This window comes from Engystomops pustulosus, chromosome 1 (assembly GCF_040894005.1).
Source record: "Engystomops pustulosus chromosome 1, aEngPut4.maternal, whole genome shotgun sequence".
In the NCBI taxonomy this organism is placed as follows: Eukaryota; Metazoa; Chordata; class Amphibia; order Anura; family Leptodactylidae; genus Engystomops; species Engystomops pustulosus.
In genome coordinates this window covers 30755821-30899999 of record NC_092411.1, presented here as the reverse complement: position 1 = coordinate 30899999, position 144179 = coordinate 30755821, and the positions used below count along the sequence as shown (strand labels likewise).

The 144179-nt window shown below is 43.1% G+C and overlaps 1 protein-coding gene across 2 annotated transcripts; it reads right to left on the bottom strand.

Moving 5' to 3' along the window:
* Positions 1–49044: 49044 nt before the first annotated feature.
* On the bottom strand, positions 49045–120934 carry ZSWIM6 (zinc finger SWIM-type containing 6). Of its 2 annotated transcripts, none has more exons than XM_072136960.1 (14): positions 120673–120934; positions 91083–91439; positions 80483–80631; positions 79026–79176; positions 64372–64551; positions 63874–64050; positions 63532–63678; positions 61578–61724; positions 59788–60048; positions 58120–58255; positions 56366–56523; positions 55524–55687; positions 53372–53453; positions 49045–51962 (listed from the first exon to the last, which is right to left on the bottom strand). In XM_072136960.1, the coding sequence occupies exons 1-14, from the start codon at positions 120917–120919 to the stop codon at positions 51100–51102; spliced, it is 3219 nt and encodes a 1072-aa protein (XP_071993061.1). In that variant the 5' UTR covers positions 120920–120934; the 3' UTR covers positions 49045–51099. The 2 variants fall into 2 exon arrangements, with proteins under 2 accessions (XP_071993061.1, XP_071993053.1); XM_072136952.1 differs by having other exon boundaries at positions 120321–120875.
* Positions 120935–144179: the final 23245 nt, after the last annotated feature.

The following is a 144179-nucleotide window of genomic DNA, read 5'->3' as shown; positions in this document are numbered from 1 at the left end:
CTAATAGATGCATAGAAAAAAATATTTAGAAAAGGGGAAAAAAAGAAAAAAGATACAGAAAATAAATAAAAACACAGATGATAAAAAAAGACCAAAATACCATAAAAAATAAAGTAGAATGAAAGTTAGGGAAATAGAATCAAAATAAAAAATTCCTCCAGGAGCTGAAGAGTTAAGAGAAATTTAGCATTGCTTTTATGCATTATGAACCAAACATACCTTTGAGAATGATGTAGCTACACTGATGCAGAAACATATCTTGTTTCATCCCTGATCCAAGTGATTTTGCTCAAAAAACAATTATAAAATTATGAAAATGAGGGTCTGTGGCTCCGGTGGCTGCCCTGGTGTGCTCTGCACTGCCTCAGAGAACACTGTATTCACTGTGTTGTCCCTGACAGGTAGAAGTAATCAATCGCTGCACCAACCCCCACCTGCTGTGTATGAGTCAACCAGCTCAGGTTGATTAGTCCTGTCTGGACTGTTCAGGAAGCTCTGTGAAACATGGCAGGCATTCTGCACCCAGCTTTCTCAAGGTCCTGAATTTTATAATTGTTTTTTGAGCAAAATCATTCAAGTCAGGGATTAAACAAGATAAATTCAATCAATGTAGCTACAGCATTCTTGAGGTATGTTTGGTTCCCAATACATAAAAACAGAATGTTTAATTCGTTTAAATGAAATAGCCTGCGGGTGGAGATATTAGAGAGGATATTTTACACGTATCTTGAAGATATTTGGAAGTCAAACCGATATTCACGACAATGACCCATCACCAGTCTATTTTCGGTCAGGAGTTATCTTCTCTTTGTTGACTACAGAAATAGCAGAGTACAGCGGATGGCCGCCCACAACATGACTACCTGTAAGTAGGTTTAATAAGTAATGAACTTCCTGCTTAGTGATGTATAATTACCCGGCCCAACAGTGCAATATCTTGTTTAACATCAGATGTCTTGAGAAAAGGGTGAACGCAGGAGATATTTAGCACAAACTAAAGTGACAAGACGGCTCAACATGCTGAGGTGGCATCATCAACTTGGAGAATCTGGAGCAGAGCCTGAGAGAGCGCTGAATCTCCTTACAGGAGGTGGCACATATTCCGAGAACTTGTACTCAGGGCCTCGTGTGGTATCTTCTAGTGGCTCAGTGCCATGCTGTCCTACTTTATCTTAGCACAAACTTTAATTTGCTTTATCCTAACATGTTCTTGCTTTGTACTTACACTACACTTAAGAGATGATTTCCGACTTGTAATATTCTAGGCTTGTAGTATCCTGGTCATAGTACAATACTGGCACCATAATAATAATGATTTCTGCAGGGACACACACAGAGCCAGATGCTATAAAAATAGAAAATACAGCAGCCGAGCTTAGACAATCAATGAAGATGTAAAAAAAAAAATCTGTGGTTAAGATCCATATTGGTTCCCTGTTCAGTAGTTTGGGACAATAGAAGACTGTATTTTGCATTGTATATATAAAAAAATATTCACAGACATAATATGCACACAGAAAATTGTGGTAACTATTACCTACTCAGAACAAAAGGATTGGGCTACTTAAGGACATCCGACTTTTGGATGACCCCTAGTTAAAGACGGACCCCTCTGCCCACTGTGACCTCTGGTGGAGCTCTCTGGATGTTACTATAGTCCCAGGTTGCAATGATCAGCTGTAATGTGTCTGTACTGTAGCTTTATGGATAATCCTCGGTCCCATTACAGCAAAACATTTTAAAACTGTAAATGCCACTGGGGAAAATTTTTTTTTTTTTGCATAGAACTACAATTATAAAATATACAGTTTCGACTTACATACAAACTCAACTTAAGAACAAACCAATGGAACTTATCTTGTATGTAACACAGGGACTACCTGTACTTGGAAATTAACAGAAACTTGTCAGTAAGTTGGGGTCCACCAGCATGTTCCTAGGGTTTAGGCTAGCACATATTTGTACCTTACCTGCACATGCTCAGGAAAGTTAGATGTACTGTCCTCTTCTTCATCATCCTATATCTTCCTGACCCCCTGCCACCTATACAACCTGGAATTTCATAAACATGCCCTGTGAGCTAGGTAAACGGTCTAGGAACCCCAAAACCTACTGGAAGTTACCCTTTACCATGAATTGAACAACCCAGTTTTACCATGCCCTTTGTGCCAGTTTTCTGACAGAGAGGGCAAATGACAAGCCCCACCTCAACCACCGGAATTTCATGAACATGGCCATTGAACTATGTAAACGGTCTAGGAACACCAAAACCAACTGAAAGGTTCCCATTACCATGAATTGAACAACCTAGTTTTATTATGCCCTCGGTGCCTGTTTTTTGGCAGAGAGAGCACATGACAAGCCCCACCTTAGCCGCCGGAATTTCATGAACATGGCCAGTGATAGATAGATAGATAGATAGATAGATAGATAGATAGATAAATGGTTAGACAGACAGATATAAAATAGAAAGGAAATTATAGGAGATAGATGATAGATATATAGACAGGAGATCTTATCTTATCTTATCTTAAACCGGACATTCAACCAAGAAAAGAGCAACACATCCTCTGCTCACAAAAGTCCACATGCAGGGGACCCTTTAGGACAGGGGCTCCAGGCAAATGTCACCATGATCAGGGCTCCAGGTTTCAGTAGGCCCCTGGGTGACAGATCCTCAGTGGGCCTATTTGCAGTCAACTCATGTGGCAGAATGAAAAATTCAGAAACTAAAATATTCCCCAGTTTATCATACCAAACAGGCCCCTCAAGGTTATTTAATATAAAGCCCCCTTCACCTCCTATGGATTCATTACATACAGCCCCCCTCACTCCTGTGGATTCATTAGATGCAGCCCCCCTCACCCCCATGGATTCCATACGCCTTATTTGCCCCCCCCAGCAGCTCTGTGCCCCGGCAATTGCCCAGGTATGCCCAGTGCTGGCACCAGCCCTGACCATGATAAAGACAATGGAAAAGAGTCGGTCATCAAAACCCATCCAAATATATGCCTCTCCAATGTCACTGGCTGACCACCAATGTTCTAGCTGGCAGGGAGCACCACAGGCAGTGCTTTCCTGAAGGAGAAAATACATTGATTAAATAAACCGTACAAGCCATGTAAAATATAGACCTAAGGAAAACACAAAACACATAAAAGGGATTGCAAAAAAAAAAAAAAAAACATTAAAGGGACACAAAGACACGGATAGTTAAATAAAGATCACAGCGGCTCAGCTGTATTCCAGGCTTCTTTAATCAGTTCGATGTGTCGAGGACAGAGGAAGCGTGTCTCGTTCACATTCCAAGAGCTCATCTCGTCACAGTTTTGGCCTCTGAGGGTGTTTGAATGAGCTGGTTGAAGAGTATTCACCCTCCTGGCCTGGCATTCAGAATGCCTCATGCGTCAGCCTGAAGATGTAAGAGCACATCGCATGATTGGAGGGCACGAATGCTCTTGAGCTCCGGAGGGGGGGACAGCAGAAATGGCTTTGCCACTTAAGAAGCGGTTCAATTTTATGCCACTTTCACTGACTCTGATCACTTATGAAACACTTTTTCACAGAAATCAAGTAAGCATGAGGGATGCTCTTCAGTACTCAATCACTGTGAGCGCTCAGGCGTCACACCGCATTACAAAACAAACAAATATAAAATGACGGAATCTCCCCAGAGACTGCTATTTGGGGACCGATGGTAATTTATAAAAAAAAAAATGAGAAAAAAAGTTTTTCATTCTCAAAGGATTTTCAATCAATAAAAGATATTAAGTAGAGAAAGGACACTCAAACAGTCAAGTGATTTTCTTTTAATGTATTTTATCGCGTCTTATTGTTTATTCTCTTGGATTGAAAAAAAAAATCTATAGTTTGTTAAAGAGCTATGTGACCAAAATTATCTCCGGGACCGTGAAAAGCTTCATTCATGCATTTATGAAGTTCTAGATGCTCTTTGTATCAAACATTAGTTAGTGACCCATGAAGAGGCTTAATATGAACGTCCTGGGCCCGATGCAGACACTAACCATATGGTATTTCTTAAAGGAGACCTCTAGTGGAAACACAGCCTTCCATCCCTGAACCCATCACCTTGCAATATATACTATATTCTCTACTTATTTTATACATACTGTACATGTGTGAACGCTCTCATCTGATTAAAAAGAGACTATGGGGCACATTTACTTACCCGGTCCTGTCACGATCCCTGCTGTGCCTTGTCCGAAGAGGATTCGGGTCCGGTGCAATTCACTAAGGTCGTGCGTCCAATTTCCTGCAGGTGTCGCTGCTGCGCCGAGGTCCGCCTGAGTTCACCTTCTTCTTCCCTGTGCATGTAAGTGCATGATCTTGCAACACTTTTAGTTTTTTAAATTCCACTTATTACTACTGTTAGCACTTTACACTCAGTAGGCTCTAGCCCCAGTGGTTGTGCCACGCTGCGCCAGCTGGGCAATTCTACGACAGTTCCGGCCTGGCATAGAATTGCACACAGGCATAGGGCAGGAATGCCTCCTGGCTGCCCATTTTGGCATGGTGGTGTAACGGGGGGCATCAGGCCAGGAATTGTGCCTAGTTCAGGACTTGTACACCCGGTTTTAGGCTTAGAAGACCTCATAAAAGTGCCCCTAGGTATCTTGTGTCAGTAACTTTTATAAGGCTATATCCATGGTTCTTCTAACTCGGCCCATCACCTCTTTTTCTCTTTTCTCTTCCCATGGGCAGTAAACCTACGTGAACTTCCCTTTCCACAGCCTCTACAAAATTATCTGCCCAGGCAGATGGGAACCCTCCCAAAGATCAATATTCATACACGTTACGATAAAGGTTTCCAGGGAGGTCCCCATTTCTAACAGTTCTAATTGTAAAGTTCAATACAATAAATCGATGATTTTCTAAGAATAAAGCAAAAATAAATCTGTCCATTAGAGGAGACAAAAAAGAAGGTACCGCCTATTTTCTGCCATTGCACAATTGATCAAAATTATTTGATTTGAAAAAATATTACATTTTTTTCCTCTTAGTGCTGAATACATTTTGTCTTCCCTTCTGTTTATCTGAAGTAGTTGCGCTTCTTTGCCTTCACAATATTTTCTGATGATTTGTAGAGAAACAATTGAAACAGAAGTAGATAAAATCTACCTTGTAATTGCTGCCCGTTTCCGTTGCCCTCTTTCAAGTATCCATAAGATGCAATCAACGTCCCCCAATTAGGAGATGATTTTTGGTATCAATTATGTTAACTGATTTGAGGTCAAGCAGTTCAAGGTCAACATCGAGAGTAAACGTTACAACAACTAAAGACGTTTAGCTGGTCAGGTTCAGGCAAAGGTTTGAGAGGCAGGTGGAGTTCAGTCGGGGGTCAGCAATCAGTAACTAAATAGCTGCAGAGTATGTTCAGAGAAGATGTGGAATAAGCTGGCATTATACTGCTATCCTGATAAAGCCAATGCTAATCTTAGAAGTATCATAGTATCATAGTATATAAGGCTGGAAAAAGACGCAAGTCCATCAAGTCCAACCTTTAAGAATGAAATAAATGTTTTATCCCCATAACCCGTGATATTTTTTCTCTCCAGAAAGTCATCCAGGCCTCTCTTGAACATGTACATAGAGTCCGCCATAACAACCTCCTGCGGCAGAGAGTTCCATAGTCTCACTGCTCTTACAGTAAAGAATCTTTATCTATGGTGATGGTAGAATCGCCTCTCCTCTAGGCGTAGAGGATGCCCCCTTGTCCTGGTCACAGGCCGAGGTATAAAAAGATCGTTGGAGAGATCCTTGTACTGTCCATTCAGGTATTTGTACATTGTAATGAGGTCTCCCCTCAGTCGTCTTTTTTCTAAACTGAATAATCCCAAATTTTTTAATCTGTCAGTGTATTCTAGTTCCCCCATTCCCCTAATAATCCTGGTTGCTCTCCTCTGTACCCGTTCCAGCTCTACTATATCCTTTTTATACACTGGTGCCCAAAACTGTACACAATATTCCATGTGTGGTCTGACCAGGGATTTGTATAAGGGCAAAACTATGTCTTTATCATGAGAATCTATTCCTCTCTTGATACATCCCATAATTTTATTTGCTTTAGCAGCAGCCGCCTGGCTCTGGTCACTAAAATTAAGTTTACCATCCACCAATACCCCCAAGTCCTTTTCAGCTCCAGTTTTACCAAGTAATTGAAGGGTTTCTTAATATTGAAAAATGTAGCTTTTTTATTTTAGATTCTCTTTCTGTTGATATTCTGCCTTAGGCAACATGGTAAATCCTTTGTTTACTCTGGGGTTTTCAAGGTAGCATCAATAAATTTTTGTGCATAAACTTGTATCTTCATAATAGCACAAGATGAGAATTTTGCCTCAGGCGACAGATGTATGTGTCCTGAGGGAGGCGGCAAAATATGGGACAATAATGTGGGCGATTCAAGCAGCACTGGCCACCCAAATATCCCACATTATGCTCCCATATTTTGCCCATATTTTTTATTTGTGCAATGGCAGAAGGTAGGCGGTACCTTCTTTTTTTGTCTCCTCTAATAGACAGAATTGTTTTTGCTTTATTCTTAAAAAATCAGCAATTTATTGTCTTGTACATTAAAATTAGAACTGTAAGAAATGGGGACCTGCATAGAAACCTTGATCGTAATGTGTATGTATATTGATCCATGACAGTGTTCCCAGCTGCCTGGGCAGATAATATTGTAGAGGCTCCGGAATTGGACGTTCACATAGGTTTATTGCCCATGGGAAGAGAAAAGAGAAAAAGAGGCGATGGGCTAAGGTTGGAAGCACCATAGATATAGCCTTAAAAAGGTTACAAGATTATATCTGGATCATATAATAAAATAAGGGGGGCTGTAGATGATATAATAAGGGTGCTGTATATCAAAAAAGGGAGGCTGTATATGATAAAATAATGGGGCTGTATATAAAATAATGATGGGGCTGTATATTATATATACCTTTAATGCAGTAGCTACACTGATGCAGAAGCATATCTTGTTTAATCCCTGAGTTGAGTGGTATTGCTGACAAAACAATCATAACATTCAGAATCTTGGAAAAGCTGGATCGCCTTCAGTCTACATCTTACACAAAGCTATCTACACTGTCCAGACAGGACTAATCAACCTGAGCTGGATGACTCATACACGGCAGCTGGGGAATGCTGCAGCGATTGATTACTTCTGCCTGTAAGCCACAACTCTGGAGCAGTACTTAAAGGGGTTTTCCCACGAACGCAAGTTAGGCCCTATCCACAGGATAGGGCCTAACTTGCTGATCAATGGGGTCCTGAAACCCCCACAGATGACGAAAACGTCAATTTCTGTCAGCTCCATAGAGATTAATGGAGCAGAATGGTCATGCACGGCCATCTGCTCCATTAGTTTGACGGAGCAACGAGGGGTCTGACGGAGGTATGTAGGACCCCATTATACCCCTTGTTTTCGTGATCTGTGGGCGTCTCATTACAGAGACCCCCACTGATCAGATAGTTAGGCCCTAACCCGTGGATAGGGCCTAACTTGCGTTTCTGGGAGAACCCCTTTAATGTAAAAGGAAAAGGGCTGGAGCCATGCACAGAAGCGACAGAGCTCCGTTATCACAATTATATAATTGTTTTTTCTGCAAAATCACTCAGCTCAGGGATTAAACAAGACGTGTTCCTGCATCAGTGTAGCTACAGCATTCTCAAGGTATGCTTGGTTCATAATGCATGATATAAAATTGTAGATGACTTGGTGCCATATGCCAGAAATGTTGCAAAAATGTAACCCAAACATGCATGTGCTGGCCCTCTTTTCCATATATTTTGGAGTTGTTCTGCTATACATAATTATTGGGACTCAGAAAACTTCTGTCAGAATTAGGAGAGTTAGACATTCCTTCAGATCCTGCTGTCTGTTTATTCAATCTATTTTCTGGGACAGTGCCGTGTTAAGGTGCGAGGGTGCTCCTTCAAATCCTCACTTAATCACCATGTTTTGGAAGAGACCTGTTTCATCTTCATACATAGATCTGTACTTACGCATTAAGGATATGAGGCTTGTGGAACATTCTACTGCTCAATTGCATAACAAGATGGAGAAATTTGATGCTATTTGGTCTTCATGGGATCTCTATTATGCCCCAAACAGCCGTTAGTTACAGGGAACCTGTCATCAGGAGCCCTTTTTTTGGCTCTCCCATGTCCCGATAGAGAATAGTGGGAACATTGCTATTTATACTACAACAGTTTTTTTGCGATAAAAAGAAAAGTTAGATGAACGTTTACCCTGCAGAGGAGTGTCCCGTATCCAATGGGAGTGGCCAGTGGGAAGTGCCCCCCCCCCTTCAGCAAACCACTCTGTGGTGCGAAATTTTAAAAAAACACCACATATTTGAAATCGATGCATCAGGAATAGTTTCCTAAGGTTAGGGGAAGGGGGAGGGGCCACATCTCATTGACCACTCCCATAGCACATGGGACACAGCTCTAAATACAGAAAGGTAAACAGTCATCTAAATTTTCTTTTTATCGGAGATAGCCAGTCTTATTATAAAAACTCTTTCACAATGTGCACACTATGCACTATGGGGACATGGGGGAACCAAAAAAAGGGCTCCTCATGACAGGTTCCCTTTAATTGTGCCATCCACTTCTGTATTTTCTCTTTGAATGATGAATGAGTCAGGAATTTTGTTATATTTGTTTTTTTTATATATATTTGTTTTTTTTATATATATTTGTTTTTTTTCTAATATTACCTTTTGCTTTTGTATATCCAATGTATAGGCAATGTCCTTATGTGAACAATCTGGTTGCTTTGTTTCATGCCTTCTTCTCGCCCGTGTTCAGGCAGATGTTTGTATGCAAAATTAAAAATTCAATAAATGAGTTGAAAAAAAAAAGATTAAAAAAAGATTTGTCAATATAGGTAACATCAACAGCCCTATTTACGACTTCCACATTTCCCTGATAGTAGTTTCGTATGATATTTGTAAATATAATGAGCATTAGAATTTTTCTATTTATTTACCTCCGTGATTAAAACCAGCTAAAATAAAATCCCGTTTTCTTCCTTGCACTTAGCCTAGCCTGTGTTCCCGGCTCTTGAATGAGCTGACCTTCTATGATTGCTTCCAAAAGTTTGTAGATATTTTTAAATCAAGCCTTTTCAATTTTTTTCTATCTCATCTGTACTCTAATGTAACAGCCTACAGGGAATGCTGCTCTAAGTTTTAAATCATACTGAGCCTCTTGAAAGGTTATACACAATCTTTCATCCATAGGAAAAGGTCAGAAAAGCTGTAAATGTTTATTTCATTTAGGTCTGGCCAGATGTTTGGGATGTTGGCTGCATGGTTCTCTCCAAATACCCAGCTAAATGTTACAGGAATAATATCCGCTTCAAAAAACTTCCCATCTTGAGAAAAATCAATACTATGCATTTATTGGAAGGTAATGTACGCTGAGCCTTAGAGGGAAGAGCTACTGGTCCATTTACACAGCGCAGTGGATCTGCTTGTTCTGTTTTATGTATTTTATGCATTATTCTAATTTACTAAAAAAAAAAACATGTTATAAAAACAAACAAACTAAAAAAACTAGTGGGAATGCTTCCACTCTTAAAATGAACCTGTCATTCAAATAAACCCACCCAAAATAAATACTTTCTAAAAATCTATGATTGGAAAGCATTTCCATTATCTCCAAATGGTTTGCAATCTTAAAAATCAATTGGTAAACTTAGATGCAACAGTGATATACAGCGTCCTTTACTTTACCCTGCAGGGGCTGTATGAAATACTACATGGTAGCAAATGCCCTGCTGGAACAATAGGAAAGAGAGAGAGACAGACAGTGGTTGTGGGTGACAGGGCTCTGATACATCATTAAAGGAAATTTATCATTTGATTTCATGCATTATGAACCAAACATTCCTTGAGAATGCTTTAGCTACACTGATACAAAAACATATCTTGTTCTTAGCAAGCTTCAATCACAAAACAACAACTTCCGGATCCCTCATGGCCATCATGCCATGGCTAGGTACAAAAAACTTCCTCAAATTATACATCCTCCCTTTATGTTCTCCAAACTGTCCCCATTTGGTTACCCAATACTTTTTTACACTCCATAACACAAATGTTCTATAGATTCTTTTGGTCACTAGCCAAGACGGCTTCATAGACTCTTTATTCTGAAACATATTAGGGGGGGCATGGGCCTTTCCGATCCCCACATACATTATTAAGTCATTCACCTCAGCAAATTCCACACCTTGGTTGGAGGATGAGAGGGTCCTGACTACAAACCATATGGTCTCAACTTTGGTTACCAAACACGTCTAGTGGACACTACAGTGCCCCACACTGCTTGGCACCATAGATATCTCCCAGTTGTCATCCTCTTGTGTCCACAGCACCTTAATACATGCCCTGACGCCCTATGCCGGGTACTTTCGATCTTTTGATCAGTGCAGGTTCCCCTAGGTTCCCACCCCCTTATGACAGCATTTGCTGAGGGGACAGTGCTAAATTCTTCATTCTTCACTATAATTATTAGACCTCTTGAGTTTTCTTGTAGTCTGCTTTGTTCCTTTGCTAATAAAAAATGTTTAAAAATCTGTTCAATAAAAAGAGATTTAAAAAAAATAATAGTAATTTTGTAATTTTAATATATTGAATATATTTGAATATATTCAGTTTAATGTATAATCTACCAGAAGAAGAAGAAGATCTGCTGGTAGATTCCACCTGCTTGTCTGTGCCTTAATATGTAATTTCATTCTGGAACCTAACTTATTAAAAAAAACTTATTTTAGTAATATGTTAATTACCTGCATAGGCTACTGGGGCGTGTACTAGCCTGGGCGGGCACTGGGAGCTAAGGCTACTCCATGCCCCAGTAGCCTCTGCAGGTAATTTACATATTACTAAAATTAAGTCTTAACAAGTTAGGCTCCATGATGAAATTACAGATTAGGGCACAGGTAGGCCCTAATGGTGGTAGATTCATCATGATTGGTTCACTTTAAAGAAATTATTAAAAAGCAGTGGAATTATTCCTATGCACCACAAAAGCATATTTGAAATCAACATGCCAGAGACTATTGAAACCTGTCATCATGTAAAAATGACCTTCCTGATGACAGGTTCCTTTTAAATTGCTTTTAAATTTAAACTGCTTTTACTTATGTTAGAACAGATTCACATAGGAATTCACAATGACCTTGGAAATTGTATGTTCTCTAATTTTGATCCCCTTAGTGTATGTATAGTACATATAGTGGGAAATTTCTCTGACAGATACTAGGTTGCAGTGCAGAGAGCTGGGACACAGGCAGGTTATACAGGCGGTCCCCTACTTAAGAACACTCGACTTACATACGACCCATAGTTACAAACGGACCTCTGGATATTGGTAATTTATTGTGCTTTAGTCCTAGGCTACAATGATCAGCTGTAACAGTTATCACTGGTGTCTGTAATGAAGCTTTAGTGTTAATATTGATTCTTATGACAACCCAACATTTTTAAAATCCAATTGTTGCAGAGACCAAAAAAGTTCTGGCTGGGATTACAATGATAAAGTATACAGTTCCGACTTACATACAAATCCAACTTAAGAACAAACCTACAGACCCTATCTTGTATGTAACCCGGGGACTGCCTGTAGTCCAAATCATTATATTTGTATATGTACTTAGGCCTTAGACAACTTAAAATGCTTGTCTTCTAGGAGTAGTTGATATCAGGGGAGAAGCTGTGCTCAGTGATATATAACTTTATATTATTTGGAGCAGGGTATTCAGTATAAAGCAGAGAAAATCCTGATAGGACTCCTAGGAGACAGTGAGAGTCCTGGTTACCCAGCCCACACAAATGATTGACAATCTCAAGTGTATACTAATTGATATCAGGAGAGTTGACTGTGTGTTGGCAGAGTAAGTAAACTCTAAGGCTACATTCACACGAACGTATGGAGGATGTATATACGGCCGACGTATATACGGCCGATATACGTCCCCCATACACTTCTATGGGCGCACGGCACCCTACGGGAGCGGTACGGTGCCGCACACGTGCGGCACCGTACCGTTCCGTACCCGGGAAAAAGGTAGGACCTGTCCTATCTATTCCCGTAATACGGGGCCGTGCGCAATGTATCGCTATGGAGAGGGGCGGAGGTGAGCTGCGCTCACCTCCTCCTCCTCTCCCCGTACACTGCCGTTGCCCGCTACGGTACGGGCGGGCAACGGCAGTGTGAATGTAGCCTTACTGTCTCCTCTAGGAGTCCTGTTGTCACGGGTGCCCCCGTGACACATGTCTCGGGTCGCAGGCGTACCCGTGTGCCTCCATGTGCCCCTCTGCCTCACTTACCTCTCCGGGTTCCAGCGGCCTCTGTCGCAGCTCGGCGTGCAAGTCCCTGTCTCCTAGGGTGCACACTCGCTGGCTCTGTAAAATTTAAAGGCCCCGTGAATCGTTAATCAGGGCTGTCCGGCTGCCAATTCTGTTAAATATTCAGCCCCTTCCTGTGTCCACTGCCGGCTCTTTGTGCCTCATAGCCTTAGAGAAAGCTTTGTCTGATGCCCTCTGCTAATATTGTGATTTCCTGTTGTGACCCCGGTTCCCTTCCTGACTACGCTATTCTGCTGCCTGTCCTGACCTTCCGCTACGTCCCCGACTCTGATCCCGTGCTGCCTGTCCTGACCTCCTGCCTGTCCCCGGCTATGATTCTTCTGTACGACTCTGTACTTTGCCTTGCTGCCCCGCAGACAAAGTCGCACCTGTGGAGCGATCTGGTGGTACCACGCCACAGCAGGTTCAACCTGCTTTGCAGCGGGCTCTGGTGAAATCCGGGTACCACCCAGGTGTCGGCTTATGACATCCCCTGCGGTGGTCCAGTGGGTCCACTACCCCTGGTGCCTGACACCTGTCAGTATTTCACCCTGGAATTTTGCCCCAAATCAGATAACCCCAAATACAAGAGAGCTCGGCTTCTCTCCTTACTACTCTCAGATGCAACAAAGACAACTTCACTTTAACTTCGAAGTGTACATTACAAAAAGTTATGATATTATTGGATGGATAGATGATTCTTAGAACCTATGATATATTTTAAGAAGTTCAATCATCAGATTTTATACGACTTCTTTGGAGGCTCTGGGGCAATCATAGGTTGCCAAAGCTTTCTCACCAAATACATAAATGTCTGGGTATATGTGAAGTTCCTATTTGTAAGGCAAGCTCATTAAAATGACAGGGGTGGGCATGGCATAGTTCCTTTGAGTTGAAGATGTCACACAGACTTTTTCGGTGCAGCTTCTATTATAATTGGACATGCTGAGCACCTCCTGTTGGCCTTTTTGCAGAAAGCACTTTTGTAGGTGAACTTTGACCATTACAATGGAGAGCTTCACACATGCTAAGCAACCCACATAATAAAAATGCTGTCCGCTACCGCGGCAGGGTGTGCACATCAAGAACCACTACTGCTATACATTTATGCCATACATGGGTCTTTCTTGTACTGGGCTCTTATAACAGTAATAGTTATATTTAAGATACATTTATTTTCCACTTTAATTTCATTATTTTCCAATTTGAGTGTGGCTCATGTAGCCTGTGGTGAGACCATTGTACCAGTCACAGCGGTAGCTGAGCATGCTGTGGGGGGCAAGTGATACGTTGGCTGGTGTGATTATCATAATGGAGGGGTTAAACGAGCCCGTGTGTGATCTATACTGGGCTAATGAGGAGTCAAGGAAATAAAGGATTTCATCTTTGAATGCCCTTTCTAGTATTATCTATATATATGGCCATTGAGAAAATAACATGGGAAATAAAGGGCATAGCAGGTTGCTGAGGGGGCGCAAAAGCCCAACGACCCCATAAAAATACATCTGTTCTTTAAGTAACCCATAATATAGACATTGTTAGACATTGTGGAGGATGTTCATCAGAAGAGTCTCAGAGCACATCTGTTTTAGTTGCCCATTGCAACCAATCAGAGATCAGTTTTAATTTAATAAAAAGCCATAGAAAGCCAAGCTCTTATTGGTTGCCAAGGGCAACTAGAACAGTTCAGCACCAGGGGCGTTACTTGAGGGGGTGCAGAGGTTGCGGTCGCACCTGGGCCCAAGAGGCTTAGGGGGCCTTTATGGTGTCACTTTCCCATATGAGAAGACTATTACTATAAACCATACATTATAGTCGGGGGCCTGGCACAGACTTTGCACTGGGGCCCATCAGCTTCTAGTTACGCCACTGTTCAGCACCCAAACACTTCTATAAAAAATCTCTCCCTGTGTGTTACACCCCTAGCTTGTAGTGATGGGAATTACATCTCTACTTAGTGAGCTGCTTCATTAGGCTCAAGTCACTAAGAAGAGCCGGCTATTCTGGCACCTGAATGGCTCCCTATTAAATATATTGGGTCAAAGAGGGCGTGGTGAGCCTGCTAGGGGTAGGGTTAAGTGAGCCACCTTAGTGAACCAGCCCCCGTCGTTCGCAAACGACACATCACTACTAGTTTGAAGTTCTCTCTCAGCTATTCTTCCTTCCGTATAGAACAACCATTTCTTCTTGCCCATCATGCCACCTAGACAGAAGATTTTTAGTAAGAAATGTTGACTGCAAAATTTTTTTACCTTTATCTTTTGACCTTTAAGCATCTACTTAGTTGTTAACAGTTGTGTAATTTTGGGCTACTCCTTAGGGGTCATTAACACCAACATAATGGGGACCGATATGCTTCCCCATATCTGTCCTCATTGACATCTATGGTGCCCGGTCATTGTGCAGTGAGCACACATTGGGGCTCATTTACTAAGGGTCCATCGGACGCATTTTCGCCGGGTTTCCCGATGATTTCTGTTTTGTGCCGAATTGCCCCGGGATTTTGGTGTACACGATAGGATTTTGGCGCATCGGCGCCGGCTTGCACCCGACAGAAATGGGGGCGGGCCACCAGACGACTTGAAGGATTCGGACAACGCGCAGGATTTAACATTTAGAATTGTGTTGCAAGACTCACACTTACAAGCATCGGGAAGAAGCAGGTGAACTCCGGCAGACCTTGGGGCAGAAGCGACAGATGCATGAACTCGGGCGCACGATCTTAAGGAATCATGGCAGACCCGAATCCTCATCGGACAACGCACCGCGGCATGGCGACAGGAACGGGTAAGTAAATCAGCCCCATTGTCTGACCATGCATGGCAAAATATAGGACATGTCACTCCTCCTCCTCTCCAGTGCGGGGCTAATGGGAGATCTAGACCTTGCTTCAGAGAAACCACCAGGATATTACTTCATGGAATGGTCTCGGTGATGGACATGGCTGACACTAATGGGATAGGGAAAAAAGTCAAGCCAAAACAGGCATAGAGCAGAGAGCAGGCAGACGAAACGCCAAGTAACACAAGTATGAAGTTGGCATCAAGGTCCTGATCAGAACAACAGTGAGCAAAGATAGATCTTCCAGGTACTGGTCAGAAAAGTTAATGTAGTTCCAGTCATAAGTCAGGTATCCAAGCATATGTCAGGGCAGATGACACAAGCTGGAATTCATATATACGAGCACAAGTGAGGGCAAGTATCACAAATAAACAATCCATGGTCATACATAGGTGGTCAGAAGTAGAGAAGGGAAAAGAACACCTAAGCAGGAATTAGCAAGGATGGGAACATATGCTCAGGCAACTTCCTGCAGGAGAAGCTGCTTTATAGCACATCATTTGAAGGCAAGAGCTAGGAAGCTTCTTGGTTGAGACATTTGTGCCAACCATGTTTTATGATTTTGTTGGGTACTAAGAAGGAGTTTTACAGGGGGCACTCAGAACCCCATTGTGACGCTGTCCATAATATCCTATGGTTGTGTGTTAGCTCCACCTATATTGTGCTGTGTAAAATCACCATGAGCTGTTCTTAACCAGAAGAGTCCACCAAAGTCCCCACTGTGGACCATCGCTGTAACTGAAAGCTGCTCACTGGTCCCACACAAATCCATATGTGAAGGTAGCTAAACCCCAATAGATGGCATTCAGCACAGAGACTACACAAAGGAGGGTGGGGTGCCCTTAGCTGGTATCAAAAGAGACTGTAGCAACTTTAAAAGTTATGCTTGTTTGTAGAATAGGCAATAGAATATGATTGGTGTGTTTGGACTAATCACAAGAATAGGGTTCCATTCCTACCCTGAATGGAGACCCAAGTTGATCATGTGTTCACTTTCCATCAGATTAGAAAAATGGGGGTTATATATTACGGCTGGCTTTTTACACAAATTGCAATATTAACCCCTTCTGTAGCGCCCTTGATCTACTAAGCTCTTAGTAGTTCATGGACGCTTCTCCAAGCCGGGGCTGTTTAAACCAGGTCTGATTTGGCAGAGACTGCAGAACATACTGGGGACGGGGACGTTCACATTCCCACCTGTCTCCTACCAGCTTTGCTCCCCTCCCCGACATGACCAATGTGGTGTTTGGTATGGAGTAGCCTGAAAAATGGCATAAGGGGGGAAAGATATGTGCCCACTGTGCCAGTTTTCCGGTGAAGAAGGGATAATAAATGTGGACCACTGTCTTCACTCTACCTATCTTTAGCAAACCCATAAAGATTCAGTGGAGCAGAAACATGAATGTGTGACCTCCTTATCTTCATCAGTAATGGTCCCACTGAACACATACACTCACCGGCCACTTTATTAAGTACACCTGTCCAACTGCTTGTTAACACTTAATTTCTAATCAGCCAATTACATGGCCGCCACTCAGTGCATTTAGGCATGTAGACATGGTCAAGACCGCAGTTCAAACCGAGCATCAGTATGGGGAAGAAAGGTGATTTGAGTGCCTTTGAACGTGGCATGGTTGTTGGTGCCAGAAGGGCTGGTCTGAGTATTTCAGAAACTGCTGATCTACTGGGATTTTCACGCACAACCATCTCTAGGGTTTACAGAGAATGGTCCGAAAAAGAAAAAAACATCCAGTGAGCGGCAGTTCTGTGGGCGGAAATGCCTTGTTGATGCCAGAGGTCAGAGGAGAATGGGCAGACTGGTTCGAGCTGATAGAAAGGCAACAGTGACTCAGATCGCCACCCGTTACAACCAAGGTAGGCTGAAGAGCATCTCTGAATGCACAGTACGTCAAACTTTGAGGCAGATGGGCTGCAGCAGCAGAAGACCACACCGGGTGCCACTCCTTTCAGCTAAGAACAGGAAACTGAGGCTACAATTTGCACAAGCTCATCGAAATTGGACAGTAGAAGATTGGAAAAACATTGCCTGGTCTGATGAGTCTCGATTTCTGCTGCGACATTCGGATGGTAGGGTCAGAATTTGGCGTCAACAACATGAAAGCATGGATCCATCCTGCCTTGTATCAACGGTTCAGGCTGGTGGTGGTGGTGTCATGGTGTGGGGAATATTTTCTTGGCATTTTTTGGGCCCCTTGGTACCAATTGAGCATCATTGCAACGCCACAGCCTACCTGAGTATTGTTGCTGACCATGTCCATCCCTTTATGACCACAATGTACCCAACATCTGATGGCTACTTTCAGCAGGATAATGCGCCATGTCATAAAGCTGTAATCATCTCACTGGTTTCTTGAACATGACAATGAGGTCACTGTACTCAAATGGCCTCCACAGTCACCAGATCTCAATCCAATAGAGCATCTTTGGGATGTGGTGGAACGGGAGATTCGCATCATGGATGTGCAGCCGACAAATCTGCGGCAACTGTGTAATGCCATCATGTCAATATGGACCAAAATCTCCAGCACCTTGTTGAATCTATGCCACGAAGAATTGAGGCAGTTCTGAAAGCAAAAGGGGGTCCAAACCGTTACTAGCATGGTGTACCTAATAAAGTGGCCGGTGAGTGTATAATCCCTATCCTGGGGATAGTAGATAACTTTTAAAGTCATCAGAGCTAAGCATCTAAGTGTGAAGGGAAAGAGTTAAAAAATAAAACTTCTGTAAACACATATATAGTAAGGGTCATGAATGGAGGCCAAGGTCCATAAATCCAGGAATTGAATAAACAATAACTTCACTTTAACAGGCTCAGGTGCATGGGAACTAGAAGAAAGGATCAGAGCCGAGATGGAAAGCAAGGAATAACAAACTACCGGGAATACATTATACATCATTTTTAGTAGTCACAAGGAAAACACATTGGAGATGGGGCATTTTGCATAAATAAGAAAGACAAAACAGTCTATGTACTGTATATATTGGATTATAGAGCCACAGGGTGGCAGATTATGGATCTATACAGCTCCACCTTCGTACATGATGTTATAGGTAGAGCATTAAGAGTAAAGGTTTGACACGTCAAAAAAGATGGATATTTATGGCTGGAAATGTAAATGTGTCTATTCTCCATCTTCACATGACAGCTCCAATGAGGCTTGACCTACCATACCAGCTCAAGGTGACAGTCAAAGTGCGAGTGAAGGTGCAGTCTTAACTTACTCCCTGCTGAGTTCACCTTAAAAAGACAAATCTCATCAGAAATTCACCTTTTCAGATTCAATTGCATATGAAAAGCTGCGACCACCAAGCCTGATGTTTATCGCCAGGTCTTCACTCTGATGGAAGTGTTTATCCAGCTCAACGCACTATGTACAGTATCTGTACTCTAAAGGAGCCGCCTAGGTGCTGACTCTTATCTTGCATTGTGAAGTATTAACACAATGGAAAATAGTTTGAGAAGATAAATAAGTAGTTCTGCATGTCTGACCTTAAACACTGAGATATATGGCGCTCTTGTAGGAAGTAGAAAATTACGTTTAAGGCTAGTAGAACGTTGACCTAAAAACTGCAATCCACCTCAGAAGAATTGAAGGGGTTATCGAAGGGTATAAAAAAAACCATTGGTAGCTGGGATGGGATAAAAAAGATAAACACGCACTTACCTCCTCATTCCCTCCTGCAATCTCTCTGGTCCGTGCCCCATGTAAACACACAAGGGCACGGACCAGGATGGGTGGGTGTGGAGCACAGTGTGGCCACATCACGCCCCTGTTTGTTTACATGGGGCACGGACCGGAGAGATGGCAGTGCTGGAGGTCGGGAGGGCGCCAGGAGGTAAGTACAAACATTGACCTGCAAATGTAATCTTCATAAGGAATTGTAATGCCGGGTGTGAGAATCGACTAAGACACAGACAGTGACAGTGGATTATAACATAGGCGGTTTTGGCCCATAGCCACCCAAACCACCCACAAACATTTACACTGAGAAGGACATTCACCCATGAAATCCTTGTATATCTATTCCTGCTCTCAATACACATGTATACACGAGCCATTTCAGGATCTTTGAAGGTCCTCCAAAGGTCCTGAAACCACAGGTTGAAAGCAGACAGAATGGATCCATCCTCCATTTCCCAAAAAAGCTTGATTCTAGTTCCATATGTAGGAAGAGAATTCCAGACTTGTAGGGGCAATGATATTCATACAACCCAGGGCCATGGCTGTCCTAATCCACCCCTGATTCTATTGATGTAGACAGTGTTAGGATAGATCTAAAGTTCATTTATGAATCTGGTCATTTATGAAGTAGATGGATAAACTATTGTAGGAAGGATCAGTCGTCAAATAGATATGAGATAAATAATTTGAGTAATGTAGTTTAACTTTAGGGGGTGGACAGGGTACAGTTGTGCCTGCGGATAAGCTCCATCCTCATCAAGGTGCAGTGATCCCTGCTGAGGGTGTTGAACTTAATGGAACATCGATGGACCAATCTGAGCCTGCATAGAGCAATAGATATTTTACTAAAGTGGAAAATTGAGGGGGGATTTACAAAGCCTGGATCATTGTATGTCACCTGAGCTAGGTTATTGTAACTTCAGACGAATGGAAGTGAGCCGCAATACCAGCTCAAACCATGGTCAGTTGTTTTTGAAAGAAAGCAGCCTTGTTTTTCAACCTCTTTACCAGCTTGAACCAAACTGAAGCTAAGCTAAGACTAAACTTTCATTCTGTGGCTTTTTGTTTTTTCCGCATTTTCCTACAAGATTGTGTCAATATGGATACCCACCCAGCCTTATAGTGTATCTACATCTGTAGATACCAAATGCAGGATTTCGATTGATAAGAGTGAAGAGATAAATAAATTGATGATAGACAGATAAGATTTAGCTAGATCTTATAATGTCATTGCAGTCCGGCTGTATGCCTCTTTTTGCTTATCAAGCAATCCTAAGAAAATATTATTCACTGGAAAGTAGTCAAATAAAAATTATTGTATTGTCGTCACCGAAAATTGGCACAGAATAGTTAGTGAACTACTGGAAGTGTTGCCTTAGGCTCAGTAAGTTATTTTTAATCCAACTCATAATTCAATCCAGGCACCATGGAAGCCCCCCTGCCCCCTCCCTACCACCTAATCTATATTCCCCGGCACGGCTTAATTACCACGACCGCATGTATCACAATGTGATTGTGTCAGTAGCCTCATATCACCCATCACTAAAAACAACTCTTCCTCGATTTTGCTGACTCACAATAATTAGGACAGTAAAGCGGTCACGTGTGAAATGTACATGGAGCGTCGCGCTGGAAGGGGTCTATTGTTCTGGCTGGGGATGGCGAGGATGCAGCAGACAGAGATTTATTGCTCTGAATACATTATGCAGTGTGGTTCTCAGCTTTCAAATTATATTCAGAATGATAGTAAAGGGAATGAGGTGTGGTGGACTGGAAACTCCGTGTTGGTGATGGTGACAGTGACGCTTTGCAGCTCGCAGCAGCTTGCACTGGAAGGTGATGAATACGACTTTCCAGCACGAGATTCTGTGCTGCACATCAGTGGCATTAGCATATTTCTCTCATTCTGTAAACTGTAACTCTGAAATTGGATGGAAATGTAGCAATTTATCATCGCGAGGGTTTGTTGTTATTGCAGATGTCACAGTATTTTTCGATATTTTTACATTTCAAATTTTGTGCAGATAAAAACCTGCTGTTCATGATTCCTTCCATGGTGCATGTAGCAAACACCAAGACCCAGTGACTGCAGAAAATTGTCCATAAAATTTAGACTACTGACAACAAAGATGTCTAGAAAACGTCTTCACGATGAACTTTGTAATTCGCTTCTTATTTCAGAGTATACGGTTCGGTTGCTGCCATAATGGAAAGGTTTCTAAAGAACGTTTTATAGCAAAGACACATCGAGAGGCATTTATTAATTTTGGAACCCGGCTTTATTTTTTCAGTAGGATGTAAGTTTGTGGCAGAAGGGATTAATGAATTGGCGCACGTACTAGGGTTTAAAACTCCCTATACCGGCTGTTAGCTGCTCTCTTTTTGCGCCACGAAACGAGTAAGAAAAATAGAAGGGCCACAAAACTGCCAGTTTTCCGTTTGAAAGGAAATAAATGACCCCCATCTTGTCCAGAAATTGCACTGAGCACATTTAGCTAAGATTTCCATATTTAACACCAGGAAATATGTAAATCTCTGTCCCATCTGCTGAAGTGGCATAACTTGAAGGTGCATGGCCCCCAGTCCAAAATCTTTGCCAGGCCCCTAATGATATGGGAAAGATACATCTAATAGGCCCCCTAAAGAACTTGAACCTGATTGTGATCGCACCCTCCAGACAGTTAAACTGTCTGGAGGGTGCGATCACAATCATGTGATGTCTTCAGAAGACCTGAGGCTGTCATGGCAACGGATGACGTCACAGGGAGCGACGATCCTTGCAAGATGGCGACACCCATGCGCGGCCATCCTTTTGAAGCTGCCGACAGCTTCAGCGATCATCAGCAAAAATTTCTTCACTAAAGGGGGCGTTCAAGTGCTCAGTCAGACCGTGCGCCAGATTTATCATATCAAAGTCTGACATAAATGTGTTGCACACCTGATGTTACTCTTCACTCATTACTAACACCAAAGGTGCAGCCACCTATTATAGGCCTTAGGGCTGAAGATCTTGCCACCTACTTTAAAGACAGAATTGATTGCATTTTCCAGATAATAATTTCTCAATCCCCTCACTCCATTTATCCCATTACTTTCGATACTTAAAGAGAACCCGTCATGCAAAATAACCCCCTAAACTAAATATATTTTCATAAACTGCCATGAGAGAGCATTGCCTGTATCCCTTCATTGTCCCTCTACATGCCTATAAACCTAAGCAATGAGGTCCTAAAGCTGTATGCAAATGACCTGTGAAATGTCCAATGAAGCATTAGCATATTCAAGCTGTCCACTCTATTCATGAGTGGGAGGCACAGCCACACCCCCAGTGCATGACTGACAGCCTGTATAATGATGTGAGGCTGTATAATGATGTGCTTCCTGGTGCTGGTGGCCACGCCCCCTGCAGCCTGTGTGTGCATGTGTGTGTTTAGGAGAGATACAGCAGCTCCGGGCAGCCATGTTACAGCAGAACATGTCAGATTCATGTGTAGCTGATGTCTGTGTATTAGGAGGATGCAGCATGTCAGCAGATGCAGCACTCACACTAGCCATTCTTTACTATACATTACACACAGACATGAGCAGGGGGAGGAGAGGGGAGGGGGAACAGGGGTGACATCACTGCCTCTGACCATGTGACCAGCCTCATTTACATGATAAAAAATAGATGATTTTACAATGAATAATGTATGAAATAACTAGATAAAGGCTGGGATGGGATCCTTGTGAGCTGCTCCAACAGGTAGAGGTGACAGGACAAGTGACACAGACCTGATGACAGGTGTCCTTTAAAGGAAACCTACCACTTCTGATGGTAGGTATTAGATGTAAACACCGGGCACCAGCTCAGGGTGAGTTGGTGCCGGAGCTTACCTTAGCGAGTGTTTTAAACCGCTATATCGCGGTTTAAAGACATTTTTATTTACAGCCCCGAGGTAGCTTCGGCGCTGCGCGCGGCCGTGCACGTATGACGCCTCCAGCACTTCCTATGGAGGCGTGCGCGCCGAAGTTACCTCGGGGCTGTAAATAAAAATGTCTTTAAACCGCGATATAGCGGTTTAAAACATTAGATAAGGTAAGCTCCGGCACCAGCTCACCCTGAGCTGGTGCCCGGTGTTTACATCTAATACCTACCATCAGAAGTGCTAGGTTTCCTTTAACCCTGTTTGCTCTCTTCCTTTAAACGGTCACAGAAGAAGAAGTGTCCAAGCTCCTTTCCTTTGCTCGCCCCACTACCTGCATCAGTGACCCCATCCCCTCACATCTCGTATAGTTCCTTTTCCCTTCAGTCACTTCAAACCTCAATAAAACATTCAACCTCTCTTTCTTCTGTTGTACTTTCTTCCGCTATCTCTCAGCTTACTCCCTCCTCGATCCCCTTCCCTTTTCTCGTGAACTGTCTGTGGGGATCTGTTCTTGTGATCGTGGGGTCCCAGGAGTCAAACCAATCAGATTGTTACCTTCTGTTATGTGGATAGGGGATAACAATCAGAGTTGGTACAACCCCATTATGTAGGTCACCTTTAAGGTTTCATTATTGTAAGTGCTCAGATCGAATTTGCCTGAAACATAGGCACATAAGAGCTCACCCAACACCCCTCGCGGAACTTATACATCTAATACTGTATGTCACGCATAGAAGAATGAAGCATTGAGCTCCCAAGGTAAATGTTAATTTGCTTGTATAGAAAATAAAACCTTGTGTGAATCATATGCACTCAGTATTATAGTAGTTTGTGTAAACAATTTGTCGAATTATTCACAAACTGATAACGTTATTGTGTAGCAGTCAGCAATTCTATCTATTCATAGGTATAAGACAATGACTGAGCGTTGGAAAGTGTTCGTGTTGCCGTATATGCAGGGGAGGTTTGAGGCTGCATCCATCAGTAGCGTCGCTGGTGACATTACTGATGAATGCAGCACAAGGTTTACATTACTCCATGTGATCTGCTAAGTGTAGGAGTATAGAAAGAGACTGCACTGTGCTGGCAAGAAAGCAGTGAAATGTACATGATGCAACGAGGATCATGGTTTTTCAAATATAAAATACATTTATAACTATTTGATACACTTAGAATGAATGAGTGGTTAACACTACAGCCTTGCAGCACTGGGGTCCTGGGTTCAAGTCCCACCTAGGTCAACATCTGCAAAGAGTTTGTATGTACACTCTGTGTTTGCGTGGCAACATTGTATATGCTATTTAAATAAAGAATTATTATCATAACATATACTGCATATGGTTAAACCATACAATCTGCGTTGGACTGGAGTGCGTAGGATCTGGGGCGGATTAAGACTGCCATGAGACCTGGGCTGAAAGAAAATAGTGAGTCATTACAAGTCTAATCATTTGAAGGTATTAACTTCCTTTATATGGTACTAGAATCAAGCTACTTGGGAAAGATGGTGTCCCTACTGTCAGTACTGTCTGTTTTAGTTCTGCAGCTTGATGACTTTTGAAGGTCCTACAAGGACCATACCTCTACAGGGCAGTATCAAACTTGGCAATTGGTTCAGTTAGTCATGGGCCCCCTAGAAGCCTTGGTCCCCAGACAGCCGCCCAAATCATCTTTATTATATTCCACTACTGCCTAGGAATCACCAGTGAACAGTGTTGGATCAGGGAATGTATAGGCACTTGTGGAATATGTAGTGATATAATGAATAAAGTAATACCTATACTCTAGTGCATTGTTCATGGTTTGTAAACAAAGGCTGCAGGGGGGATGATATGTTAGGGCATAAATGTTGGGGATGTTATAAAAATGAATTCTGGTTTCCCTGGCTTACTGACGGTGGCCGGGCTTTGGTAAGGTATGTTAGTCTCAGCATTCGACAAACCAATCAAAAAATGATGAAAACATTGATAATAACTCATGAGAATGACCCCTCACTCCCACCCTGGGATCACTGCACCACATACAGAGGCTTGGCTTATTGACACTGGAAATAACATTACACATTCTGAAAGCTGTTTCACAATCAGTAGTGTGACTACAGTGGTAGCAGCCATATTAGCTGCTATGGGGCCCACAGTGTGAGGGGCCCCCGACATCTGGGGTATTATCTGGGTATTGAGTGTATGCTGTATGTTTGTGGTGTGTATATAATGCATGTGTGTCTATATGCTCTATGTCTGTATATGGTATTGTATGTATGTGTGTATTTGATGTATGTTTATATACAGTATGTATAAGTATATTAATGTGTGTTTATATGAGTGTATAATATATTTTTTAAGGGGGAAGAGGGGCCAAATTCAGAAATCTGATGAACGGGGCCCTGCCTCTCCTAGTTATGCCCCTGCTCACAATCTAGATATCTAGGCAGTAACTACAGTACTAATCAGACAAGGGCAGAAATGGGATCTAGTGCCTCACAAGTGACCTGTCTTCTCCTTCGGGTCCAGGCGTGATTTGACCTAATGCTGATATAATTTTCCAGCAGATGTCTCCCCAATGTGCCGCTAAAAACACCAGTCAGTTACATCATACTGTAAACTGTATAGCAATGTTTCACACTGTGCTCCTAAATAATATTTACCCCCACGACACAATGGACCACACTGCGCCCTCACATATAATAACCTCTCTACGACTTAGCCCTTTTTTGTTTTTCTATTTCCATTTTTCACTCCCCACCTTCAAAAATACATCACTTTTTATTTTTCCATGTACAGAGCTTTGTTTTCTGCATAACAAATTGTACTTCCTAGTGACAGTATTGAATATTCCATGCCGTGAACCAGGAAGTGGGAAGGAAATACAGAATATGGTAAAATTGGTGAAATAAAAAGCATTTGCACCATTTCATTGTGGGTTTGGTTTTTACAGGTTATTATACTATTTCTCAGAAATGTATTATACTATACCCCTAATTAATAATACTATATGTTGTGTCCCCCAATTAATAAGATGGTTCCCCTATGAATCTATATGACCAATGAATTATTTAGCATACATTGCCTCTACTACTTATGTTTTTGATAATGTTATGTATATTCATTCTTTTTTATATTTAGTGCCCTCTAATCAGATAAATGTCAATATTTTGCATAGTGACCTAACTATTAATTTACATATTATTAAATTAAATGATACATTATTAATGTTATTATATTATATTACAATAGATCCCCATATTGTTCATTCAGATATTGCGGCTCCTATAAATTTTAAATACAGTGCACTCAACCTTACAAATGCCTCTGCTGCATGTCCTCCACGTGTGTCTTCTCTCTCTGCTGCGGGACTGACAGGGTAGATGAAGGGCTTAATAATGATGTCATCACGTGTCCGCACATCCTGGATCATAGTGTGATGTGTGCAGGGAAAATCTTCCAGCTGTATCGCATTCACAGTGTCAATGGTATCTGCGTCTTTAAGCCACATCAAGTATTATTACTGGCTGGGACTCTCTGATCAGCCAATGGGCCAGTTCCAAGCATGCAGACAACATCTCTAGCAGCCAATGCCATCTTTTACTAAAAGCTCTAAAAATGTAGCAATGTAACCATATCTGTTTCAAGTTTTCCACATTATATTTTTGATATCAGTAAGAATTGGGCCTCAGCTTTGTTCCATAATTGCTGGGAAATATGCAAATAAGTTTTTCAGAATGGGATAAGGAAAACCAGTCCTCTTTTGCTACCTTGTAAGGCAGCCCCCTTACCGTCAAGCATGACTTTCGGGAAGCCTAATTATACGAAGTGAGGTTAAATCCAGGCCAGTATATGTATAACCAGAATCCTCTAGTGCAGTGATGGCAAACCTTTTAGAAGCTGAGTGCCCAAACTACATCCAAAAGCCACATATTTTTAGCAAAGTGCCAATGCGACAAATTAAACAGTAACTTATTACTCCCTGCTCTGTCACATGTTTAAATTGTATGGGCACCTGAGGACACCAGTACAGTAGAAAGAGGGAGAAAAAGCTTTGGTAATCATTGTAGCTTCCTTCTAGGGTCCTGGGCTGCCTGGGCCTGCAAGAGGCCTTGAGTCGGAGTCTGTGGTGGGGTGATGGCACGGGTGCCCATAGAGAGGGCTCCGAGTGCCACCTCTGGCACCCGTGCCATAGGTTCGCCACCACTGCCCTAGTGGAACATCAATGGCAATAAGTCTCCACACGCCTACAAGGCCGCCCTAATTGAGAAGAAGTCTTAGTTCCTGATTCCAGAAGTGCTGGTAGACGAGTGTGTATTATTGTGCCTTGAGCATGACTGTAGGAAAAGTTTTATGGCATGTACCAACACCCATCCCAACCTGACCCTATAGGACCTTTTACAATACTAAAGCTTAAACAGAAATTACAGAGAACAAGTTTATAAAAAGTGGTGTTTACAGGTTTTCTAAATCTCTGGGGTTAAGGGCTCCAAACCTAGAAATCTCCTCTTACTCTGCTTAAAATTTAGTTACATATAACATGCTGAACAAGAGTCCCAGACCTGTGCAGATTCCTAAAGCATGTTCTATGCAGCTCGGTGACCTATTATCACCTACTACATAAATACACACATATAAAAATGTACAGTACATGTATAAGGAGTGGCAGGAGATCAGTCATCCAGAAGGTTAAAGGGCAAGTAATGTTTCAACCAACTTTGCATAAAAAAATAGTACAAGTGACTACAAGAACCTTTGTACTACTGTATATCTTATGAGAGAAAAATGCTTATTTCTCCACTTACATGGCTTTTATCATCCTCCCCCTTTCTGGTAAAATTAATCTAACTTTAATTCTCTTCTATATTCCGCCTCGCTAGAAAGATCAACAGAAGCTCAAAAAAGGCAGAATACAAATCATATAATGTCCAGAAATCACATGCTAAAGTTTGTGGAAAAGTAAAGTCATTGTTAGCTTTGAAAGCTTGAATCCTTGTTGTATCAGGTAAAGTACTTTAAAGTACTAATGCATAAGGTCATGTAGAAATGTAATGCAAATAGATGAATCAGATTTCTTTACTAAAATCCATACAGCGCCAAAGTCAAGGTAGAAGAGATGAGGCCGTAAATGAAAATTGATGTGGTCTCCATTCCTTTGTTTGTTGTTAGGAGACAAAAGATTTCTGAGAATAATTGGAGATGAGGTCACCGAGCAGGGGTCAGGTACGGGACTAATGGAGGAACCCAAAAGCTGTACTTAGTTTGTCATTATCAGTTCAGTTACTTTCAGTGTAATAGAAACACATGGGTTTGATGTAAAAAATGGGTATATAAGGCCCTTGGTCCGGTGATCCATCAGGGGGAGTTACAGTTATTAGTACAGGCAGTCCCCTACTTAAGAACACCCGACTTACAGATGACCCCTAGTTACAAACGGACCTCTGGATGTTGGTAATTTACTGTACTTTATCCTTAGGCTACAATGATCATCTGTAACAGTTATCATAGGGGTCTGTAATGAAGCTTTATCATTAATCCTGGTTCTTATGACAACCCAACATTTTTAAAATCCAATTGTCACAGAGACCAAAAAAAATCTGGCTGGGGTTACAATTATAAAATATACAGTTCCGACTTACATACAAATTCAACTGAAGAACAAACCTACAGAACCTATCTTGTATGTAACCTGGGGATTGTCTGTACATGGATTATCTGTCCTGTGGAAAGGTTATATACTGGATGTACTGGTGTGTGAGAGATCTTCACTGAACACAGCGCAGCCCCAACCATCTGAGTAACTCTTAGCAACTCTGAGTAACCGTCTTAGTATTGAAATAGAAACCTGCTACACCTCTTACTCAGAGCAGAGGGGCTGTGCTGTGTTAGGTGAAGACATCTTACACACCAGTGCCATACAGTTCACCGAATCCAGCTACAATCCTATAGTGTATAACCTATCCACAGAATAGGTAATCAAAGTACTGTAGCCCACCCTCATGGTTTACAGAAACAAATCCCCTATATGCCCCTTTTTTTACATCAAGCCTATGTGTTGCTATTCAAATAAAAGTCACTTTTATAAAAGAGAAACTTAATAACACTTTTGGGTGCCTCCAGGAGACTAATACCTGGCCCCTGTAATACCATCTCCAAGTCCAGCTAGAAACCTGGAATATAAATGCCTTTTTCACAATCCTGCTGCTACTAACAACACTCAAAGGTATGCTTAGGCCTCATGCGCACAACCAGGTGCTGAAAGGGGCTGCAAACGGGCAGGATTAGGACCTGCTGTATAATTTGCAGAGCAGCCAGCTGTCTTGGTCACGGTGCCGTGATACAAGTCAATGGTGATGGTGAGCTAGTTGCAATTTCTGAGGCCTACTCTATATATCTGTAGGTGTGCTTGAGGCCTTAAACATATCTCAAGGGTTCAAAATCTTACACTGTTTGCAGTGTTGTATGGTCAAAACTGGTGACAGGTTCCAATTAAGGAGACTATAAGGTATCTATTCCCATATAAAGATACCAGTACTATAAATAATACATTATAGTAGGGGGGGGGGGGTACTGGATGGATTCAAGGCACCATTTATATCTCTTGCCTTGGACACTGACAAACATAATTGAATAAAGAATATGGTACTGTAAACGGGGGAGTTTTCACAAATTTGGCAAATTCGAATATTTGGCTATTTCTATATCATCTACATGTTGCATATGCAGATAATATCACAATTATAAATGACGGCAAATGTATTTAGTAAAGAAGCCGGCGATTAACACTGAGTTAATCCTCTGTCTCCTATAGACTAACCACAGCTCTGGTATTCCCAGGAGATATTAACATGGCAGAGGGGAATAGCGGGATCAATTAAAACGTAACCTTGCCTTGTTAATCAAATCTCAAGCGTTGCACTTTACTGGTAAATACAGGAAAGACATTGTAACCTATGACTCTCCTTCAAGCACAGCCAAAGGATGAAAAACAACAATGCTCACCGTTCCCGGGATTGCCGAGGGGAGCATTTAGAATGCTTTGATAACAAAATAAAAGTCAATTAGAATGATGGATCACCCTCCAGGATTCCGGATTCCTTGCTGCAGTTTTATACAGAACGTATAATGTTCATTACAATCTAATGGGAGATTTTACACCGAGATGGGAAGAAATCCGATAGGATCTCATTTTCTTCTATATCCATATTTCCACGTTACACGTGTCTTTCAATGATTTTCTTCATCTGCAAGTTTATTCCGTGTCTGTTATTTGTTGTAGGTTACATAAATCAAGGGACGGAACAACATAAAGTGAAATGATTCCCTGACCTTTTAGGATTTTGTATTATGCCGACGCTGGAAGAGAAATGATCGAGAACAGGGAGAAGTATGTTGTGTGGAAAAGGTGGTATTTAGCGTAATTGAAAAATATAGACATGTGGATACGGGGAGAAACGCAGGTAAATAAATGGGAATTGGTTATAGTCTCGGTAGTACATCATTTTAAGGGCTTTTATTTTACATTGCTTGAGTTCTCCTTTTTGAGACCTTATCATTGCCCTGTATTCAGCCAATAAATATGAAGATGTTCTGGAACATTCCCTAGATCTGTGTCTTAAAGGGGTTGTGGAACCAGAAAAGGACGTACCTTTTAAACCAAATTTGTGTGTTAAACATATTTTAGGATATTTTGATGACGTAGAAAAAAAATCCATACCATATATTTGATAAAAAGTACAATATTCAGCATTTTCACTAGACTTAATAAAAGACTGACACTTGTCAATTTTGGGTTATGTAACAGAACCCAATTACTTCATAGCCAGGGTAGTAATAGAAGCTCAATAGAAAACAAGTCCACTTACGATGAATGATGCCAAAGCTTTGAGTTAGCTCCAATCTATTACTGTCTATGGCATGAAGCTGTCGTAAAGAAAATCACTAGATGGTGTTACTAGAGCTTAGGCAAGATGGCCGCCTTCATAATCATGAGAATACAATAAAATTAACAGTGAATTTTTGTAGCACTATATTACAAATCTGTATCCATGGAAGTAGTCCAATAGTGTTGTACTTGTGTCCTAGGGTCAATATGTCATGAGTGGAGACCTTCTTTCATTCTTCATTATTATTATTTATTTATAGAGCTCAATTATTTCCATGGTGCTGTACATTCAATGAGGGGTTTACATATATTACATTAAGACTAGAACAAAGTACATAAGCAAGAACAAAATAGAAAAACTACAGAGATCTGAAACAAGAGGAAGGAGGACGCTGCCCATGAGGGAGATGATGATGTTATGGAATACCAATTTTGTAGACTCTGGATTGAGGAAGGGATGGATGTGGGAGATGTTCTTGAAATGGAAGCGGCAGGTTGTAGTAAGGTCCTGTATGTGATGCAGAGTCAAAGATTACTCCAAGGTAACACACTTTAGGGACTGGTGAGAGTGTGGAGCCATGAACTATGACTGATGGGTCTGGTGGGAGGGATACATTAGGTGGAAGAAAGATTGTGAGTTCCATTGTGTCCATGTTAAGTTTTAGAAATCCGGAAAAGAAGATGGAGGATATGACTGATGGAGACTAGAGCTCTGGCTAGAAGAGGGGTGGTGCCTGGGTAGTAAATTGCTGGAGACTTTGGTTAAGGAAACCAGATTGTATTTTGTCAAAAAGCAAGTTGGAGGAAAGGTTGAAGGAAAGCTCTAGTTGAACTCCAGGAGTTTTGAAGCAAATGGAAGTAGTGAGCTTGGTTGATAAGATGGGTCCAGAGATGGCTTCTTTAGGATTGTTGTGGAAGTTGTATATTTAAAGGAAGATGGAACAACTCCAGTGGATAGTGAAAGGTTCAAGAGATGAGTTAGAGCTGGGATAAGAACAGTGGTGATATTTTAAGATTTTTCCCATCTAGACTATTTATAAAATATAGACAGGACATGTCATAATACCGTGCCATTGGAGGTCTCCCTTCCAGCTGAATTTGGCTGGATTAGGCAGCCATGTCTTCTTGGCTCTTTAGGAGATGTTTAATCACTATTATCTAGTCTTTTTCACCTTTCCCCTTTGTCCCTAATGGGGCTCATTTACTAAGGGTCCGAATCGCGCACTTTCTTCAGGTTTCCCGGCGATTTCCGATTTGCACCGAATTGCCCCGGGAATTTGGCACACGCGATTGGATTTTGGCGCATCGGCGCCGGCTTGCATGCGACAGAAATCGGGGGGCGTGGCCGTTGGACAACCAGACGGATTCGGAAAAACCGCAGAATTTAAAAAATAATTTGTGTCACAAGACCAGCACTTACATGTACCGGGACGAAGAAGATGAACTCCGGCGGACCTCGGCACAACAGTGAAACCTGGTGGATATCGGGCGCATGGACCTTAGTGAATCCCGGCAGACCAGAATCCTCGCCGGAGAACGCACCGCTGGATCACGACTGGACCGGGTAAGTAAATGTGCCCCTATGTGTTTACCTATTGTTGTTGTCCTTAATCTTTGTTACCCCTACCCCTAGTCATATTGTTATTATTCCTTTAGATTTGCATATTTTTACCACAATGTGCATACGAATCTGTGCCTTCATGGTATGTTTTTGGAACAGATATTACTGTCACTGGAGTTGTGTCATTTGTCTTGGTGCCTATTGTCCTCTTTTTATTTTCTGGCACATTGCTTTCAGTAAAATTGATTTAGATGACAGATGCTGGTCCTACCTTTAAACATTGAACTAATAATATCAATTTTTTTTTTTGTAGATATGGAGTCAGGAACATGTTTATACTTTTTGTCCCTTTAGTCCACTACTAGGCTATTAATTCAGATTCCAATATCGCCCTAACTCTGCCTTTTTCTAGGAAAAATGCTGTTCATTCAATATTCAATACAGGCGGTCCCCTACTTAAGAACACTCGACTTACATACGGCCCCTAGTTACAAACGGACCTCTGGATGTTGGTAATTTATTGTACTTTAGTCCTAGGCTACAATGATCAGCTGTAACAGTTATCACAGGTGTCTGTAATAAAGCTTTAGTGTTAATATTGATTCTTATGACAACCCAACATTTTTAAAATCCAATTGTCACCAAAAAAGTTCTGTCTGGGATTACAATGATAAAATATACAGTTCCGACTTACATACAAATTCAACTTAAGAACAAACCTACAGACCCTATCTTGTATGTAACCCGGGGACTGCCAATAACAGTCTCCAATAACAAACAGCATTGCAAGTGAAAAATATCAATACAACTAAGTCAGAGATGGTATTTGTTTAAACTTTTAACCTTCTTGATAAATAAAATTACAAAAACATTCCTTTGTTCATGTTTCAGATTTTTTGGTGGGTTAATATGAGAATATTTACAAGAAATCCTAACCATTCATAACACATTACCGTAATTGTGTATGCATGGGGCAGTGAATGTCATCTGTCAAATTCTCAAGGAAATGTTGTTTTTGGAATCTGCAACAAAAACATGATTTTGATTTTAGCAAACTAAGCGACCAGATAAAATATATATAACCGAGTATGATATATAAATACAACTCAGATTACTCATGTCATGCATACATAAACATTCAAGCAACAGACAATATAGGGGCAGATTTACTTACCTGGTCTGACATGGATTCGGATCTGCCCATGCGCCCGAGTTCCTGCATCGGTCGCCCGGCGTTCACCTGCTTCTTCCTGGTGCATGTGAGTGCGTGTCTAGCAACACATTTCCTTTTTAAATTCTGCGGTTTGTCCGACGGCCACACCCCGATTTCTGCCGCATGCAAGCCGGCACACATCTGATCACGCACAACGGATATATTCGGGAAACCCGACGGAATTTCGGTCCTGCGGACCCTTAGTAAATGTGCCCCTATATACATTCATGTCTACAGACATACATTTTCTACATCAAATGGGCATTTTGAATTTTGCCCGGACTAGGTTGGTCTACCCTTTCGTGCTAAAGTTGCTCCTTTTAGCAAGAAGAACAAAAACATTGATAAACATGATAGATTGTGCAAAGCTGAAAAGTTAGAAGACTCCACACATATGAATTTCATTATAATGGACTCTAGAAGGATACCATTTCTCTTTGCAGGTCAAGACTACCCCGTAATGGAGAAGGCCGGCACCAGTCCTGCGCATCCTTAGGAACTCCAAAGAGTGGTATGACTTTGCCAGAGTGTTAGTTCGGTAACGACTGTGAGTGGCCGACTGTGTGGCGGAACATGGAATCAAAGTTATTTTTCAAGGATGGTGCTAACAGTAATCACAATTACACTTCACTAATAGATACTATTTGTGGTTTATGGGGGAGATCTGTGGTGATTGGTTACCTTTAAAAAGACAATTTTAATCTTACAGGAGAATGGCTAAATCCCAAAAATATTACTCCAGACCAGTACTCAAAGAATGAAACTTTATTGACAACGAATAAGTAAGAAATTAAAAACTATTGACCAGCAGTTGCCGTATGTGTTGCTGCTTCTTATGTATGGGTAGTATATTTTTACACAACTCCCTATCAGGCCACAAAAAAGATATAGGACTTTGCAACTGCATAGTAAAGGTCAGCAGTTTCACAGGGGAAAGAACAAGCTTCAAAGTACTAATGACCATAAATGTCTTTGATGTAAGAAAAGTTGGTCTGAGGGAACCTCACGCCTTGTGGCAGACTCTCAGCTTCCCAGCCCTAGAGATGTCTGCTCTACAAATGCCACAGAAGTCACTTTGGTGCTCGTTTAGGACATGACTGGGCCCACGGGACACAATAAAAACTAAAGACTAACTTCACTTCTCTGATAGAGATGTGTTACTTTAAATATGTACTAAGCATTAAAAAGTTAATGGAATTCTTATTGAATTTCATAATGGATTTTGCATTGAACTCTGGCAATGTACATTCTATACCACATGAACTACATCGGATCCAATAGGTTTGAATGTCTACAAAAAACTGGTACTTCCCATTTTAATGATTTTGACATGCAGAAGAGGTTCCAGGAAAAAAAATCTGAGAAGCCCTAGGCTAGATCATATGAATAATAACTAGAGATGAGCAGACCCAAACTTTAAGTTTAGGTCTAGGGTAAATTGACACCCCTACTTATTAGCCATAGCTGTAATTGGTCAGACGGTGATAAAGGGGAATGGAGATTTTGGGTTCTCTTTTGAAAGTTTGTAGGAGTTTCCTTAGTTTCTATCTAACTGCTTGTCTGCTCCACCTCTTTTGTGCCCCCTATCTGCTCCCCTTCTTATTATGCCTCTTATCTGCTTCCCTCTCTTATTGTGCATATTTATCTGTGTCCCCCCTTTATTGTGCCTCCTTCTCTGCTCCGGGTAAATAATGTTAACTCACCTTTCCTTGTTCCCCCTCTGCTGTCCTGACTCCTCCTCCACCATGTCTGTATTACAGCAGTACCCGCCAGGTGCATTGTGATGATGTCACTGCGCCAGTCAGGCTCTGCTGTGTACAGAGGCAGTGATGCAGAGAGCTGATGTCTCTCTGTATCACCATAGAAATTCATCCAACTATATTGGCGTCCTGGACTTTATAAAGTTGATATACCAGGTCATACTACCTGCAGGGTGGGACAGCGGAACATCCGGGACTGTCCCGCTGGATCTAGGACAGCTGGGAAGTATGCACTTGCAGGGCACACATCCACGTGTGAATGGGATATGGCTACAGGCTTCACTCATTGAAGACACATAATTATGTATATATGGTAAAAAACATAACACCTGGAGTTATGTATGAGTATATACTATATCCATTTACCCTGTATGTAATATGCAATCATAGAGTGTCCAGTTAGGAACAATGTTCTCCTGTAACGGTCGCCTTGTCTTGTACAATATAACCCCAAAACTTTTATCAAATAAGATAAACTGCTAATCATTGAGAGGGAGATGTGACCGAAGATCTAACTGATGATCACAGATGGTGAAGGCAACTTATGTTATAGTAGCTTTTCTGTGGTACTGGTCCAGTAGCGACCCTGTGCTCTTCATGTTTCAAAGACCCATGATTGCTCATATTCATGTTGCCATTTCACTGGTCAACCTTCCTTAGACCATTCTTGATGGGAGATGACATTTAAACTCTACCATCTTACTATCATGCTAGTATAAAGTGGAGCAGTTGAATGGCACATGTATAGAGCAATGTTACAATACAACTCGCTCCACTATTACTTAGTAGATACAAGAACCCAGGAAAATATACAATGTTTTCCAGGATGAAATAAGGAAAACCACACCTCTTTTAGTTACCTTGTAAGGCAGCTCCCTTGACATTCAGCATGACCTTCAAGAGGCCTTATGACATGATGTGGGATTAAAAACAAACCAGTATATCTATTCCAGAAGGAACAGACTCCCAAATGTAGACAGCGCTGTTTCAACCTGATTGGGTCTCCTCAGTACAGCGTAGGGAACTGGTTAGGCTGAGTGAGAGGCTTGTGGCTAGGGTCGGGAAGTAAGAGTTCTCCTTACGGAGACTGCCAATTAACCATCCCTGTAGGCGTGTGGAGTATTATAGCCATGGATGTTCCACTAGGGGAATTCTGGGAAAATATGCAATCCAGGATGGAAGAAGGTAAACTATGCCTGTTTTAGCTACCTGTTTTCAGCACTGTTTTGACCTGATTGTGTCTCCTCAGCAAAGCGTTCTGAGGAGACCCAATCAGGTCGAAACAGCGCTATCTACAGTTAGGAGTCTGTTCCTTCTGAAATAGATATACTGGTTTGGTTTTAATCCCGCATCATGCCATAAGGTCTCTTGTAGGTGAACTTGATGCCAAGGGAGCTGCCTTACAAGGTAGCTAAAATAGGCGTGGTTTTCCTTATTCCATAATGGAAAATTCTACATATTTTCCCAGAATCCACCTAGTGGAGAATCCAGGTTGAAACAGTACTGTCTACAGTTGGGAGTCTGTTCCTTCTGGAATAGAGATACTGGTTTGGTTTCAATCCGGCATCATGTCATAAGGCTTCTTGTAGGTCATGCTTGATGTCAAGGGAGCTGCCTTACAAGGTAGCTAAAAGGGGTGTGGTTTTCCTTATTTCATCCTGGAAAACATTGTATATTTTGCATAAGAATCCCCCTAGTGGAGCGTCCATGGCTATAAGACTCCACACACCTACATGCTGGCCTTAATTGACAGTCTCCAACTCTTACTTCCTGACCCTAGATAGAAGCACCAGCAGACTAGAGGTGGATTCAATCACAATGCTGGGGTTCACGTCTAACATCCATATTGCTTGCATAAGCATTTTATCAACTTCTGCTGTGTGCTCCAGAGGCTGGAGAAGAGTTTAGAGGACAGGAAACTTAATGCTGGCAGCCTTTAGCTGAGACTGATAACATTTAGTTTCACAACCTGTGCAGAATTCCATTGCTATAATTGAATGTTGGAGAGAAAATTGAACTTCTGTCAGCCAAAAAATTGTCGTAGCCGTGCAGCTCGTCATGCATATTCAGTGGGCTGGTGGGGCCTTCAGTATTGGATGGAGAGATGCCAAGAAGCATATACCATAAACAAATAAATATATGAAATAATGATGGAATCGATACACAACACAATCTATTGAGAGGATGTTGAGGAAGGGCTGGAGGGAAATCAATAAAATCTACATTACATTAGTTTGAAGGGAGTGTTTGGCCTAGAAAGTCGGAAATGCCATAGCTAAGCAATCCATTTTTAGAGGTATAATGTGACGTATAGAGCAAATCTGTAAGATGTATCCCTAATTTGCAAATAATTTAACTTCAATTCACTGCAGGGAATATAAAATTATGATCTACTTCGGGGTTAAAGCGGCTCTTCTAATATTTAGAGTTGGACATCTATCACATTTTTGCAAAAATATGATTTCTTGGGAATATAATGGTAAATAGCAGATGTAAAATAATCTGTATAATTAATACATTATACTACTCCATCGTGGTACTGAGGATGTCATTCTGCTGGAAAAGCATGTAGTGTTACCATCTCTGTAGTTTAAGATACTTTAAGGAAATTTACCATGAAAATCCAGGGGCACTTACTCCGAGACCCAGGAACCAGGACTGTGGTAATCTTGTCATATGTGTTATCCATGGCCTCCTTCCTTCTAAAATCAACTGTTCAAATTATGCTAATGAGCCAGAAGGCTCATGGGGATGTTACTAGGGTCCTTCTGTGCTTTAGCTTCATCAGGCAGAGTGATGGAAGAAGTGCTGAGGGAGTACGGGGAGGGCGAGACAGTGTAACAACATATGTAGCTGCAGCATACCCACAGAGCCATTCTGCCTCATTAACATAATTTTAAAAGTTGACTTTAGAAGGAAGGAAACCATGGATAACAAAAATAAGAAGATTAGCACAGTCACGGTGCCTGGATTTATGAGCAAGTGCCCCTGGTTTATCATGAATTTTGATGGTAGATTTCTTTTAAATCGTGTTAATCCCAGTGGCGTAACTTGATGCACCCCAGTGCAAAGTCTGAGCAATGCACCCAACTATAATGGATGGTTTACAGTACTAGTCTTCTCATATAATAAAATGAGTTCTGATGGCCCCCTAAGCCTCTTGGGCCCGGTTGCGATGCACCCTCTTCACCCCTATAAGTTACACCCCTGGTCTTGCCAGGTTTTGTTGTTACCCCCTATCCATGATATAAGGGATAACAAGCTGATCACAAGAACAGGGGTGCTTTTCTCACTAACATATGGAGAAATGTCAAGCATACATCCTATGCTAGAAATGGGAGTGATGTGCTTGCATAACAGAAACCAACAAGCAAATTTTGTATAAAAAGAAGTGGAGATTATGATACATAGTTAAGTTAGAAGTGGAGGGGTTGAAAGTTGTTCTTTTCATTGGAGGTGTTCTTTAAAACAGATTAAAGATGAATTAAGATGGATTAGAGGACATCTACCACCAGGATCAAGGATAGTAAACCAAGCACACTGACATACTGGTGTGTGCCCCATCTGGCAGGATCTGCTCTTCTTTAAGCTTCCTATGTACTTGTTTTTAAGAAAAAAGGCTTTAAAACTATGCAAATGAGCCTGAGGGGCTCCAGGCTCCATTAACTCCTATAGAGCCCAGAACCTCTCACACTCATTTGCATAATATTTAAAGCCTATTTTTGTAAAAACCAGGGTATAAGTAGCTAAAAGCAGAAAAGATCCTGCCAGAGGAGGCACACATCAGTATGTCAGCATGCTTGGTTTACTATCCTTGAACCTGGTGGTAGATTTCCTTTAAAGGGAACCTGTCATCAGCAATTGGCCTAATAAACTGGTTAGTGATGTCCTGGATACAGGCTGATGAATTACAGTGAAGAAGGTTTCTGAGGAAGAGAGAGAGCTTTGCTGCACTGTTAAAATCTCTGCCTCGTTGACTTTATACAACCAGTTTACATCTAACTTCAAAGTAGATTTTCTAGATGATGCCTCATGAAAAAAACATGATCTAGAAGGTGTTCAGCTGCTTGGCAACATACTGGTAGTGGTTTATTAGGTCAATTTCTACTGAGAGGTTCCCTTTAATTGTCAGACTAAGAGTCTTTGGGCTAACCAGGTAAAATTATTCCAGGGGCCCATCCTACATTAGCACCTAGAGCTTGGGTCAACCCTATTGGGCTTGGGTCAAATGTTGGTGACTAGGTCCAATGAAGGATCCTATGATCCTCAGGAGGGCCAATCCAAAACACTACATGGATTTGGCTCTGAAATCTCCAGCTAAAGATATCACAGCCAGGATCAGAACCAGTAACGTCAATGAATACAAGGAAGCAGGGCTAGAAAAACTCATATTAAAGCACATCTACCACCACGATGAAGGATTGTAAAGCAAGCACACTGACATACTGGTGTGGCATGATCTGCTATTCTATAAGCTTCTTAGGCCCTGGTTTTTAAGAAATAAAGGTTTAACAAAATATGCAAATGAGTCTGAGGGGTTCCAGGCTCCATTGACATATATGGAGCCAGAGCCCTTTGGGTTCATTTGCATATTGTTTAAAACCTTTTTTTGTAAAAATAAGGTCCTAAGAAGCTGATATAAGAGTTGGAAAATGAACACACCAGGGGGAACACACCAGTTTGTAAGTGTGCTTGGTTTACAATCATTCATCCTGGTGGTTCATCCTAAGGAAGGCTTGGATTTAAATCCCATGCCCAGGTGAAATCTGCATTGGGTTGCCATAGGTGCATAATCCATCTGATATTAGAACAATTTTACTTCTCTTCTTTGCTAATAAGTTCTAGTTTTGTCATTAGATGTAGAATTGTTCATAATGGAAGAATGACTTTCTATAAAAACTGCTCGATATAGTTGATGTATTTTACACACGGACAATGTAGGGAAGACTATGTAGATTGTTAAGTCAGGCTTTGAATAGATTTCACTCAACCTCTTCCCCCTCATCTCCCTCTGTACCTTTCGATAGAAACTATTGTCCTGATAACAGCATTCAGTAAATGACCAGGAGCCTGAAATAGTATCCCGTCTCCATTGCAGAAACCACAATCACTCTTGCAGGAACAATGCTTGTAAAATGAAATTGTTTGAAGCCAGGTGCTCGCCCGGTCAGCTCTCACAGATTGTCCTTGGGATAAAGCAGGACACCATTAAATTCATATGGATCTGAAACGATGTGATCTCACAGAAATGACAAGGTTATGAGTGACCTTTTGGCTCTACACTTTCTTCTATCAATGGCATAAAACGCTTAGCAAGGCAAAGAGAGATGAATGCATATTATATCAGCCTTGTGCTACCAGAGGTGAAAGGATTAATTCAATTGCATAAAAAAACTGACATAGAAATAATTTTGAAAGAAATCAAAGGCACGCTTAAAAATAAAGTAAAGGTGAACTTGAAAAACAAAACAGTATAATGTGTAAATATGTCATATCACATAAAATTGTGTTGTATTTTTGCTTGGCAGAAATGGGGCCCCCTGAAGCACCAGGGCCTTGGGCAGCAGCTACTTCTTTATTTTGGTGCCTCCCATACAGGCACATTGTATGCCCCCAACTGTTGCACATTGCAGTTAGTTTACCATCTTAACAACATATTACTTACTGTACATAACTATAAATTATTTTGGGCCCAAAGACAGACCCCCTGGACTTTTATAAGATCATTAGGTTTCTACACCCAAGACATTTTATGTGCCCTTTAGCATGTCCACTACATTTACTAATCAGTGACTGATCAGACACCAGCAAAAGTGTCATCTAGTAACTTATAAGTGATCTGCTCCATCAGGTACAGAACTTCATGGTGACTTCTCACGGTTCTGACTTTTCACTGGAGAATTGGCTACCGAGATGTCTTCGGCTTCTTGCACCACACTGTACCCCTAAAAATTATACAGTCAATTACATGCACTGTGAGCTGTGAGGTCTTATATAGACAGGTGTGTGCCTTTCCAAATCAAGTCCAATCAGTTTAATTAAACACAGCTGGGTGAAAGAGTAGAACCATCTCAAGGAGGATCAGAAGGAAATGCACTGCATGTAAGTTAAGTGAGTGCCACAGCAAAGGGTCTGAATACTTATGATCATGTGATATTTCAGTTTTTCTTTTTTGATAAATTAGCATAAATATCTATGTATCTTTTTTCTATCAAGATGGGGGCAGAGTGTACATTGATAAGCACAAAAAAGACTATTTTGATCTTACCAATTCGCTGCAATGAAACAAAGAGTGACAAATTTAAAGGGTTCTGAATACTTTCCATACCCAATGCAGTCTGATGGTGAATCCTCAGAACATGATAGGACAGACATTCAAGCGGTGGATGTTGTAATGGATCCGAGCCATTTCTGGTTTTGATATACTGGTTCTGGTATACCACAGGCCTCCTTAATGATAGTCAACAGTCCAACTGCCCAAAATCAATATGTATTTTTGTCATTTGCATCATTGTGGGCTCCAAGGTAATCATGACCATGACATGAAAATAATATACACCATAAATAACCAATGTTTTAGTGAAAAGTCATAGTATAATACAGCAAATCCTCAGTATATTGCACCTATCGCTCTATGGAGAAGAATATAACTTACATTATCTTGATGAAACAAGAATTTATTCCTAAATCATGCTGCATAGTAATTGCTCAGTGGTGATCGGCCAGTTCCTGCTGGGACTGCAGACTTTCTTCCCTGCGGCTTTAGACAAACACTTACTCTTCTGGAGGGGACTGGCGGCAGCAATTAATGTCAAAGCATTCACTTGACCCCTAAGCCACTTTGTATAACACAGTAGTCTTAAAGGAAAATAAGGGTTGAAACACTCAATGTTCTGGATTTGCTTAATGTTCTGAATTCATGAAAAGAACATGTATATTTCTGAGTCTATGTTCCTTGCATTTTTTTTGCAATTTAAAGAAATTCTTCTGGGTTAGCAGATAACACATGCCCATTTTTATCACAGAGCAGGGACCCATTTTCATGAAACTATTCACCCATAGAAAGTGAAGGGGTCAGTGTCCATATTGCATAACAGCTGACTCCCACTGTTTTCAATGGTCAGTGACTGATAGGGTCATACCCTATCTTTATGCATTTTTGGCACGGCAGGTGGCCACAAACTGATGAGCCTCATTAAATGCGGCTAATAACAATGCACCCCTATGACTACCATGGCAGAAACTGGTGGCATAGTCTGCTGCAGGCTTGGCTGTAAAAATACACATTGGATTTTTCCAACATATATTTTCTGCAGTGTGAATATACACTCCCCTTCCAACTTTCACTTAAATTAGGTCATTAATTGTCACTTGTGCCCCCCGTTGTGCAGGTGCCCCCGCGACCCACATCCCGGTTCACGGGCACATCCATGCCTCCCCGCAGCCCCCGGCACCCCTCTGTGCCTTTCCTGTCCGTGATTCTGCTACAGCTGCCCGGCGCGTGCATCCCCACCTCCTAGGGCTCGCATCAGCACTCGAGGATTTAAAGGGCCAGCGTACCACTAATTGGTGCTGATCATTTCCAGGAAACGGATAAAAGCTGGCTTCTCCCAGTATTCCTCGCCGGATCTTTGTGCCTAGTACCTCAGAGAAAGCTGTTCCATGCGTTTTACTGTGTTTCTGAATTCCTGTTGTGACCCCGGTTCTGTTATTGACTCCCATGCTGCCTGTCCTGACCTTCCTCTACGTCCCCGACTCTGATCCTGTGCTGTCTGTCTCGACCTCCTGCCTGTCCCCGACCATGAGTTTGCCTGACGATTCTGTACTTTGCCTTGGCCGTCACCACGGACAAAGTCGCGCCTGTGGAACGACCTGGTGGTACCACACCGCAACAAGTCCAACCTACTTTGCGGCGCTTTCTGGTGAAAACCGGGTACCACTTAGACTCCGCTTCCCGGTGTCACTACCAATGTTCCTGACATGTTCCTTTGCATTTGCAGATGATACTCTGTAAAGTAATGACCACAGAGAAGGATAGTATTATATTACTTTGTATTTTGTGGAAGCTTTGTATTTTGTGACTAAGCAGAGAAATGGTTAATAACTTTTAAAGTAGATAAATATAAGATCATGCACTGGAGCCAAGGAAACAAAAAAAAAGTACAATTATGTATAAAATAGTAAAATACTAGTAAACTACAGAAGAAATAAATTTGGTTGTATTGGTGGACAGTATAATTAGGTTTAGTGACCAGTACCAGGCAGCTGCAAAAAAGGCAAATAAAATGATACAAATTACTATTCAGATCACACAGAGTACAACTTTGTCACCAGTGTATTAAAGGACATATAGTAGATGTCCTATAGGAATGCAGGGGAGAACAACCAAGGTATTTAGGACAATGGATGGATTAGATAACTAGGACTTGGTTGTTTAGGGGGTGATATAATTACAATGTGCAAATATCTGAATGGTAGTCCCGGCGTCATTCTAATGACCTTTGATTTTTACACCATGAAAGGGGAAGTTTCTTTGTAGTTTTACTGTTGTTATAGACAGGGATTCTTTACTGTAAGAGCAGACTCTACAGCAGGACGTTGTGCAAGGCTGATACTAAGGACAAGTTCAGAAGGCATTTACAGTACGAATATGAGAATTCTATATTTTCAAGAAACTTTAGTGTAAAAATGTAACCCTAATTTGGTGGATCTACTTTTCAGAATTTACAAAGCTCCCAATCAATGTAGAGGAAGATGGATGGGTTATCAATATAGACAGTGATGTATTTCCGCATTGTTATCATTAGATATTATTAGAAGCAGGCGGCTCATTTTAATGCCTCCCAGTAAATCACGCGGCTGCATTATCCAATTATATCTGGTGCTGATTTTAGCACATCTATCCTCAGGACATTTGGGATCTTGTGCTCTTTGATTTATTATTGTTTTTATTGCAGCCATTTATTCAGAAGCCACAGAGTCTATCGTCATGCGGTTTCCTTAACCCTTGGCCCACCAGAAGTTTCTGAAGATCAAGGTCCAGTAGATGTGTCCTTTATTACCAGACACTAGCAAAGTGTTTAAGATGCTGCCTGTAACTGAGACGGACTGTCTATGAAGGATGACCACTCTGATGACCATTGTTGAGGTTCCATGAAGAGTCCTGGAGACAAGCTGGTGCTTGCTCACCTCGGGGTAGGAGTCATTTAGGGCTTTATGGCCTCATTCAGTTCCTGGAGCATTGAATACCAGACAACATGTGACCCTGAATGTGACTTTGTCTGAAGATTATACATGGCACGCTTGGGTAAGATTCATTAATTTATTACTAATGAAGGTGATTCATATCACTATGAAACTGTATTTATCTATCCATGCGCTGGTCTTTCTTCATCAGAGTCACCATGAAGAGTGCAAATCTACTGAGCCCTGCTGTTAGACCTAAGTTCATCTTGGCTGATGTAATGGGGGGAATTCATTAATGATGGTGTATGTGCGCCAAAAACAGTCTAAAATGCCTTGTACCATATTTTAGACATTTTTTGGCACTTTTCCAAAGAAGGGAAGTGACCTCTGAAGTGGGCTGCAGCAGAGCAGAAATTAGTCTGTGTGCCTACTAAAAGTAGGTCTAAAGTACCAGAATTCAACATCACGTTGATATATCTGGTGGAGCAAAAGACTAGTGTGTTTTTTAGCAATAGGCTGGCAGGACCTGAGGCCACAAGAACATATTGGTGGGCATTATTTTAGGCACTAAGTGTCGTTTTTCGGGGTTCGATTTTAGCATTGTTTTGCCCTGTGATTTTGTGGTGCACGGCCTTAATGTATTTGGCGAACCATGAGAAGCACAAATGAGCAGGGTTGGCTCAGGGTTTCAGTAGGCCCCTTGGCGACTGGACTCACGTTGCGGTATTAAAAATTCAGAAACTAAAGCAGTACCCTGTTCCCTAAAATATTCCATAGTTTATCACACCAAACAGCCCCTTTATGGTTATTTTATATAAAGCCCTAATCACACCCCATGGATTCATTGGATACAGCCCCCCTCACACCCATGGATTCCTTATGTACAGCCTTATTTAGGTCCCCCCCAGCACTTGCCCGGGTATGCCCAGTGCTGGTGCCAGCCCTGCAAATGAGCATCAGAAATGTCAAACCACATGTTTGTGTTCTTCTTGTAACATTTACATAGGCTATTGTGACCTATGACCTCCCGATCGGCCTAAGCCACGGCCAGTATATGCAACACATCAATGTTACCCCCTACCCTATGTGCCCCATACACAATCCTGTTTTATTCTTTTTTGCACTCATCCTAGATCCCATAAGCCAACTAGCTTGACCACATATCATTTCATATTGACATACTCATTCCATTTTTCATTCTTCTTTTTTCCACTCATGTCAGCCCCCATAAGCCAAATAGCTTTGCACTTTAAAGGGATACTCCATCTAGGTAACACAGTCAGTCCTATTCTCATAATATTATTTACCACATATTTTATATTAATAAAGATACAAGCACCATGGTCCCCCCTACTTATTTATTCATTCATTCAATAAATGCTGTATATATGTATATATACAGTCAGACCCCGGGTTACATACAAGATAGGGTCCAGAGGTTTGTTCTTAATTTGAATTTGTATATAAGTCAAAACTGTATATTTTATAATTGTAGATCCAGGCAAAAATTGTTTGCCCCAGTGACAATTGGAGTTTCAACATTTTTTGCTGTAATGGGACCAAGGATTATCGATAAAACTTCATTACAGACGCATGCATTGTATTTTATACCTTTTACTGGACCTGAAGAAGGGGATGGTTCATCTTCTAAACACGTTGTCCGAACCATTTTCAATCTGTTACGCAAAATAAAATGATTTGATTTATCCTTCCCATTAATACCGAATCCCTAGCAGTGTGATAGGTCCTGGCACCTTCGTACTCCACCCCTATGTTGATATCATTATAGCCCTAACCACATTCATGAAGGGGTTTAGAAGTTGGTAGACCTATTATTATGCGAATCAAAGAATTTATTACGGATCAGTGGGGTACGACACACAGCATTGGTTACAGTCTCAACATTTCCGCTTCCATTCATCAGTTGAGCTTGATTCAAAGGAATAGGAATGAGATGCAATACCCAGCCCGGCCACTAGTGCATGGCACTCTACTTGGTAGGTGAGACTGCAATGTTTATCTGCCTTTTCTTTATTGCACACAACCCCTTTAGGTTTCTTACTATGCACAGTTGGTCCATGACCCCTACGGCAGTATTCCACGTACTCCGTGTACAAAGTGGCACAGCCGACGAGGATTATGTGGATCTTTCTAATTTGTGCAGAATATTCGCGTCGTCTCAGGCAGTTTGTGTTTGAAGATTTTGGAGCTGCGCCTTGAGCCTGGGAAGCAAAGGATGAAATGACCTACATTATTCCGATCAACTACAAAATTAGAACAGTTAAAGACACAATAGTTTTGCCGGTAGAAGTTTATGAAAAGCAAACTTGGAAAGTTTTTGTCGTCTTTATTAAACGAATACAGATTCCAAGATTTAACTGAAGTCTGAAAAATATTACTTGGGAAGGTGGTGATGATCGTTTGGGATGCATCCATCAGAACACATGTACAGACCTAGGAGCAACTATGTTTCTAAATGGGAGTAGCAAATACAACCAGTATGGCGTTGTATATGGGCACCTTAAAGGGGTTGTACCAAGTTTGCATGTTATATCCTATTAAGAGCCCATGTGGATAAGCTGAACGGCGGGGTTGCATCTGCTAAAACTTCCTCTGATCACAAACCCCTAGCAATCCAAAAGAACCGTGGCCCAGTTCCATCTAATGGGTGGAACATGGGATAGAAAATTCCTTGGCTTTATAATAAAGCTTCCTTTAAAATAAAAAAGTGCACTTTTCCAGTAAAATCACATTTTTATTTTTTATTCTGGTTGTCGGGAGATTTTCAACCAATTCAAATGCCAGTTTTAATACTCATAGCTGATATCATAGTAATGGTCAGGCTGTTGGATGGTAAAGTGGAGAAAATTCACCACCCATCGTAAAAATACTTACCCTACAAGAACCTTGACTAAACACTCCACACATGATTCATTGAATTATACCTTGTGCAGGGCCTTAAGGAAGGAGCATGACTCCTGTCACCACATACTTCACAAATACAGTTAGTGACAGGTTACCGTTGAGCCTTTTTAACTAAGACAACCTACTTTTAGCTAAAAAGAGTGTCCCTCACAACCCCATAAAATCAACTTTATAACCTTGCCTTGCATACAGCCACCTCTAAAGTGTCAGATTGGGTGTGGCCTTCTCGGGCAGAATCCAGTAGCTCCTCCCCATGCCTGCTCAACATCAGCTGAGTAATGTCATGTGACCAGGGTGACATATAAGGTCCTTCAGCTTCCTTATATTAGCAAACTGTACACCATGCATTTATCTGATCACATGAAATCTGAGCATAACTCCATGGAGGATTTTAAGCAGAAGTCTATGGAGGCATGCAGTGATTAGATATATGCATGGGGTACACTCTTGATCACATGGCATTACTTGCTGATGCAGAGAAGGCATGGTGAGGAGCTGCAGGAATCCCCATCTGATTCAGACTAGACTTGTCTATATGCAAGGCTATAAAGTTGATTTTATGGGGATTTTAGGGAAACAACTTTTCGATTAGTTCTTTATAGGATAGTAAAAACTATTAACTGACACCCTTTTAGCTAAAAGGGTGTCAGTTAATAGTTCTTTATAGGATACTAAAAACTAATCCATCTTCAATTAATTCATGATTAAACTTCAAAAAACATTCTAGATTTTCAATTTAAATGAAACAAGAAAAAAAAGTGTAGTAAAAAGTTTAACAGTAGATTTAAGTCTAACCCCAACATCTCCATTACTGTGCGATCACAAATGCCTTGTGCATCCTTCATTACTTCTGCGCTGCCTTGATATAAAACACTAACATTAAAGTTTGAATGAAAATAAACTTATTCAGACCAAAAACTGACCATGAAGATTTGCAAAATCTCAGCCACAATCAATACTGTAGAATACAGATTTTTGGCACAATTTACCATGTGTATTCTCATTCAAGTTTTTTTTTTAGTAATGCATCAAAACTGCATTGTTACCTTAAATATTGTAAAAAATACTCAAGGAACGGCTTTTTTATTTTGGTTTTTGATTTTAGAAAATCAGGATCTTAAAATTTGTGCATTATCATTCCAGGCTTTACTCTTGGGATTTGGTGGATTTCTGAAAGGGGTTGTCAAAATATAAAAAATAATAATAAAAAAAAAAAAAAAAAAAAAAAAAAAAAAAAGTAGAAGCCGGGCTGGGGAGGGCTTAAAAAATAATTTTAAAAAACCCTTCTCTCCTGCCCTGGTGCTCCCAGTGACTTGGGAAACACTCCGAAAACTTCTGGGCAGCCCAGCAGGCCCACCCATCACCATATCCCAGCTTCATGCACCTGGATCGCAGTGTGGGACATTGGGAGCGCCAGAACAGGTGAATAAAGTTTTTTTTTTTTTTTTTTTTATCTTTAAGCATCCCCAGCCGCTTAACTTTTATAATGGACAACCCCTTTAAGAATTCCCCAACCCCATGTTTGTTGAGATCTGTATACTTTTATATGCAGCAAAATATTTTACCCTCTTCCTCTGCCAAATTTATTGATCTTACATGCATAGCGCAACCCAATAATATAAAGCACTGCCGGCATCTGGTAACGGAGAAAACTTCTGTATGTGACAGTCCCAGGTAACCAAAAAGGAAACAGAATCAACTTTCAAAAAACTAATTTTAATCAAAACAAAAAAAATTGTTGATCATTAACAAGTTTATAAAACAGTGATTTTAGTTACATAAATAAATTGATATCAGTGTATCAAATCTTAATTACTTTCAACTTCATGAGCATGTTTACATGGGGTGATGAAGTACAACCTTTTTACCTAGTATAATAAATAAAATGAAAGAGCATGAAAGTTCTCTTTTTTTTTTTCTTCTTCTTCTAAACAAAAAATACTTACAAACATACCTAAAGCATGTTCTCTAATGAAGGGAACGAGAGACACTAGACAACTTTTGCACCAAAAAAAAAAGAAAAAAAACGGCTTTAGAAAAAACACAAGGAATACAGAACCATTCAAGCTAAAAAAAAAATAAAAAATAAAATTTTTTTTTAAAGACACGATATTGGAAACCGATAAGTTGGTATTTAATTATAATGAACAGTTTGGTAAGTTAGATCTCCAGTTTGGTTATTTTAAAGCATTAAGACAAGGCAAGATAGAAGGCTGTTTTTTGTTTGTTTGTTTGAATAAATCTAGAGGCAAAAAAAATAAAAAAATTAACGAAAAATTTAAAAAAAAATTGAACAAGTTTGAACAGTCACACCTAACGCAACTTTCTGTCCTGCACAAAGTCAAAAATACCTATATGCAGACATATATTTATATATAGAATAATTGTGCACAACAGGTTAGCTCATTGTTAGCTCGCTGCCAAGGCGTCATGGATGAACATGTATTTTTTTTTGGATGCATTTTGTGTTGTGTTGAAGTGTCTCTTGGAAGATCTCTCTGCGGCCCCCGAAACCCCTTTCTTTGTGGCATCTTATTAAATGCTAAGGCTTGCGGCTCTGGCTATAGAGGACGTTTCTTTATCTGTAGCCAGGTAGGCCCGAGTTTATATATATAAAAAAAAAAAAAAAAAAGAAAAAAAAAAAAAAGTAAAAAGATTCCTACGAATTTATAAAATGAAAAAACAAAAGACAACTTAAAAAAAAAAAAAAAAATATGTATTTTCCAACCAGTATCAGCCCAGCCATGCAGTGAATCAAGGTGGCTCTGCATAGATGCCCAGCATGTAATGATCACCACCAAAGCCAACACTGAAGCGAGGCTCATGTCTCACTTGGATATGTTTTTTTTTTTTCCTCCCGTGTTTAGTCTGTTTTATAACCAAGCTACTGCAGCTTCAAGTATTTTGCATTACATAGAATATTCTTTATAAATTAGTTAATGTTATACTTTGTTTTCAATATTCAGACATATACTATTATATATATATACAGTACAATAAATGCTCTCATTCTTTTTTTCTTGATAATCCCTGAGAATGTATGTTGACAGTCGCTAAGTTTCCACATGCTTGTGGTGCCATGCTTTTTTATATTAGATGAACTGCAAAGCCACATAAAGTCAGCCTTAAATTGTTTTTTTTTTATCTACTGGTAATGTTTTTTTTTGGGACGGGGGGACGGGTTCTGTATGCGGAAATGTACGAATGATATACGGAGGAGTAAAGCTGGATCCATTCGAGGTACTTGTCGCGGGGATGAAGGGGTTTAAGGATTTTTTATTCTTTTTAAACGTTTGGTATTTTTTCAAGGTTTTCCGTCTCTTTTTTTAAAGCCATTTGCGTTTTTTTTTTTCTCTTCTTCTTCTCTTTGAGGCTGTGAACGAATACAGAAACAGGAGGAGCTATGTGGGCTTTTGCCACTTGACAACATATACTCAGTGTAAACCAAACCTTAAACCTCTCTCATACACACACAGATAATTAAAAAAATAAAAAAAAACTTTAAAAATAAAAAAGGAAAAAAAAAATATATATAAAAAAACACAAACTTTCACAACATGACAATTTCGTTTTTTTTTTTTTTCCTTTGCAAACTCAATTTAACTATACACATAATACCGGTGTGGCTCTTTTTTTTTTGTGTTGTTTTGACAATTTTTTTTTCTTAAGTTAAAAAGGATAAAAAGGCAGGCTCAAGTAAAAACAAACCTTCTCCCCCACCCCCCACCCGCCCCTCCCACCCCGTTCACACATGGTCAACCAAAGCGCTCACGCACCAGCATCATCAGTTTCTTTTTTCCTTTGTAGATTTGTTTTAGGTTGTCGATGAACTGTGTAAACTGAATGTGTCCGTCGTGAGCCATTAAGAAGGTCTCTCGGGCCTTGCTAAGAAACTCTATAAATTCGCTGTAGTGTCGAGGACTGATGTGTGTGAGCCGCGAATGTGTCGTGTTGATGTAGGCCCCGATTGTGGCATCCAAGAGCTGTCTCAAAGGGGATTTGTCCAGTGACATAAGTTTGCCAGAGTTCCTCCGTCCATGAAGTCCCACCATCCCAGGGGTGGTCAAAGTGCACCTGCGCAAAATGTCCGAAAGTACTGTCGCGCATTTGACACTTGTGACCACAAGAGGTATTATCGCCGCTAGCTCGTTTTTCCCAAGCGAGTGGCTGAGCGCACAAGCCCACAAAACGTCATTAATGGCAGGGTGTGTATCCTGGTTGTAACTCAGGTTCAGATGCGTCATGGCCAAGGTGGCCAGTTTGTACGCCCGCATGGGGTAACCACGGTGCTCCATGTACCGCGCTATCGTAAAAAGCTGTGTGTAGCTCATGCCGGTCGCAGCAGCATCCAGGACAATTTGGTAAGCAGTCTCGAAAGCTATGTGATCCTTTTCACATAAAGTAAGTGCTGACAGGGCACAGTTTTGAGGGTCCTTCATAGCACACTGGAGCGCAAGCGTCCTAGCACTGCCGGCAAGCTTTTCCTGTTGATGGCAGTCCAGATGCAAACGGACAATGGTGCTGTTGGACATCACCGTCGTAGCAACGATGCTAGTGGCCTCGGTCGGTGTGAAGAGAGTGAACCAGCTCTGCATGATGCTGTCGAGTGCATAAACACCTGCATAGAAGCAGAAGGAAGGCATTAACAAAAGTGTTCACACCTGTATCTAAGAGTTCTGAACCAATCAGCTGCTTCTCCGCCATCTAAACCTTACTAGGATAGAACAAGGAATCACCACAGAAGCCATGGAACGCATGTTTTTTACTGATTTAATAAAAATATTCTGCCACGGAGAGCGGATACGCACAAGGAACAATTCCTTCCCTAGTGATTGGTGGGATCTAAGGACCGCACCCCTCCCAAAAACTTATTCATGGTACAAAGGTAAGAATTTTTGAACCAACCGTTTACACCTTCAGTTAAAGGGTCTAATGAAAGATATGCAACACTCATACATAACATAGGGGATATACATAACATAGGGGATAGGTATCAGGATTGCTTAAAGAGAACCCGTCATGCAAAATAACCCCCCTAAACTAAATATATTTTCATAAACTGCCATTAGAGAGCATTGCCTCTATCCCTTTATTGTCCCTCTACATGCCTGTAAACCTAAGCAATGAGGTCCTAAAGCTGTATGCAAATGACCTGTGAAATGTCCAATGAAGCATTAGCATATTCAAGCTGTCCACTCTATTCATGAGTGGGAGGCACAGCCACACCCCCAGTACATGACTGACAGCCTGTATAATGATGTGAGGTATAATGATGTGCTTCCTGGTGCTGGTGGCCACGCCCCCTGCAGCCTGTGTGTGCATGTGTGTGTGTTTAGGAGAGATACAGCAGCTCCAGGCAGCCATGTTATAGCAGAACATGTCAGATTCATGTGTAGCTGATGTCTGTGTCTCTCACCTCTATATTAGGAGGATGCAGCATGTCAGCAGATGCAGCACACACACTAGCCATGCTTTACTATACATTACACACAGACATGAGCAGGGGGAGGAGAGGGGAGGGGTAACAGGAGTGACATCACTGCCTCTGACCATGTGACCAGCCTCATTTACATGATAAAGAATAGATGATTTTACAATGAATAATGTGTGAAATAACTAGATAAAGGCTGGGATGGGATCCTTGTGAGCTGCTCCAACAGGTAGTAGTGACAGGACAAGTGACACAGACCTAATGACAGGTGTCCTTTAAGAACAAGTGGGAAATAGGACAAATAGTGGAACGTTCCCACTTTAACGACTAGAACTTCCGGGATAGTATGCAGAAGTTCCAAAGTAGTCAACGGAGTACCTTGGAGGAGGATATGGGTTTTTTGTGATAAAACCCAACCGGGTCTTTAATTCCTCCCCCATAGAAAGTTCATATCTACAGATGTAAAAGAGCAATATATTTCTATTGGGTGAAGATTATGATTTAATCATTACGAAGAATGATTTTTACCCATGAAGTTACCTTAAGAAATGACCCTGTCATACACAAACCCATCTGAGCCGTGCACCGATACCTACCTACTTCAGTTGCACAGGTTACCAGCCATCGGACCATTTCCCGCCGCCGCCAGTTTAAAGTGGATAAGGTCATACGCATTACCTAAAAAGGACGAGTTTGAAGAATTACTAAAAGAACATGTATACAAGACAATACATTTGCATATCTTCCTACAGAGGCACCATCACAGAATTTGGCGACAAAGGAGACGGATGGACATATTGTTTTTAAAGGGGTATTCCCATAACAAATTAATGTAATTTTATGATAAAAAGTTATACAATTTTCCCATATACTTTCTGTATCAATTCCTTACAGTTTTCTAGATCTCTGCTTGCTGTCATTCTATGGAAAGCTTCTATGCTTACTACTAGTGGATAGAAATCTGACCATGGTCACACAGGTGCACGGCTTATTATAACCCACAGCTCTGATTACTGTCTATGATCTAATGAGCCGTGCACCATGGTCAGAATTCTGTCCACTGGACGTAAACATAGAAGGTTTTTATATAATGACAGCAAGCAGAGATCCAAAAAATTGTAAGGAATTGATACAGAAAATATACTGGAAAATTGTATAAGTTTGCAACAATAGTTATTGTTTTTATGTTAAAAAGGAATACCCCTTTAAGAATGACCTTGGGAAGGGTCTTTTGTAAGGGGCATGCCGTACTACAACCTACAATAATCCTCAATAAAGCCCATTACTCCACTGGTAACGAAGCAATTAGCATATCAACAATGGAAGGTAGCGACACCCAGCCCCAGACTCAATTACAGCGACATATTTCCTAGGCAAGCTGAAAATTACCCTAATCACCACAATGACCCACGCGACGATACGCCGCTTCTTCCCACAAATGATCAACCCAGGGATTTGACCGGTCCCATTCTCTTTTTCTCAGCTCCGTTAAAAAGCTGATGCACCGCTCTGTCTGTACACACCGGAGGCATCGGGGGAAATGTGCTTTTTTTTTGCCTTGCAGTTTATACAAAATGCCTATTTTGAATGTTTGCCGTTCACCACCCGGGAATACAGAGATTGATTTTACACGCTGTTTGGCAAGGCTATTAGAGGGCCCATAGATAACCATTATGTGGAATCAATATTCAGCTTAACCTATACATCACCCGGCTGCTCAGGTGCAGAGCACAAGATGCTGCGCAATGTGGAAAATGAACATTTGGCTTTGTACCAACACTAACAGTACACCTATAGCTGGAGACGTCCCATCATGGAGGCTTACTGGCCCCCACAGTGCAGTACTCCTGTACACGCCAATGTGGTCGTTCTTGGACATAACTCTGAACACTGTAGCAATTAGAGATGAGAGGAACCGGACATAAAGACACCCAAAGTTACTAGCTATACCAGTGATTGGTCAGTCACAGCCATGGCTAGTAACTAGGAGTCTTCAATTTGCAGGATTGGCAGCACGGCCACAAATCTACCAAAGTGTCCGGGTCGAGTGCGACATAACTGAACTTAAAGTTTGGGTCCACTCATCTCTAGCAGTGATACATGATGCAATCAGTCTCATCTCTGGCACTCGGGTCATAGCAATGTCCATGATTCAAGGACTGACCACGGCCATGTGAAATGGCCGGTAGAGATGTGCATATCCACATCAGACTTGCTCTATAGTTTTCCTTAAGGGCAAATTGGTGGGGCACATCCACATCACATCGGGCGTAAAAAAAAAAAAGTCACACCTTAAAATAGCTGCACGACTTTAACGTGACCTTGTCGCACAAATTTTACAAAGTAGCAAGAGCCTTTTGTTGGGTTCTCACATCCTGCAGCTAAGCTAGTGCTTAGCAGGGAGAAATGACAACATAGAAGCCTCAAAAATAGAAAGTGCAAAATGTAGGGTAGGCTGTCCGTTTTAGAAAAGCTCTAAAGTTGGTCTAGAGGATTGTGATGGGTAAAGCAAAAACATCTGCATCTGCAATGGGTGAATTCAGTCCAACAAAGGATGAACTCAATTCTATGGATTCACCAGATGGACCGTACCTAGGGTGACGTCACCGGTACCTCTGTTAGTCAGATCCAGCGAAGCCACCGGCTGGAATTTACGCGCTAATCTGCACCTTGTGGATTACTATTTGGCTTGGAAACGCTATCCTAAGTGGAAAATACGCTATTTGTAAAAATGTACATTTTACCAACCTGAAGGCCCAGCTCCAATGACACTTTGAGCAGCGTTATATCCGGCAAGCTGTCCATTAACGTTGCGATTTTGAATGCATCTTGTGCGAGTTTAAATATGTGCGATGAGGAGTGAATGTTCTTCTGGATGGATTCTAACACTGTTTCCAGTCTCCTAACATCACCTGCAGATGGAGGAACAGAGAGAAAACGTCTTCAATCAGCATCCAGCTCCATGAGAAATTACTTATTCCAGTCACATCCTGAGAATCAGTGGAAAAATCCCTGATAAAGGGAATGGCCCTGAAGCATGGCTGACCAGAGAAAGCAGCAGGAGCAAGCACTTAACTAGACAACATTTCAGGGGGAAAAGAAAAAAAAAATACTCAAAGAAAAATGGAAGGAATATAATAATACAGGAACACTGCCAGCTTATCCTAATTATACTGGTTACTCCCAATTCTCCTGACACTCATTGCGGAAAATTTTGTGCCTATTACAGTCCACATGTCTCAGTTGAACATTGTGGTCTCTTCATAGCCTACAGCCATTCATTGTACAGTGGCTACGCTTGGTATTGCAGCTCAGGCCTTATACTTCTAAGTCATTCACATGAAATATGCATGCGGCACACCGGGGAATGTTTATGTAAAGCGCTCCGGCTGAGCGGATCCCTAGCAAACCAATTCCACCATTCGATCACAAACTCTGCAGCAGTGTTCAATAAATGCATTTGTGTTTTTCCATTTCTGTATTTCTTTATACGTGAAATCTGGATTTACAGATCCCAGCACAATCTAGTAAGCAACATTCTGAGCGTCTGCCATGTCGGTACCAGGATTCGGTAGCGCTGCTCTGCTTACCTTTGGCTGCGGTCAGCATTGTAGATGCCAGCTCACACTGCTGTGACTCAATATGACTCAGGGTGAACCAACGGGGATAACGGTTAGGAACTACGGAGGCGATGTGGTGCGGCCTGGACATGTCTCCGGTGGGAGCCGTGGATTCCAACACAAGCAACCTGCATCAAAAGAGAAAAATCCTGGATCAATAATCACATATTGAACACATTCCTATGTGCAAATGCAATACAAGTCAACGCCAGGTTAAACACACATTTACAGGGAATGTTTAACTCCGCAATAAAAAAAGAAAAAAAAACTCAGTTTTTGGATCAGGTCCCAACAAGGAGATTTATAGCATGAAAAACGCATTTAAGAATGAAGCCGTGACAGTTCCTTTAATCCAGCATCCTCGATATTCTGCCAAATGAACGTGCAATAGAAAAGCTGCTTGATAATCCGCCATTAGGCACGTGCCAGCAGCCCCATTATGAAGACGTCATGACCACTGCTGTGCAGGGTCTATGCTCACGAGACTTTGGAAACAGGGCACAGCATCGAATTTGGGACACACTGCACAGCAGAATAGTATTTCTCCTCTGTTTTGGTGATATCCAAGCACCGTCTAAGGGCTGTATATGGGTTCCCAATGCCACGGGCTGCACATATAATGTAGAGACTCCCGCCCAATGCACAATAGAAATATAATGCAAGGATGTCACATCTGCCGCACCACAACAGTTAGAGTTAATATAGTTCTGGTGCGGATGTTTTGCAGACGGAACATTGTTGAATTATAAAATTCTTCTATATAATGCAGAATTCTGCACCATGTGCAGGTCTTGGGACCAGGACACCATAGGCTCTATTTCCACCAGCCGCATGTCCATATGCAGGAGCCCTGAGGAAATCTGCACATGTTGTTTATAACATGCGGATTAGTCACGCGCACACGGAAAACGGTGCATTTGAGCTTCATTCACACGCTCAGGAGAGGCAGCCATGAGTTAGGTCACGGCCACCACATTGTGTCTCAAACGGTTTCAGAGTCGCGCAACCACTTCACTCAGCTCGCTATGGAGAGGGGAGGGGTGAGCAGCGCTGCGGATTTTGCATTGCGTTATCAGGGTTATGTAACCAATTAGGCAAATCTCCTCCCATAGCCTTAGCATATACATTGCATTTGGAATTGTAATGAAATGTACCCTACGCAGCTCTAGGGTAAAATTGCAAACTTAACCTAAAGACTATAGGGTTTACCCCCGCAGTAATTCAGGAGCCAATAGAAATCAGCTGAAATAGTGTGGTTTTATGCCGCCATAGGGAGATCAACCGTTGCATTGCAAACGTTGATTATTGCACTATGACCCACAGCAATGAATGACATGTCAATTAATAGATCATAAATCTAGCAGGAAAAAAAAATCACATATATTAGAATATTAATGTATTACACTGCTGATTGACCAGAATTGGAGTCTGTGGAGAAAACCAATGAATATCCAAATCAATAATTTACATTGGATTTGTTTTTTTTTATGCTTCAAATGTGAATAGTCACAAATTTGCAGGCCATGCATCTGCTGCAGCAGACAGTATTAGCGATTTGCAGTCGTACTAGAGCAACATGTGGTTTGAGATCTTCATACATTTCTATAGTCAAAGTCTGTTCCGCCACATTATGCATTTTGAGGGCAGATTCTGCCGACTGCAATCTATTTAGCCAGAACAAGGGTTAATGGACTGGGAGCACCCACTTGGAGAGCGGCACTTACCTCATTGCTCGCAGTGCAATCTTGTATGCCAGTTCAGCATCGTGAGGTAGGAGGGAGGTGAAAAGATACTTGGCAAACGTGTGCATTGGAATACTCTCGCGGTGGATGATTTCACCCAAACCACTGTATGGCCCAGCTGCCGAGAAAACAGACATTACTTCAGTGTGTGCACACGGCTCTGCATAATACATGGATAGTAGGTCACATCCGCATCTGCCGCAGCTCATCTCACGCAACACTGCAAGAGGAGGCTGCATCCTCCACCTGACTTACAACTTATGAAAAAAAAAAAACTTTGGAAAATATCAAAAACTTACTTTTTGAAATAGAAAGTTGAACATAAACAGTCTTACCCCCTTAATGACCTAAACCTATTTTACTTCACACTAGAAAACCGGCAGAACATGGTGCACAGATCTGATCTCCATACTTAAAAGGCATAGGAGACAACAAGCTGATCAATTAGGGTCACTTTTAGAGAATGGGGATCCCGTTCTCAATGGGTGGAAATGGACAGTGAATGGGAGTGACATCTACATGTTCTCAGGGGACTCAGTGCTGTGCAATTCTCAGCACTCCCCTAGTACTGAGTGGAGCAGCAAGATGCATCCTCAACCCAACGCTTCATTCAATTAAGAGAATGGGACCCTCCTGCTCATGATCTGTGGGGGTCGCAGCAGTCGAATTCCCACCAGATAGTTATCCCCTCCATACAGCGTTATTGTTTTACTGTAACAGCTAATCTAGGGTTTTATATAATCTGCAGGGAAACTTAAAAGTATTTCATATTCTTGCAGCGCCACAACAGGGGTAAAGTCCCAATACACCAGGGAACATTTAAAAGGAAATCCATCAAAATTCATGATAAAAAACAGGGACACTTCCTTATAAATTCAGGCACCGTGACCGTGGTAATCATTTTATATTCTCCATGGCATCCTTTCCTTTAAAATCAATTTGCTAATGAGCTTGAAGGGGCATGTTAACAGGGCCCCCGTGTTCCAGATTCACTGTACAGGAGCACCCTCCTATCCCACTGTGCTGAAAATTCACACATCAGGTAGAGTGAGGAGGGGGAAGGTAACAGTATGTGAAGTTACAGCATGGAGGGGTTCTGGTAACCTCATTCGTTTTACAAGTTGATTTTAGAAGGTTGGAAGCCATTAATAACAGATTACTATAGTCATGGCGCTTGGATCTTTGATTAGGTTTTAATGATGATTGTGAGTGTAGAATTCCTTTATTGCATAGATAACCCTTTAACTTAAAGAACAAGGCTCCGGAATGAAGGTTAAAGAGTCAACAGGGGACAGCAAACAACATTTCACTCAGCAGGTGTATAAAATTTTGTATTTTGAAGTTGCAGGACATGGCAAGTCATTCACACGGGACATATGGGAAATTTTTGATCACTTTTTGTATGCAGCCAACCCCAATAGGATGGGCATCCCCCGAGACAAAGCGAGTGTATAACACATCCCTATACATGCCCCATACATTGGTTTCATCAGCTGCCGCTATTATATGTGCATGAGCAGCAGCAACAAAAGACAAATTGCTGCGCCCATTATCATAGAAAATGACAGCGAGTGATGTCCTGAAGCATCAGCGCCTCCCACCCCCCCCCCCTCTAATGAATAATCAGACCACATCATCCTCATGTCTCACCTTCTAACAGGAAGACTGCTTGTTTTCTGAAGATTTTCACCAGCGTATCGTCCAGCTCAATCTCTTGCAGTTTAGAAATGAGTTGCTCTTCGTTGCGGCAGACCTTCTCTTGTGCGTACAAGCCGTCTGGCATTATCCGCTGCTGCCCCAGCCCGATCAGCGCCACCTCCACCGCCAGCGTTAGGTAAGATTCTCCTTCTTCCAGGAACTTGTGAGGAGACAGGTGCTGGTATTCCAGAGATTTACAATGCCCAAAGCCATCTGTAGAGGGGGGAGAAGAAGTGTCAGAAATGAGGACGACGCTCAAGTGTGTAATGGGAAATCAGACCTCAAAAAACAGAAGAGCTGAGACAACCTGCTAAAAAATGTACTGGAAAGTGGTCCATCCCAAAAGCAGCCTATATGTAGAACCAAAAGAGCCGCTTTGGGTCAAGCTGGCCATACACATTAACAAAACGAAAAAACACGTAAAAGAGGGCTCACAACTTTCTTCAACAAGAGGTGCCAGTGATTTAAAGGCTATCCGGCTGCTCTTTAAACCAATATCTCAGCAGAGGAAAACAACTGCTCCTCTATCTTATGTGCATGTCCAGTATATTTGGGGCTGGTCTTCCCAAATGTTCCACTGTATTATGTTCTGATGTACAACTTCTACAGGGATCGGTCACAATCAGACATCACTAAAAGGTCAAGTGACTCCCATAGTCTCAATATTAATTTACCACAGTCTCATTGATAAGAGGACACACACATATTATACATTTTATAATATATATTCCCATCTGCAAGGGACACCGTGCCATAAAAGCACCTCAATTCCCGGAGACAAATCTCAATAATACCCACTTAGATGTTAATAAAACCTGCAGCTGGGAGGCCATCAATCATTCAATACTATAGCGGTGGGTATCCGGAGTCACTTATTGAAAATGCTGGCAGTGGGGGAGCGATGGCGCTCATTTATGTCAGAATTATTTCATCAACCTGGAATTCACTTATAAAACATTAACAGTTTTATCAAATCTCTGCAGGGCGGAGAGATAATAACTTGCTGGTGTATCGCAGTGATAAGAGCAGGGTCCGCGAGATAGATGGCTATGGTCACGTGTCTAGATCTTCATGGTTATGCCATCACAGCCCTGGCACAATGTCTCCCTAATGCAACGGGAGAATAGTCGGCACAAGAATAAGAGGTCTATTGCAGCATTTAAAATGGAACCTACCAGAGTTTTTGCCGGTATAAAGCTACAAGTCTTCGGTATTGTCCCTGGAGACCTGTGTAACCATACCTTAGTGTGTTAATAGTAACAGGACTGTGACAAAATGCATTTGTAGATGGACTTTGAGCACTTGTATGCAAGATCTCTTCACTGAACACGGCTCCTCCCCTCTAAATACTGTAATATTCAAACAGAAGCTGCTATAGCAGAGGGGAGGAGCTATGCAGCAACACAGAGATTTCATGCATCTAGCTACAATCCTGGAATATAAATGCATTTTTCACCGACTGGCTGCTGTATGGCTACACAGATCTCCAGAACACTGCAGCTTTGTATGGTCCAATCTGATAGTAGACTCCCTTTAACTGCAGTGGGCAATAGGTGCAAATAGATGAACACGCATCAGTCTATGCAACAGGCTGCAAATTAAATTAGCCACCACCAATATCCAAAACCCATTTTTGCAATTGTAAGGCAACGTCATTATCATAGGTTTGTACCAGGTACAATATTTGGCAATCTTCCAAACTAAACTACAAGATACACAGGTTACTGCGCCATTTTCCTTACCTGAAAAATCTGGAAAGCCATGAAACCCTTCATCATCCACCCGGCACGCCTCCATAAGACTGCTGAACAGAGTACCGATCGGATCCAAAGGATGTCCCACCCAGCCTTCCAGATTGGTGATTGAAGTGACGCCTTTATGTAAAAGCTCTGATCAAATATATAAGAAAGGACATAAATGATATAAACAGAACCCATAACAATACCATAGCACCATAACATGCTGATGCCCCCCCATCACTGCCAAATGTACCGATACAGTATACTGGGCCGATTAAAGCTGCATCCATTGGTACACATAGTACACACTTCTACGTTTTATCAGAATAAGAGTTTGGGACAGACTAGAAAAGAGGAAAGTAATTTTCATCACCTCCAATGTCTGTTGCCATGTGTGCAATATAGAACATACGACAGAACATGAATCAATCGGAGGCTGTAAAACTGGAGAAAATCCAGTAAAATAAGCAAAACCGCTGTAAGTCATTATCAACGGGCATGAATTAAACATGTCCTTCCGGAGCATCTGAATATTTATTGACTTAATAAAGCCCCGTCATGGTGCCATTTTATGGCATTTGGCCGACGTGGAGACGTTTTAAGGAAATATTAGCCGGGGTGCTCTCCCTTATGGAGCTGTACTGCTGTCATCCGATGTGGACACACGGCGCGCGCATTTGTAGTCTTCAAAGAGGCTTCTGCGGCTTAAGAGCCAAAAAGGGAAATATTTCTGGAGAGTGGAAGGTCCTGTATTATTTATACAGTCTGCAGAGAGCCCGTAATTCTCCTAGCAATTGAATTATGACTTTCAATTGAAAAAGGATTAACCCTTTTCCTGCTCTACATTGTTTTTTAACCCCAACGTGCGCTTAATCTTGTGTAAGGCAAAATCAAAAATGTGAATATTGCTTAAAAAGGAACCCGTCAGAAGCTTTAACATTACTAAACCACCAGGCAGGTTATGACAGGCCCTTTCTAGAATTCTCAGTAAATTCATTCCCTTAGAAAAATCTCCTGCAATGTCATGAGACAATGAGCAGAGAGTCATATTTTGTCTAGAGGCTGCAAGGGAGAATCACTTCAGATACCCCCATCATTAAGGCTCCAAATGATTCTAGTTACTATAGAACTAAAAAATCTGAAAAAAAAGCACTTTCAAAATCAGGATTGTGGCTCTGGAAGCTACAGAGACAGAGAACCACAAGCCTGATGGCATTTGAAGGACGAGATTCTAAGCTTTAATATTACAACAACATTTTTAGGTCCCATTTAGCTGAAGGTCGCAGCGCTTGAGTTGACATTCAACATGCGGCCTCTAAAATTAATACCTAAAGCATATACAGGCAGTCCGACTTACAGACAAATCCCTAGTTACAAACGGACCTTTCTGTCCACTGGTGATGCTGACAATTTAATAAACTTTAGGCTGCAAAGATCAACTAGAAGGAGTCTTCAAATAAGCTGTATTGTTAATCTTTGTTCTCGTATTGTCTACTAAGGCAGGTAAGTATCGAGGTAAATGGTGCAGAGGTGCTCTACCCCACACAACCCATAAACAGGTCTGGTGCAGTTTTAAAGCAAATATCCATGTTTTTCTATTCTGTCCACAACTTTTAAAAGGATCAAGGCATTGTATATAGTCTATAGTTTCTAGTGCCAATTGGCAAGCCCAGGCTAGCTGCGAGGATATATGGGAGTCCATTCTTTTCAGTGGCTTCCAACCTATAGAGAAATGGAGCGCTGGCATGAAGGCTACCAAGCAAAAAGTACAATTATAAGAAGGGCACAAGCCTATTCAATCTCTGGAGACGTCAGTAAGGGAGGGGGGGGGGGATAAAAAGGGTATATTGTCTGTGTAATGAATGCGGCAGAAACAACGCTGCCAGGCCGTGCGCGTGTTATCCCAGATACAGATTGGCTGGGTAATATTCAGCATTATGCCTCGCTGGATGCATACCTTTCTTCTGTAGCCTGAACATATCCATTCTTTTCTGCTGCTGCCTTCTGAGTGTGTTGACAATGGCTATTGCTAGTCGGAGGGCCTCCCGTGGGTAGCCATGTGACCTCAGCGCGTCCACCCTCGCACATGCTGTAGGGACGTGCTCTGTAGAGACAGAAAACACACTGATGACTTGTTCCCGGCCATCCCGGCATGTTTTTCTTGCCCTAGAGGCCTACTAGGAGAACAAAAACTCTTCTCTCACGGCTTAGCATTTCTTGTGCCCACCACCGCTACAGATTTTACGGCAAACAAAGCTGCTAGTGAACATTGCGGTCTTTGTGGCCGGGGGCGACTTACCGTGCCAGAGGGGCCACCCACGAGAGTCGAAGAGGGAGTTTTCAGTGTCGTCATGATAACAGTAGTTGGTATAAAGGTCACTGCTGATAATGTGCTGTAGGTGGCTGTCCTGCCAGTGGAGATCGCACGCCTCGATGGCTCGTGTGAACACTGTTCGATGAGGCCGGTGTGAGGAATCTGCGGGGAGGGAAAGTCCAGATAATGATCGACTTGGTCACAGTTTTGCAAGTCCTTATTCACAACATACTAAACATGCGCCTGATGTGCATACAGAGCCGTAGGCCACCTATCCACACCCCTCCGGTCTCAACTTTGTGCCATACGCCATAAAATGAAGGTATACAGAGCCGCACGTCACGGAGGGTGCATCCATGAATGTTTAGGGCATAGATACAAAATCCAGATTACATATTACCGCCCAAAACAAGCAGGCACGCTAGCACAGCTACATACACAAAATCATAAAAACGTATCCGCACAGATGTTGGTTTTCCTCACCTTGGTTGGCATTTCCAGCCTGAGGCAATGCATTGGTTAAGTTAGGCAGCTCATTTCCGTGGTTGCCATCTTCCCAGGGACAGACGTCCACGCTGTTCCATTTCTTCAGCTGTTTCAGCCAACTGGCCTTCTGCTCGGGCTTGCAGTGGGGATTGAGGACTATGCACATCCATAGAGCACCTAGCAGGAGGGACAAACCATCATTGTTAGCTCTGCCACCCAAAAAGCTGCAACGCTATTTATTTTTACAGCACAACGAAGAAAGATCCAGAGGACAAAGTATGTGATCGGAAACGTACATGAAAATTCTATTACAAGTACATTATGCAAAGTTTTCCAGGATGCTATAAGGAAAACCACGCCTCTTTCTGCTACCTTGTAGGTCATGCTTGATGTTAAGGGAGCTGCCTTACAAGAGGCCTTATGACATCATGCGGGAATTATACCAAACCAGTATATCTATTCCAAATACAAGGCATTCAATGGAGGATCACGTGGCATCACTAAAGCCAATAAGATCTACAGACTCCGTTTTGTGTATGCGCTGGCAGATACCGCTAGCCGGCCCATCTATGAAGAAACTCTGAAAGGCAACCAATACATCCTAAAGACATTGCCATACTGACGAAGGTATAAAAACCAAACACACAACGGGCTACTTCCTAAATACGGTATTCTCCATAGGGGTAAGGAAGCATTTTTCTGATCCACAATTCAAATTAATAACAATTTATAGAACATTTATAACAATTTCTACAAGTTATAAGGGGTCAGGGAAATAAAGTCTAATACGCAGTCATTTAATATAATTAGTTTGCTCTTGAAAAGCATGTGAAAAATAAAACACTGTCTGTGCCTCTAGAGGGAGCTACTGCAGACTACTAACAGAACACCGTAAACTGCAACCACCCACCCTCGACTGTGGGTCCATGGGCTCCAGCTTTAATGGATGAGGAATGGCTTATATTAACTTTCCTTTATATAGCCTCTTCCATTCCGATCCATGCCTGGTTTGGCTTTTAAAAATTCAAGAAAGTTTAATGAGGACCTGTAAGGGCTATTTGGGATACTAAACGACCACAGGTCCTTATGGAGCAGTGGTTTAGTGTCCCAAATCGCCCATTATCAAGTCCCTCCGGGGCTGCTATTAATAAAAAACGTTCTACTTGCCTTGGTCCGGTGCACAGTGCACCTGCACAATCACGCAGTGAAGCCTCTGTTCTACATTGAGGTTTCACTGCGCATGCGCGGTGTTCCAGCAAGAGGAGCACAAGAGCCGAGTTGGACTGAGCTTTAGGCAAGTTAATTTTTTTTAATTGCGTCCACAAAGGGACTTGTTAAAGGGCGTAACAAGGCATAAAGACCTGTGTGGTCACCCCAACATATCCTGTAGGATATACTTCTTAGAGGACATGTTCATACGATGCACATGCATTGTGTTTTTATATGTATTGCCAATGCATCAGGAAACAAAGACACATGTCACTACTTACAAGTCATGAGTTTTGCACTGTTTTGTCCAGATACAATTAAAATGAGTATATGGAAAATACGTTGCAAATGCATTATAAGAACACAGCCCGTCCGGGTACGTTCACACGTTTTCAATGGATTGTGTATCGAAATGCAATGTAAAATAATAAAGGGGAGGAGCTCTGACCGTTGCACATACAAGTCTGTTTTTGGAGCATGTGTTTTGCATTGTTGACATGACACCACACACAGGGTGCTTGTTACGGATCATACCAAGCCCCTGCCTGTTCCGGTTGGATTGTGTTTTTAAATCCCCACAATGCAAACACTTGCTCCTTGTTACAGATTGCAGGTTAATCCTCTCCTCATTGCATTTGAATTGAGTTTCTGAATTTATATACATATATTAATTATATAGTTTCTGGTTTTATATGCTGAACCAATGATAAATCCAAAGTCACAGGTGCGGTGGAGGACCCCAGACAACTGCACACACAGTATCAGTATTTGTAACAAATATTACAATGGGCTGCATGCGTTCCATGTAGCCCAGACAACAATTCCGGTGTACCCCCCGCCCCTCCATGGCAGGAAGCAAAACAAAAGACAAAATTATTATGCAGCTCCTCATTTACAGACCACAAGTCACCCCCCCAATCATCCATCAAGTCTTCAGCTGCTTTTTAATAGGACCAGACTGCCTTTTATTGTCATTATTTCAGTAATTAGGTTAACCGAGAAATTTGTTTAACATTATCTTTTTTTTTCTTCTCCTTCTTTCCCCCCTTTGAAGAAACTGCAAGAGAAATCTAATTTGTGCTGACATTTCACACGTACCATCGCCTCCCAATCTGCATCCCTGACACTGCAGAACGGGTGCGTCTGAATGCATCAAGGTCTGAAACAAGCCAATTTTCACATGGAGAGATTTTTTAATCAGCTGTCTCTTCACCGACGTGAACTCTGACAGCGGCGTGAAGAACGTCTGAAAGTGCTATTCAGCCACACTTCATTTGCTCATTAAAGGATGCGTTTTTGCACACTTGAGGACATTTGCTCAGTCACTTGAACAATCTGCTGGAGCAGGAGAATCTGCAGGAAAGTGCCGAACGAGGCAATCTGAGCAAGGACGTGGCGGACCCGCCTTATATTCTGGCCAGCATGCAGTCTACAGGCATATAATGGGAGAAGACGACTAGGGAAACAACAAAAAAAGGGCCAGGAGCTACAATTAACCCCATGCATGCCACAGCTTCACAAGCCGAGGCTGAAACCATAAGGTTGAATTTAAGGCCTGTCTGGGCGATGTGGCGGTGCACCGTGAAAACATCATGCAATTACCTCCAGAGGTCATGCATGGAGTAACACTATGACGGATTGAAATCCCAGTCCTGACAAGTAAACAGAGGTGGGGGGGACGAACACAAGATTATCCTCTGGAAATTCAGATAAGGAATCAGCCCGGAATGAACTATCCAAGGCAATTATACAAACAATTCCCACTGACCTTGATCGGTAAATCCAGAAGGCGGCACAATAGCGAGGTACAAACCTGGAAGAGATGCGTGACCATACGAGCAGAGTCGCACTTGTCATACAGATTCTCAAAGTGTTCTGAATGACACATGGCTCATCACCCATGAGAACAAAAGGATAAAGTATATAGAAATCCAATGCGTATTCCTCCAACCTCTCTCCCTTGCTGGCAGATCCAGGGGGCTAAAGACCCGATAGTCATTAAGGAGAGGTCTATGCTTTTTGCAATGGTGGATATGGAGATACGAATACTACAATCTGCATCAGAAACCACCTACGACAGAGTTGAGGCCATGTCTTCACTCGTGGTGCACGCAGGGAATTCAGGTTAAAGAGTTTTCTGCCTTCCTTCGAAACCATGAAGGCATTTTACCATTTCCAGAGGCCGGCATTGAGGCTGGGCAACATCTCAAAATCCATTACATAAAACACCAAGTCAACAAGCTTTTGTTTGGTTTGATCATCGAACTTAAGATGACACATGTAGTCCTCCTCACCTTCCATCTCAGTGTTAGGAATGATTAGTGCCGATGTACGGAACCACCAAGCAACTGGAATTCTGCCGGTCACGAGGCGCCCGTATTACAGATTCCCACGTTATGTCAGTTTATGCCACTATATCCATTCTTTTACATTTCGAGCCTTTCCCGATGCGACACAATGGTCAAAAATCCATTCCTAATGTAGGTAGGATTTATAGTGCGACTCAGACCTATATAAAGAGCACTGCAAACTCATGTAGCTCCCAAAACAAGTGAGAATCATTACAATTGCATCAGGAACCCAAACTCAACCCACATACAGAGCTCGCAAACACTTCATCCAACAAAACAGCTTCCCATTGCCAACATAATTCTCTGCTAGGAAATCATCCAAGACCAAAATCTGAACCCTCTTTATAAGTGCGATCAAAAGACTAAAGGCCGACGTGAGAAATCTCACAGGACCACAGGTCAATCGCATGCATTTGTAGCCTACATGCCAAGACAATAACCCAGGTTAACCATTTACACCCCGGGCAGCAGGCAGGCATTGTTCCTCAAGAAGATTTCTAAGAATTTACATATATAGTGCAAGAATCCATCCGGGGAACCTTCACATAAGCCTCTTTGTTACACAAAAGACTGAGGGTGGGCCTGTAAAGGATTTCAAGGCATCCAGTAGAGTGGGAAGCTGGAGAAGAGTTATCATTTTTACCATTCACATAGTCGTCATGCAAGACAAGGAAAAAAAATAATCTAGATAAGAGAAATGGTCGATATGAGGAGGATTTGATGGCAGTCACATTCCTTCGCCACATGCGCTCCTTCTGTTCGGCTGTATCCAGCTCATCACTCAATTCTCCCGGGAAAGCATCTAATAAAAGACTTTACCCTACACCGACTCTCAAAACATATGTGGAGGATATGCCACTGCCAATCACATATTCCCCCAATTACGTTTTAATAGGCACTTGCAATTCTAGGGAACCCAATCCAAGAGACAACAGATAAAAATAGCAATATTTTATTCAAGCCCCGGTGAGCAGTCTCTCGAGTCAGAGCCCGTCCTTCCTAAATCCAAAAATCCTTCAGTATATTGGTTTGGAGGATTCAATAAATGTGGAATAGATGAAAGGACACTTTGGTAGAAATCTTTGGCCTTTTGTGAATCTGAAGAATGATGAATGATGTGCAGGTTTGTTGGGAAAGCCTGACAGTCTTGATAAAGGGTTTACTATTCTTGCTTTATTTATGTAGCACCCACATAATCCTCAGCGTTGTACGTGGGTCTGGATTTACCTGCAGATCTTTCCAGTATAATTTCCATTGCACAAACTACAGAGCCCATGTACTGACCGAAGCAGTGGTGACCATCAAAGGATGAGCCTAGTTGGGTTCCAGCCCGCGTCGATAAGCAAGCGTTACAATAAACTTGCTTCCGCAGACAAAACTCGCTCATGGCCAACGGGCTTTAAGGAAATTTACCATCCGGTGGAAGATTCCCCATGGAAGTGATGCTGGATCTTTTTAAAATATAAAGTTATGGCCTCTTTTGTTCTTAAAAACTAGGACCTCGATCTACTGGGTCATGTTTTACAAGTACAATAAACCAGAACTGAACAAACCGTGCATAAACTATAGCCAGAAGTCAATATGTGAGCACACAAGACCCCATGAAACACACACATTTTGTTACGATAAGGGCTAATGGCTTCTATCAGCCCACCCAGACTAAGGTTCATCTCCAGTCCTCCATATTACTATAGACACAATCGCACTGGTCAAAGATTCAACCGAGTGCTCATTTCCGTAAATCATAAAAATCCTTAAAAACAGAGTGCCCTCTACAGTCAATAGTCGCCTTTGTATTGACTCCGCTTTAAGCACTGGATGTTTTTAAAAGCCGATGTCAGAAAGGACCAGGGTTTGTCCTAAAAAAAAAAAAAAAGTTTTATGCAGATTAACCACAGGTGCTAGAGGGGACATCGCCATTCTCCCTACTATAGCTATTTTGCCCTGCAGTGAACTTCTCTTGTGCCCCTTGTGCTTTCCCAATGTCCTCTGAAGCCGATGCGACAGACCTGCACGGGTGCAGTGGGTCCCGTTGAGTCGCCAGCTTCAGAGATGAATAGCCAATAACCGTTCAACCAACAGTGGGTCAATTCATTCTACGTAGGATATCGAATTTTTGGCAAGTGGTTAGAGAGTTCCAAACTGTGAAGGGAAGTTGCCTGAGGTAGATAAAATCCCTCCCTTCCCGGACTAGACAGACTATAAACCTGACCAAGCACATGTAAAGTAGTACAGTTAGATCAGAATTGCATTAGAGTTTAATATCCACAAGCACACAGCAAGGTAGTCCTATTTTGGGTGCCATTTGCGGTCCAAGGCACGGCATGTGTATTTCCCCACTGTGGGACCGATAAAGGATTATCTTATCTTATGATATAAACCTCAATCTACTAGGTCATGTTTTACAAGTACAATAAACCCAAGACTGAACAAGCCGTGCATAAACTATAGCCAGAAGCCAATGTGTGAGCACACAAGACCCCAAGTAATTTACACATTTTGTTAAGAGCCGGGGTAATGGCTTCTTTCAGTAGAAGGGTAGGGGGCAGTTCATCTGTATTAAAGCTCTAGAGCTGCGATAAATCATCAAAGTGCTCTCTTGACCTCTAGATACCAATCACACAGAATGGATTCAACATCAGGACCAAATGCCTTCAGCCCTCCCCGACTAAGGTTCATCTCCAGTCCTGTCTTCCCCATTACTGTGGGCACAACTGCAATGATTAAAATAATTTTAAAAAAAAATTCAACCGTGTGCTCTTATCATAAAAATCCTCAAAAAACAAAAACAGAGCACCTTCTATAGTCACACTGTCACCTTTGTATCGCCTCCAGTTCAAGCCCTCGATGGTCTTGATGGCCGACCGCAGAAAGGCCCAGGTTCTAGAAGCCGCGTTCCTTGGAAGAACAGAATGTTTCATTTTGCTCTAATTCATTCTATTACTGAATTAAACTTTGATGTATTGGTCCTGACAAGTGCTTCATGCTGATTGTATTGTGCATGATAGTATAATCACTCCCCATGCATTTCGCACTGACTGGCTGATTAATGCAATAGATTTTTGATGGCGAGGGGGTGGGGGGTGGGAGTGTTATTCTGAAGGCTATTTGTGAGTTGGGGGGGCAAGACATTGCTGGCTCTGAAGACCGCCTTGCCCCTTCTGTGTAGATTTTTAGTATGTTAACCATTATACATATGTAATTTTTAAAATTTTATAAATTTTTTTTTTTTTTTACACAATGGGTCAAGATTAGAGATAAGAATTAGGCAATTGCAACCACATCGCATACTAATTTGTGAAGCTATTGAGTGCTGCAGGAAAGACTTCATACAGCTCCCACCCCAGTATCTTCTGACCGATCTTAACCAATCATTGTATATGATAAAATGCCCCAATCGCCAACGGAAACCTTATAGACCCCATTGTGGTCAGAAAACCATCCTCACAAGGAGCATTAGTCAAAAAAGACTGACTCCCATCAGATAACCAGGAAAATAATGGGAAAGTTAGAGGCAAACACGTCAATGGACAACCACCAAAAACTCATCGGCTTGAACCGATGCTCCATAAATGGTATTTAATGACCACAATTGCCTAAAAATAGACATCGCATAAAGCTTTGAGAATGTTTCAAGGGGTTCTTCTAGTAGGTTAAAAATTTAAGGGTGATCTACCAGTTCTATCAAGCATTATAATCTGCCGGTGACATGTTGTAGACTCATTTTCAATGGAAAAGAAACACCTTTAATTATTTGAATCCATCATGTAGTTTCTGAGAAATTCCCCTTTTAATCCGTATGCTAATCAGCTTGTGCACCCAGACAGGTCATCAGCACCTAGAACACTTCTGCTGATCCGATGAGAGGTCGGTATCCTAGGATTGCATTACATTTGTTTAGTCACATAATTGGGAATGAGACTCTTCGGTGACAATCCAATTTTCACCTTTTCCTTCATTTGTAAAGCGCTGTATAAAGTTTACTCTTATTTTCTGTAAATTCACATCATAAACAGAGATACTCAAAGGGGAGATTTGTACAGGATCAAAAAAAAAATCATGCTTGTAGATCCTATAGGGTCCAAGAAAAAGGGTTCTGAAGTGACGTTTCTCCCTCAGCCTCTAAAAGTGACTCATCTCAGGCAACAAGTTTCCCTTTTCTGTTCTTCTGCAAGCGATTTCAAATAACAGAAGGCAGGCTAGAAAGCATATCTATACCACCGCGGGTTGTTTAGGAAAAAATATAAAAACTGCATGTGGCCACATAGGAAGAGGGTCATTGAGGCGAAATATCAGTGCTCTAGGTGCCGAGGACAAGTGCACCAAGTGTCTTATTAGCATACAGATTACAATGGGAAGTTGAATAATGGACAAAACAATGGTATTTTTTGATCGATACATCGTGAGCACCCATACTCCGTCTCAAAAGGTTGTCCTTTGTGCATTGGGAGCAACAGGAGAACAAACATTTGCATTGCACATCTTGCACTAGGATGAAGGATTGTATGAAAATGAGCCTGAGGGGCTCTAGGCTCCATAGGGGTTTATGGAGCCTAGAGCCCCTCAGACTCATTTGCATACAATCATTCATCCTGGTGGCAGATGTCCTTTAATCAGACTTAAAATAAAAATACGAGTTCCACCCAGTAGCTTTCCGATTTTGACCTGTGGGGGTCCCTTTTTCCGGACATGCACACATGGAGATCAGTGTAATATATATAGGTGTGCGCCTATGTTGGGAACCTCTGACACGTTACGGCCAGCTCTGCCTTACGGTATAGGATTTATTGTAACAATCCCAGCTTTATTAAACTGTCACATGAATAACGGTCCTTTCGATAGCGGCGCCAATTACATCTCGCTTCAGAGTTGACAAGTATAATGATTCAGTGGTGGCACATGAGAAAGATCCGGAGGTTGTTTTGCATTAGAGGTTAAAAAAAAATGTGGGTACTTTTGTCATTTAATTTGTCACTTATCTTTTTTTTTTCCATAGCAGACATCTAAATTGCAGCGCAGAGGCAAATGGGGCTTTTAGTTTAAATATAATCCCCATATTTAAATGATCGGTAATGGCCCGGTGTTGGAGTGAGACCGCCATTGTCTGGTGGTGAGCCCACACCGGTGACTTGTGACATTTGTATTCAGGTCCTATGTTCTCCATGTTGCTAAAGGGCTTCCAATTTCATTTCACAGCCAGGAGCGAGCAGAAAACACCAATTAACTTGCAGATCCCATTTGCTGACAAGAGTCAACCCCCTTCTCAGCGCCTGGCATCTGGTGGAGCTCTGATCCGAGCAGAGACCCACGCAAGGGCACAAGTCACTTTTTTTCCTTAATAACCAAGATTAAAGGAAAAGAGAAAAGCTTGCATTATGTGTTGTGAGCTTACAAGTTACAGCAGGGCCCGTGTGGGAGAATATAACTGTATAGGGTTCTCTGTCCTTCTACAATATTTATCTCCATCTCGGTAATTCATCCTTACACAAGTCACAGTCATATGCAGCCATCGTCTTAGTCATTGCTTTTCCGTTTCTGTGACATCACTTGTCCGATACTCCTCTACACTGATCCACCGAAAGACCTGGGGCAAGTGGAGACCTCCAGAGGAAGCCCCACGGGGAATGGTGGATCAACTCCGGGATTGTTGATCCACCAATAGGCTGGTGGGTATAAGGTTCCTACCTATGCTCCCCTGCGAATATGAGGGGTAACAGAGTGGTAGGGAGCAGGAGCGTGGATTGGCAAACTTGAAACTAGAAGTCCCCTCGGGTAAGGTATCTAAAGGTCCTTTCTCGAGTTCCCTCATGTAAAATTTCACTGAATTACCCGTACTAAAAAAGAAAAAAAAAAGTCCTCTCCAAAGTGCACATGATGCAAGAGCCTGAAATGAGTCACTTTTAGACACAGAGGGAGTGTCATTTTAGACACCTTAAGGGTGATGCCACAAATGGCGTTTTTGGTCCTTTTTAAGCACGCGTTTTCAGTCTGTTTAAAAACGCATCTGTTTTTGGCAATTATCTTAATAAACAGGTTGTAAGCAGCCAAATGCATGGTAAATGGTCAAAAATGCATGATTTTATAACGGACTGGAAAGGCATGCTTAAAAACGGACCAAAAACGCCGTTTGCGACACCACCCTTAAGGTAACAACTGCATCACAATCACTTTTGAGGTGGGTTTAGGTGCAATTTTGTTAAATTTAACAAATTAAAGACATGAACTGAACGGGGGAATTTGAAGGGAAACCTGTCTAACTCATTAAATGAACAAAACTGACCCAAAACCACCTCAAAGCTGATTGCAGCAAAGTGTGACTGCACCTTTGTCCCATATTACCTACAACCATGGGTCTGGCATCACGTTAAAGTAAAGAGTTTCCTCTTTCAGAACACACCAGGTTTCTGTAAACTGTTTCTGTGACTTGTGGATTTATACAAAACCACAAAATCATGCTCCTAGGTTCTTTAGGAGTCCAAGAAAGGGGGATCTGAAGTGACGTTTCTCCCTCAGCCTCTAAAAGTGACTCATCTCAGGCAATACATTTCTCTTCTCTGCTCTTCTATAAACAATTTCAAGTAACAGAAGAGGCTAGAAAACATATCTATACCACACCTGTGGGTGCTGCTAGTTTTCGTAGGTATAAACGTAATAGCTGGGATACGCTGTTAAAGGAAACATTGATTTACCTGCCGCACAATGTGTTACAACTCGCTTTGTAATGAGACTACAAATTACCAGACATTGCCCTCGATTTCTAATGGCAGGGCGAAATACAGATCTATGGAAAATACATAAAATAAAATCCGACAACGTGAATAGTCTGACAGCGATTGTTCTGCCACCAGAATGAAACTGCAATTTCCTCGACTATTTAGATGAAGGAAAAAAAAAAAGTCCAACATTTGCTGATTGTCCTTCCTCTCGGCGGCCCTGACAGAAGGCAGCGCACAGAGAGGAGACAAATCTCTCTGCCGCAGTTTCCTGTCACAAATGTGCTGGATCCCCTCCGCAGGCCCTGGCCACGTCTCCCACAAGCTGCCGCCTCTATAGCCACGTCCTGTGCCATGGGGAGGGAAACTGCACATCCTGGACGCATCGCTGGAGCTTTCTGGATGTATAGCGGTGGTGGACATATGGCCTGGAGCATGACCAGCCAAGAGGCAACAACGGCGGATTTACAGACAAGTTTTATTTTCATGCAATCTGCTAAATTCTTTAGCATCATCTTTGTGCTGTATTCACATTAGCTTAAACCTTTTACTAGTTGTCAAAGGGGTGTGACATAGCAGTGCTATGATAGTCAGCCTGTAAGGACCCCCTCCCCCCCCCCTCTCAAATGCAACCAACCCAAGGAGGCACCCACCATAGCCATCCACCTACAGGAGGCAATAGGAGGGGCATCCACCACAGGCGTTCACCCACAGGAGGCAATAGGAGGGGCACCCACTACAGGCGTTCACCCACAGTAGGCACCCAACATAGCCATCCACCCACAGGAGGCAATAGGAGGGGCACCCACCATAGCCGTCCACCCACAGGAGGCAATACGAGGGGCACCCACCATAGCCGTCCACCCACAGGAGGCAATAGGAGGGGCACCCACCATAGCCGTCCACCCACAGGAGGCAATAGGAGGGGCACCCACCATAGCCGTCCACCCACAGGAGGCAATAGGAGGGGCACCCACCATAGCCGTCCACCCACAGGAGGCAATAGGAGGGGCACCCACCAGAGCCGTCCCCCCGCAGGAGGCAATAGAAGGGGCACCGACCACAGCCGTCCACCAACAGAAGGCACCCACCATAGCCGTCCACCCACAGGAGGCAATAGAAGGCACCCATACACTGTAGTTCAGTAGTGGTACCACTAAACATACCAGATTGCTCTCCTCTATATACATCGTCAGCCCATCCGCAGTAATTTGACAAGGAGCTGAAAGCCCTCACTAATGATGTCCATCTGGGCTCCGACTACAGCTTTCTAAAAACAAGTCCAATAAAACCAGAATGGGCCAACAGCAGACGGGAAAGTTTGCCAGTAACAAAAATCCACCATTTACCAGTAGATTATGTTCCAAGCACAAAGCCAAAAGTATCTAAAACTATTCACATTCCTCTAGCGTCTGACATTCGGAGCCCGACCTGTGATAACGCTGGTAGAAAAGCTTGAGAGATTCTCCCCCTCTCCCCACTGACATTAGGGACCTACAACTCTACAGGCCTTGTGACTGTGCTAATCTCTTTCTTATACATCTAAAATCAACTAATCAAAATAATTATGCTAATGAGCCTGAAGAGCTCCAGGGGGTGTTACCAGAGCAAGATTATGGCAGGCAAAGGGAGGCTGGAAGAGCTGAGTATTTTGATAGTAGATGTTCTACTCCATTCTAGCATTCCCTCAAGTGAAATCTTACCCATAAAAAAAAAATAAATAAATTACACACCTCTGCAGTATCATTTTCCACAGATGAGACAAGTTTGAAGGTTGCAGGGGGTGTGTCACCGCAAATACCCCCATTTGCAGCTCTATAGTACTAAGTTACATGCTTCTGCTGTCATATTAACGATAAAAAAAATTCAACTATAACTTTCCCATGGCACCGTGAAACACTGTTCTGGTCTCATTTTAAAGAGAAGCGCTCCTTTGAGACTCCACAAAACATTGTGTTTTTAGGTGCCACAAACAGGTATCCACAGTCATTTCTGACACCTATAAAATAATTTAGGACCATGCTCTTGTACCCGTACAACTTACAATCGATGGAGAGCAGAAGTTTGCTTTACATTAAAAGAACACTCCGCTCCAAGGCAATTAATTGAATACTAACTGGTGGGAGAAGGACTCATTTTCAATGAATTGGCCGTGACTGTTCCGTTTAAGGGGTTGTCCCAGAGTTCTAAAAATCAGCAATGTATCAGGCCTGGAACAGGCGACGGGTGTGCACAGCATGGAGAGACTGGAGCGAGACACTGGGAGCTGGTAAGTACTTTAAATTTTTTATGCAGACCCCAATGGCCACATTGCTGGTTTTTATAACACTCAAAAAAATGGAGCAGAATATTGTTTTCCATTATAAAGCCACGACACTGTAAACCATAAACAGACTCTTCCCGAACAAATCTCTCCGGGGTCTCGGTACGGAGGCCTCTATACGTCATAATTGGCAGGTGCAGCTCATGGCTTCCACATTGGGAGCGCCGTCTCGGGAGGTAAAGGGGGCATTTAGGAATTACACTGCAGTGGTCTCAGATGTTTCAGGTGCATTCTCCCCTATTTTGCAGCGTGGTTATTATGTCTACAACAAAACATTCCCATAGGATAGTGGTGTAAAGAAAAAATATTTACCATAGTATACTGCGCCACATCCCAGGAGGCGACAATGTACACAATACAAGCCGGAGGAGGAAGCCTGTACATCTGGCTACTAGCACCCGGGCAATATACAACAGTAACATCACAGCAGAGGGAGGAGGAGGAAGAACTTTATAGAGAGACTTATTACTATATTATACAGTCTACAGCCTTTTCTCAAATAAATAGCAGCAGCTTTTTGAAATTCTAATAGTGGGGGAATAACCCTATGTATATTGTATACACAACTACATGTTGTACTTAAATAGTGATCAAACTGATTATGTTTACCAAAAAACAAACTCCTAATTTACCGAGAATTGGGAATATTGTAGACCAAATCAAAGCCAATAGGAAAATAAAGTCTACTAAACCTATAGTTCCATATGTAATCATTTATTTTTTTGTTAAAAGTAAAAAAAACGCATACACCTTAGGGTATGAAATGTCCTTTATGTGAAATCTTGCTTGTTCCATTTAGATATTTTTAATTTTTTTTTAAGTCATGGGAAAATAATAAGTCCCTCCAAACGCCGCCATCTTTCCATAGCTCCTAAAAAAAATGCTTTCAGTGTCAGTTCAGATTCTTCTCTATAATATTTCCAATATAACTTCTGTACTGTGGCACCCCGAAACACTGTTCTGGTGTCATTTTCAATACGAAAATCTCCCCTTCCACAAGAACTGTCTTTATAGGTGCTGCAGACGGGGAGATATCCACAGCCATATTAAAAGGCAGTTTGTCCACTTTATCAACCGAACCATGAACCCTAAAATGACATTAATTTATAGACATTTGAAGTGTGAATGTATTTAAGGCTGAAAAATTATGCTCGGGGAAACGCGGTATATAATTCTAATGTCAACGCTGGGATGCAAATCTTCAGGATACTGCAAGAAACCCCCTCTACAACAGCTGCCCCTTTAATGTGCAAATATCATGTATGTGAACCAAGGATTGGATACCATGACCAAGTGGAAATATACAATTTAAGAGACACACGATACAAGGTTCAAGACCCAAGTCCTTTCCCAAGTAGCCTGCGCTGCAGCTTTCCATCCATGCCCCCTGCAGTCACTTATTAACAAAGGCACAAAAAAGGTCCAACAGAACGAGTACAGCCCGTTCCCTATCCGCTACTGGTAACAGTGAGAAAGCCGCTCATGGATCCTCTTAGAGGCAGGACCACGGGCCATTCCCATGGTTCATTCGTCCCAACCACAGAGGGGGTGGGGGAGGAGGAAAGGGGGGGGGGGTGAAGTGAACACACAGTTCCTGCATTGTAAGCCAAATCACTCCCTCAGCCAGTGCCAAGTTGGCTGGAAACGTGTTCATTAGAATAGTAAACACATACAAGGGATTAAAGCTACAAAACAGGAATTAAAACATTGAGCCAAATATATAAACAGGGAGCGGGCGATCCGCGGCCAAGTCATGTACAATGGAGGAGCTGTGGTTCGCACCACAGAAATAAAGGGGTAAGAGCCGACAAGGAGAAAATGACAAGAGCGTTACTTTATATTGTCCACATCAGCGTCAAAAAGACAATGCATCCCGCAGGGGGACACTAGGGAAGCACTCTAGAAGTACCAAGACCACTTCTACATAGCCACCCAGGCCAATAACATGGGTATGTCCAGATGTCAAAACCCAAATTGCAATAACCAGGTGTTCACTGCATAACCTGGTAAAAAAAGCATAAATCCAACCAAAAATAAATAAGATTGAAACAATACCTAGCTCATCCCAGAGCTGCCTGTACTTGTCCGTCATTGCAGTGCCTTGTTGTCTCCATAGCGAAAGACGGGGATCGGCCATGAACTGCTCCGTTATTAGGGTCAGCATACGCGCTCCATTGGAGTCCCTCATTTTTAACATCTCCCGTACCTGCGGGCAATTAACAAAGGGAACTTTCATCAGAAGGCAAGCAAGAAAGTGTTAACACCCATAAATATATATAACATTTCCATATACCTATGCTTCATTTAAAATGGATCATTATACATATAGGTTGGTATATATGTGCATGCATTTGCAAAAAAAAATCAGCCTTTCACCCAACATAATTTTAGGACTTTATGGTGGTTACAAGGGTTGCATTCAAATGATAGGGGTAGAAACGGATTGTGGGGCTCCCAGCAGTCAGTTCCCCACCAGTTAACGTTAACACTTATTTAGTGAACCAGCAAGTAGAGCATCCTCAGGCCGCTACATGCAATACTACAGGGGTAATGGAAATTGACCCGCCGCTTCATTCAATAAGTTCTGAAACAGCAAGGGTCAGACCAAGCAGTCAGACCCCACCAAAATCTGATGTCATCCCCTTTCCACAAGATCAAACTTGGCACAAACTCTAAAGTTTGCAAGTTGCTACTTGTCGACATCACTTTTTGAGTTTATGTTTGATAAATTTGGGAAAGTGCACCTATGTATAGCCATACAATGCTTTACCCATGAGCTTCCACTAAAATATGGATGGGGCGATATCCTTTTTACCATAGATGGTTACAGGTATCTATTACACACACAGATAAATGACCATTATATGTAGAAGAAGGAGCAAGTTTATATAACCTGTAGACATGTACAGGGCTCTATTCACACCCCGGTCACGGACTATGCAGAAAGCTGAAAACCATCATAGTCCGTCATAAGAGAGGTTTGGCCCAATAAGAAAACCATTCATCTCTATACACAATGCATAATGTGCAGAGAGTCGCATAGACACTTCTGTCCTTAAGGGGGCGACCTTGCAAGGTACTTGACATCTCTGCAGTGACTCAAGTTAGATTGAGAAGGTCTTCATTAAAAAAAAATAAAATAAAAAAAGTTCTCTTATCTCATCCAGAGAACAAAGGTTTGCACTAGGGAAAAATGCATTGTGAATGCAAAGTCCATGACGATAATCTTGTGGTTAACTAAATATGATGAAAAAACCCATGTACAGCACATACACTACTGCAGACAGAACACAGCTTAGATTTCTAAAGTGTTCTATTTGTGTAAAATTCTTTTGATCTAGCAGATACTGGATTATAAATGCTCTGCTTTATCTTAAACGCAAAACCCAAATCTAAGGATAGAGCACTTTAAGACATCACAAGATCATTCCGTATGGGTGACAAGACAACGTTTGTGTATATAGTCACCCCCCCCCCCCCACATTCACTTACAAGTGGTCCTGTAACAATACCTTGGCAAAAAGCAAGTTGAGCTGCTTTCCTGATCCGTGGTAGCCGCCCTGGGAGAGGAATAGCTTGACCTGTTCCTGGACCTGTTCTTCATCCAGATGCCAGCAATTCTCATCATCTATACTGGCGCCGGCTGTCGGGTCTGGAGCACCTGTTCACAAGGAAAGACAGCTGTATATTAATGCACAGGACGTGGACAGGGAGGCCGCGCGCTGCTCACACAGATTAAAAACAAGCCATGAATCGGGGTAAGTGGTCACCCCTCTCTACATTCTCATCATACTCATCATTCCTATGGAAAAGATCTAGGGAGGCTTAGGAGAAACCGTGGCGCCTACCACTGGTTACTATTACCAGTTACCATATAAACAACACGTGTAGTATATCCTCATATAGCCAACAAAATGTGCAATGCATAAGAACGTAAAAATATGATCAAATTTAATGCCCAACCAATAAATACCATAGCACCTTACTGAGTCGGGAAAAAAGATCACATATGCCGGTAAAGCACAGTTCACACCTGCCTCGATATCAGACATTAAACATGTCTTGCATCCACTGGACTTTAAATGGCTTCCATTCATGAGCACAACTTGTGTTAGTCTTCTGTTATTTGAGATGGGGGGGAAAAAGGACTCCACACTCGGACCCTCACCACCATCAACTTCCTGGTCACTCTTGAGAAGCAGGAAATACCGGTGACCTACTTTAGCCCGGAAGTGAATAAGTAGCATTTCCTGTGAGAACAGGAAGTACAGATTAGTGGGTGACCCCTTCAGCATCAGGGTGTTGTTGCGAGGTTGTGTTTTGATGGAATCTTAAATGGTCCAAAAATCCTACCAAATACTGGTAAAAAAGTTTCAGTACAAGTCAGGTAAAAGATTGAAGAATCCGACTACATAGTTTGTTTGTAGTCTGTTACCAGGGAGACAACAGGCTCTACATACAAGTTGCTGAACAAAAAACATTACAAGCATTTTAGTGTCGACGATTGCTTTATAAATTTCCGACACTCAAAAGGGGACACGCAGAACTTGCAAATTCTAAACCCAAACAATCCAGAATGTTTCGCCGATTCTAACGCTCTAGACAGACCCTCGCAGGCTTGTACAAACAAGGAGCCTGGAGACGCACTATTCCTGACGCTCTCGGCTATTCATCTTCTATAAAAGGTTCAAATGACGGGACTCCTTCCCGACTCCTCTTCAAAAGGTTGCAGATAACACACAGGAGGAAAGATCAGCTCTCTGCAGGAGGAGGCAGCTGTTGTCAGCGTATGTTTCTAATATCATCTTGCACAGATTCTTAAATGTTTCATAACTGGGGATCTGATCTCACAGGCCGCTGTCGAAAAAAAAAAAATCATTTGTTTTCGGGGTAAGACTCGTCCTTCAATCTTCATTTACAACACAGTCCCCTCAAATACATAAAGTATATAAATGTTCTGCGATTACATTAATGCCACCATTTAACCCTTTGCTGCAAGTGATTCTATATGGGTCATATTCCATGTCCATAAGCCGCTTTGATCATGCATTTATGGAACCCTCCCAACTTGCACCTGTTGACTATGAGGGTTCCCAATTCTGCAGAGAACCATATGTTTACTGCTCAAACCAAGTCTTAAAGTCCTATAATATATAATGTATAGCCTGCCACAATGTGGGGTTCTCCATCCAGTGTGCATGTTCTCTGCCCGGCCTTGTTCCACAGAGTCAGGACTAGGCAGTGACTAGTATGGCCCAACCAGCCCCTCTCCTAATCCACCCAAGCTACAAGCTACATCAGCGAGGTCTGGCCATCACAACAGATGGAAATTACTGATCAGGTGCCGTATTACTACATTGCCAATTTTAGGACACTGCATTAGTACTATGGGGCTCCGGGTACAAAACACGTGCCATTTCTGTCCAATTCTCAGTAAATAACTACTAAAATGTACATTTCCATAACTCCTAGGACAGCTGATAGATAAAGGAACCTGATAAAGGGCCTAATGACAGTCCCCGGACTGTCCAATCTCCAGAGAGCTCAAAGGAAATATTCTCAAGGAACGGAAAGCGTTAACCATTAACCTCATCTGTCTGCGGTGGAAAGAACTCTGAAGGCTTTCAGCTCACTACAGGAGAAAGCAATAGAATGTGAAGCTCTCTACATCATGAAGTGTATTACAGAAGTTATCTTCTATAGTCTGCTCCATTACAGAAATATAAATTTGCTGAGAGTGGAGGATACAAGTTCAAATCCCGGCTAGGTTAAATATATTTAATTGAAGAATATTAAATCCAAATCATACTGGTAGGTTGATAAGATTGTGAGCCCCATGGGGACAGGGACCAATTTGACATGCTTTGTGCAGCGCTGCATAAGCTATGTGCGCTATATAAATAAAGAATTATTATTAATATAAATAAGAGACTGTTTCTGGGGAAGCCCTGGGAGACGAAGAAACACCATATAGGGACAGATCATTGTATTTCCCTGATGACCTGGGCCCTGCTCAGCCGTAAACCCCATACATCTATACAAAGGAACCCACAACCTTCTCTGCCGCCTGACATCTATTCAAAGGATTCCCCGACCAGACATGAATTCAAAGGATGCCACAAGCCGATGTCTCCTCTTAGGAATCCCCCTGCTACTAGGAGTCAGTACAGCAGAAGTCATTCAGTCCCGAAAAATGACAACACGTTATTGAACGGTTCCGAGTAAGAAAGTGTACAAAACTGTCGACATTTCGATGTAAAGTGCAAACAGATGTAACACAGAACATTCTTTCAGATCGTATCAGGCTGGTGGTTGTGCGATCTAGATACACAAATCTGATGTCATCTGAAGGCGGAGGTTCCGACCTACGACGACACCAGATGACCATTCCTAGTTGCTATGAAACAGATGATAGGAACACATCCTTTTGCAGCCTCTAAACTTGACTCATTTCAGGTAAAAATATAATTCTGCTCATGTACATTTTATTTTTTTTTTTTTAAATACGAAGAGGCAATTATTTTTTTTTTTACATAAAAGATGGAATTCTAGAAAGGATATTTCAAGCCCAACCTGAGGGGCCTGTGAGCTTCAAGGTAAAACAAAGTTGTAGCAAATATGAGCACCCACCAAACACAAGTCCTTAGGTTTCTAATTATCTAAAAACAGTCCACCTATTTACGGACTATGCTCATTAAGTTTACATAAAATCCCACAGGTATGAGAGTAGTTCTCTGGAAGGATTCCAGACTGATGACATCCAAGGAATCACATCACTCCCCAATGGTGGAATGATCCATTATTGCTTATAAACTTTGTATCCTTGTTGTCTCCTGCACATGGAGCCCATCTCAAAGTGATGGTCGCGCTCCGGTAGATAATTGAGGTTTATGACATGATTTTGTGGTGTTTCTACCACACACACCTGTGCCTACTGCGCTCCCATCACATACCTGAGCTCTGAGCTCACAGGCCCGGAGCAACGTTCCTAACAAAGAGCGACTGTTCAACCAAAACAAGCAGCTCCTCTTTATCAGGACATTCTTCCAGATCTATTAGCTACCCCCCTCCCCTCCCTCCTCGCCCATCAGTCAGTGTAATACACAGATCGGGTGCAGAAAAAATATAATATACAAAAAAAGTAAAAAAAAAAATTATAGTAGTCACTTCCATCCACCTTAGGACTTAGATGGGCGTTTTGACATCCGTATACCACCCTTTTTACAGAGGACATACTATCCTATTGATTTCTATGGGTTTGTTCTATGGCTTTTTCACTGTTGTGCATAACATGAGGAAAAAAAAAAGTTGCACCATCTGTATGCGGGCCGTTTTTTTTCTCAAGCAGCTGGGAATTAGAAAAACATTCATTTTTTTGCAGTCATGAAAATAACAGATGCGGTTACAAAACAGACTGCATACGATTCCCACATAACGGCGTTTTTTTTTGGGGTGGACACAACACTCACATCTGAAACGGCCTTTACCACTGCATGACAGGTCTCAGGACATGCAAAGAAAGCAAAAATTAAAAAAAAAAAATTAAGAGTTTTCTTCAGTTACATGACATTTTAACTTCTTCTGGTCACATGAAACTATAGGAGCGAGGGTCCAGCTCACAAGAGCTTACAATCTCTGTAAATCAGAGAGTTGGTTTAAAGCCTCCATCATATTCTGCATACAAAAATTTTCTACATTATACATTTTCTTCATTATTATATTTAAAATGCATGCAAATATATCCACTAGGGGGCGCACATCAGTAGGTCACGTCCACCGCTTTAGAAATTCTTTTGAGCTTCCTGAAAGAGCTCATTCGCACTTGTGTTTGGGTAGATCCATATTCAGGATTGTATATTTTACTTTTTTGTTATCTTTTTCTGTATAGAGGTCAGAGAAGACTATTGCCGTCACGGTATACTCGTACCCTGTGATTTTTTTTTAGATTCACTGCGGCAATTAAAATGTTTGTATTATTAATCAAACTTCACTTTAAAAAAAAAAAAAAAAAAAAAAAGTAAAGCTTCACAATTAATATTGGTGGGAAAGGTGTGCTTTTTTTCTGGCTGTGAAATAAAAAATTCAGTCAAAGGGGCTTATTCAAGATGAATGTTAACTTTAAAGACCGGCTGTACCCAAAGCAGTGGAAGGGGTGTACAAAATTATACCAAATGTGTGACTTTTGAAGCAACTTTTTGTCTCAATCAACTTACGCCACACATTTGGCGACTCCAAATTATGCAGTCAAACATTAATGCACATACTTGTTCGCGGATCGACGTGGAGGCTGTAGAAAACTGTCCCTATTCCTGCCTGTGTTTGCAACTTAGGCCTATGGGAATGTGAAAAATATGGAAGCCACACTGTCATCCAAGTTCCTTTCGTATTTGCAGATCATTTGCTAAGTGACACAATAAGGAGATCATTAAAGAGGTTGGAACAAGCTGGTGACATCCCTTGACCAGCCTTAACACTATGTGAATATATACCAAGGAGGCAAAAACAATAGACTAGGATAAAGAAAAATATAATGTGAATAATAGACCTTATAATGTGTCCTGTCTGCCATGGTGCACAATCAATTAAATTCCCTATATCCCAAGGACAACAGCGAATTTATCTTTTGTTGCTATAAGCGACTACCATTTCCAACAGGAATCTGTATAGACATAACCACACACATTACATGACGTTACTAGAACTAATCAAATTCCTGACTGAAAAAATTCAGGAGGCAGGACGCAAAGCCAAGTATGAGGCTCAGGCCTGCCACAACAAACCCTGGAAACCATCAAAGGGAACGTGCTGCGGCAGGGCCGGGCTTCGCTGGGGTCGCACTCTAGATTAAATGTCTACTTGTTTATTGAGAAAGTGAACATGTTTGCTTTTACGGCCGTGATAAGATTACACTTGGCTGCGGACTCCCATTAAGGGCACCAGTGTGAAAAACAAACAAAATGGGGGAGATTCATCATCAAGTTTCTGAGGTAAAACTGTTCTAGTTGCCCATGGAAACCAATCAGAGCTCAGCTTTAATTTTATAAACAGCTGTGGGAAAATGAAAGCTGGGCTCTAATTGGTCGCAATGGGCCACTAAAACAGTTCTGTTCTAAGAGACCTATGATAAATCTCCCTAAATGTCTGCCGTCTCAAGTGTGAAAAATGAACCTGGTGTATGAGGCCTTTGTGGATATGAAACCACCAAGTACATTCCCCAAAGCTGCCTGAGACAAGATATAAAGCTACCACTATCTCAAGACTCGATCAAATACACATTAACGTTTTATGACTGACTTTCAATGCCGTATTACAAAATTTTAGACTCCAACAAGCATTGGCTCATCAAGGCATTGTAATGGAGAACCATACAGGCCCCAAATCTGCTACGACCGCTACCTAGTGCCTTCTGTAGTTCAACCATAAGAGGCAATATATACATTTCAATAATAAATCATTAAAAATATTCCTCAGGGTATACTAGAAACATGGATTTGGACCCTCATGTTCTAGCAGAATGTAAACAATTAAGGACATTACCCCCCTTTTTATTTTGATACCATTGGTCTCTGGCCTCTAAAGAGTGAAGGACCTGCAGTACGAGGTCACAAAATTGTGTCATGCCATAATAATTGAGATTTAGGCATCTTCTATAAATATTTGGAAGCAAAATATGATCAGGGGGTTGTGATATCTGAGTAAAACGCCATATTGACTATGTGGCTGATCGAAGGAAAACCGGTCGCCCATGTGAGTTTGTTTCATCAAAAATTGCTCGGTTTCACCAGACTGAATTTGCTAAGATTTTAAGTTCGGTTAAGAAATCCTGCATCAATAGCTTCATCAACATCCGTGTACACGTAGCGGGATTTGCCGCAGATTCCGCCAAATGCTTTGAAACGGCTCAAATCCACACAAAATTGCAGCTTTAAAAACTTAAAAAGGTACATTTGCCAAGAAAAAGTGAATATTTTCAGTGGAAATAATAAGAGCAGATGGGGTAGAAGTTCTCCTTAGAAGTCCAAGTGTCACCTCTGAAGACGAAACCCAACACGATGCAATGGAGCATAGCTGTGAGCATCTACACGAAAACTCCCACATCCCTGCAAAAAGAATCTTGGCATCAAACGTGGAGGGTGAAAATCCCCCTTGTGTTATTTTGCAAATAAGCAAATGTGAATGGGGGCATTGTTCTGCTCCGCACTAATCTCGTTTTATGGTCTCCTAATGTCACCTCACCTGTGCTACTGCTCGCAACCAGATGTTCATGGCAATTCACCAACATGGAGGCTCTGTGTGAAATTGCCTTATACCTGTCCGATTATTGGAGGGGGGACCGAAGAGCACCATTTACACATAAGTGATTGACTGCAGGGGGGTAGACAAAGCAGTTATACAGTGAATGGATCACTAATCCATGTTAAATGGTTAACAGAAAACCCTTGAACACTAAGTGATCATGCTTCACGGGGCCTCCATTTATCTACAGGAATACTGGGAAAACTTGGCAAAGCTTCACCTGCCAATCTACTCGACAGGTAAACGGGATCCTTGAGTCATCAGATCTTACCCCTTTCAACTACCAGCTCCCTAAGGTAAGGGTACAAATACCCTCTTATGTGAAAAATCTCCCATTAAAAATAAAATATCCTCCAAAGTCATATGAAAAAATGACAAGTCATATTATGTCTGAGATGAGTCAACTTCAGAGGCTGCAGGAAGGGAGAGTCACTTCCCAGAATGCCTAGAAAACAGAAAACTGATCCTTTGCTTGTGGCCGGTCTGACATCAGTGGCCGAAATCCACCCTGCCCAAAAAAAACCCCAATGGGTAGGCGAGTTGGCTGCTGTTTGCACGACTAGCTCATGGTCAAAATGCACATTTGCGTCACATGTCGTCTTCTATAAAATGTGTGAATTTAATACGGTTTGTAATTAGTGCAATTAGAGTTTGTAAATTAAGTAGCTGGAAGGTAATATATGTAGAGGCAGTGCTGCAGGTTTCATTAGATAGCAAGTAGCTAAAAGGCAGATTAATAATAATCCACAAATGACTGGATTATATGAGCTATATCACCTATACTCAAGCCTTGTCTGAATGCTCAGGATTAATATAGCATAGTAATCCAGACACCATGAAAAAGCAAAGATGTGACGACTCCCAGAATATACACATATCCAGAGCTAATCTATGCAGCCATGACTGTCTAGTCACAATTCAGACCATCTTCTACAACACCCACGCAGCGCTGGCTTTTTAGGAGGAATGCCTTGGTCCCCGCGGAGAGTCTGTCTCCAGGAATTCATTTTACTAGCTTGGCGTCTGTGTCCCCTCTCTTGTCCCCGTTTTAGTATCCATCGGCCTAGCCGCCCCTTTGTTTTTCCGCTGTTGATCGTGCCTTTTGCACACGTTCTGTTGCCAAGAGTTTTACAAAGAATTTTATTTTTATTTTAAAAAGTGCACTTCACCCACAAACATGTAAAGAATGGTGTGTGGGGGGGTCCCTGTATGGACTTTATGTAAATCCAATAAGAATCTAAAAACCTGGACATATGTAGACAATGGGAGAGGCTCGCAAGTCACCATGGAGAGACTAGTAAGGAGAAGTGGTGGGAGCCTGAGGAGAGGTGTGGGATCTCTTACAGGATGAGTGCAGCCATTGATGGAGTAAGAGCAGCTCATGTCAGATCATGTGGGCTCCTGGCGGAGAGATATCCGTCCCTTCAGTCTGGGAAATAATACACTTTGCTATAAAAGTTTCAACCATCTGTGTGACAACTTTGGCCAGTTCTGCGGCTCTGAGCTCCCAATGACGTGGGAAGCGACAAAATTTGATATGGCTGGTGGAAAGTACAACAATGGATCCAAGAAAGGACCGTAGTAAGCAGCAAGACTGGAGGCTTCTGAAATCACACATTTAATGAACAAGTCCTGAGTCCCACCAGCTACTAAACTCACTCTCCGTGTGCCATAGATTCCTGCATGCCACCAAGACAAATGCGCCGGTCTCCTGCAGGATTGTAGGGACTCCTGGCATCAAATTTAAAGGGGTTGCCCACTTTCAGCAAATTCCTTAAAATAACAATATTTCCAAAATACATTTATCTTTATCAACTTTTGTTTGCTAGATCTCTTCTTGCTGTCAATTTAAAGGAAACTTAATGTTTACTTCCTGCAGGTCAAACCATGGTCATGTGATGCCACATAGGTGCACTGCTTACTATTTAAGAATTACCAGAGCTGTGTGCTATAAGCCTGTGTGCCATCACATGACCGGATATAAGCCGCGCACCTGTGTGCCATCACATGACCGGATATAAGCCGCGCACCTGTGTGCCATCACATGACCGGATATAAGCCGCGCACCATCACATGACCGGATATAAGCCGCGCACCATCACATGACCGGATATAAGCCGCGCACCATCACATGACCGGATATAAGCCGCGCACCATCACATGACCGGATATAAGCCGCGCACCATCACATGACCGGATATAAGCCGCGCACCATCACATGACCGGATATAAGCCGTGCACCATCACATGACCGGATATAAGCCGTGCACCATCACATGACCGGATATAAGCCGTGCACCATCACATGACCGGATATAAGCCGTGCACCATCACATGACCGGATATAAGCCGTGCACCATCACATGACCGGATATAAGCCGTGCACCATCACATGACCGGATATAAGCCGTGCACCATCACATGACCGGATATAAGCCGTGTGCCATCACATGACCGGATATAAGCCGCGCACCTGTGTGCCACCACATGACCGGATATAAGCCGTGCACCTGTGTGCCATCATATGACCAGGGATTGGTCTTCATCCAAGTAAACAATGAAGCTTCCTGTTGCATGACAGCAAGCAAAGATCTATCATTTGGTGAAAGTGAACTATGTTGGAGAGCATTCCCTGGGACATGTGAAACGTGGCCCGCACACGGGTCGACATACTCATCTGAAACGAGCCTTGGGGTAGTGAAACATTTGCATATCGTGGCTTTCCTCATTCTTCATATCAGCAAAATAAAAAGCTGCTGGTAACCAAGGCATGCAAATGGCACAGGGAAATATTGAGCTCAAATTACGGAATAATCCAGCATTTTACCATGACCCAAAGTCAATGTGGAAACTAGGACTTAAAGGACATCTACCCCAGTGTGCATGGTGTACAACCTTGATCATGGACATTTGTGTGTGCCCCCTCCGGTAGGATACGCTCTTCAAGCCTCCATTGCCCTTTATTTTTTCAAAGGCTTTAAAAATTATGCAAATGAGCCTGAGGGGCTCGATTAAACACCTATGGAGCCCAAAGCCCCTTAGGCCCATTTGCTTCATTTTTAAAAGATTTTTTTGTAAAAACGAGGGCATAAGAAGCTAAAAGAATAGATCCTGCCAGAGAGGGCACACACCAGTACGTCAGTGTGCTTAGTTTACAATCATTGATCCTGGGGGTAGATGCCCCTTAAGCTTCTAACCCACAAGTCAGTTTGGTTCGCATTACCAGAACTGAACCTCAGTGATTCACGGTTCGGATTAGGAAATTAAAAAAAAAAAAAAAAAAAAAAAAAAGCACCAAACCAAATTTGCTCATGGGCAACCGGCTTCAATGATCTTGCCAAAAACCATCAAGTATATCAACATAGTTAAGTAATATAACCCATAAAATCTCTTTGTTTCGTTCAACTTCTCATATAGCCACAGAAAAAAAAAATAAAAATCAAAAATGAATCAGATCCTTATAGAGGTCGTACCAGAAATTGGCGGGGTGCTTCTGGGTAAGTGGACGGCCACCACTTTCCACATACCTTAAAACAATAGAAGCTTCACACTTGTTTCAGTATGTTATGTAATTATAGGACAATTGGGGGGAAAAAAAAGTAGTAGTAGTGGTCAGCAGACTGCACCAGCACTTTCCCTTGACGTCAAACTTTTAATCCAGAAAATCCAGGCATAACATAACCTTGTAATGGAGATGTGAAGAGCAACAAAATGTGCCCACCGCAATATTCCCGAGTGCCATGATCCTGAAAACAAACTAGGAGAGGATGGGGTGGGGTGGGGGGATGTGATCTTATCGAATGAAGGACCACTCACCATGTACTTGATTGATTTCAGAGTTCTGGGACAGAATTTCGTCCGCTAGTTTCTGAGCGGTCGGCAGAACCTCCGTGTGGTGAACTGTAATCAAATACTGTACAAATTTCTGCAGCTGGTCCCTGTTCATTTGAAAGAGGGTCTCTGAAATAGGAAGATGAAGCTTGACCTGATCGGGCTTGCGGATGCGGTATAAAGACAGCGCCACCACGTGCGCGCAGTAGAAGATGTCCTTGTTCCCGCAGCTGCAGGTCACTGAGGTAATCTTGCAACGGTCGAAGCTGATGGCTACATTGCAAACGGATTCGGGCTCGGACTGCATGGCGGGCTCCGTCACTGTGCCGCTCAGATGGAAACCTTAAAGGGGGAAGAGAAACAAAGATTACTGTAAAAGCGATAATACTAAATCATTCAAGGCCTAATGCTAAGACGTGAATCACAAATGACACGGCTACTCATGAGGAGAGCCCTAAATAATGCACTCCACACATACAATCAGCAGCGCCCACCTTTCAGCCTAGAGACCTGCATTACATCATGTAGGTTGCATGATCACAAAATCCTGGTTTTAGTGGTAGATACTGGTTCCCAAAGCTCTAGGCATCCAAACGCTCCGTCCCATCAATGTAGTCCATTCATAAGACCGCTACATATATCTCCAAACAGGAGGGACCACAGCACATTCAGTGTATTTTGGGTGATGCTACCTAAATGATCACCACCACAGGTCTCATTCTCCATTTCCTTCGATTTATATTACTGTGCACATAAGAATTCTGCTTAATGACAGCAGCAGAGAAATAAAGTTTGGGTATATTGAAATCTCCAAAACCTGTAGCCCAAATTATGTATATGGAGTGGGGTGGGTCCAAAGGCGGCAGCAGCAGCAGCCTGCATTATACACATGGAGGGCGAGTGTAGAAGTACAAGGAATCAGCCTGCATTATACACATGGAGGGCGAGTGTAGAAGTACAAGGAATCAGCCTGCATTATACACATGGAGGGTGAGTGTAGAAGTACAAGGAATCAGCCTGCATTATGCACATGGAGGGTGAGTGTAGGAAGTACAAGGAATCAGCCTGCATTATGCACATGGAGGGTGAGTGTCAGAGGCAGCAGCCTGCATGATGCACATGGGGGATAACAGCAGTAGAGAAATAAAATCCTCCAAAGCTTCCGCCTTTGTGCAATTATGTATGCAGCAGCTTGTACCATGTATTTGGAGGCAGCAGCGATGCTAATAAATTAAGACGCCCCAACTAGAGTGACTGGACATGCACAGGTCATGGTTACCCCCAACGCGTTGTATCTCGCAACTACATACACAACAAGCACCCAAATTACTGCACATCTCTCATGAAACCTATAAAGCAAATAGGTTTATGTCATAAAAAGATGCACACGGCAGGTTACATAACAAACACGTAGCAGAGTTGGAAGAAAAAGCATCCAGCTCGTCCAGCGTGCCCGGCACAGAGCCACATCAGCCTCATTATCCCTCATCAGTGCGTCCACTACTAACCCGGACAGGTTACGACAAGCCAAAATGGACTCAAGATGTCATCTAGGCGTATATTCCAAGAACCAAAGCCCAAATCTCAGAGGTCATGGATTTAACGGATGTTAGTGTAAACAAGACCTTTCATCTACAATACTCATAATGAAGGAAGGAATGGCGAACTGATGGTTAATTACCAAGGCGGCCACATACATAACCCGAATATTGCATTCCTCCATAAATGCATGGGAAAACCCATGGCTGACATACCAATCGCTATTAGGCAGGTTAATTTAAAGGTTTTTTACCCCAGCCCCCTCCATGGAGCTTAAAAGATGCCAGAAACCTAAAAGATCCAAGCTACTTTCACTTAAACAGCGCCACACATGCCCGCTGGTCATGCCCGGTATTGCAGTTCATCCAATGACCTGTGGACCGATGCTGCATCGTTTTATGAAACCCACACGTTCAATGTGACAGGTTCCTATAAAAGATGAAAATCTAGTAAAAAAGGATTCTTAAAAATATTCACAATAGTAATAAGTGAGAATCTCATATACCAAAGAATTCCCAAAACAGAAGTCTCCAGGGGGCGTAATGCAAAGGTAGACAATACAGCCCCTATAGAAGTCAATAATTGGCACTGATGGGATTACACAATGTATGCAGCTACACGTTACCCCCAGAGCGCTGCGCCACAGCACATCGTTTTTTTTAGTTTCTATATTAGAAATGTGGAAAGAGTTAAAAAGAACCTGTCTTTTCCGAATACCCTCCACTGTTTTATAGGAAAATGCGAGATTTCACAAAGACAAGCAAATGTGACTCCTTTTATCGAATTTGGACATGAGGCGCATCAAGTCTAGTGCTTTCAGTGGTAGTCTCACTTCAGAAGCCCCCCATTTATGCTCCTATATTACCTACAAACCAACTCGTGTGTCATATTAAAGATAAGAATCTCATCTCTCAGATGCCATCAAGCTCACGGTTCTGTGACCTACACAACTGGACATAGAGGAAGGTAAAATGTAGTCAGAAACTGGATCTTTATCTGCAGCTTATATTTCCAACTATGTCTTTAGTTGTTTGTATATCTGGTTCAGCGGCTCCCAAATCTTTCATGTGGTCTGAAAGAAGAGATCCTCATCTTCTCATCTTTAATACGACACAGAAAGACTGTTTCTAGGTGCTATAGAACAGAAGATTGAGGCTTCTAAAGTGACAACCTCCTAGCAACCTCTAAACTTGACTCGTCTCATGTGCAAATGAGGTGAGAGAAGAGTCATTTTTGAGTTTAGGGGATATTTTTTTTTTTTTTTTTTTTTTTTTTAATAGGTAAATGGGTGATATTTTACATAAAGGACATTTCAAATCCTACCGAAAGGGGGCTAGTAGTCTAGTGGGGTAAAACCTGGTGACAGGTTACCTTTAACTTGACATTTAATGTGTAACACACTGAAACAAATCATCTACTGTGTGAATGATTTTCAACTGTGGATCTTTTAACATGGCATAAAAAGCGCCATATTCCATACAGGTGTGATGAAAGTTTCACTTAAGACAGAGCGCATCGCTTCATCGCCCCAATTTTAATCACAACATCTTCTACAAGACAGACATGAGTCGGCTTCAACCCTTCCCGGAGGAGCGTGACATTAAAGAGGGGGGAAGCTTCTAGTTACTCCTTCAGGGATGACATGTGGTAGGAATACCCAGATGGAGGCAGCGAGGGATCGGAAAGGACATCCGAGATTACAGCTGAAACCGTAGAGATCCTCAGAGTTCCCCCCTCAAAGGGTCTCAGCTCGCAGGCTAAGGTTTCATCCAAGAAACCCTCGCATAAATCGGGATTACACGCCTTCAGTCCTTCTGAAACGTGATCTATTTTTGCTGCTGCGAGACATTAACCTTATTTTTGACTCAAAATCAGATTAGTTTGTGCTCTGGGACTGCAAGGGAGAAGGGGAGGGGGCTGATATCAAACTAAAATACATACAGGAGCAAACATACCGCACAAGAATAAAAACACACATACTATAAAAACATCACAAACCCCATCATTATGCAAAAAAAGGCCTCCCATCACACAAAACTGCATAAAATAAAAAGGAAAACCTACTAAAAAATCATGAGGACGCACCGACCATGTCAACACTGTCAGATGTGGCCTGTGATGCTGGAGAATTTCCCTAATTTATTCCACACAGGGGGCCAGAGACCTCTGAGGAAGGTGGGGGGATACACTGCTCAATGAGATTACAATATCACGACCCGCTCTTTGAAATGCAGATCCAGCTTGAGGAATGGAGGCCAAATCCCATTTTGCTCATCTGCATACTAAACTGCCCAATATGTACACAGCTTAAAAGGAAAACAAAAAAAATTATATAATATATATATATGTATATGTATATATGAAAATTACAACTTTACACAAAATATAATTTTATTTGGGAAAAAGACACCAAGTCAAAATATCAAAAAAGGTAAGAAAAAAAAAAAAAAGACATGTATGAAAATTATAGGGTATAGGGGAAGCAGAGGCCAGAGCCGCTCCGAAGCAGAGGCCAGAGCCGCTCCGAAGCAGAGGCCAGAGCCGCTCCGAAGCAGAGGCCAGAGCCGCTCCGAAGCAGAGGCCAGAGCCGCTCCGAAGCAGAGGCCAGAGCCGCTCCGAAGCAGAGGCCAGAGCCGCTCCGAAGCAGAGGCCAGAGCCGCTCCGAAGCAGAGGCCAGAGCCGCTCCGAAGCAGAGGCCAGAGCCGCTCCGAAGCAGAGGCCAGAGCCGCTCCGAAGCAGAGGCCAGAGCCGCTCCGAAGCAGAGGCCAGAGCCGCTCCGAAGCAGAGGCCAGAGCCGCTCCGAAGCAGAGGCCAGAGCCGCTCCGAAGCAGAGGCCAGAGCCGCTCCGAAGCAGAGGCCAGAGCCGCTCCGAAGCAGAGGCCAGAGCCGCTCCGAAGCAGAGGCCAGAGCCGCTCCGAAGCAGAGGCCAGAGCCGCTCCGAAGCAGAGGCCAGAGCCGCTCCGAAGCAGAGGCCAGAGCCGCTCCGAAGCAGAGGCCAGAGCCGCTCCGAAGCAGAGGCCAGAGCCGCTCCGAAGCAGAGGCCAGAGCCGCTCCGAAGCAGAGGCCAGAGCCGCTCCGAAGATCTGTGATGGCAGGTTTCCTTTAACAATATTTAGGGTAGGGAACGTGTGCTGCTGCGCCATTTTTTTCAGCTATAAATAACCAAATGTGCAAGGGAACCTGTCGAATTCAGACATCAACTTTGCCTCAATTGATTTCTTGCAGCACTGAAGTCAATCTAGACAGACAGCAGTCCTAGCTCGAGACTCCATCATACAAAAGCAACCATAACATATACACAAATGTGACTATTTTAAGCCTGCACTTATCCATACAGTGAATACACAAGCCCAGTGCTGCTCAATAAGCAACAATTACCATGCACTTGAGGTTGCACCGTGTGGCTCATCCTGCACAGACACTACATCTAGAAAAGACAGGTTTTGATTGAAACACCCCAAAAAAAAAAAAAAAAAAAAAAAAAAACACCTTTAACCCTTTTTAGTACAGATAATGGCCCCATATTGTTCTAGTATATGTATGGGCAGGTCCTGCAGTCTTCCACCTGACCAGTTATGCTAATAGCCACTTTCTAATCCTTGTCATTGTTATGACTGCACGGCCTTCCTATGAAGTGTATAGACACCAGGATTACCCTCCAGCATTCCTCTCTATCCCACAATAGTCTGACGACCTCCCAATTACACAGCAATCCTATACTAAAAGGGCTTTGTCCCTCTCATTAGTTTGCAAACGAACAACAAGTTCAATTTGGCACCAACTACAGGTTTCCCAGAATCCAGATCCTCCACCATCTGAGCCTCTGACGTCATCTTTTTATTGCACTAAATGAATTCCATGTCCACTTCACAGTAGGATAATACTGCCATAAAAACACAAAGGGAAGCTAGCCCCATACAGGACAGCGCATGCCCCTATCACTCATCTAGGAACAGACCTCCCCTCAACTGAGCCGGGGCAACAGATCACAAGTAGATAACGTCATCCTCAGCGACGGAATTGACCAAGAACGTATCTTGGAAGCCGCCAATACACAACGGCCATTGAGTGACGCCGCCGTTGCAGGCTGTACCCGGTCACTACAACCTCCACTGCCCATTATTAAGTTATTAGAAGCACAACTATTATATCAGCCGCTGCCGACATGAAGATAGAAGAGGAGCTCCCTGGGGCATCGGAATGGTGAGTACTTTTTTTTGGGCTGGCCGGCTACACACTGGGGCGCTTTAACCAACCCACCTTTGGCTTATAGGAGAATTAATAGGTTCTCCCAGTTTTTGGTAGTAAAATTAGGGGCCTCTGTTTATACTCGGGTCGGCTTATAAGGCAAGTGAAAAATCAATAAAGCCAGGGAGATAGAACCACCACACCATCAGTGTTCCCCAATTTATGATAGACTTTGATATTAGATTACCTATAATGACATTACAGCATCATTATAGGGGTAAACAGACAATTGGACAATCAATACCAAAAGTGATTTTCATCCACAGAAAGTAAACAAAGCAAGCCGAGAACTAGAAAACCTGAATACGGAAAAGAAGATTGCAAAATTGTATAGCTTTTCATTACACAAAAAATTGTTTGAAAATGGACAACCCCTTTAAGTACTGTACATCTTCTAGAATCCTAGCCTTCCAGCACACCGTACACTCGCCCTTCTACGCCCGCGCCGCTCACCCATCTAAACACCTGCTTGTTTGTGTAAATCTCTCATTTGAATACGAGGGAACAGATGAGCAGCGCTTTATGATTTTTCACCCCCTACAAGTGTGGCAATGCTTCCCCCCATTAAGGAGCGCATCGCTCTACATCCCGCTGCTTTTACTTGCTGCAATGCTCCCGGCCTGTACTCCAGCATCCTCCCTCTTGGTCTCTTATGGACCATTCTGCTGAAATTAGCTATTCATTACATGTGAAGGAGTAGCAGATTGAGCACGGCCCTGCTGAGAGAGCCGCTTCTTTACATGTCAATTCCTGAACAAAAGCATCTGCTACCTTCCCGATATGTATATTTAATGTCACCGCATAATGGGCAGAATGATGTGCTGCGCTTTGCTTGTTTGCTCAGCTGTAATGTACTCTTGTCTGGAAATGGCTTTAAAATGGATCCCACTGAAATTTGGAACATTTATTAGGCTGCGTGAAGAGGGGAGGGGAAAAAAAGAAATTTACTGGATCCTTACGCCGTCTTAAAAACAATTCAAGACCATAAGAATAACTTAGGGGGTAAAACACACCAAAGACAAAGTGGCTATCTAGCCTCAGCTGAGTGATCGACACGGTTATATCAGGGCGGGTCGTGTGCCGTAACGTCTCACTGACCCCTTCGGAGATGCCAGCTGCAGGGCATGCTGGGAACATGGCACTAGCCCGGGGTATGCAGCCACCTCAACACATGCTAGGAAAAAGCAGCACAGGATGAATCACACTGTATACGTGCAGCAAGTCTTCCTAGGTTTGTGCCAGGATGTACGATAAACCCAGGAAACCTACTCAGATCCAGGCACTGTGACTGTGGTAATCCTCTTATATTATCCATGGCCTCTTTCCTTCCAAAATGAACTTTTAATGATGCTAATAAGGCTGAGGGGCAATATCAGGGACCCTCCATGTTGTAGCTTCAAAGGCTGTTACACTGTCACCTTCCTCTGCTAGAGAGATTTTAAATCCGGCAGAGAGAGGGGGAAGTTTCAGCACACAGGCGTGGGTGGGGGAGCACTTAACAGCCTGAAGTAAGCATAGCCCAGCTGCAACAAAACAGACAACTTTGTTAGTGCCTCAACCCCCTTTAAGAAGAACCCAGCGACCACCATGCAAGATCCTCAGCTTATCAGAGCAAGATGTAACATGACAGGACACATCATGGCAATGGTGGGGTGGTGGTTATGAATAAATGGGCGGTCAAGATGCCAAGGTGTACTGCAATGCTAGTACAGCCGAGAAAAAAAAAAAGTGTTTTACGGGTTACCTCATTTTCAAGGAATTTGCTAAATATTACACACAAACAGGGGAACAATTTCAAAATCCACAATTAAAGCAAGATGTAGATTAAGACAAGTCAGATTTTTGGAGTGATTTACACAAACTTGCGTACAATAAATCCACAACATAGACATTCTGATATAAAGGATGACCACCGAGGGAGAACAACCAGCAAGGAGGATCTCTCCCCCGCCCCCCCACCATGTCAGATCCCAGCATTGATCAGCGCACTGACCTCCATGCAATCTCCCAACAGATCAATATGTTAACCTGAGGCATGAAAGAAGAAAAAAAAAAAACCTGTTAATGCTTCTGGGGCACGAGGAGAACCAGGAGGAGCGCACATCCCTGCAATCAATGTAGCAGAGCCGACGAAGTGTGGTAGTAAACAAAGCAGGAATCCGAGACTTCGGGTAATTACCATCTCCATGACGGCAACTCATCTGCTGCCAGAACGATTCTTCTGGATTATAACCACCGGTATCTGAGCATGGAGGCCCTTCCCTGCCCCCTACAGATCGGATTTCTATATTATGGCCTAAAGAAAAACTTAAAAATATAAAAATCAGCTTTCAAAACAACCACAGCTGTAGGAGAGGGGTGGCCATGAGCTAGCTTTCATTTTTTGCAGCTACCCCACTGCCACCATTTACGGTGGTGTGCATTGGGCCTTAGGACTCTTTCAAGTATGAAAACAGCCATAGGGCAGCACGGTGGCTGAGTGAGTAGCTCTTCTGCCTTGCAGCGCTGGGGTCCTGGGTTCGATTCCCTCCCAGGTCAACATCTGCAAAGAGTTTGTATGTTCTTTCCATGTTTGTGTGGGTTTCCTCCGGGTACTCCGGTTTCCTCCCACACTCCAAAACATACTGTTAAGTTGTTTAGATTATGGACATGGGGACAGGGACTGATTGGACATGATCTGTGGAAACTGTGTGCACTATATAAAGTATTATTATATGCTACACGTATTCCTTTCAATGGGCAATACAGCCATCTACTTACATGTCTGTCCTTGAGCATAGCATACCGTGAGTGAGAAGCTAAAATAAATAAATCACAGCAACTTTACTGCTCAAAAACCCAAGCAGACTCTTCACTGTACCACTGAGCAAGAAAAAAAAAAATCACTAAATGGATGCTTTAATTTCAACAAGTTGTCCAAGAGCAAATTCCTTGACCATCAGATCAGCAGACTGGAAAAAGATTCTTACTGGAATTAGACCGGAATATTTCCAGAGTGAAGCAAGTGGCAAAAGGAGAGTGAAAAAAAGATTAAATTTTAAGTAGCTGAATAGCATCAGAAGGTCCGGGCCTAGGGCTCTTCTACTTCTAGAGGTAGGTGAGCGGTCAGATAGGGTTGAGCAATGTCATCCCAGTCATAGGGAGCACGCACCTCAAAGACACCCCCACCCCCAACTGCGAGACGCAAACCTTTAAGGTTAAAAGCCCCATCAGCAGCGTCTGCAGAGAAGTGACTCAGCCTTATAAAGCCGGAAACTGCTCAGGAAAATGCAGGAATTAGCAGCCAGACAAAGCAAACATCTAGTTTATTTATGCAAAAAAAAAAAAAATTGTGGGGGAGGGGGAGACTTCCTCGCATTGTATTTTAGCCATCATTTCTCTCCTTGACTCCTATTTGCAGGCTGATCCCATCCACAAAGGATAGCAGAGCCCCAGAAAATTTGGCGTCTGGTTTCCATTTTACCTCCATGCAATCACACTTGACCTTGAGGACACAAGGCGTGTGTGGTCTCCTGGAAACCATGGAGCGTGCGTGCTGTGGCCAGGATGGGGGTCTCCAGTGATACAGCTGCACACCATGTCCGTGCACATGGGCAACCCCCCTGCCTGCTCCCAAAATTAGGTTAGCAGACAAATATGTGGATCAAAGAATCATTAGGCAAAGCTCATCGATACAACATGTTCTCACCCTCCCCCCTGTCAATGGCCACACCTGTTTAAAGGGTTTGACCATGTGCCGTGTGGATGCAGATGATGACTTTACTGCAATAACAGGAGACAATTCACCACAAGACCTGAAGGGTCAAAGAAACAAAACATTGGTAGACTGCATCTAGCTTTTGGATAATTTTTGACTCTGATGCTATCTGCAGACATCATGTCCTAGAGCAGGAAGAACGAGTAGGTGGGACATTATCTACAATCAAGCAGAAGGTTTTAGAGCCGGCAGGAATATAGTTATTGTGGAAATGTGTCAACATAAACTATTCGAGTGTCTGACTAGCCCCACCTCCTTGACACAAATCTATAATGAACTGTGAATGGTAATGTATATGTACACTAGTAGGGAAAACCTACTGTCTGTATAGGACCACCCACTGGACTCAGGCTAAGGGTGAAGCACACGTGGCTTTTTGAACGCGTTTTGGCCCCTTTTTAAGGCTACATTCACACGGACGTATGAAAACGGCCGTATCCGTACCGTTTTTTTACGGATTACATACGGCCACATTCATTTCAATGGACAATACGTCTGACCATTTATATTGCCGTTGTTAACTCCGTTCCGTACCGTACCATATACTAGCAGTATAAAAATATAGAGCATGTCCTATTTTCTCCCGTATTTCAGTTCCGTATGCCCTAGAAGTCTATGGGGAGGTATAAAATACGGGTTACATACGTGCTGCGTACGGATGAAAAACGTCACGTATATACGGCCCGTAAATACGGGACTGGAGAAATCATATGGTCATGTGAATGTAGCCTAAGAATGAAGATAACTAGTCAAACCTGTCAAAAACTGATGCGTTTTAAACATCAATGTTCATTTGCGAAAAAATTAGAATGCATACTGAAAATTATGTATAGGTAAAGGGGCAGGAGGCTTCCCGAATATGATTGGGGGTCTGCTCATCTCCAGCGCGGTCCATACTGTGAAGGAGGCTCGGTATGGGGAGAACATCTGGGGTGCAGACTTCCTTCCTGCGCTCCCTGGCAACAAGCCTGAGCGAAAGATCAAGTGAACGGATCCAGGAGCCTCCTGATTATAAAGCAGAAAAAAACCGCTCCCAGAAGCCTCAGCATTCAAAACAAGGCCAAGAGCTGTGGAAAAAACCCTGCGTCGCACAACACCCTTCTCCATCGCATCTTCCAATTAAGCCACCGGAGAGAATCCATAGCCCCAGCTCTTAGCAACATCAGAGGTGAGGCCCATGCGAAGGGGAGAAGAAACAACCCGCACACTGCTTTATTTAGCAAAAATAGAAAACGGGTGCAAATTGAGGCGTGCAGCAGCCAGGCGACGTCCGCGCCTCTGCCCCCACATTAAATATTACACCAGGCTGTATAAATGCTTTCAGCTGTCCTCAAGCCTGAATCTGAAAAGCCGCAGCTGCCTCCCCTGTACACGTCCACAAAGTGCTACCAGGCCCCATCTTCCTGCGAGACGCTGCTGCCAGAAACCATTAGTCGCTCATTAACCTATTAAGTGATGAAAGGGAAGGAGAATGCTGCTAGAAAGGCAACGTACAGGTCTCCGTTCACTATAGTGTAAGGGTGTCCTACATCAAGCACTAGACTATAGCAGCTTGGATGCGACTTGAAAACGTTTACGGTTAATTACAAAAATATATATTCATCAACAGCGCCACTCTTATCCATAGGCCATGTGTGGTACTGCAGTGCAGCCGCAATCACATTGTTAGCAGAATTCTATTTCCATTCCACAACACATGGATTAACAGCCTTAGGGTGAAGACACACGTGGCGTTTTGAGGCAGTTTTTAGTTGCGTGCGTTTTCAGATCGTAAAACACGCATGCGTTAAAAACACATGCGTTTTTTATGATCTGAAAACGCCCCGATCTGAAAACTAAAAACGGCCCAAAAACGGCCTAAAAACGCCACGTGTGTCTTCACCCTTAGGGTGATGTCAGACGTGGCACTTTGTCTGCGCACGCAAACGCAGACAAAGCCGCGCCCACCGGGGCGGGCCACGGCCCGATCGCATCGACGTTTCTATGGAAACGCCTGCGATCGGGAACGAGCCGCCGGTGTTTTGCATTAAATTAACGCAAAACACCGGCCGCTCGTTCCCGATCGCAGGCGTTTCCATAGAAACGCCAATGCGATCGGGCTGCGGCCCGCCCCGGAGGGCGCGGCTTTGTCTGCGTTTGCAAGCACAGACAAAGCGCCACGTCTGACATCACGCTTAGGGTGATGCCACACATGGCGTTTTTGGCCCATTTTTGACCGGTTTGACCAATTATGTTAATTGAAACTGGTCAAAAACGCATGCATTTAACGGACTGCTTAAAAACGGGCCAAAAATGCGCTCAAAACGCCAGCTGTGCCATCACCATTAAAGCAAAACAGGTCTCATCCATGTGCCGCTGTGAAATTTGGGGATCATTTGCCATGTCACACTATTAGACCCTTCAAGGTGTTGGGAAAAAAGCTAATGACAACCTTAGTCTTTTACTTTGCGGATCTGCTAAAAACAAACGACACGTTATAGTGCCATTTCTGCTCAGATAAAAACTAAAATCTAAGGGCCCAACACATTCACATCAATACATAGGGAGAGACCTATCAAAGGTGTGTGAGGAGAACTATTCTGGTTACCCAAGGAAACCAATCAGAATTCATTTTTCATTGTATAAACAGCTGTGGGATAATTAAAGCTGAGCTCTGATTGGTTGCTCTCTCACACTGCGAAATCTCCCCACCACAGAAACTATGGGGGTGAATTATCAGAAGCGCAGGCAACCAATCAGAGCTCAGCTTACATTATCCCCACAGCTGTTTATAAAATGAAAGCTGAGCTCTGATTAGTTTCCATGGGCAACTACGATAGCTTTACCTCAGAAAACTGATGATAAATCTCCCCCATATACTTTGGAGACTATATCCGGGTGATATACTATTTCAAAAGACTAAATTGTGAATAAATTGCTTCTTTAGCAGCGTCGCTGCCATTGAAAAGAGCAGCACATCAGACTTTCAGCTCATGACTGTATAGGTTCTTCCATCCACTAATGCGACCTCCATGCGGCTACATCCCAGCCCAGGGAATGAGAGAAGAAGGGAATGTAAAAAAGAAGGGATGACGAGTAGGAGAGGAGGGCTGCGGAGCCACCTCCCCGCCCGCCGCTGCACTGTCAGCCCGGCCTGGCCCTCAGCTGAACCGCTCACACTGACGTCAGCTGGCGACTGAGGCAGCATTCCTAAACAGTTCAGACAAACCCACTTGTGGGAAGCTTAGAAAGCCCTCAGCTGTAGTGAAGAAAGCAAAGGCTTGGCTGGGAGCCAGACTACTGAGCTCAGCATTTTGTAATGCACTTCCTTTTTACTTAACAGCTTGCATAATGCCTCCGCCAATCCACCTTTAACCCCTTCTCCGCAACCAGTCGGCTGGGGGGGGTGAAGGCGTGAAGAGGGAAAAAAAAGTTCTGGGCAGGACAAGCCATGTTATATATTAGAAGAGCGGAAAGCTTCTGGGAAAAACACAATTTACGCTTAAAAAAAAAATCTATTATCCCTTTGCACAATACAAAATTGGTTGTTTCTGAGCAGCCAAACTTTCATTTTGCATAACCTTAACCAGGTAATAAGCAAAGTCACAGAAGACGCCATTTTTAGTTTCTTTTCACCGACATTCAAAGCGTTCACGATTCTGTAGAGCGGCAAGTACACTAAATAAAATCCTGACATTGTTCCAATGGAGAAGTTGCCCTTGCACTAAAGAATACAATGCTGGAAAGCTACACGGCACAAAGAAAGCAACTTCAAGACTACAACCTCAGGGGGCAAAGTGGACAGCAAACTGATCGTCAGGGTATAAACACTGGGTATCCACACACTAATGGGAACATGCATTCCCATCTCTCCTCATTGATAGAGCGTCAGGTCAAGCACACTGCCTGTCACTCCATTCAACGAATGGAGAGGCAGGACGGATACTCGACTTTATGCTCTCAGAACGGGAGTGCGGTTACCACGATTGGCGAATCCCTCAATGTTGAGAACCCTCACCAGACCGTCATCTCCTTTCCTCAGCACCTTCCCTAACAACTCAAGCCATCTCCTTTAATTAGGCAAAACACAGGTTCTCTCAAACATCTGGACACGCGAAATCTTTGATGAAGTTCTGATGAAGTACTCAACATGTTTTTGCAAGCATTATTTTAAACGAACGAGCCCAAAGCCACAAAGATGAAAAATGTAAAATTCTATTAAGCAAATGGCGCACACATGGTTAAAACTAAAAAAAAAAAAAAAAAACCCAGACACTTTTTCCATTTAAAATAAGCTCTAGAGTCTGAACTCGCACAGCTCCTGTGTCCTTAACCCAGCAAGGGGGAAGCAGATACAAAGCTAAAGATAGGAAGGGTGTGAGCCGTGGATGCCGCACTACTAGGCACCGCGCCAGATACAATCACAGCACATTTATGTTTTTTCCACACAGTGACACAGGAGGCGCCGCTCATGGACACACATCATGGCGCGCACCAACTTGTACTATACCAGTTTATTTGAAGCTCTGCAGAAATCCGATTAGGGGTCACCCTCATACACAAAGGTTAAAGGGATAAAAGTGTCCATCTCCCATCATATAACCCCAGAGAGCTCCTGACAATTACCACAGGCGTGATAATCCCCTCATAATACAAATCAGGGTCATGGCCTAGAGCCAGGAGATTAATGTGACAGACCTGGGTGCGTAAATGGGTCTAGTTTAGTTCTGATCTGGAGGGGGTGGGGGGTAGTTTATTTTTGTGTCAAAAATCATGCCACCATTGTCCATGAGGGACAATGCAATTATAGCAAAAAATTATAGCAAAAAATTGGTATTGCAATTATAGCAAAAAATTGCCCTAGTGGGGTGCGGTCATACGTGGCACAAAATGCACACGACCAGAGACGGGGCTCTACCGTTTATACGTTTCCATTGACACGCACATAATTAGGCCCGAGTTTCACCCCCCAGGTGTTTGCATTGTGTTAGTAGACTACAAGTGTAAAAATACAAAAGCCACGTGTGACCGCACACTTGCCGGTTTTTATCATTATGTTATCAGTTTTTAAACTAACTTTTTTTTTTACACAAAATGGGTAATGTGACCCAAATCCCCCAATTTAGTGGAAAAAAAAAATTCCTCCTTTATAAAAGCGAACAGAAACACACGCAGAAGAGCAGTGGAAACTAAAGAAAGCCCAAACCCCAGGTCGTCATAACACCTCATCTCCCATAAATTAATAACCTTACTTCAAAGATCAATTTTATATTGTATTTACCTTCTAGGGCTTTGGAAGCCGACTGCAACAGCTGCGAACCACACAATTCCCATAAATCTGAGCCATAGAAAAGTGTTGCCTTTAACAGGCATGGTATTAACCCTTATATCAGAGGAAGGGAGGAGGCTTCTTGGTTATATGGTTAGTAGGACTCCAATGGCTTATACACTTGAGCAGTCATGTTCAAAGTTCCTAGATGGGGGGTGGGGGAGGAAGGGGTGACAAACTTATTGTAAACTGCAATGTCAGTGGATATCTTTCACTTGAAGCTGAAGGCAAACAGATGATGAACGGGTTGAGAGAATCCCACTAGTCATTTTCCTGGCTGGTCTTGTAACCATAGCAAGTCTAAAACATCAACCAAACCCATCGATGTACAAAGACAAGTGTACTAGCACTGGAATATCACCGGCATCATGGGGGTAGCTTTATAGGTCTGGTTCATCACTCACCCCCTAAAGACAACACTAAATCAACTCTACCAATGTACATATTTGCCACAGAACACTCAGTATCTAAAAAACCCAAAAAGTAGTCATGGTCAAACCAAGTGCAAGGGGAGAACAAAAGCAGCATTGACGCGTTGCATCTGAGTTACAATTAGAAAATGAGGCAGCCAATCCAGACATTGATCCCTCTTGAACCATCGTTTGGGAGTAGCTCCGCCACTGACGAGCTTGAATTGGGTCTACAATTCGAACGCAATACGTTTAATGTTACTTACACTCCCCAAAGTCTCTCCCCTTTCCAAATGTACAGTTCTCTACTCTTATGAGCCTTCTCCATTTACAAAACTTAGCCCCCTGATATAACCATGGCTAAATCCAGGCTCTCTGGCCTGTGTGTTAGGCGGAGCAGGTGGGTAATGACTTACAGGAACATTTGTTTGACACTCCATGGCACATCTGCTAAACTATTAAGCAACCATGATCCGCGCCTTCCACCCACACCGCTGCCCGGGCCTGACTGGTATGAGCAGCATTTACACATGGAAGGGGCCACCTACGTGCTCGATATCCAAACTACCGGCTCTGAGGACGAGCGAGTGACACAACTGCAACAGCTGAAAGAGTGGAGCGCCGAAAACAGAGCAAGTACTGTAAGAAAATAAAGTCTTCAGTAGAAACCCGGCCTCCTGCTTCCGTCACTCAAAACGGACTTCAAAAGAAGCTTTTCCCAGGCCCTCAGAAGAAAGTGAAAATATGATGGCAAAAATGGGATAAATGAATACATATTGGCTTTTACCTTACAACTGAACAGATCTGTGACGGAAACCCTACCAGTTGCACAACAAAAAATGGGATGATGAGCACAGTTGTCTACATGAGCCAATGCACAACAAGAGATGCTAAATCAAACAGAAGAATGCACCAAAAAGGCTCTTAAAATAGTAAAAATATACAAAATCTTTATTGAATGACAGACAACCAAAGACACACACTTAAAAACATCTACAACACATAATATACATGGATATCAAACAAAGACCTGGTGTCGGTACTCTGTAAAACACCCACTGTCAATCACTCAGTGGTGACAAAAACCCTCTCCGAATCAATGTATTCAAAAATCATTACGAATGCCTGAAAAAGTGCTACCGTGCTGCATGTGCACTAAGGTATAGGGTCCACAAGGTTGTGTATAAATGTAACACCAAATGACCACAAAGAATCCTAACAGGACAATAGATCAGTTAATCTAATAAATACATAGTCAAAGTGACCCGGTGTCTATAGACCAAATAAAGTAAAAAAAAGTATTGATACAACCAACACGATAGCGGACCGGCATACAGTGAGAGAGGGTAAGGACAGGGGTGGCTGGCTCCCCATGCGTTTCGTCGTATCAAACAACTTCCTCAGGGGTAAGTCCTCCTACAAGTGTCAATCCTAGGCTGGATTCACACTACCGTTGCCCGACGCACCGTAGCACTGCTGCTCACCCCACCCCTCTCCATAGGGATACGGCACCATATGCCGTGAAAAAATAGGACGTGTCCTATTTTCATGGGGTACGGAACGGTACGGTACCGCTCCCATAGGGCGCCATGTGCCCATTGCCGTCAATGGGCATACGTCTGCCATATATACGTCCCCCATGCGGCAGTGTGAATGAGGCCCAAGTCAGAACCAACAAATTCCAAAGGATACATTGTAGATAAGGGAATTTGTAAAGTTGGAGAAAAAATGTTGCAGAACAAGTATTAAACTCAAAGAAGCAGTCCAGGTTTTGTTTTTTTTAACTCAGATTTGGTGGTGGTCCAAGAACACAATTAGCAGTGTGAAGAGACCCCAGTGTATGGACTAGGTCCATTAAGCACCATGGCGGGTCTTGTCATTACAGCTCATTGTATGTGAAAGGGACCAACCCCTCAAAGAGACCAAGTGATAAATGGATAAGACATCACATGGCTTGCGCTGCTTCAAAGAGTTGACTGGTGTGGCCAACCAAAAATAATTTCAGGACATCCCTTTAAATTATATGCAGAATCTAGAAAAACTTAGGGAAGTTTTTTTTTTTAACTGTAGGTTTTAGGGGTGTAAAGACTACTCATCTTTGGACCATGGCCATATCTAGGTCAATTCCTCTAACCATCAGATGAACGGAGCTGAACAAGTCCTAAAGCCCCCAGCATATTAACACTGCTGTGCAACGATTCCCTCCATGGCCTTGGGGTTTCCAGCATTTGTACATTGGTGGCTACATGTACTGGCTCCCTATAGGGTCTAACAACAGGTGCACAGCAACAATTTTCGGAGAGTCCCTCAGCTGTCGGGCCTAAAATGCCGCTCTAAGAAAAGGCATGTGAAAAAAAAAAAAGAAGGACTAGTGTCTACATCTCAGTCAAAACAAAGAAAACAGTGATAAACGCTTTCTGTCGAGTCTCAGGTACAGAAAAATCAGTGAACAGATGTTCTGCCAACTCAATGGGCAAGTGGGAATTATTCCAGCCTCTGTTATGTCATGAGCTCTACATTTTCATGAGCCAGCTTAAGTATACATCTTAACAAGCATAGCCTTGTTGGGGGAAGGGCACAGGCAAGGAAACCCAACACATTATGCATTAACCATTTACCAATTGTTCAACCAGAAACTCTAGAAAGCTCAGCTGTGCACACATGGTTATACAGAAACCAGGCTTTAAACGTGAAAACGTAGAACCAAGATGGAAGGAAGGCTTGAATATTGTGCCAGGGATTCTAGAATTATGCAAAAGAGACATAGGAAAAAGCGATAATGCAAAGAAAGGTGTCAGTATGGTCAATATTGCACCTCACTTTGCCAAGTAAACATGCCCCATGTTATATATATGTCAAGACGTATCTACAGGGCTCTGGAAACCCAATAGTGTTCATACATTTTTGAACTGTATAGGACAGAACATTACAGAGGTTCTACAATTTTATTTGACTGTAGTCCCAATTGTACCAGATTTAATAAGAGAAAGAGACGGCAACGCAACAACAAAAAATTCTAGTAAAAAAAAGTTACACCACGTACCCAACACATTCGCTACTCATGAGACTTATCAGCCGAAACCTCAAAAAAGGAAAATCCATAAAAAGGCTCAACATGTGACAATTTTATGGGGTGGGGTGTGTGAAATTTTATACTATGCATCCGCAGGTCACAGGGAACTCATCAGAGGCGCAACATAATCAAAGCAGAATTCTGGAGAAGAAAACTACGTTACCCTCTAACAAAGCAAAATCAAAAGAAAGAAATTCAACACATGTGCCGATCAAAGATCCATATGTGCCACAAGTTATATTGTTTTCATTACAATGGTATTTTTTTTTTTTTAGAAGACGACTATGCCTCACCTCTGTGTGGAGGATCCTGGGAAGGGGGCAGCGAATAGCTGCACACAGATCAGCACTTCAATAATTCCACCACTAAGATCTATAAATATCCATTTGTGGTTAAGGAGGATACAAATCACACAAAACCCAAGAGATGGTTTTCCTAGAAGTGACCTAAGCATTTTACACTGGGTACAGTCTGACCAAGAGAGCTGGAGTTACATGCCAACACAAACACACGCTCCATCTCTTGGTGGTGGCTATGGTCAGACTTAACAAAAATCTGCTGGTCATAAAGCAAACAGAAATTCCGGAAATTAATTTTTTATAAGACACGCATGAAAAGGTTTATTTTTCATTTAAATCGGTGTCCGTACCCAACACGGAAGGCCAGAACCGACCTAAACCCATGGATGAGCAATTGTATAAGACATTTCAGGTTGTCCAACCATTCAGGGAGTCAACGACTAGTTGGCCGATTGATATCAAAATAAGTCAAACTAAAATCAAATGGAACAAACAAATGGAAAGGGCCTTACCCATTTTACCCACCTCATCAAGAACATTTACTAGACTCAAGACACCAAGCACCAATTTATCATACTCAAACAGCTTTTAGGAGGACCTTTACAAAGACTGCCCAAAAAGATGTTCCTGCCAGATCTTGGGACAGTCCCATGAAGAAAAAAACAATAAAAATCGTAGTCTTCATAAAGAAGGGGACATTTGAGTAGAGAAGGAACAACCACATTTTGGGGTCATATGAGGCCCACTGCATTGACATGATCATTTAATACAATAAAGTCACAGTACATGAGGGATATTGGAAAGGAAAATGTGATGGTGGATCTGGATCCTCCAGGGTCCAGAATTAATTCTCCTTTAGAAATGAGAGATGAAGCACAAAGAGGAGCTTTGATTAGGATTTTGTTTACTCTGCGATCTTCCTGAATTATTAACAAATACATTATGCGGCACTGTTCTCCTTAGAGCTCACAAAAAGCCCACTGTTGTATACCACTTGGCAGTGATTCATTCGGGCAATGGGTGCTGCTACTTTAAGGATTAAAAAGCTCTAAAAGCCACCATTCATCAAATAAATCTTTTACATGCCAGCAGCCAGTGAATGTTTCCTGGACCATAGAGACATGCCATGTGCCAAGTGCTGGGAAGCTTGAGGTGACCTCTTAAGGAATACATTTTCATCAAGCGTGTAGAAAAACAGGGGCTTTCACAAGTCGCAGGACCGCAATCTTGACTTGGGGCTAAAGCATAAAGATGGAAACTATCAACCCAAACAAACTTGGTAACAGAACAACTGTGTCAGTCGAAAATTACTGACCAGTTATGGCTGTACTATACTTCAGTGTCATTGTTGTCAGCGGTTGTGTCAGCCAACAACTGATAATTAAAGCTGAGGGTGGGATATTCAATAGCATGGAGGTCAAGTTCAATCAAACAGGCACAGTTTGCTTTAGAACCTATAGAATTTGGTGAAACATACAAAGCATAAGGCCAGAAGAACTTTTTTGAAGGTCTTCTCAGGTATCGAGAAATAGTCTAGGTTCATCGATGATCCTTTTTTCATAATTGTGGGTATCCAGACATCACATATCCAAGACTGTTACACAGCAAGGTGAAATTAGGAAATATTTGATGGAAGTGCTGGAATGACATAACGGGATGGGTCACAACTACCACCATTTTAAATTTTATGGATAATAAGGGCGCTGCAGTCACTAAGATGTCCTCAGCGTCAGGTAGGTCACCAGCACCTGGATAAATATAGGTGCATTAAACAGTTAACCACATAGGTCACCATGGTGGCTTAGTGGTTAGCATTACAGCCTTGCAGCGCTGGGTCCTGGGTTCAAGTCCCAGGGTCAACATCTGTGAAGAGTTTGTATGTTCTCTCCGTGTTTCTGTGGGTTTCCTCCCAAACATACTGGTAGGATGATTAGATTGTGAGCCCCATGGGGGCAGGGACTGATTTGGCAAGCTCTGTGCAGCACTGCATAATCTGTGTGCGCTATATAAAGGAATTATTATTATCCCTTCATCGAACCCAATAAGATATAATAAGATAATACCTACGTGGCACCACTATTCGGGTATAGACCCAAGAGAAAAATAACCAATGTGCACCTCCAATAACAATATGTTTACTTCCTCACCTAACGATCCTTAGAGAGGAAGGGCTTACATTTCTACAATGCCACACGACAGAACAGTGCACCAAAGCCTGTAATCCGCAGGATGTTCTACTTTGAGGAAGTAAGGAGTCACATGGGACCCTGCTTCCGTCAGATAATAGGAGAACACGGGAGGAAGCTCTGTGTTGAAAGACTCTGACAAAGGGCTGTAAAGAGACCCTTGTGCAATGTCTGCACTTCCCATGGCTTCTCTTTTACAACAGTAAATTGGGCAATGGCACAATGAAAGACTCATAGGGGGAGGAAAAAAAAAAAAAAAGCCTAAAAAACATAACACAGGAAACTGCTCTGCCACCGGCATACTGACACAAAGGACCACTTCAATAAACTGCATACCGAATGTACTAGTAATCGTGAAAGGAAAGCCTATGGGGGTTATTAAATCCATAGTTCAGGAGTTATCCATAGCAACCAGATTCTTCATTATGAAAATGAGAGCAGGAACTGGTCTGACCTGTCACTTCTCTATTCTTTACACAGTTTTATTACAATCTTTCCAAACATCTTGCACAACACATGGAGTTTATGTTGGTTCTTTAAACTGGTCGTAAGGAGGTGGCCATCTTACTGGAGGTCGTCAAAGTCTATGAGGACCACAACTACCCCATCAGATATGACAGGAATATTTTCTTACTGCAATAAGTGTACCCAAAAAAATAGCTATACAAATCAAGTAAGCCGATTACAGCACAAGAGCAGCACATTCTCACAAGGCATCTGTCATGGGGGTGTCAAGAGGACAAGCCCTTAAAACGGGCATCTAAAAGACTTCACAGGGTTACCATATATGATGGGAAAAAAAACATGAGTTTTTAGGCCACAACATGTATATACGGTCTATTTACTGATAAGTTATCGATTAATATTAACACCTATCCACACAGACCATTAACATTTCAGCTTTTTATTGTTAAGCCGACACTGAATGACCCCCCTCCCAGTTGGGTGCAGACGCCTCATTACAGTACAAGTGACTTCAGTGTCACCCACATTAAGGGTGAGAACAATAGTGACAGGGGACACTTATTGTGGCAATGACACCACAGGGCCCATAGTCATGAAGAGTGACCTTAACAGGCTAGGAAAAAAACTGCATATTTGTGATAAAACTAAGGAAAAAAAACACTGTAGTAGTTAAAACAATGCTAATGTGTAAAGCGCTGAGCTATAATCGAGCCAGAGGCCTGGTAATGCGGCCATTAATCACTAGGCCTTGAAGCCATGCACAGCTAAGGGAATGCATTGATCTCCACCGTGTACCAGGACCTCTCAAGGTTGAAGATAACGCTATATTTTTGGACGGTAGCATATTAAACCCTTGATGGAACGGTGCATTTTTTTTTTTTTTTGCTAAAGGTCATTGGAAGTGCACTGGAAAAGGCTCCGAGAAGCCTGGGAAACGCAACCGAATGGAAAGACGACAAAACAATACAGACTGTGCAGCTTGTCAACATTTCAACAAGTCTTATTAGGAATTATCTTAAGTAAATGAGTTCAGCGGCCAACCAATGCGCAGGGTGGACTGTCTAAACGCCGTGTCCTTAAAAATTTACCTCAGGTAAGATTGCTCTGTAATGAGTCAAACACTCCACGAGACACAATGAGTAGCCCCATGGAGGCAACTATTCTGGGAATGTAAAGATTTTTAATGAAAACGCGGTGATGTCAACCAGTCGCCTGCTGCCAACAACACAGCGGCAGAGATTTTGTAACATCACTAGAGACGACATAAGGTTGGGTAGAACTATAAAAATGGCAATGGTTTCAATGTACACCAAAGTATCACTTCTGTGTGGCTCACCCCCAAATAATTTTGGATGTTGTTAAACAACCACTGGTCGAGTTATCCAGCATGACACATCCCAGAAGGGGTTGTCACCCAGGCTTTTCCAAAAATGAAGCTTTGAAATGATGAGGTCACTTAGATAAAAGGCAATATGGCGAGGGAGCATATGAGGGGAGGACGGCTCATTTCCCTTTGAAAGCTTCTACCGTAGGCCCACGTCCAACGCTTTATTATTTGCATGTGATCGGATGCTTTGAAGAAAAGCAAAATTATTCTTTCCTTTTTAGTTTTGCATGTGTTTTAATGTGAGAATGAAGGGAAAAAAACCAAAAACAGAACTTGTATAGGAGTTCCCGTAGTAAAGGGGGATTTTTTTTCAAGACAGACTAGCAGCGGCCGGCTAGACTTCACCTCCCATCCCCCTACAGTCAGCACTTGTGAACCTCTGATCATCCTGACAGAAGGATCAGGCAATAACAGAACCAGGTGTGCCTACAGAGGGGCTGAGGGGCTCCAGGCAGCGCACCAAAGGCACCGGGTTGGGCAATCTGCATTCAATTCCAGAGAGATGAAAGGGGCATGTCTGTACCTTTTAATAAAAATAGGGAAAATAACAGGGATTAGGATTTGTGCTACAACATCCAAAAAGCTGGGACAGCAACTCAGTGTTTGGAACGTGCAAGAGGTAGAAACCAATTAGGGGCCATAATATATACCATAATAAGGGGGGTACGGCCAGGAGAACCATGTTCCAATTGTCCAAAACACTTCTCCCATTCATAAGTCTAAGATTTAAGGCTGCACTGAGGCTCCATGGCCACAAATCCTGTCCCATACTGTAAGTAGGGTCACAACACCCCCAGTCGTGCAGACCCGCAGGGTGAATAACCAAAACAAGAGGTAGAGATCAGATCACTCATTCAAGACTAGATCCAAAACCTGCTTTAACAAGACGTCAAAGACAGCAACCTATACACGATGCAGACCACAAACTAAAGCACATACATCGCCGCTGGCGTTTAGGGCAGATTCCCAAACTTAACCAAATTAATTTTTGCACCACAATGAGTTTTGTTGCACCCGTGTTCTTAAATTTAAATTAGTTTCCATTTCCTTGCCAGTGCAGGTAACAAGTCAAGACATTCCATGAACTTCTGTATTCTGACCGGGTGTTACCCGTCTTGCCAAATTTTAACCAACAGCCCTATTCACAGATCCACATGACCCCACCCATAGCATATACAATGGAAACGGTAGACAGACATGTTTGTTGACATGATGCAGGCACGGCGTGTATACATCCTGCACACAAGGCCGTCGGATTCATTCGCCAGCACATCATATGGCTTCAGAAATTTACATATAAACCAAACATTAAAGAGCCGGCGTGTACCGACAACGCCATACAGCTTGTACTGGAGCGGGGGAACACATCACCGAGCTCCGACACCTGTCACTGTACTCACACTCGTACTAATTCAGATTACCAAATACAGGAGCAGTCCCTTATATTACTGGGTGTTTGACGGCAGAGGAAATTGGCTTAGCCGAGTGCAGCCGAGCATGCAAGCACAGCATAACAAGCAGCCACAAATCACAATGCTGCAAAACGCACACAAAGAACAAGCGCTACACAAAAATCTATACCGGGCCTGTATACAAGACAAGCAAGCAATCTCATTTACCAACAATTTGCATTTAGGAGGCGACATACTAACGTATACTGATCCGGGGAGGCGCAAAAAAATAACAAACAGGCTAGGTTTCATATACACATTCTCTAAATAATGCAATCTGATGCATATGCCTATAGAATGATTGCAGATCGAGTAGCCATCTACTACTGGGACTTCTAGTTCCACGATTACCTTGAGTGACACACAAACATTCAATGTAGCCACAAGTAACGTGCACTTCATGACGTCTGTGCCCCGAGGGACATCACATCGATACGATAGAGTAACGAATGGTCAGAGACTAGGTTTACAGAATCACCCCCAAAGCCCCAGGGTGTTATCTGATACATTACAATTACATCGAGAAACTTACAATCTGCCCTCCCTCACAGAAACCTATGACAGCTCGCCGCCGAGTCCTAAATGTGTGTATATGTGAATATTTACCGTCCCCACCATGTGTATATACCCACAGCGCTATCCGGGAGAGATAACCAGTACGGGGACCTAATCTACATCGCCACATCCACCCTTTAAGTAAACTCATCACTCGCTTACAAATGCAACCAGTTTGCTTTTTTTTTTTTTTTTTTTTATGAAGCGGAAATATCTATTTCGATCTTCATTGGACGTGAACATGACACAGGAATCCGTACTATGTCAGGGTTGGCCCTTGGTTACGAGGCATGGGAACGCGACAGACGCGGCTGCCATCTTGTCTTGCGTAAAGCTGGACGGTAAACACTCTCCAAGAACACGTAGGACGAGAGGTGACCGGACAATGTCAAGAAGATGAAGTGAGAGGACTATGCAAATCTGTGACTAGCACACGGGTCTAGAGTTCTAGATTATGTATATGTGACACGGCTTCCATGGCTAAGGCCCAAGTGTCACACTAGGAACATGTCATACGCCCTTCTCTCCAATCAGGAGAGCACAGGCCCCACTCCCTATCCGCCTGTGGAAAAAAAAATACTTTCTAATCTTGGGAAAGGCCTTCTCCTCCGCTGAGGAGAGCTTGGCTTGTACGCCTGTCTCCAGTAGATTGCATCTTTTTTTTTTATTTATTGCCCCTTGGCTTTATTTTTACAATGAATTCCTGGCTTAAAAAGCAATCAGCCAAAAACTCCCTCCCCTCCCTGTGCGCTCGCCTGTCATCCCCCCCTCCATCCCCTGCGTGCAGAGTCAAGCACAGACAAAAACTCCTCGTCAATGCCAACTAAAGAGGTGGGTTCCTCACAGAAACCGCAAAAACGTACATCACGACAACAAGAATGTGCCGGAAGAGAAAGAGCGAGAAAAATACAACACAAAACGCAGAATAAAACACAGAAATGACAGACCCATGAAATTAAAAAGGGGTAGACATGCCCCGGGTCCACAAATATATATACACACACATACGATATGGGACGTCAAGTATCAAACGCAGACACAGCGTCCATTTTCTCAGCAAGCCTCCCCCTAGAAAATAGGGCACTGTCTCTTTAAATCTGCAGCCTGCCCAGCTTTGTCAAGTCTCCTCTATTTAACAAGCACTGAAAAGCAATAGAAGAGCCGCCTTTGTTTGGCTTCCTTTAGGAGGGGGGTTGTGAGAGAGAGGAAAGAAAAAAATGAAAAGACACAAATAAATATGAAAATGAGAGCAAACTGGAAAGCGCCTGACAGCTACGCGAGATGCACCGGCGGCATACGTGACGTGGAGCCCGAGGATGACCCCCTGCTCGCCCCGCACACACTCCTGTGTTGTTCCCTGCCTTATATTCTGCAATACCGGGCACAATGCACGCCAGGATCGGGGGCCCAAAGTGGTCACTAAAACCTGGGCCAATAATGAGGAACAAAACAAATAAAAGGGGAAAGAAGGAGAGAAGGCGGCGAGGGGGGAGGATAGGGACATGAAAGGTGGGTATTGTTTTCACTCCACTCCCTTGTCCTGACAAGAAACAGCTCCATTCTGAGCCTGGCTGGCACAATGCAGCGGCAGCACAGCCCAGGGGTGTGTGATCCGGCCCTCGCCACCCCCTCTCCCCTAGGCCCTTCACACACAATCCTGTCACGCAGCACAACCCACCAGGAGGTGTGACCTCTTCTTTCTCCCAGACACCCAAATCTTAAAAGACACCTCCAGGCAATTAGTGAGGAACAGTCCGTAGACAAGAAGACAACCTCGATTTAAAGGGACCAACCCCCCCCCCCCCCCCCCCCGGCGTACAAAGCCAGAGGCACGCCACGGGATTTCTGGAGATTCCTAGAGATGGAGGATATCGCTCTGGACTTCCTGTCACTCATCCCCTTAAATAGCAATACAGTCATCCCTCTCCTCGGCCTTAAATGGCTGATAACAGGGAACAATAGAGCGGACTGCAAAATAGATTGTGGATTGAGTGTTGAGACAAGAAACAGCAGTGTAATGTGCAGGAGGAGGGGCGCAGGGGCTCATAACATACCGAAATAATACATACAAGGACGTGTGATGGGAGGAGGGACGTGACAACTAGGAAATAGGTCATAGGGTCCCCAAGACTGATATACACAAACACATGCCAGGCCAAGAGGATGGGCACGTACAGAGCACTGGCATATTAATCTATACACATTAAGAAGGCACATATACCCACACATGTAATACACAGCACTGGCACATATGCCCATACACAAGAGGCAAAAGAGGCTGGGCACATAACTATATACCAGGCAATACCATGAGAAGGCCGGCATATAAAACCCTGTCTACCCATGCCAAGCTAAAGATGATGGGCACCTACTATTATACAAGACAGGTATATACAGCAAGCAATTTGTAGCCCTAGTATATATACTGTTCTGGGTATACAACTGGTGCACAACCTTTATACAGAACTGATTTATACATGCCAGGCTGACGAGGATGGGCACATATACACAGCACTCACATAATCCACACAGGCAGCATATAAGAGTGCCAGACCAGGCTGAAAATACAATTGGCACCTATGCCCTTTGTACAGGACAAACACACATGCCAGGTAGTTTATGGGGCTGACAACCAAACACCCAGTGGCTGTACCCAGGGAGGTCACCAGGCTATACCCAGGGGCTGGCACCCCCCTACCACCACTCAGCACCAGGCTATACCCAGGGCCACCCCCCCTACCACCACTCAGCACCAAGCTATACCCAAGGGCTGGCACCCCCCCTACCACCACTCAGCACCAGGCTATACCCAGGGGCTGGCACCCCCCTACCACCACTCAGCACCAGGCTATACCCAGGGGCTGGCACCCCCCTACCACCACTCAGCACCAGGCTATACCCAGGGGCTGGCACCCCCCTACCACCACTCAGCACCAGGCTATACCCAGGGCCACCCCCCCTACCACCACTCAGCACCAGGCTATACCCAGGGCCACCCCCCCTACCACCACTCAGCACCAGGCTATACCCAGGGGCTGGCACTCGCATACCACCACTCAGCACCAGGATATACCCAGGGGCCGGAACCCCCTACCACCACTCAGCACCAGGCTATACCCAGGGGCCGGAACCCCCTACCACCACTCAGCACCAGGCTATACCCAGGGGCCGGCACCCCCCTACCACCACTCAGCACCAGGCTATACCCAGGGGCTGGCACCCCCCTAACACCACTCAGCACCAGGCTATACCCAGGGGCCGGCAACCCCCTACCACCACTCAGCACCAGGCTATACCCAGGGGCTGGCACCCCCCTACCACCACTCAGCACCAGGCTATACCCAGGGGCCGGCAACCCCCTACCACCACTCAGCACCAGGCTATACCCAGGGGCTGGCACCCCCCTAACACCATTCAGCACCAGGCTATACCCAGGGGCCGGCAACCCCCTACCACCACTCAAAACCAAGCTATACCCAGGGGCTGGCACCCCCCTACCACCACTCAGCACCAGGCTATACCCAGGGGCTGGCACCCCCTACCACTCAGCACCAGACTATACCCAGGGGCTGGCACCCCCTACCACTCAGCACCAGACTATACCCAGGGGCTGGCACCCCCCTACCACTCAGCACCAGACTATACCCAGGGGCTGGCACCCACCTACCACTCAGCACCAGGCTATACCCAGGGGCTGGCACCCACCTACCACTCAGCACCAGGCTATACCCAGGGGCTGGCACCCCCTACCACCACTCAGCACCAGGCTATACCCAGGGGCTGGCACCCCCTACCACCACTCAGCACCAGGCTATACCCAGGGGCTGGCACCCCCTACCACCACTCAGCACCAGGCTATACCCAGGGGCTGGCACCCCCTACCACCACTCAGCACCAGGCTATACCCAGGGGCCGGCAACCCCCTACCACCACTCAGCACCAGGCTATACCCAGGGGCTGGCACCCCCTACCACCACTCAGCACCAAGCTATACCCAGGGGCTGGCACCCCCTACCACCACTCAGCACCAGGCTATACCCAGGGGCCGGCAACCCCCTACCACCACTCAGCACCAGGCTATACCCAGGGGCTGGAACCCCCTACCACCACTCAGCACCAGGATATACCCAGGGGCCGGCACCCCCCTACCACTCAGCACCAGGCTATACCCAGGGGCTGGCACCCCCCTACCACTCAGCACCAGGCTATACCCAGGGGCTGGCACCCCCCTACCACTCAGCACCAGGCTATACCCAGGGGCTGGCACCCCCCTACCACTCAGCACCAGGCTATACCCAGGGGCTGGCACCCCCCTACCACTCAGCACCAGGCTATACCCAGGGGCTGGCACCCCCCTACCACTCAGCACCAGGACATACCCAGGGGCTGGCACCCCCTACCACTCAGCACCAGGCTATACCCAGGGGCTGGCACCCCCGTCCTGTACACACACATGCCCCGGGTCCGGCTTTGTGCCCCCTCCTTTGTTCTGGCCGGTGTTGTGCCCCCTCCCCGGTAGCTGCCATGTCTGGCCCCGGGACTCACCCACTTGCAGGACATTGTCCACGCAGCCGCCCTCCAGCAGAGCGATCCCCCGGCGGAAGGGCAGTCTGTTCTCATCGCTGCTCTCTCCAGCTCCGGTCACGGCCGCCGCTACCGCCGCCACAGCCGCCGTGGCCGCTCCTGAGGCCGCTCCCGTAGTGGTGGCCGCCGCCGTGCCCCCCGCAGCGGCGCTCACCCCCCCGGGGGCGTCCTCTCCCCCCGTGTTAAAGGACGAGTACATGCAGATCTCCCTCTCGCTGCGGGGGAACGACCAGTAGACGATGCGCCGCTGCACGGGCTCCGGGATCCTCTCGAAGCGCTCCTCCACCCTCTGGAAGGGCCACTTCTCCGCTACCTTGCGGGCCGCGATGTCCAGCAGGGACTCCGGGTTCTGTGTCTTTCCATGGGCCGAGCTGCCGGCCCCGCACTGGCCTCCTCCACCCGCCGCCCGCTGGCCCGGCCTGCACGCCGAGCCGAAGCCTGGTCTGCAGCAGAGCCGCTTTGCGGGAGGCTGCTGACCGCGCTCCGCCATGATCGCACCGCTTCTGAGCCGCCAGCGGAAGTGGCTGCACGTTATAAACTGGGGGGCGGGAGCTCGGCATTCACACAACCGGACAAAAACCACACCCAAACTCCTCTGATAACGCCTACATCACGCCCATTTCTCACACTTGACACGCCCCTCCGCCGACCTCGGCTTGTAAAGCGAACCAGAAATGAAAATAAAGCTAAACAGTGTGGCGTCACGGGGAAGGGCGTGGCTATTCAAATTACGTAAATAGAGGAGTGCGGTTGGGAGGGACAGAAGAGGGGAGGGCTCTCTGTCCTTTGAAGTTCTCTATGGCCTTTGAAGTCGGACGTGACCGGGATATCGCACCTCCTGACGGGAAAAATGAGGAGGACTCTGCGGAAGGGGATGTGGGCGTGGATTGGGCTGTGGGCGTGGCCGGCTGAACCTTGTGACCTCGGCTGGCGAGGAGCCCCGGAGTTGGAGGCGGCGGATGACGTCACGGCCCTCTTTCAAAACAAAAGAAATGTGGCCGAGTCAGGAAGTGAGAGAGAGAGGAGCTGACACTGGGAGGAGCTGACACTGGGAGGAGCCTCCTCACCTTAACCCTCCGCCTGCCACAAGCTGTCACTTCCAGTGCTGTCATATGGTCTATATATAACCTGACAATGGAGGAATGCGCCAGATAGACATGACACTGAGGATGTGTCACCTCATATGTCCTCATATAATAATAATAAAGATTTATTTATATATATATATACATCTACTAAGGGTTTTGTGCCAGTTTTCTGTCGGACTTTGCACGTTCTTTTAGGTGTAAACGGCTTGCACAGGTATATAAGAAGTGTCCGCACAGCTATTGTGTTGCACGCGTCCGTTTTGTGGCGCAGCTGCACTAGACTCCATATGGGGGCGTTCCGGTGCTCAGTCGGACTGACCATGTGATGGATTTAACATGCAAAGTCTGTTGCACGCACTATGTTAAAGTTGGTAACCTGTCGGGCCAGTGTGGGGAATCGACTCATGATTTCTGGTGCACGATTGTAATGAATTTGGCGCACCCAGCATTATTCATTAGTGAAGTTTCCCACATTCATAGTAAATGTGCCCCCTCCTCTGCCCCCCTCCTATTGTGCATCTTTAGCTGTGCCCCCACCTTTATTGTGCCCCCTTCTATGCGCCTACTCCAATTATGATCTTTATCTGTGCCCCTTTCTCTTCCCCCCCATATTATGTATCTTTAGCTGTGCCATCCCCCTTTTTGTGCCCCTTCTCTGCTCCCCTTCTTGTGACTCCTCTTTTGTTGTATAAAAATAAACAAACTGTACTCACCTTTCATCGTTCCCCCACTGCTGTCCTGCCTCTTCCTCCACCATGTCTGTACTAAAGCAGGGCCCGGCATGCGCGTTTTGATGACGTCACTGCGCCCGCCAGAGTACAGACACTGCAAAGACCCAGCGGTGATGCAGGGAGTTGATTGCTCTCTGTATCACCATAGCAATTCATCCAACTCTATTGGCATCCCGACATCCCCATGACAAAACAATACATGTCAGCTTCCTATGGATGTGTCTGGCTAACGGCTAGTGTCATCATTCTAGAGATATAGCTCTATAGTATATATGTCGTGACTATAATTGGATATTTACATAAAGTGATAAGTTATGATTCTGTGAAAACCCTTATAAATTGGGTCAATAAGATCAAAAATCAAAAATGAGTGGGGCTCATGTACTAAGGGTCCGCGGACCGCACAAACATTGGATATTCCGACGATTACCGTTTTGCGACGCATTTTGGCGCATCGGTGCTGGCTTTCATGCGACAGAAATCGGGGATGGGCCATCGGATGATCCGACTGATTCAAACTGAGCGCAGGATTTAACATTTAAATTGTGTCGCAAGACAATGCACTTACATGCACCAGGAAGAAGAAGGTGAACTCTGTCGGACCTGAGCGGGGAAGCGACAAATGCAGGATCTCGGTCGCACGATCTTAGTGAATCGTGCCGGAGTCCATGATAGTCGGACAATGCACAGCGGGGATCGCGACAGGACCGGGTAAGTAAATGTGCCCCATTGTATGTGCTCAGATTTTGCTCCAGACTTTTTCTCCCCTTAAAGAGGTTGTTCAAACCTCCATCCTTATCCCTCATACAGGCAGTCCGCCGGGTTACGTACAGGATAGATTCTGTATGTTTGTTCTCAAGTTGAGTTTGTATGTAAGTCCGAACTGCATATTTTATAATTGTAGATCCAGACAATTTTTTTTTTTTTGCCTCTGTTACAATTGGATTTTAAAAATGTTGGAATCTCATAAGAACCAGGATTAACAATAAAGCTTAATTACAGACACCTGTGATAACTGTTATAGCTGTTTATTGTAGCCTAAGGCTAAAGTACAATAAATTACCAACATCCAGAGGACCGTTTGTAACTAGGGGTCGTCTGGAAGTTGGGTGTTCTTAAGTAGGGGACCGCCTGTACAAAGGATTGAGAATAACAACCTGATCACTGGGGCTCATACTGGTGGGACTTCCACCAACACAAGAATGGGGATCCCAGTTTCACTAATTGATGAATTGGCAAGTCAACCGTGTGTGCTGCAGCTCCATTAAGTACTATGGAATTGTAAGAAATTGCCAAGCACAGCGATCAGGTATCTCCAGCAATCCCACCTGATATCCTGATATCCTGATATCTTCAATTTTCCACAATCCCATGTAGGGGCAGGGCTCACATTCCAGTTGCCGCTTCATTCAATTATTGAAAACTGAGCCCCCATTCTCTAGATAACCACTGATCAGTTTGTTGAACCCTATCCTGTGGATTGGGGATATCAGTCAAACTTGGTACAACCCCTTTAAGTCTTGGACACATGGGGTGTGTTTGCATTTGGATTCTGTGGCTGCCCCAAGGAATTTACTTAAGCAGCATAGTGGATAATATTTATGCATTAGGACCAAAGCATGTTAGAAATTTGGGCCATTTCTAAAAGTTCTTTGTTACATAGAGGTACATTCAATGCCTGCTTGTAAGTGGTTAAGAATATGAAGCTTTTGTGTGGTGACAACCTCATGTTCAGGTCTCAAAGGTTTTCTAGAATTCCCTGGTTTCCTGCTCAAAAAGTCAGAAAAGGATGTCCAGACCCCCAGATAAGGGCAGACACACAACTCCTTTTAAATAGCAACTTCCCCCTGAAATAAAAGCAGCATGTGTAAGTGTAAGATAGGCCTGTGCAGGAAACACTTCTGTCTTATAGTAAGGTGTCCCTGGACTAAAAGAGTTTCCAAAGTTGAAGGAAGAGAAGGAGGAAAATGTAACAAAATCTACTGCATCAATTGCCTAAAGTTAGATTGTTATTGATTGTGATTATTTGATTATTTTTTTCTGCGGATTTTGTCGCAATCGCACCGACTTTCACGCGACACAAATCGGGGGAGTGGCCGTCGGATTCGAACTAAACAAGGGATTTAAAATTCAAATTGTGGTTGCAATGGTGACATTGCCATATTCTGTCCCATGGAGGCCAGTCAGTGGGGCACATTGACTAAGATTGTGCACCCGAGATCCTGCATGTGTCGATACCCCCCGGAGGTCTGCCAGAGTTCACCTTCTTCTTCTCTGTGTATGTGAGTGCATGTCTTGTGACACAATTTGAATTTTAAATCCCACGCTTAGTTCGAATCAGTCGGGTTGTCCTACAGCCACTCCCCCCGATTTATGTTGAATGAAAGTCGGTGCGATTGCGACAAAAGCCGATCACGTGCGCCAAAAACCCCTGTTAAATGCGCCGCAAATCGGAAATAGCCGGGAAACCCGACAGAAATGCAGTGTACACACCCTTTGTAAATGTGCCCCAGTGTCTTTAGTGGTTAGATGGATAAACAGTTACATTACCACTGTGGCCAAGTGCACAGATACCACCAGGAAAGGCTAGCACAGAGGCAATGGAATCAATGAAATAATGATAATCATAATTAATCATAATCTTTAGCCTCCTTATCTATTTGCTTTGTATGGCTTTAAAAAAACACTTCCTTAGGAGAAGAAACACTGGACAGAGAAGCTTTTGCTCCTTGAAGGGGTTGTCCAAGAATAAAAAAATGTTATATATGGCTGTGAGGGCTGTACAAATAATAGACCAATTCTATTCACCTCCCCTGGCACCGGGATCCCAACTGATCACGCGTATGGAAACCCCAGCAATCCAGAGAGTGGGGGGGAATGATGTCACTAGTGGGTGGGGCAGCAGGGTGAGCATGCATCCTTTTTCTAAATTCTATACTATGGGAGCATAGGAAATTGCCAAGCACAGCACTCACCTCTCGGTAGCACTTACATAGACAGTGACTGGGAGTCCTGACCTCAGAGTCCTGACCTCAGAAATTCCCAACGCTCCCATACTATCGAATACCATGGCAGGACACATAATCGACTTGTCACTCCACCATTAGTGGGAATCTCCAGACTGCTGGGGATCCCATTTTCATGACCGATAGGGGTCCCAGCAGTTGGACCCTCGCTGATCAGCTTGTTATCGTCTGTGCTGTGAAGAAGAAATAAGTTGTTAACTTGTCACAAGCCCTTTTTTTTTATTATTTCTAGGAAGCAGTAACATATTGATTATCTATAGATCCTATAGTGCTATGTGTATCTATGTTCTTATTCAGGGCTGGTCAACGATTTCTAGATAGTATGGCAAAGATACAAAAGAAGGACCATCATTGAGGTTGTGCAATGTTGTCCTACAATGTTGTAACATCTCCACCGCCTGACTCATACTGGTGCATAGTAGGTGCAATGACCGCCCCTTGTCTCCTAAAGGATAGAATTTTACCAAAGTGTTCATAAATTTACAAGTCTTCATGCAGAGGTGTAGTTTAAGCTCCTGGGACCCAATAAAAAATGTAATAGGGCCCTTTACGTTGTAGCAGATTATTCAGTTTTCCTAAGGTTTGGCCTGGTAGTAACTGCTTCCTTCACACCCCCTATACTGCTGCCCCTATGGTCCGAAATACTAACCATGGCATAATATTTATGGAACATTTTGCCTCCAAAATCTCCTCATTTCTGGTAAATACTCCTTTAGTTTGAATCAAAAAGTTGGCACACAACATGCCTAAGTCTAGGTTTTCACCGTCTGAGGTGTCAAGCAACTGCTTCTTCCCCATAGAAATGAGGACTTGTTGTAATGCTGGTGATGGTTGTTTCATAGTGAAAGGAAAAGGTCCACATCCATTTACCCTCCTGGCTTGGTTGATGTCCCTTAGGACAACTACATCATCAATAGCTAACTTCTCATATTAGCTTCTGCTGATCAGCAGATGACTTGTGGCACTGTACCTGGACTATGGGGCATCAATTACAGGATAATGCTGGAAAACCAGTTTGGGTTGGGGCAGGGATGGCAATAAAAACCCAAAATGTACTTACAATTCTATGGTTCCATGTTCCAACATCAGATTTTTGGCACCTGAGTCCGGCTGGAAGTTCCAGCGGTCACACAACCTAATTTAGACAATCAGTGGCCTCTAGATTTAGGACATAATTTACATAAATCAGTAATAGGTGGGAGTTGGTGTACCTAAATTCTCATAATAGGTTCCCTTGGCTTAGTGCTCATGAATTATATATCCTCAATACGACAAATTATTTATAAAAGTGATAATGTCAACTGCAATCTACAGCTATCACCTAGATCATTGGTGGTGAACCTATGGCACGGGTGCCAGAGGTGGCACACAGAGTCCTTATTTTGGGCACCCAAGCCATCAACATGGTACTCGACATAGAACTCAAAGAATCATCTTGCAGTTTCAGGAGACTTGAGAGATTATTGATTGCTTGGGACTGCAGGAAGAGGTAGAACATGTGGAAAATGGAGGAATATCTTTAGAGCTCCTGTAGGCCCCACATTTCTTCTATACAGGGGGACCATAGCGACTAACATTAGTCAAACATTAGTGAAAATTTGCCCTTCTTCTTTCAACTGTTTTGTTGTCCTCAAGAGGCCAATATGATTGGAAGTTGTGGTAGAACAGGTAGCAATAAATTAGTACTTAAATTGGCACTTTGCAATAAATAAGTGGGTTTTGGTTGTAGTTTGGGCACCCGGTCTCTAAAAGGTTCATCATCACTGTCCTAGATACATTTTTAGGTATTGATTTTATCTCAGAATCTGAGTTTTGAACAGGTTAACGTGTGATTTATTACTTTCCAAGTAAATAGCCTCATTGTAGAGTAATAGACTTTAAAACTGGAGCAGATAGCTGAGATATGAAGAGAGCGGAGAGAAGAGAGATGTAAGCTACGAGGAAGTGCTATCTAGTTAGATCGAACTATGTCTTCAGAGATACATTTGTACAAAGCTAGAAGAGATGAAAATGTTTTGCAGGTGCTTCAACGTGGTTCTAAAAGCTTGTCATCAGATATAGGAGTCGGTCTGTGTTCCTCAGAACTGGCATCATACTAGTTCAAAGTCTTGCTGCAGGATGTGGGGTCGTGTTGAGGTTTTGAAGAAAACAAAACATGTCCTTGGAGCTACAGAACATAGAGATCAACAACAAGGAGCGTTTACCTCTATTGGCCACATGAAGATATTTAGAGATTGAGCCCAACCTTACTCCGATGTAAGTAACAATGGGGCCCAGCCTCTATGAACTGCACGACATAGAATAATAGGAAGTATGAATCCTTATTGTTTCATCTAACTCTCCATTTATACTTGTTTTTATTCTTGACTTACCGTATATACTTCACAATGTAGCAGTTGAGAGAGACTTGACAAACATGTCAGCAGTGCTTGGTTTTACTGTTGGGACCCCTATTGTTGTCCCAAGACCACACAATGGCATCAAAACCTTACATTTCCATTAGGAGCACAATTACACAGAACTCACTACATTTTATTTTATTATTTTTTAAAATGTATAAATCTTTATTGAATATTCAATTTCAACAATACAAATCCACCTTTAAAATTCAGCATCATACAATACACACTTTTTATACAGAGCTATGTTACCGTACATCAAATTATACAAACATGTACCTAAACATTCCTAAATGCTGACCCGATCAGATATAGAACTCACTACATTGACCTATTTTCTGTTATAGAAGAAAATTTACAACTGGTGTTACAAAAACCCCTTGTTATTTATACCTACATAACCTGAAGTTTTTCAATCAGTGATGATATCATCATACCACAACCCCTCCACCCCAGAATTCTTCCCTCTACTAATACTTCTATGTGAAGTAGTAATCTGATACATCAAGAAACTGGTAATCAAATCCACTGAAAATATTTAGCAGATAATTCAGAGTGAGTTATCAATTCAAGAGAGGATCATTACTCTTTTTTTGGGACATCATAAGATTAGGTAACATTCCAGCACTGATTCCACACTTGGTTCAAGCAGTCATAAGTATATACGGCACATTTTAATTACAAGAAAAGTAGTCGGAGCCTGGACAACAAAAGTATGATCAAAGGAGCATGGCCCACCAAAGTATGATTGAGGGTGTGCAAACCAATAGAGTATCATCAATGTAGCATGGACTAATAGATGGTCACTGCAATGTTGACCACTAGGGTGTGATTGATCTAGTGTGGACCACTAGAATGTGATCACTGGAGTGAGGACTAATAGAGTATAATAAATGTAGCGGGGACCACTAAAGTATGGTTACTGGCGCATTAACCACTAGAGTGTGATCACTGGAGCATTGACCACTAGAGTATGATCGCCGGAGTGTGAACCACTCGAGTATGATCATAGAAGTGTGGACCACTAGAGTATGATCGCCGGAGTGTTAACCACTAGAGTCTGATCGTTGAAGCATGGACAACTTAAGTATGATCCCTAGAGCGTGGATCACTAGAGTATGATAGATGGAGTATGGACCATTAGAGTATGCCACTTGAGTCTGGACCACTATCGTATGATTGCTGGAGCTTTGACCACTAGAGTATGATCAATGTACCATGGACCACTAGTATAATCGCTGGAGTGGGGACCACTAAAGTATGATTGTTGGAGCACGGACCACTAGAGTATGATTCCTGGAGTAGGGACCACTAGAGTATGATCGCTGGAGTAGGGACCACTAGAGTATGATCGCTGGACAGTTGACCACTAGGTTATAATTGCTGGAGTAGGGACCACTACAGCATGATCAATGTAGCATGGACCAGTATAGTATAATCACTGGAGCGTTGACCACTAGAGTATAATTGCTGGAGCGGGGACCACTAGAGTGTGATCAGTGGAGCAGGGCTAACCAGAGAATGCTTTCTCGAATTGCAGGAAATTTGAAGTGCGCATTGCCATTTTTTTCCACACATTTTCCACTGCTACCTGCACACAAACGTATCCTATTCTCCGGAGGCAAACTAGGGATCCATTTTTTTATCTCTATACTGTATCATCCATTTTTACTGATCCTCAAAATAACAAAAGTCTGGAAAGGGATGTCACTAGCTTGTCTAAACCTATTCAAGGGTCACATGATTATGTTAACTAGTACCTGATCCGCAAATAAACACGGCACATGGATGGCATCTGTGTGGCATTGGTATTTTCACATTGGCACAGACTTCTATGGGACGTCTCGAGCTACAAACAAGGTTTTTGAAAAACTCATTTGTGTGCATCGGTGCATTGACATTTCTATATCAGTGTGCCGTTTGCTAAAAAAAAACGGATAGCATGCAGAAAAAAACACAGTTTGTGTATATGAGGGTCTAGAGTTATTTCTCAAATCCCAGACTACACCTTAATATATAAGGGCTCTCCCTTTGTCATTTGATTTGCACCCTTGGTTTATCAATGACCTCAATGGGACACCTTACGGCGCCTCCCATTGTGTAGAGAGGGAGTGACGGGAGAAGATATATGTCCCCGCAGGCTGTGGTTTTCCTGTGACTGCCGCATTTATAGGTTGTGTTTGGTAAAACACTTCTCTATTACCGCTGCCTAATCTCCAGGGAATAGAAATGTTATTCTCTGATATGGTTTTAATTCACTGTCTGGGTCAAAAGAAGGTTACAGGTTTCCCTCGAACATTTATTTATACCAGAAGAGATTTTTACACGTTTCCTTTTCTGCTCACGCTATCTCGCCTATAAACCAACAATTTCCTCACTTACGGAGATTTGTATGCTGCCTGTGCCACATATTTGTCAAATGGAGCATCTCATTTCTTTCCTAGTGGACTCCTTAATGATACGGTATTTGTTCTATTAAAGCTGTATTGGTGATATGCAGGCTAAATTGCCTGTATTAAAGAACAAGAAAAATGCATTGCATTATAGCAGGAACATCCGTGCACTTTCAACCTCTCTGGATAGCAGCTCCTGCTGATGTTATTTCCAGATAGGAAGAGCCCCGACACCAATAATGTGAACAGTTAACAATCCGCATCCATGTTTTACAGTGAAACATTTATCAACGTATCCGTTTCCTAGTGAATTAGTGAATCATCACCTTCTTATGGATAAGGAAGCGCATTGTATCCTTGGCTCCTTGGTCCGTTACTGCACATCAAATGGAAAAATCCACCTAGAAAAGCGTTCGTCATTCCGATTTTTTCAAAGCCGACTCCTCTACGCACCGCCTCGCCCTGGCATACTCCATAATAAATCGCATAGGTCATGGCATTTCAACCTGTGTTTTTAATACAACTTTCATGTGTATAAGACGTACCCTTTAAAGATGGCCTGTCATTTTGTGACAGTGGGGACAATAAATAAGTAATGGAGGCGTACATTGTGTTCTGACATTTTTAAATATGACAGTGGATTAGGCTGTCAGACGCTTCAGAGAAGTGGATGCTATTTCTCCTGCCATTGTCACACGAGTCGGGCTGCGCTACTAGAATCAATGGCTTCACACAAGTATCTGTGCAACTCGCAAAATGTCAGCATTCAATGGAAGCTACATCTAAAACACAGCAGTCTGATAAAGAAAACTTCATTTTATTAAAGTTAGATTGGAACATTCTAATGGCTTAACATTTACTTATTGTTTATTTATTTGTTTATTCATTTGCATGGGTTTCCTCCGGGTCCTCCGGTTTCCTCCCACACTCCAAAACATACTGGTAGGTTGATTATATTGTGAGCCCTATGGAGACAGGGACTGATTTGGGAAGCTCTGTGCAGTGCTGTGTATTCTGTGTGCTCTATATAAATAAAGGAATTATTATTATCTTATATTCTTTGCAAAATTTTGGTTCCACCATCATGTCTGAGCTGCAACAACAGCAGAAGTCAGAAATTGCTGCATAGTTGTGGGAAGATGTCCTTGACAGTGAAAATTGACTGTGCGTTGTCCATTGTTTTGAACATAAGCCATACGTTTTTAATACATTTTAATGGATCAGTGCCCACAATTGTTATTTTAACAGTCCTGGCTACCGACGTAGTCAGAGCCACAATGACTTTAGTTATACCGGATGCAAACAACGGTGCTGTTGACATGCTGTGTGTATGTCCATTCATGTGCCCATGTCAATTGAAAATGACTACCCAGGACGCAACAAAACAGGAATAGAACCTCCTCTATCTTTTGTGTCATGGGCACGGATATGGCCGTAGAGTCCATGGCCTTGTGTATGAGCCCGTAGAATTGAACAAGGATGTGTGCTAACTGTAGAAAATAGCATGTGTCCTCATTTCCATGTTGTGTGCATGAGTCTATAGACAGGGGACCTCCTGTCACCTCCTTAACCTCCACAAAACCATCAACAGTGGGTCCGGAATTTAAAATGTTTAGATGTTTAATGTAATGCCTGTAATATCACTGCTCCCTTTACATGTGGGATATGTTGTTGTATGATTTCCATGTCTTGAAAGGGAAATCTACCACAAGGATGAAGGTATGTAAACCAAGTACACTTACATGCTGGTGTGTGCCCCCTTTGTCAGGATCTGCTCTTCTTTTAGCTTCTCAAGCCTTTGTTTTTATAAAAAAAAATGATGCATATGGTCTCCAGGCTCCATTGACTTCTATTGAGCCTGGAGCCCCCTGTTTATGGTGATGGTAGACTTATTTGCATAATTTTAAAAAGCTTTTTTTTTTGTAAAAACAATGTCTTAATAATCCTAAAGACTAGATCCTGACATTGGGGGCACACACCAGTATGTAAGTGTGTTTGGTTTACAAACCTTCATCCTGGTGGTAGATCTCCTTTAAGTACTATAGATAGAAATGGAGTATCAGTCTACTGTTACCTTCTTAAAATGAGATTCCAAAATCCGCATTCTCATGATCAAAGGGGTCCCAATACTTAATGTTAAAGCAATCTTACATTTATTTTCTGTAATGGGGATAGGTAATAAATGTTGTTAAAAGAAATTTACCATCAATATCAAACATTAAAAAAAACAGGGACACTTATTTATAGATCCAGGCACCGTGACTGCGGTAATCTTCATATATTTGTTACCAATGGCATCCTTCCTTCTAAAATCAACTTTTAAAATCATGCTAATGAGCATGAGGGGCTACCCTAGCTTTATAGACTGTCTCATCCTTTCCACTGCTCCTTCAGCACTCGAGCAGTGAGCAGTTCTGTGGGGTGGATGATTGAGAATTAGCAACCAAGTAGGTGAGGCTCTAGATCCAAGTATCCTGCTTTATATGCACAGTGACTGTTTCTGCTCTATATACTGTACTTGTATATTTCAACTAAAGCTAATATATTGCCATACAAACACACAATCTATGATGTGTAAAGCAGCAGGACAGTATCACATCCTTTATGTGCCTGGTTCTATATTTGTAGATCTCATTACTGGGTAGAGTGGAAAAGCTCTTTCATACTCTTGGAAAGGAACAGAAACGCTAACCATGCATGGCCGACTGAGTCCCAGAAAGGCATGTCATGTTTTGTTTTCCCTTCATCATCTTGCATGTTATGAATGGAAACATGGCGCTCTGTATCAAGTATTCAGAACGACTGCATTCTTACAATAAATACGTAAAGAAACACTAAACCTAAAGATGAATGATAAAAGTAAACAAGAGACTGACTTGGCCATTCCGATTATCAGCTTCTTATGATAGAATATTATAGCAAATAACATACAGGTTACTTTCTTCAGGATCTCCTTCAGTTTTATGTAGCAGATGGACATTTTTTATTTATTCTATTGTGATTTCTTTAAAACATTCAGATGGACTCGAAGGACACGAGCCCTAAGGCTAAACCCTCTTCCCAGCTCTCCCTACCTAATTTTCCAGCCTACCCTAAGCTGTAGGTGACAGCTAGTCAACATTCCTTTGCAAACATGGAGACAAAGGCCCACATTTATCATAGTATTAGTATATAAGGCTGGTAAAAGACGCAAGTCCATCAATTCCAACCTTTAAGAATTAAGAAAATGTTTTTTTACCGATAATATTTTCGCTCTCCAGAAACTCATCCAGGCCTCTCTTGGACATGTACATAGAGTCCACAATGACAAACTCCTGCGGCAGAGCGTTCCATAGTCTCACTGCTCGTACAGTAAAGAACCTTTGTCTATGGCAATGGTAGAGCCGCCTCTCCCTAGGCGTAGAGAATGCCCCCTGTCTATAGCAATGGTAGAGCCGCCTCTCCCTAGGTGTAGAGGATGCCCCCTGTCTATGGTGATGGTAGAACCTCCTCTCCTCTAGGTGTAGAGGATGTCCCCTGTCTATGGTGATGGTAGAACCTCCTCTCCTCTAGGTGTAGAGGATGTCCCCTGTCTATGGTGATGATAGATCCATCTCTCCTCTAGGTGTAGAGGATGCCCCCTGTCTATGGTGATTGTAGAGCCACCTCTCCTCTAGGTGTAGAGGATGCCCCCTGTCTATGGTGATGGTAGAAGTGCCTCTCCTCTAGGTGTAGAGGATGTCCCCTGTCTATGGTGATGGTAGAACCGCCTCTCCTCTAGGTGTAGAGGATGCCCCAGTCTATGGTGATGGTAGAGCCGCCTCTCCTCTAGGTGTAGAGGATGCCCCCTGTCTATGGTGATGGTAGAGCCGCCTCTCCCTAGGCGTAGAGAATGCCCCCTGTCTATAGCAATGGTAGAGCCGCCTCTCCCTAGGTGTAGAGGATGTCCCCTGTCTATGGTGATGGTAGAACCTCCTCTCCTCTAGGTGTAGAGGATGCCCCCTGTCTATGGTGATGGTAGAACCACCTCTCCTCTAGGTGTAGAGGATGTCCCCTGTCTATGGCGATTCTAGAGCCACCTCTCCTCCAGGTGTAGAGGATGCCCCCTGTCTATGGTGATGGTAGAACTGCCTCTCCTCTAGGTGTAGCGGATGCCCTTGTCTATGGTGATTGTAGAGCCACATCTCCTCTAGGTGTAGAGGATGCCCTTGTCTATGGTGATTGTAGAGCCACATCTCCTCTAGGTGTAGAGGATGCCACCTGTCTATGGTGATGGTAGAACCACCTCTCCTCTAGGTGTAGAGGATACCCCCTGTCTATGGTGATGGTAGAACCTCCTCTCCTCTAGGTGTAGAGGATGCCCCAGTCTATGGTGATGGTAGAGCCGCCTCTCCCTAGGCGTAGAGGATGCCCCTGTCTATGGTGATAGTAGTTCCCTGGCATCAGGGAAGAAGTGTGAGTGGAGGAATAATGGAATAATTCGTCCATGTCGGCTAACTTAACTCTTAACAACCCAGAGCAAAATCAACAGTATACAGATGGGGGTGGTGGAAATCAATGAAATCCGCCAGGAATGGTATAAAGCAGTTATCACATAATGTCCTCATTTCCAGTTATGACATAATGTAAACTAACAAAATCACACTCATCAGCGCATCCTCAGACGCTCTTTACAGAAAGTGGATGGCGCTGAAGTCTGGAGAGGCGGAGATTATATACAGTTATCCTCTCTACTGGAGCAATTTCCAAACACTGGCAGGGTGATCTCTCATTTCTGATAAAGAAACTCCTCAACTATGTTCAGCTGACTCTGTCTTGAAATGATAGCGGCCTCCAAAAATTCTCAAAAACTGGGCAACCAATTATTTTATAGCCAGCATAGAGTTGTTGGAAGGAGGGAAGGGGGAAATGGCTGTCCTTCTTTTTTAGTGTGTTTTTCACTATTCTGTTTCAAGCTGAGACAAAATATAATCAAGACAGAAGAAGGGAATGATAAGGAGCAATGTGTCGCCTATCTACAGTAGTGGTGGTGGTCTGAGGACAGGGATTCTAACTTATCAATAGGGTACAGATCCCCTATCCACGCATTAAAAGAATCGGTGACGGATGCAGGCTGCCATTTCCATTCAAATCTATGGGACTGCATTCCATTGGGGATCCTTGTTCTAATGATTAGTGGAGGGCACCTATACCTTACTCTGCACAGGGGTGATATACTGCAAGCTGGTGAAAACACTATGCCTCATGTTGTCTGTAATGTGTGTGTAAGTGTGCGAGGGGCAGGATATTAGGTAATTTACCAATATACATCTATTAAATGTTCTGCACTGCTTTCATGAAGCCTGTTTCCTTCCACCAATGTCTATTAAATATTTGATGATCACCCACAATGACATAAATATATGATATAGAAGAAAATATGCATGATCATTTTTTGTTTTTTTCACTCCTGGGTCTGCTGCACCTTTATTATGAAATGTCAGCTGCACAATATCGGGGCTTTACCGACACTCAAAAGTTTTCTTTATTAGACGCACAACTTGGGCGCAGATTGGGAGTCCAACACTTTTCCTGCGCTGCTTATTTTCTGACATGTTTTTTGGCACAATTTTGGCGCACACTGAAAGCTGAAAAAAGCTGCTCTACCGAGTTCTATTTCACCGTCATGAATTACACCATTTCCATCCATACGCCAATTCATTAATCCCTTGCATCACAATCTTACACCTCTGTGCAAAAAAGAACAGTGCAGTGTGTACTATGTGCAGTTTGTCTGTGTAGTTTGTCAGGATTTCTGGCGCACGTTCTTCATTAATCTGGCGCCCTCTGCACTGAGTGCATGGACCGCGCAACACATTTCTGTTGGACTCTGCATGATAAATGTGGGACATGGACTGACTGAGCACCGGAACACCCTCTGCAGTACAGAAATTTGTGCCGCATGAAGAATAGTGCAGCTGTGCCACAAAACGGTCACGTGCAACACATATGTGGTGCAGGCAGTTCTTAAAATACCTGTGCAAGCAATTTGCACTAGAAAGAACGTGCTAAGTCCGACAGAAAACTGATGCAAATGTGCCCAAATGTGTGCAACAAAAAAAACGGACCCAGCGCCACAAATGATGAATGTCTGCCATCATCTCTTACCCCGCCTTAGGTGCGCTGATTAGTTTGTAAGCTCCTAGGTCAGGAATGGAATGTACTCATAGTTCATTATAAAATGTGGACAGATTTGTTTTTATTGTTATGGCGGTAAATGAATCTTTGTGCATTCTGCTTTACTGCAGGCGTCTTCGGCTCCTTGCATTAATACGCAACACAAAACCGCTTTCCTTTCGTGAATTTTTATGGTAATTTTATATTTGGGTCCAAAATCAGGTATCAATAATCTGGATGGCATTTTAGATTATATTTTTATGGGCTGTAAAATATAAACCATTTCACTTTTATGATTCTGCTGGAATTCATAATTAGATACTGGTGGTAGCAAATGATAAAATAAATACATGTCTGCAGCAGATGGCTAATGTCAGCAAGCTCTCTTTCCCTTTCTTTCGACAGAAAACACATTTTAAGGAGCTATGTTTTAATAAAGCTTCATTTAGCCCGTCTTGCTATAAGCTATTTGCATACAAAGCCTGTTTTCCCCCATTCTTCTGCTAAGAACTATTACATAACTTGAACAAACATTTGCAACATTGAACAAATACAAGCAAATCTTTAATATAATGAGTTCATATACATACATTGTCATCTGCATGCTGGAAATAGTTACTTCTAGGCCTCATTGTTACTTATTTAACTCCTTAAGACCAGGGACAGGCATGGCAAAATTGCTTGAGAATGTCTGTCGTCTGATTTCAAGCTGTGGGTTTTAAGGGAACCTGTCAGCAGATTTGACCTCGTTAAACTATTAGCCCCGTTGGGTAGCGTATGAAATGTCTTTTCTAGAATTCCCTCTTATTTAAACTCTTGCCCTTTTACCAAAGTCATATGCAGATGAGCAGAGAAGAGTCATATTTTGCTTGAGATGAGTTGCTCTTAGAGGCTGCAGAGGAAGTGTTACTTGAGACGCTCCTATCTCTGGTTCTAAACTAACTAGAAACATATGGACTCATTTACTAAGGGTAAGTAGGATTGTTCACCTTATTCGAGGATTTCATGGCTTGCACAGGTATTTAAGAAGTGTCTGTGATTTTGGCACATGCGATCCTTTTGTGGCGCAGCTGTGCTGGCTTCCATGCGTCACAATTTAGGGGGCATGCTGTTGGACGATCCGACTGATTTGGACTGAGTGCAGGATTTAACTTTCAAATTGTGTCGCAAGACAATGCACTTACGTGCACCAGGAAAAAGAAGGTGAACTTTTTTGGACCTGAGCGGAGAAGCGACACATCCATAATATCAGGCTCACGATCTTAGTGAATCGCGGCGCAGTGCATTATTGTGGGACAATGCACTTTCGTGAACTCCGCAGGACCGGGTAAGTAAATGTGCCCCATAAAAATAATATTTCATATTAAAGGAAATCTACCATCAAAATCCATCATGATAAACACTTACTCACAGATCCAGGCACCGGGACTGTGGTAATCTTTTTATATTTGTTTTTCATGGCCTCCTTTCATCTAAAAGCAACGTTTACAATTATGCTAATGAGCCCAAGATTTCCATTCCCTAAGACCTGCACAGGGATCTGGGTTTTGCTGAGACAAATACCTGAGGTTGCTTCTAACTGGGGCCAGTTGGCACTAAAAAAAAATAATAATTAAAATACTAAGACAGACTTTGAGTTATACAGTTTAGAAAAAAAATGGCTAAGGGGAGACTTTCTCACAATGTTCAAATATCCAAATCAACAGTCTTCTGATTTTTCGAATAAACCTTTTGTTTCTAGTTCTGTGGCCAAGACAAGGGGAATTCTCTACGACTAGAAGAGAGGTGGTTGTACCATAACCATAGACAGTGGAGATCCTCCATGCCTAGAGGAGAGGAGGTTCTACCATCGCCATACGCTGGGGGAGTCCTCTACACCTAGAGCAGAGGAGGTTCTACCATCACCATAGACAGGGGGCATCCTCTACACCTAGAGGAGAGGAGGTTCTACCATCACCATAGACAGGGGGCATCCTCTACACCTAGAGGAGAGGTGGTTCTACCATCACCATAGACAGGAGGCATCCTCTACACCTAGAGGAGAGGAGATTCTACCATCACCATAGACAGGGGCCAATGTCTACACCTAGAGGAGAGGTGGTTCTACCATCACCATAGACAGGAGGCATCCTCTACACCTAGAGGAGAGGAGATTCTACCATCACCATAGACAGGGGCCAATGTCTACACCTAGAGGAGAGGAGGTTCTACCATCACCATAGACAGGGGCCAATGTCTACACCTAGAGGAGAGGTGGTTCTACCATCACCATAGACAGGGGGCATCCTCTACACCTAGAGGAGAGGAGGTTCTACCATCGCCATAGACAGGAGGCATCCTCTACACCTAGAGGAGAGGAGATTCTACCATCACCATAGACAGGGGCCAATGTCTACACCTAGAGGAGAGGTGGCTCTACCATCACCATAGACAGGGGGCATCCTCTACACCTAGAGGAGAGGAGGTTCTACAATCACCATAGACAGGGGGAATCCTCTACACCTAGATGAGAGGTGGTTCTACCATTACCATAGACAGGGGACATCCTCTACACCTAGAGGAGAGGCAGTTCCACCATCACCATAAACAGGGGGCATCCTCTACACCTAGAGGAGAGGCAGTTCCACCATCACCATAGACAGGGGGCATCCTCTACACCTAGAGGAGAGGTGTTTCTACCATCACCATAGACAGAGGGCATCCTCTACACCAATAGGAGAGAAGGTTCCACCATCTCCAAAGACATGGGTCATCCCAGGTAGAGATTCTTTACTGTAAAAGCAGTAAGACTGTAGAGTTCTCTGCTGTAGGATTTTGTTATGGCGGATACTTTGTACATGTTGAAGGGAAGCCTGAATGCCTTTCTGGAGAGCAAAAATATCAAGCTATGAGAACAAGATATTTTGTTAATAGTTGAAGTTGATCCAGGAAGTTATTCTGACCGCCATATTTGGGATCAAAAAGGAACTTTCCCTTACCATGGGCTACTTGGCATCAGTCTATTTTTTTTTCTTGATTAACACCCAGGGATTTATGAATTGAACTTGATGGACTGACATCTTTTTTCAACCTTATCTAGTATGATACCCAGATATGGTTACTTATTGGACCCTGCTCCCCTACTGCTTAGTTTCTGACACCCCTGGTCCTAGGAGAGGCTACTCAGCCGTACAACACTTAACCGAGTGTCTATGCCCGTGACCTTCAACAAAGCACAAAACCTTGTGTAAGGTGCGGTCCTGTTTTTGGAAAAAAGTAGCAATGTTCCCCTAATACTCGAAACCTCCGTAATCAGTAATATATATATATATATATATATATATATATATATATATATATATATATTTGAAAATGTCAAATTAAACATAACAAATATATCTATGTAGGATATTCTGAAAGGCCATTACTTAAAAATATAAGCTTAGTCATTTCAACATCCTATTGACCTTTTCGATGAGGCTATAGGTTGTTCTCATGTATGTGAACCAGAGCAATGTATTTTTACAGGAAATAAACCACTCACCTGACAAGTCATAATGAAAATGTAAGTGAAAAGCGCAGGTTGTATCTATTATCTGCTGTTGACAAAGGAGAAAATGAACAACCCCTCACCTTCACACATTAGTGTTATTGTTAAAGCTATGGCAAAAAAAAGTGAAGTAGAAAGAAAAATTGACTAATACAATAATGAATAATAAAGGTCACTTGAGAACAAATGTCAGAGTTGTGACTGATGGGGAGCATCAGCTTTCATAGACACATGGAACACCATAGCAAATATTACATTGTGTCCACTTTCTGGCCCTTATCAACTGGGACATACTCAGACTTTCTGATATTTTGCCAAATCTTCTATTTATGTCTAGAGGAAAGGCCGTTCTACCATCCATTTAGACAGAGGGCATGCTCTACACTAAGAAGAGAGGCGGTTCTACCATAGACTGGGGGAATGCCTAGAGGAGAGGTGGTTCAACCATCACTATAGACATGGGCATCCGCTGTGCCTAGAGGAGAAGTGGTTCTACCATTGTCACAGGCTCCCCTATGTCAAGAAGAGAGGAGGTTCTACTATCCCCATACACAGAGGACATCCTCTACCCCTAGAGAAGAGGAAGCTCTACCATTGCCATAGACAGGGAGCATCCTCTACACCTAGAGGAGAGGTGGTTCTATAATCACCATAGACAGGGGGCATCCTCTACACCTAGAGGAGAGGAGGATCTACCATCACCATAGACAGGGGACATCCTCTACACCTAGAGGAGAGGAGGTTTTACCATCACCATAGACAGGAAACATCCTCTATGCCAGGAGGAGGGGCAGCTTTACCAGTGCCATAGACTGGGGGCTTCCTCTACACCTAGAGGAGAGGTGGTTCTATCATCACTATAGACAGGGGACATCCTCTACACCTAGAGGAGAGGTGGTTCTACCATCACCATAGACAGGGGGCATCCTCTACACCTAAAAGAAAGGTGGATCTACCATTGCCATAGACAGGGGGAATCCTCTACACCTAGAGGAGAGGAGGATCTGCCATCGCCATAGACAGGGAGCATCCTCTACACCTAGAGGAGAGGTGGTTCTACCATCACCATAGACAGGGGGAATCCTCTACACCTAGGGGAGAGGAGGATCTGCCATCACCATAGACAGGGAGCATCCTCTACACCTAGAGGAGAGGTGGTTCTACCATCACCATAGACAGGGGGCATCCTCTACACCTAGAAGAGAGGTGGATCTACCATCGCCATAGACAGGGGGCATCCTCTACACCTAGAAGAGAGGTGGATCTACCATCACCATAGACAGGGGACATCCTCTACACCTAGAAGAGAGGTGGTTCTATCATCACCATAGACAGGGGACATCCTCTACACCTAGGGGAGAGTAGGTTCTACCATCACCATAGACAGGGGCATCCTCTACACCTAAAAGAAAGGTGGATCTACCATTGCCATAGACAGGGGGCATCCTCTACACCTAGAGGAGAGGAGGTTCTACCACCACCATAGACAGGGGGCATCCTCTACACCTAGAGGAGAGGTGGTTCTACCACCACCATAGACAGGGGGCATCCTCTACACCTAGAGGAGAGGTGGTTCTACCACCACCATAGACAAGGGGCATCCTCTACACCTAGAGGAGAGGTGGTTCTACCACCACCATAGACAGGGGACATCCTCTACACCTAGAAGAGAGGTGGTTCTACCACCACCATAGACTGGGGGCATCCTCTACACCTAGAGGAGAGGTGGTTCTACCACCACCATAGACAGGGGACATCCTCTACACCTAGAGGAGAGGCGATTCTACCATCACCATAGACAGGGGACATCCTCTACACCTAGAGGAGAGGAGGTTCTACCATCACCATAGACTGGGGCATCCTCTACACCTAGAGGAGAGGTGGTTCTACCATCACTATAGACAGGGGGCATCCTCTACACCTAGAGGAGAGGTGGTTCTACCACCACCATAGACAGGGGGCACCCTCTACACCTAGAGGAGAGGTGATTCTACCATCACCATAGACAGGGGGCATCCCATACACCTAGAGGAGAGGAGGGTCTACCATCAACATAGACAGGGGACATCCTCTACACCTAGAGGAGAGGAGGTTCTACCATCACCATAGACAGGAGACATCCTCCACAGCTAGAGGAGAGGAGGTTCTACCATAACTATAGACAGGGGGCATCCTCTACACCTAGAGGAGAGGAGGTACTACCATCACTATAGACAGGGGGCATCCTCTACACCTAGAGGAGAGGAGGTACTACCATCACTATAGACAGGGGGCATCCTCTACACATAGAAGAGAGGTGGATCTACCATCACTATAGACAGGGGCATCCTCTACACCAGAGGAGAGGCATTTCTACCTATGAGTACATATCAGAGAGTAACCAGGAGAAGAAGACATCCTCTATCTAGATGAAAGAAATTTCTGATCATCATCATGATTCTTTGCTGTAACAGCTTCAAGATGATAGAACTCATTGTGATTGACATACTCATTGTGTGGTTGACATATTGGACAAGTTTGTGAGTGATCCTGATGCATTATTTAAAAAATATAATAATACAAGTAGTAGGTACTAGATTTCTACAAAAAATGCACACTGTTACAGAGATTTATTCTAATTGACATGTTTCGTTTTTGGAAGAAATTAGACCCATGAAATGGGATATTTGGTGTAGGGTTCTCTTTTTCCTACAAACCTTTTAGTCTGCCTTTTTCTTGATCAACCCTGTAGAATTACTGATAGAATTGATGGATAGTAGTTATTTTAACCGTATGAACTTGTACATCTTTGCTATAGAGATTGTTTACAGGGGTCCTAAACAATATGTAAGAAACTGTTATCGTCAAGGGTCCAGAATTGAGTGCATTGTCCCCTCGGCTGTGAAGGAGCAAAGCAATGAACAAGGTCATGGAAAGTCTTAGAGTCCATCTACAAGTAACATCTACTCTCTGAGGATCTCAGCAAGTAGATTGCTCCACTCATTTTTCTGAGGATCAGCCAAGCAGAGCCAGTAACAGCTGATGAGACACAATGTTCAGCTGATCCCTTCTGCCCCTTCATTTCATTGTTAGCTCTTGTCTCAGCAACCAGACCCCCACAGATCAAAATTTTGACGTGTTATTTTGACATTGATATTAATAGAGGGGAGCATCATTTATGTGGCGCGAGTCAGGTGTTATTTTTGATCCAATGATGTAGTATTCCCTTTATCACCTCTCCCTCTATACTGTACAAATTATATACCAAGCCTAAAAGTAGAGTTACAGTGGTGAAATTACAGATATTGTTTAGCAATATTTTTCCTTTATTCTTTATATTTCCCTTTTCTTTTATATTTACTGAAATTTTACTGATACTTTGGGTGAGACTAACATTTGGGTGAATTAACATTATATAGATCTGCAATATTCCCCTAGCATTCTACTAAATTCAGATTTCATCCCCTAGTTGGTCTGCAAGAAGTCATTTGTGTGGCGGACATTGAGTACATACATGTGTGTATGACTGTATACATGTATGTGTGGTGTATGCTGTATGCGTGTTTATGATGCATACTTGTGTATCTTCTGTATGTGTGAATATCCTATACAATATGTGTGTGTATGAATATGCATTATGTATGTGTGTATATGGTGTATATACTGTATGTCTAAGTATATGACATATATACAGTACTATATGTGCGTACATAGTGTGTAGGTATTATACAGTATGTGTATATACTGTATATGTGTATATGCTGTGTATATATTGTATGCGTATATAAATGTATGTATATGTACATACCGGGGTCCGCAGACCGCGATTCAATCGGCTTTCCCGAATATTTCCATTTTGCTCTGAATTGTTTTTGGCACACACAATCGGATTGTGGCACATCGGCATTGGCTTGCATGCGACATAAATCGGTGGGCGATCCATCAGACAACCTGATGGATTCTGACAAATCGCGGAATTTAAAAACAGAATTGTGTTGCAAGATCAAGCACTTACATGCACGAGGAAGAAGAAGGTGAATGGCGGCGGACCTCGGCGCAGAAGCGGCACAAGCAGGAAATTGGACGCACGATCTTAGTGAATCGCGGTAGACCCGAATCCTTGTTGGACAGTGCACCAGCGGGATCGCAACAGGACCGGGTAAGTAAATCTGCTCCACTATGTGTGTGTATTGTTTGAGTGTGTATATACTATATGAGTATATACACTTACCGGCCACTTTATTAGGTACACCTGTCCAACTGCTCGTTAACACTTAATTTCTAATCAGCCAATCACATGGCGGCAACTCATTGCATTTAGGCATGTAGACATGGTCAAGACAATCTCCTGCAGTTCAAACCGAGCATCAGTATGGGGAAGAAAGGTGATTTGAGTGCCTTTGAACGTGGCATGGTTGCTGGTGCCAGAAGGGCTGGTCTGAGTATTTCAGGAACTGCTAATCTACTGGGATTTTCACGCACAACCATCTCTAGGGTTTACAGAGAATGGTCCGAAAAAGAAAAAACATCCAGTGAGCGG

Excerpts from the sequence above, each read along its gene's own strand:
- ZSWIM6 (XM_072136952.1), bottom strand. The coding sequence starts at position 120,849 with ATGGCGGAGCGCGGTCAGCAGCCTCCCGCAAAGCGGCTCTGCTGCAGA. Across the intron at positions 91,440-120,320 it reads GGACAATGTCCTGCAAGTGG|GTTTCCATCTGAGCGGCACA; the intron begins GTGAGTCCCGGG and ends TCCCCCTTTAAG. Across the intron at positions 58,256-59,787 it reads AGCAGTCTTCCTGTTAGAAG|CTGGGCCATACAGTGGTTTG; the intron begins GTGAGACATGAG and ends TTTTCTCGGCAG.